The sequence below is a fragment of the Drosophila innubila genome (genome assembly GCF_004354385.1).
Source record: "Drosophila innubila isolate TH190305 chromosome 2R unlocalized genomic scaffold, UK_Dinn_1.0 1_C_2R, whole genome shotgun sequence".
Taxonomy (NCBI): Eukaryota; Metazoa; Arthropoda; class Insecta; order Diptera; family Drosophilidae; genus Drosophila; species Drosophila innubila.
This window is the reverse complement of record NW_022995374.1, coordinates 15555077-15689489: the sequence shown is the minus strand read 5'-3', so window position 1 is coordinate 15689489 and position 134413 is coordinate 15555077. Positions and strand designations below refer to the sequence as shown.

General features: G+C 37.4%; 28 protein-coding genes and 2 non-coding genes across 38 annotated transcripts; 21 read left to right on the top strand and 9 right to left on the bottom strand.

The window, feature by feature from the left end:
- Positions 1-10124: 10124 nt before the first annotated feature.
- On the bottom strand, positions 10125-28053 carry LOC117783020 (putative uncharacterized protein DDB_G0271606). Its single transcript, XM_034620170.1, has 6 exons — positions 27896-28053; positions 27144-27225; positions 16998-17046; positions 14358-14493; positions 12495-12610; positions 10125-12041 (listed from the first exon to the last, which is right to left on the bottom strand). Coding segments are annotated over exons 2-6 (2220 nt in total). The 5' UTR covers positions 27146-27225; positions 27896-28053.
- Positions 28054-38207: 10154 nt separating this feature from the next.
- On the top strand, positions 38208-40849 carry LOC117783012. The gene is made up of 2 exons (XM_034620136.1): positions 38208-38261; positions 39122-40849. The coding sequence occupies exons 1-2, from the start codon at positions 38208-38210 to the stop codon at positions 40847-40849; spliced, it is 1782 nt and encodes a 593-aa protein (XP_034476027.1).
- A 619-nt stretch (positions 40850-41468) lies between these two features.
- LOC117783011 lies at positions 41469-42938 on the top strand. Its single transcript, XM_034620135.1, has one exon. It carries the CDS (start codon positions 41469-41471, stop codon positions 42936-42938), a length of 1470 nt encoding a protein of 489 aa, XP_034476026.1.
- A 5050-nt stretch (positions 42939-47988) lies between these two features.
- LOC117783010 (endoplasmic reticulum metallopeptidase 1-like) lies at positions 47989-51163 on the top strand. The gene is made up of 10 exons (XM_034620134.1): positions 47989-48009; positions 48071-48738; positions 48796-48880; positions 48940-49060; positions 49120-49274; positions 49333-49716; positions 49771-50136; positions 50196-50342; positions 50396-50896; positions 50954-51163. The coding sequence occupies exons 1-10, from the start codon at positions 47989-47991 to the stop codon at positions 51113-51115; spliced, it is 2610 nt and encodes an 869-aa protein (XP_034476025.1). The 3' UTR covers positions 51116-51163.
- Positions 51164-51662: 499 nt separating this feature from the next.
- On the top strand, positions 51663-54944 carry LOC117785879 (endoplasmic reticulum metallopeptidase 1-like). Of its 3 annotated transcripts, XM_034624139.1 has the most exons (10): positions 51663-51742; positions 51807-52486; positions 52565-52649; positions 52705-52825; positions 52876-53030; positions 53095-53478; positions 53533-53898; positions 53958-54104; positions 54158-54655; positions 54722-54944. In XM_034624139.1, the coding sequence occupies exons 1-10, from the start codon at positions 51722-51724 to the stop codon at positions 54881-54883; spliced, it is 2619 nt and encodes an 872-aa protein (XP_034480030.1). In that variant the 5' UTR covers positions 51663-51721; the 3' UTR covers positions 54884-54944. The 3 variants fall into 3 exon arrangements, 2 of the variants coding, with proteins under 2 accessions (XP_034480030.1, XP_034480031.1); XM_034624140.1 differs by lacking the exons at positions 54158-54655; positions 54722-54944 and having other exon boundaries at positions 53998-54053; XR_004617528.1 differs by lacking the exons at positions 53533-53898; positions 53958-54104; positions 54158-54655; positions 54722-54944 and having other exon boundaries at positions 52889-53030; positions 53095-53229.
- Positions 54945-55694: 750 nt separating this feature from the next.
- On the top strand, positions 55695-59160 carry LOC117785878 (endoplasmic reticulum metallopeptidase 1-like). Its single transcript, XM_034624138.1, has 10 exons — positions 55695-55763; positions 55828-56507; positions 56574-56658; positions 56719-56839; positions 56893-57047; positions 57106-57489; positions 57544-57909; positions 57973-58119; positions 58186-58686; positions 58755-59160. Exons 1-10 carry the CDS (start codon positions 55743-55745, stop codon positions 58914-58916), a joined length of 2622 nt encoding a protein of 873 aa, XP_034480029.1. The 5' UTR covers positions 55695-55742; the 3' UTR covers positions 58917-59160.
- Positions 59161-59557: 397 nt separating this feature from the next.
- On the bottom strand, positions 59558-63595 carry LOC117785880 (RNA/RNP complex-1-interacting phosphatase homolog). The gene is made up of 7 exons (XM_034624141.1): positions 63468-63595; positions 63283-63358; positions 62715-62834; positions 62576-62655; positions 62462-62508; positions 60437-60544; positions 59558-60375 (listed from the first exon to the last, which is right to left on the bottom strand). The coding sequence occupies exons 1-7, from the start codon at positions 63488-63490 to the stop codon at positions 59711-59713; spliced, it is 1119 nt and encodes a 372-aa protein (XP_034480032.1). The 5' UTR covers positions 63491-63595; the 3' UTR covers positions 59558-59710.
- A 500-nt stretch (positions 63596-64095) lies between these two features.
- LOC117785881 (electron transfer flavoprotein subunit alpha, mitochondrial) lies at positions 64096-65632 on the top strand. Of its 2 annotated transcripts, none has more exons than XM_034624142.1 (4): positions 64096-64177; positions 64235-64299; positions 64398-64538; positions 64624-65632. In XM_034624142.1, the coding sequence occupies exons 2-4, from the start codon at positions 64258-64260 to the stop codon at positions 65431-65433; spliced, it is 993 nt and encodes a 330-aa protein (XP_034480033.1). In that variant the 5' UTR covers positions 64096-64177; positions 64235-64257; the 3' UTR covers positions 65434-65632. The 2 variants fall into 2 exon arrangements, with proteins under 2 accessions (XP_034480033.1, XP_034480034.1); XM_034624143.1 differs by having other exon boundaries at positions 64161-64177; positions 64232-64299.
- A 1089-nt stretch (positions 65633-66721) lies between these two features.
- On the top strand, positions 66722-69362 carry LOC117784182 (senecionine N-oxygenase). Its single transcript, XM_034621845.1, has 6 exons — positions 66722-66883; positions 66947-67109; positions 67376-67565; positions 67689-67860; positions 68527-69065; positions 69128-69362. The coding sequence occupies exons 1-6, from the start codon at positions 66835-66837 to the stop codon at positions 69296-69298; spliced, it is 1284 nt and encodes a 427-aa protein (XP_034477736.1). The 5' UTR covers positions 66722-66834; the 3' UTR covers positions 69299-69362.
- A 30-nt stretch (positions 69363-69392) lies between these two features.
- LOC117784181 (sine oculis-binding protein homolog) lies at positions 69393-86684 on the bottom strand. Its single transcript, XM_034621844.1, has 4 exons — positions 86227-86684; positions 84320-84498; positions 73407-73872; positions 69393-71702 (listed from the first exon to the last, which is right to left on the bottom strand). The coding sequence occupies exons 2-4, from the start codon at positions 84446-84448 to the stop codon at positions 69772-69774; spliced, it is 2526 nt and encodes an 841-aa protein (XP_034477735.1). The 5' UTR covers positions 84449-84498; positions 86227-86684; the 3' UTR covers positions 69393-69771.
- A 2528-nt stretch (positions 86685-89212) lies between these two features.
- On the top strand, positions 89213-89284 carry Trnaw-cca. The gene has a single exon. It is a non-coding gene; the product is annotated as a tRNA-Trp (tRNA).
- Positions 89285-89701: 417 nt separating this feature from the next.
- LOC117784632 (LYR motif-containing protein 2) lies at positions 89702-90273 on the top strand. The gene is made up of 2 exons (XM_034622426.1): positions 89702-89864; positions 89928-90273. Exons 1-2 carry the CDS (start codon positions 89826-89828, stop codon positions 90168-90170), a joined length of 282 nt encoding a protein of 93 aa, XP_034478317.1. The 5' UTR covers positions 89702-89825; the 3' UTR covers positions 90171-90273.
- On the bottom strand, positions 90168-92410 carry LOC117784630 (membrane-bound transcription factor site-2 protease). The gene is made up of 3 exons (XM_034622424.1): positions 92020-92410; positions 91506-91961; positions 90168-91442 (listed from the first exon to the last, which is right to left on the bottom strand). The coding sequence occupies exons 1-3, from the start codon at positions 92092-92094 to the stop codon at positions 90429-90431; spliced, it is 1545 nt and encodes a 514-aa protein (XP_034478315.1). The 5' UTR covers positions 92095-92410; the 3' UTR covers positions 90168-90428.
- LOC117784631 lies at positions 92393-93348 on the top strand. Its single transcript, XM_034622425.1, has 5 exons — positions 92393-92574; positions 92679-92711; positions 92770-92939; positions 92995-93148; positions 93211-93348. Exons 1-5 carry the CDS (start codon positions 92451-92453, stop codon positions 93342-93344), a joined length of 615 nt encoding a protein of 204 aa, XP_034478316.1. The 5' UTR covers positions 92393-92450; the 3' UTR covers positions 93345-93348.
- A 407-nt stretch (positions 93349-93755) lies between these two features.
- Positions 93756-95392, top strand: LOC117784161. The gene is made up of 6 exons (XM_034621819.1): positions 93756-93936; positions 94018-94050; positions 94113-94285; positions 94344-94503; positions 94577-94684; positions 94756-95392. Exons 1-6 carry the CDS (start codon positions 93813-93815, stop codon positions 94797-94799), a joined length of 642 nt encoding a protein of 213 aa, XP_034477710.1. The 5' UTR covers positions 93756-93812; the 3' UTR covers positions 94800-95392.
- A 652-nt stretch (positions 95393-96044) lies between these two features.
- On the top strand, positions 96045-106533 carry LOC117783883. Its single transcript, XM_034621444.1, has 6 exons — positions 96045-96200; positions 101002-101941; positions 103551-103994; positions 104113-104721; positions 105413-105539; positions 105823-106533. Exons 1-6 carry the CDS (start codon positions 96168-96170, stop codon positions 106205-106207), a joined length of 2538 nt encoding a protein of 845 aa, XP_034477335.1. The 5' UTR covers positions 96045-96167; the 3' UTR covers positions 106208-106533.
- Positions 99110-99181, bottom strand: Trnaw-cca. The gene has a single exon. It is a non-coding gene; the product is annotated as a tRNA-Trp (tRNA).
- Positions 106534-107392: 859 nt separating the features above from the next.
- LOC117784270 lies at positions 107393-107980 on the top strand. 2 transcript variants are annotated; one of them, XM_034621967.1, is made up of 4 exons: positions 107393-107501; positions 107555-107640; positions 107706-107838; positions 107893-107980. In XM_034621967.1, exons 1-4 carry the CDS (start codon positions 107393-107395, stop codon positions 107952-107954), a joined length of 390 nt encoding a protein of 129 aa, XP_034477858.1. In that variant the 3' UTR covers positions 107955-107980. The 2 variants fall into 2 exon arrangements, with proteins under 2 accessions (XP_034477858.1, XP_034477857.1); XM_034621966.1 differs by having other exon boundaries at positions 107706-107980.
- A 272-nt stretch (positions 107981-108252) lies between these two features.
- Positions 108253-108877, top strand: LOC117784273. The gene is made up of 4 exons (XM_034621969.1): positions 108253-108377; positions 108443-108522; positions 108585-108717; positions 108769-108877. Exons 1-4 carry the CDS (start codon positions 108266-108268, stop codon positions 108843-108845), a joined length of 402 nt encoding a protein of 133 aa, XP_034477860.1. The 5' UTR covers positions 108253-108265; the 3' UTR covers positions 108846-108877.
- A 392-nt stretch (positions 108878-109269) lies between these two features.
- On the bottom strand, positions 109270-109971 carry LOC117784269 (extensin-3). Its single transcript, XM_034621965.1, has one exon. It carries the CDS (start codon positions 109969-109971, stop codon positions 109378-109380), a length of 594 nt encoding a protein of 197 aa, XP_034477856.1. The 3' UTR covers positions 109270-109377.
- Positions 109972-111267: 1296 nt separating this feature from the next.
- LOC117784272 lies at positions 111268-112158 on the top strand. The gene is made up of 4 exons (XM_034621968.1): positions 111268-111581; positions 111640-111728; positions 111786-111918; positions 111980-112158. Exons 1-4 carry the CDS (start codon positions 111458-111460, stop codon positions 112048-112050), a joined length of 417 nt encoding a protein of 138 aa, XP_034477859.1. The 5' UTR covers positions 111268-111457; the 3' UTR covers positions 112051-112158.
- Positions 112159-112701: 543 nt separating this feature from the next.
- Positions 112702-115124, bottom strand: LOC117784268 (mucin-3A). Its single transcript, XM_034621964.1, has 4 exons — positions 113800-115124; positions 113506-113732; positions 113266-113447; positions 112702-113201 (listed from the first exon to the last, which is right to left on the bottom strand). The coding sequence occupies exons 1-4, from the start codon at positions 114995-114997 to the stop codon at positions 113135-113137; spliced, it is 1674 nt and encodes a 557-aa protein (XP_034477855.1). The 5' UTR covers positions 114998-115124; the 3' UTR covers positions 112702-113134.
- Positions 115125-116386: 1262 nt separating this feature from the next.
- Positions 116387-120810, top strand: LOC117785132 (organic cation transporter protein). Its single transcript, XM_034623035.1, has 9 exons — positions 116387-116645; positions 117879-118538; positions 118786-119373; positions 119429-119549; positions 119615-119708; positions 119999-120099; positions 120154-120234; positions 120293-120403; positions 120459-120810. The coding sequence occupies exons 2-9, from the start codon at positions 117994-117996 to the stop codon at positions 120558-120560; spliced, it is 1743 nt and encodes a 580-aa protein (XP_034478926.1). The 5' UTR covers positions 116387-116645; positions 117879-117993; the 3' UTR covers positions 120561-120810.
- Positions 120725-121629, bottom strand: LOC117785133 (transmembrane protein 186). Its single transcript, XM_034623036.1, has 2 exons — positions 121585-121629; positions 120725-121515 (listed from the first exon to the last, which is right to left on the bottom strand). Coding segments are annotated over exons 1-2 (630 nt in total). The 5' UTR covers positions 121586-121629; the 3' UTR covers positions 120725-120886.
- Positions 121630-121988: 359 nt separating this feature from the next.
- On the top strand, positions 121989-123519 carry LOC117783955 (aquaporin-11). Its single transcript, XM_034621533.1, has 4 exons — positions 121989-122077; positions 122486-122673; positions 122734-123147; positions 123236-123519. Exons 2-4 carry the CDS (start codon positions 122496-122498, stop codon positions 123433-123435), a joined length of 792 nt encoding a protein of 263 aa, XP_034477424.1. The 5' UTR covers positions 121989-122077; positions 122486-122495; the 3' UTR covers positions 123436-123519.
- A 188-nt stretch (positions 123520-123707) lies between these two features.
- LOC117785035 lies at positions 123708-124368 on the top strand. The gene is made up of 4 exons (XM_034622917.1): positions 123708-123772; positions 123833-123924; positions 123985-124120; positions 124188-124368. The coding sequence occupies exons 2-4, from the start codon at positions 123844-123846 to the stop codon at positions 124286-124288; spliced, it is 318 nt and encodes a 105-aa protein (XP_034478808.1). The 5' UTR covers positions 123708-123772; positions 123833-123843; the 3' UTR covers positions 124289-124368.
- Positions 124369-124567: 199 nt separating this feature from the next.
- LOC117783374 lies at positions 124568-125774 on the top strand. 2 transcript variants are annotated; one of them, XM_034620759.1, is made up of 5 exons: positions 124568-124750; positions 124819-124913; positions 124974-125109; positions 125176-125297; positions 125632-125774. In XM_034620759.1, exons 1-4 carry the CDS (start codon positions 124642-124644, stop codon positions 125247-125249), a joined length of 414 nt encoding a protein of 137 aa, XP_034476650.1. In that variant the 5' UTR covers positions 124568-124641; the 3' UTR covers positions 125250-125297; positions 125632-125774. The 2 variants fall into 2 exon arrangements, 1 of the variants encoding a protein (XP_034476650.1); XR_004617363.1 differs by having other exon boundaries at positions 124569-124750; positions 125176-125302.
- LOC117783368 (rho-associated protein kinase 2) lies at positions 125743-130280 on the bottom strand. Of its 3 annotated transcripts, XM_034620752.1 has the most exons (6): positions 130137-130280; positions 129892-130082; positions 129506-129814; positions 128951-129394; positions 127022-128889; positions 125743-126991 (listed from the first exon to the last, which is right to left on the bottom strand). In XM_034620752.1, the coding sequence occupies exons 1-6, from the start codon at positions 130194-130196 to the stop codon at positions 125880-125882; spliced, it is 3984 nt and encodes a 1327-aa protein (XP_034476643.1). In that variant the 5' UTR covers positions 130197-130280; the 3' UTR covers positions 125743-125879. The 3 variants fall into 3 exon arrangements, with proteins under 3 accessions (XP_034476643.1, XP_034476641.1, XP_034476642.1); XM_034620750.1 differs by having other exon boundaries at positions 125743-128889; XM_034620751.1 differs by having other exon boundaries at positions 125743-128883.
- A 114-nt stretch (positions 130281-130394) lies between these two features.
- On the top strand, positions 130395-131582 carry LOC117783372. Of its 2 annotated transcripts, XM_034620757.1 has the most exons (5): positions 130395-130556; positions 130614-130758; positions 130809-130934; positions 130989-131138; positions 131198-131582. In XM_034620757.1, exons 1-5 carry the CDS (start codon positions 130429-130431, stop codon positions 131444-131446), a joined length of 798 nt encoding a protein of 265 aa, XP_034476648.1. In that variant the 5' UTR covers positions 130395-130428; the 3' UTR covers positions 131447-131582. The 2 variants fall into 2 exon arrangements, with proteins under 2 accessions (XP_034476648.1, XP_034476649.1); XM_034620758.1 differs by lacking the exons at positions 130809-130934; positions 131198-131582 and having other exon boundaries at positions 130614-130763; positions 130989-131049.
- Positions 131583-131612: 30 nt separating this feature from the next.
- LOC117783370 (origin recognition complex subunit 3) lies at positions 131613-134176 on the top strand. Its single transcript, XM_034620755.1, has 4 exons — positions 131613-131740; positions 131800-132630; positions 132697-133937; positions 134010-134176. The coding sequence occupies exons 1-4, from the start codon at positions 131714-131716 to the stop codon at positions 134104-134106; spliced, it is 2196 nt and encodes a 731-aa protein (XP_034476646.1). The 5' UTR covers positions 131613-131713; the 3' UTR covers positions 134107-134176.
- Positions 134177-134413: the final 237 nt, after the last annotated feature.

The following is a 134413-nucleotide window of genomic DNA, read 5'->3' as shown; positions in this document are numbered from 1 at the left end:
TTGGACAAGCTAACGACAACATACACAATAAAGAACTGTGGAAGGAGTTCTTTGTAAAGCATGCCTTTATCTGATCATTGCTCAAATATTTATTAAACTAACTTTCTGGAATTGGCACTACCTATATTACAAACGGGAATAATGGATCATAAACCTGTGGTGAAAACCAGTTTATACCAGTTGTCTTGAAAGTCTTATCGGTTCTGTAATAATTAGACAAAAACTTGGAAGATACTTGAGATAAGAGGGTTTCTAAAAAGATTTGTAAGTTATGGTAGATATAACGAAATTTGGCATACAGAATAGTTTAGGATACAAATTATATATCGACTTTAGAACTTTAATATAAAATATGAATGTTAATCACAATTTATTTATTTTATTTTTACTAACATCATTTCCTTCTATATCTGTGTCTCTGTCTTTTCCAAACATCAGGTTAAATAACTCACTATGCAGACTTTTTATTATAATCCCCACCTATAATTTTATAGCTTCCCATCTGATAACTACATAAAGAAATTCTGCGACATTTTTAGCCAATTGCATAATATTCTAAAAGTGGCATATTTCCGGGTGATATGTTAGAAAATTATTATTGTTATAACTCTCTTCCGTTTGCATCAGACGATGTTATCAATCGGCGCATTATCAGTAAATGCTGCTTTATGGCAAATGGAAGTGACATTAATCAGAACGGTATTTAACATGCCCGACAAATCAATCAGTCTCCAGATATGACCTTGGAACTCGGCGCTTAGTAATTGCCCCTAATTAGAGCAATCTGAGAAGCGCATAGATCATGCTGTCAACAACGCTGTCAGAGACAGAGACAGAGACAGAGACGGAGTTGAAGGCGGTGATATTGGGATAGAGATAGATGTTGAGGGAGTCAAAGTCACAGGGCGATTGATTGACATGCCCAACAGCGGAAGTGGCAGGCAGCTGTTAATTGGCCAAGTCTATAAAAACTGAGTCAATGATTTGCGTTAGCAACGAGACCATATAAATCACTCTAGAGCAAAAATTACAATGGGCTTTGATATTGGCCGCATCGGTATCGAAATAGGCAACTGCAAAAGGGATATCAGTGTGGCATAACTATCAATGTATCTCAAAGATACAATGCATTCGCATTTGGCACACGACGCTGCGTCGGCAAGGACATCAATGAAATTAAGTACGAGTATCTGAGCATTATATTTGTTGCAGAGAAAAATTACATAGCTATTAGGCCAGAGATGTTGGTCTAAACCGCCTGTTCCCTGCCCCCTGCCCCCTTGCCGCACAGTCGCCGCACATATTTACCTGGAAAATTATTATGTTGCAGCAGCGACTGTTGCAAATGCGGCCTCAATTATGCACGGACCCGGCACATAAATTGTCAATTCGTTGAACGTCGATTTGGTTGCTGCTCTTGTTCTTGTCCTTTCCCACTCCTCCTCCTCCTCCTATTCCTCCTACTCCTTCTCTTACCTGGTCTCCTGGTGTCGCCATCAACGCCGCTCATCGGTGTCTGTGTGTGTGTGCCGCACCGGTTAGACTTGCCACACGCTGCGTGCACTCGTTTTTTGCAACAGTTTTTTCTGTTTTATCGTTGCATGTTGCATGTTGAACGTTGCATGGACACAGGGGCATGGCACTGACTGACTACTGCGACATTCTAGCGATAAGCTTGTCCCTTCTTTTCTTTTCTGCTCTTCTACTTCTTTTTTATTTGACTTGACTGAAGTGTTTTATCTGGCACTTAGTTCTTTAGTTGTAATTGGCCACGCTGATAACGCGTTTAGGTTTTGGGTCTTAGCTTGGTTCCTAGTTACTGTTGGGTGGCATTCCGATTCGCTAGATACAATTCCAAGTATTGTCAAATATGCAGAATCTCCCCGTCATGCAAAATCAGCACTTAATTGCAGAATAACTGCTTTAAGTTAAAATTTAATATTGCATTTCAATTTTTACGTACAATAGAATTCTTATTACGAAAAAATAAGCTTAAAATAGGAATAGCTTCATTTGAAAACTATTTTTCCGAAAATAAAATTATATAAATTCTTAACTCCAATATTTAATTTTAAGAAACACAAGCAAAATTTTAACTTTTCCAAGGAAATTCAGCTTATCATATAAATATAGTAAACTCTTTTTTTTTCCATCAATATGATTAGTCAGACAAATTTATTCCCAATTTAATTGTTGTTATTTTAAATTATGCAGTGCATTTTTGAGTCTTTCTAGTACATGTTGAACTTCCTGTTCAAGTATTAGAAGAGTGTGTATAATAACCCTTGCTACCTACATAACATTTTTAACTACTTTCGATGCATTACTTAAACGTCAATAAATGCTCATTAGAAAAAAGTCAGGTGACCATGTAAACTGAGTTTGTCATTAAAATCATGTCAAGACACAAAAGCTCATGAGTTCGACACGCCACAGACAACAACAGCTAACTGAGAAAGAGAGAAAGAGACAGAGAAAGAAAGAGTAAGGAACAGAGGGGAGAGTGACGAAAGAACAAGAGAAATGCATTTGGGAAAATTTACATATTTAAGTAGCATACGAAAAAAATTCTTTTATGATTGTTGTCAAATGAACTTTTACTACTTTCTAACTGAAACTGAAAAAAAGAAAATAAAAGAAAAACGAACTCGGAACTTGAACTAAGAATCCAGCTGTGGATCGTGGGTGAGTCCAAGTGACTGACTAACTGTTTGACTGACAGACTGGCCGACTGAGAGAAGAGATGTCAAAAGATCATAATGAAAATGCAGTTATGTTAATTTCTGTATATTTTACAACAAATTTGTTAGTTTTTCAGAGGTCCGTTGCAAGTTATTTATGGCCACATATTTCAGACACTTTATGGCAGAAAATATTCACATGACGCTGACTGACTGACTGACTGACTGTCAGTCACTCTGTTGAGCCCAGGCTGCAGTCTGCAGGCGACCGAAATATTTGGACATTTTCCGCAGTTTTCCCGTAGACTCCCGTTGGGATTTAGGACAAACTTGAGTTCATAATTTATTTATAAATCAATAAAATACAAGTAAAATCAAATCAAATCAGTTGCATGCAAAAGTTAAATTCTAGGTATTTCTATTGTTAATGCTAAGTAGCTTCGCCATACATATAAAATTATTTTAAAATATTCTTTACTTATTCAAATGTGCCCCTGACATTATACACACTCTCACACACTCACACACTCACAGACGTCAGAGTACATGTCGATTGACTGCCATGAAGTCATCAGAGTCAACGTCAACAACGGCGTCATCCACATCAATTTGATATGCCCAAATGGCCCAATCTCAATAATACTACGGCGAACTGGTATCCGACTCAAGAGGGGGGTTTCGGGATGGGGTTCTCGCCTATTCAATAGGGCGGCATACAATAAACGTGCGATCGATCGAATCTCAGAACTTGAGAAACCGAGAATCTGAGAAGTGACATATAAATGAGTTCTATTCAAAACTCTAGACCCTCTATTGTCTGAAGGTGTCAATAGAGTAGAAGCTTGACACCTGTGGCGCCTCAAATGTGGAAGCTTGCCTCGAGAGTTGGGCGAACTAATCAGTAATCAGGGGAAGATCGGCTTAAGGTCGTAGGAAAATAACTTAAATGCTTTTATATTAAAAATATATTTAAATGTTAATTAAGTCAAGTTATTTATACTTAAGATATAAGTGAAGAGATACAGGGTATATACTGAGTTCAAGTCTTGAATAATTGTCATGAATTGACATATTAATTAAAGTTCGATGAAATTCTAATTAGAAATATCTATCAAGCTAATTGAATTCTTAATAGATGCTCACTTAATTTTTTTTTTTTTTTTTGCTAAACTATTAAAACAAACATACGCTATTAATTAGATTTACTTAAAATTTAATTTAAAATAACATTTTGTTTTATGTCAAGTAAAAATAGTATTAATTATAATCAATCCATATTCCTTATAATTCTCTGTAAAATGTCATTTATATCTACTGTATATCAACTCATTATCTTTTAATTAGTCTAAATGATATTTTAACAAGTTCCGTTGACATTTTTAAATACACTTTATTAACACATGCTAAACAGAAGATCAGAAAACTGGATTCTAGATATTTTTGGCAAGCCAGACGCCCATAATTCAATTGATTTTTTGGAAGATTTTGTGTGGTCCGATCTTGTATGATAATTCCCCCCAAAGAAAAAAAATAAATTAAAAAAGCTGACGCGTCTGGTAAGTCTAACGGTTAACCATGTAGCGTATAATTCAAATTGAAAGCTTTTTTCTTTATCGCATTAAAGAAATAAATCAAAAATGCTTAAGACTAACCCCATCTTCAGCCCCAATCTCATCCCATCCCATCCCATTCCATTCCAACCCATTCAATTTGACTTAACCAAAAAGCCAATCAAAAACGCATCAAAATCAAAAGGCCGCCAAATAAATAAAAACAATTTGTCAATGTGGCAACAACAATCAACGCCATTTAATTAGATGCCATTGATTAGAAGGAGTTAACCCGACAGACCCACACAATTCACGAAGATCCACTGAGAGAGTCGGCGCATCTGCATTTTGTCCAAGAAACCACTTGAAAACTTGAAAACTTGTCGAGCTTGACAAATTTGACAGGCTTGATTGAAAATGAAAAGCGGCCAGCAAAGAAAAATGTTTAACAATAGAAAGGCGAACCCAAAACGATCCCAAAGAATCTACATACTTACATGCATACCAGGTTGGCCAGATTCGAGACTTATAAAGAGCCACAGTAAAGCTCCATGACAATGCCACATCGAGAGACTTGCAAGACTTTTGAAAGTGCGCCCAAATGACTACAAAGACGGAATAGAGACAGCAATAGATACAAAGACAGAGACAAAATTTAAAGACAGAAACAACGACAACGACAACGGCAACTGTCAAGTGCTTTGGCACTTTCCAAAAACCATTCGAAAATATTATGTTTTGGTTATTTCTCAGAGCTTGCAATAGGTGAGAATTTATGTTGATTTTTGTTGCATGCACCCGCTGCAGCTGCCGCTGTCGTTGCCGCTCCCGCTCCCGCTGCCGCTGCCCCTTCTGTTGCCACCGAAGTCACCTCATCCCAGGCTCGGTAATTTGTCAAATTGTTTAGTCTTTAGCCGCTGAGCGATTGACAGGCCGACTAACTAGCCAACGGCTGCCGTTTGGCCCACAACTTGGCAACAACGTGGCAACTCTGTCTTGACCAAAGACAGAGACACAGGGGGGCAGCTGCAGTTGGCTACTTGCAACTGTTGCGGCTAATGATATTGTATGAATATTTTTGTTTTCGAGTTGCATTTCGAACTGTGACGTGGCTGCCACGTAAACAATATGTTAAATTGTGCTCCATTGCAGCATTTTTTCGCCAGGTGTTGGCAGATATTTGAAATATTTTCAGCTTAGATCAACTTATGCCTGGCCAAAAGTTGTTGCCACTGGTATTACACATTTTTAGGCACTTGCACAAAGTCCACGGGAGATCATAGTGAAGTTTGCCATAGATATTGTTCAATATAGACTACAGTATATTAAAATATTTCAAAAGACATGATATATTATAATTAATTCTATTATTTTTAATCAGTGTTGTCCAAAAGTAGGCTGTTCGTTAATAGTAAAATACGTTTTTTTTCAGTCTACTTTTGGACAACACTGTTTAACATTTATTTATTTTGTTAAGTTTGTTAAAAAATCTTAAATTACTCTGTTTATTACAAATTTAATTGACTGATATGCAACACAAATTTATTTACTTTTATTATTATGTATTTTATTAATTTTTTATTATTTATTTTGACTCCATTCCCTAAAATTTGTGAGAGCATATTTTGTGTATCTTTAGGTACTGTTAAATTGTAACTTAACTTGACAGCTACTAAATAATGTTTTTAAATTTCGCTTTGAGTTCAACTTTAAGATACAATGTTAAATGCTTCGACCCACTTAAAAAATGGCGTTAAAATCTGAACAGCAAAATTGAGCACAAAAACTGAAAAGATGAAAAAAAAAATCTGAAAAATAAAACAGAAAAGTTTGAGTGTTGAAAGAAAGTGCTAGAACTAAGCCGACTGCCTGACGAGGCAAACAGTTAGGATTTGTTTGCACAAGGCAGTTAGTAGGTTGCCAACAGGTAACAGTTTTGTATTCCCTTCTCTTCTCAAAAGTATCTGATAGGTGCAACAAATCCGCTAGAAGAACAGCAAACGGTGGAAGGTCAGAAGACTGTGGTTAATTATTGATGAGTGGAAGAAGAAGAGGCAGAGACAAGAGGCAAGGGGAGGGGAAAGGGCATGCTTGACCCTCGCAAACACCCGCACACAAAATGTGATTGTTGTATTTTTTTTTTTTTTTCTGTATTCTTTTGGTGTCATTAACAGCGCTGTTGCTATTGCTTTTGCTGTTGCTATTTCTGTTGCTATTTCTGTTGCTGTTGCTGTTGCTGGCCTGGCAGCTGGCATTCCATCATTTTTAATGTGCATGGCCATAAAAAATCAAGTGCAACAAGTTGCCAAAGACTATTCGGAGATATGAGCACGAGATGCGAGTACTTACAGATACAGATACATTCTAACTGTTTGCGTTTTATGGCTGGGCGTGCCGCGTTGACAAATCATCTTGACACCTCCGGCAAGGCAAACAATTTGGCATTGGTCGTCATAAAAATGGGTTACGGACATGATTTGCAATGCAATAAAATTAATTGAGTGCGCGTCAGTTTTTAATTTTAAACCGTTCACGGGATTACGATACAAAGACTGACAACCGGTTCCTAAGAAAAATAAAAAATACAAAATAACTTAATATCAAATAGAGAAAACTGTATAAATAATTTGAAGAACACTTCGATTCTAAGGCGAGAAGTCGTTAAATATATCTTTTGATATCGTCATGGTTTAAGATACGCAGTTTTCGGTCATTTTTAATGATGCCGTTAAAATCGCAGGTATTTATTTATTTTCTCTGTTTTGATTTTTATTCGGAATTTAAGTTGCGATTTAATTGTTGCATTATAAAATCTCAATTTTTATATTCGGCGCCGTTTAAACGGCGCCAAAACAGTTCATAATCGACGATCTCAGACTTGTTTGGTCATCATTAATTTTGATTTTGTGGACTGCTATAAATATTTCTTATAGTGCCTATAAATCGAAGTGCCACAATGCTGAGCCATTCAACACCACTGGCACCACCGAAACCACTAACTACCGAGTCTAATGTGACGCAGTTTTGGCAGATTGTCAGATTGTCAGCAGCGTGGGTGGTTGGGTGGTTTGTGGTGCAAACTGGTGTTAACTTGTCAGCTGCACAATCAGTACCATAAAAAAGCAAAGTCATTTCTTAACAAGAATTTAAATATAGCTATTTTTGATAAAATTTTATTTTGGTAGCCAATAAATTATATGATTTTTATCTATGGAAATTTTTATTTTAATTATTTGTTGCTTTTATTTTTCATTTAATATATTTCTTTTAATATATTTATTAAATTATTTATTTTATTTTTTTTAATTATATGGTGTCACTTTCCCATGCTATTTTTTTACTCTTCAATCCAAAGCTTGTATTTGCATTTAGGCGCTTTTTGGCAGAAACTATTGTGATGTTGGCATTTAAGTTGACTGACCACAGGCAACAGCAACAAAAAACTACAGCAACAACAATTACTTGAGGCACTTTCCTATGCAAATTTTATTTAATTTACAACAATTAAAATAAGCCTCATCTAATGCGCCGTAATGTCTGCTGTCGGCATACAAACTGCAAATCCCAACGTAAGCTGCACTTGAAAAATGGGTAAAAAGTCAACACGAAATGATCTGAGATCTAAAATCCCAGATATAAACATAGATACACAAACACACATACTTATACGCATACAGGCTTAACTTTAAATACTTATATACGACTCAGTTTGAGTTTCAGTTTGTGTTTGTGTTCAAGTTTGAGTTTGAGTTTGAGTCGGTGAGTGGAACTGTGGTATTTCCGTCATTTAAGCAGCGGCTTAAAATGTTTCTTCATTAGAATAACTGTCATAAAAATAAACGCATAAAATTTTCAAAATACTCATCGTAAGCGGATCTAATCATTTTCCCATAAAGAGGCACAGCTGCTCAGGCAAAATCTGCTTAAATTTCACCTGACACGCTAATTTGGCTAATAAACATTCCCAAAAATAAGAAGAAAAAAAAAGAGCAACAACAAAAACCACAATAACAATAATAATAATAATAACTCGTAGCTAACAACAAAATTCAAACGAAACCATCAAATGTGTGAGTCTCTTTTGAATTAGGCGCCATTGAGCCACCGGATTTGGATTAGAAAACGTCAACACATCAAAAAAAGAACCGCACAAAATAAACAAATATAAAATAAAATATTAAGTAAATAAATAAAAGGATATATTAAAATTATTATTTATTTTTAGTCTGAGAAATTCTACTTAAATTATAAACTCAAAATGTAGCAAATTTGGAATAAGGTTACTTTTATTGTAAATTAATTTTTCATTAAGAATGTTATGATTAAATAATAAAATTTAATACTGATGCTTTAAGATATTATATAATTTAAGAAATAATATTTTTTAAGAAGCTTAGTCCATGTTATAATAACACAATTATGACTTAAGTGATCGTCTGAAATGCACACAAATTTAGAGTTGTCAAATCTTTCAAAACTCCGTTCATATTGTAGAGCATCTGCTTAGCGTTCGCTGTCGCCGCGAAATGACAACTGATTTGTGTATTTCAATTTATTGCTTAACAAATATATTTTTTGTTAAACAAATTTATAAATTATTACTTTTGGCGCATAATAAAATTTCATTAGCGTTGCCGTCGGCGTTGGCGTTTCGAGGCGTGCGCAGACGGCGCCAGGTTTTTTTTCTTTATATATATACATATATATTCGTTGATCGTCGACGCCTCGTTTTGGCCTTTGTTTTGGCCAGATCTGTCACTGAGCTGCTGGAGAGGAGTGGAAGCTTGATAAATCTCAATAACAACGGGCATGTTTTGAGTTTGAGTTTGATTTGGATTTTGATTTTGATGCCTGACACTGGCCACTGTCCCAATGTCCCACTGTCCATTGGCCACTGTCCACTGTCCGCAGTCCACTTGCCACTCGTCGCACTTGCGCCCAATTTGCATATCTCGACTCAAAAATGCCACAGCATTCACACATCTATTTTTTTTTTCTCGCTTTTGGGTAATTAATTTTGGACAAGTCATAAATCTTATGTACTTTGCATATATTAATATGAAATACATATTTGTTTATGATTTACTATTTATTTATGCGGTGTCAACATTCCAACACATCTATCCATCAGTTGAGTTTCCCCTCAACGCCCACGCGATCCGCGATCCGCGATCCGAGATTCGAGATCCGAACTTGTGGCCTTTTTATGAGCTTTACAATCTGTCCAGATTGAGGTCACATTTAACAGATTAACACATTGTCGCATTGTTGTAGATTCTTATCAATTGTTACACGATTTTCGTATTACGAGTATGCTTTTCATTGAGTCGAACTCTCCAATGATGCTTTTTCCGGTTCGTAAGATGACCTTAGAGTCACATCTCTGGAACTTGTCAATTTCGTAGCTTTTAATAAGTTATAAGAAGGGCAGCCGGGAAATTAATGACGCCAATCGTTATATGAACTCCAATTGATACTTTCAAGAATTTAAAGACTACAAATTTGTTTTAAATTTTTTCACATTTTAGTAGACAAAACTTGTCTGCATACTTACTGACTTAGAATTTATTGAATTTTGTACATTGACATCCGAAAGGATTTATGAGAGTAATAATTTTACTGAATTTTAAAAAAATATCTGGGCAGATCTTTCGAGAATCCTTTACTAAATCTGCAGAGTTCCAATTGTAGATTCTCATGAATTAACAAGTTGTCAAGGATTAAAAGTCTCATTTCTTTTATCCGAAATATCAGAGCCGCATGTGATTAAATTTAAAGAAGGCTCACTATGATCCAAAAATAATACTCGTTATGCCAAGTCAATCTGGTCTTAACTCGGCCAATTTAATTATTCCATTAATACTGTAAAAAGAAGAGACCCTTCCCATTGTTTTTAAATGAATACGTCAGGTTTGTATTGTACTATATGTGTTTCATATTTATTTTGAATTCGTATCGTTTCATCGTCATTCGCAAATTGCTCATTATAATTACTATTGTGATTATGATTATCATCATTATCATCGTTAACAACATTAATATTTGCATTTAAATTAATAATATTAGGTTGTTGTTGTTGCTGCTGCTGTTGTTGTTGCAGTTGCAGTTGTTGTTGCTGCTGCAGTTGTAGGCCAGTTAAGGAACTCTGCAGCTGTTCTTCTTCTTGCTGGCTTTCATCACTATTATTTATAATATTTTTATTATTATTGTGGTTATTGTTGTAATTGCTGTTGCTTGGCCTATCGTCATTTATATTATTAACATCAATATGATTGCGATTTGTGGCAACAACAAGAACACTCTCAATTCGATCGATATTTAATTGTTGGTTCTTAAGATTATTGTCAATGTTCTCATCGAAATTGATCGACTCTCTCAACTGGCTATCGCTATGGCTATCGTTATCGCTATGGCTATCGGTATGGCTATCGCTATTGCTATGGCTATTTGGACTATCGAACTTAGTGCTAGTGTCTAAACTACTAGAATCAGTCGTGCTACTTTTAGTATTCATATTATAATGCTCGTTACTGTACAAGTAGTTGTAGTTTTTTGGCAAGGCAGGTATTGCATTATTAACATTAGGGCTATTACTATTTAGATTTAGATTTAAATTTAAATGTAAATTATTATTTAGTATTTGTTTTAAGTTTAAATTACTATTAACATAGGCTTTTGAGTATTCATTTTGTTGCTGTTGCTCCTGCTGCTGTTGCTGTTGCTGTTGCAAGTGTTGCACATCCTCATCTTGCTGCTGCTGCGACTGTTGCTGCTCGGATGTCTGCTCCACCAGCTGCATATCCATGTCGGCACCACCGCTGCCACCTGATGCTGCACGTTTTCGGCGTCCACGCTTGCGTCGACTCGCTGCCAGCATGGCGAACAGATTGAGGGCAGAGGGCGCCAGGGAGGCGGTTGCTGTCAGCGCTGTGGATGCTACAGTTGCCGTGTACGAAGACGACGAGGAGGACGATGCTGTGGGCAATTGCTCGGCTGATTGTTGCCCCTTTTGGTGCTCCTCCTCCTCCTCATCCATTTGTTGTTGCTGCTGCTGCTGCTGCTTCTGGCGTCGCTGCTTGCGTCGCCGTCGTTGTTCCATTAACGTCGCATTGTTGTGATGATGACGCACCACCAAATTTTTGGTGTGTGGCTGTTGCATGGCACCGGAGGCTTTCGCATGTGGCCGATGTCGCTGGCGGTGCAACAGTTTCTGCTGCTGCCGATGTTGCTGGCGTTGATAGAGCTGCTGATTGTGTTTGATAATCTGTTGCTCACGCAGCGCGTCTCTATTCTGCAAATTGTTGTAGGACTTAAGGCTATTGTTGTTGCTGTTGTTGTTGCTGTTGCTATTGTTAATATTGTTGTTGTTGTTGTTGTGGGTAGAAGAACTATCGCTATTAATACTTTTTGATGTTGTTGTTATTGTTGTTTTTGTTGGCTGCCTGCGACGCAGCGGTTTGCCACGTGCGCGTTTTGTCACTGCCACTGGGCTCGGCGTTGTTGTTGTTGTGGTTGTTGTTGTCGATGTTGTCGACGTTGTTGTTGTTGTTGTTGTGGAGGTGCTGCTGCTAGTTGTTGCTGTTGTCGTTGTCTTCAAATTCGCCAGGTTTCTGTGGAAATGTTCAACCTTCATGCGATAAAACAAGAAACACGCATTTCGCAGCCGACGCCACTTATGTAGATCTCTAGGTCCAACAGGTCGATTATTACGCTTGATTCCCACACGCAGCGTTTCATTATAGGCATTGGTATACTTATAATAACCATGATCCATTGACTCTTTGAAGTGGCAATCCTTTGTGACGTTTTTCTAAAGGAAACAGAAATGAAAAAGGGAGAAAATCAAATATTATGTTAGTTAAAAACATCGTTAAAATGATTAAATCCTATTATCCACCCAAAAAATACTAAATCTTATGTATTTTTTAGTACAATATATTATTTCAAATATTAGTTTAATTTTATATTTAAATGTAGTTAAATTTTAATTCAACTGCAGTTTTGGTTAATTCTTTATTATTTCCAGTGGATTCCATTTTAGTTCAACTGAAATGCAGCTTTAAATTAACTTTTTATATCTTAATATTTAACAAATATTACATTACAGTAATGGAATATTTTGAATTTTAATTGATAATCCTCACACTTTAACTTTATTTTTTTTATCATTATGTATCAAACACCCAGAAATTCTATTCTATGCTATCATATTTAAAATATATGTATAACTTCTATGTCATTAAGTTATCATCAATTTTTTTACCTTTCCAACAAGTTTGCCTTGGACAAAGCACAAATATAAGCCCACATCCTTGGCATAGATGCTGATTTTGAAATCCTCGCTGAGTACATCGCCAACACTGTCCATTGTGAAGGATTCTGAAGAAAAGAAATGATAAAAAGCAAATCAAAATTAATTAATTATATACAAACATAGTTTCAGTTAGTTAAGTAAATATTTAATGCTCGAATGAAGCGCACACTTCAGCGTGAAGATAACCCAATTAATTGAAAGGTTTTCGATAAAGTTATGATAGATTTGATTAGCACTCAAGAGGGTCGGGGCGACGATAGAAACAAGAATCAGACATTTAATGAAATTAAGTTTATAGCGGCTCTATGTCTACCACACTATAAGTTTGTAGTTCTCTTGGTTTCTGGCGTCAATCTTTATCAAGCTGCGCCAATCGAACTAACCGAAAATTGTGCTTGACAGTCGTTGAACTTCCAGAAGTATTGTCGACATTTTGACGGATGTTTAACCCTGAAAACTATCGGAATGTTTTTCTAAAAATCAATCTTCACGTGGTTATTGCGCGGTTGAGTAAGGGGAAGGGAAAGAGCAAAGGGGTGGGGGTGACAGACCTTCGATATGGCAACGCCTGAAAACAAATCGATCAAATTCGCTAAGTCTGGCAAGTTTGGCACTTAAGCCCAAGTATTCCCTTCAACGAAAAACAACTAGCCAAATACACAAGTATAAAAGATAAGATAAAATACCAAACTGACAAAACAATGAGCACTCGTATATCATTTGATTTATTAAGAAACTTGCGTGTCTTCTTCTTCTTTATCAAATTTCACGTGTGGACAGCGCCTACAAATTTGGATTTTATTATTATTTATTAAAGATTTGTGAACTTTGCGCTGATCAAGCGGATGCGATTTAAACGCAAACAGTGTGACCTTACTTGCATATCAGTGAATTAATGTGACCATCATAAAGAATATGGCAACTGTAAAACTGTATATGTATCTATAACAGTATTTATTATTTAAGTGATCGTAACTTAGTAAAATATTTATATATCTTTGAGATATGTCAACTTATATCCATAAAAGTATCTCAAACTGCTTGTATCTATATATTTTGAATTCTATTGACTCGTGTGTGGCTTCTAAAGTACAGTTACGCGTGTATATCTTCTCACGCTTATTGCTTGTGGCTGCTGTCACTTTCGTGCAGATATCAACCCACTTGTGGATCACCAGTCGCTCCTGAACTTCACCCACTGTGCCAACGGCAAGATGACAAACGGCTCGAAAAACCGCACGAATTTAAATAAAAAAGAATTGTAATAAAAACAATACAAAACAGAAATAAATTGAAACCGCAATCGTCGTGTGGAACTGGCGCTCATGGCGGGGCATAACATCAATCAAATATTAAATTACCAATAATTTAATTAAGCCCACAATATGCACAGACAGCAACAGAGTTCAAAATAAATGCCAATTCAATTTAAATACCATTTGACCAAGGAGAGAGTGAATGCGAAAGTGCGCGCCAGCAATGTGAATTGATGAGCAGCGAAAACGAACGAATCACCCAAAAAAAATCAGATATAGTTATAGAAAGATATTATAGATAGAGCTTGAAATGAGAAGGTAAAGATGTAGAGTGATAGATACAGTTGCAGTCAGAGTTATGAATACTTTTTTAATGTAAAGTAAATAGATAGAAATTTAAGTAGACGCAGAGAAAGTTTCAGAAAGAATATAGATATAGATATAGATACCAATATATCAATAGATACTGATAATTGGATAGAGAGATCTATACTACAAAGTCGATTATACAAATTGATATGGATAAATAGATAGATAGATATAGAATCGTACTTACGTGCCAGTGATATATCCTCTGCAGTTACCCTGCCTTGCGCATTGATGTGTAGCGCCTGATTGTTGTGGGTCTTGAGAGTTAATATGTATTCGTCGGTTTTCTTTGCACATGTTGTAGTTACAAGAGCAAGCATTACCTGCAAAAGGAACAGAAGAAAACACTTCATATAGTACACTGAATATAGCATATGTTATATAAAATACGGCAATCATAAGCCCCAAACTCTGCGAAATGCAGTCAACAGCTAATCCTGGTTCAGGCCAGGCCAGAACGGCGCTGGTCAGGTCTTTTGCCCATAAATTCCCATTAATACGATGAGCTTTTTATTATGAGACTGAAACTGAAGCTGAACCTGAGCCACTGCACACAGATGTGACACAAAATGCCGACGCTTTGGCCAAAGGTTCTTTTTTTTATGGTCAAAATTGAGCCCCTGTGGGTCGCTCGTTCTACCAATGGTCAATGGCCAATGGCCATTAAAGCGGCTCGACTCGTGTGCGTGTTATGGTAGCTCTCGAAATTGGTTATTGAATGGAACATAAGCTAATCCTGAACATTGTAGCGACAACTTTGCCCTGGCTCGCAGATGTCGCATCAATGATAAATAGTAAATTATGATGTTAAGCCAAAAGTAGACTCTAGTATACTATAATAATTAAAATTTTCCACTATTAAACCTAGTAAAGTCAATAAATCTATAAAGATATCTTAAATAACAGAATTTATTTTTTATAAGAGAAAAGAGCTTAATATTTTTTAATAATATGAATATAAAAAAGTTAACACAAGACACATTCGCTTTGATTAAAAATTTCTATATATTTAATAAATAAATAAATATTATTTATTGTGTTGAAATTCTCCAAGGTATGCTCTTAATATTTTATTATTTGAAAGAATTATCTTTGAGCAGTATCTTTCAGATAAACTCGAAAAGGAAGTTCAAGTTGCTTATCATCGTCGTAAAATCGTACAATCAATCAATTGAAAGAACCACAAATTGAGCAGTTTTTTTAAACGATTCAACCTATGGGAATCTATCAAATCTATTGACTGCTGTTACCAAGTCTGCTAAGTATGGTACCACGTGTCTGGGCCATGTTTCTCTATCAGTGACACGTTTTTAGTCACAATTTGCATAAACATTTTCTGGGATTGATGATATCGCAAAAGTGATATGACAAAGCTGCGCAGTCAGCTGAACAAGGCGTAATTCTATATATAAATTGCGATATCTATAAATTAATAAATGTATCTATAACTTTTTATCGCTGTGACTGGCTTTTAATGGACTTGCCACACGGCACTACAGCTGACAATAGTTGAGTTGCAGATAAAAGAGATTAAAGTTAATGTTGCTATTAGGCTTAACTTCAAATTGGTTGAGGCATACTAAATTAGTGGCGCCCCTCGCTTCTACTGCTGTGTGGCAAGTGGCAAGTGGCAGTTGCGTGACTTGAGTTGAAATTCCTTAACTTGACTTTTCATCTGCTTGTCAGCATTTCATCATTTTCAAGTTGACACAAAATCAAACAGCAATAACCAAAAGTGTCAGTTTATTTTATAAATTCCCCCTTCCGATTTCCCCTTTCCCCCTAAAAGTTTTTTGGGGGGCCTGCTGTGTGTGCTACTCATAAAAAATGTTCGTTTGCTGCTTTCAGTTTTCAATTTTGAGTTTTGAGTCTTTTTTGATGGGCTGCGTAAATGACGTGCGACCTTTTCCATAGTTCAATGACGTTTTAACTTATATATGTGTGTGTGTGTGTGAGTGTGTAATAATCATAATTATTATTATTATTATTTCTTATTTTTTTATTACTATGTTGCTTGAGTCAAGTGGCTGTGCAACGGAGCCCAGACCCTGAGACAGTGCCCCAAAACAGATCCAAGACGAAGCCCCTCCAATACACACACATACACGCACACACATACACACACCATACTGACCGCCTTAGATATGGTACTCCCCCCTCTATATACACTTCCACCCTCCCTGCAGTTCAAATTCCTCTCCTGACCACACACTTCACTTGTGATTACACACTCGATCTTGTTATAATAATCAAACGGAAAGAAATACTACACTCTTATTGATATTTCGGCTTTTTATGATAATTATTTGGAGTGCTGAAAACAATGACAACAACAATAATAACTACAACAACTGTCACAACAATATGAATTTTTTTTTCGAGGGTGAAGCAATTTTTTATCGATTAAAGCAAAAAAAATAGTTTTGTCTTTGATTATAACAAGTTTGATATTTTTTGTTTTAAATAAATATAGTACAATTAAAATTGCATCAAAAATATATTTGTTTAAGGAAGCTTATCACTTGAATAAGAACAATTTAATAGAGTTGTTACTTTATTCATTAATGTTAAGCACACATTTTACAGCTAACTATATCGTAAATCAATCAAAGCAATATGATCTTTAATAAAAATAATATAAACACGCCCATTCACAGTTTAGCACAGTCATCTACAAGTACTTGTCATTTAATTAAAGTTGAAGTGAGGTCGGAAATAATTTAATCTCGACTATAGGCTACCCCGTAAATCGGAAAAATGTAAACAAGAAACTAAAGCTAATTGAATACCCTATGGACGAACTTCACGAAGGGGTAGTTCAACTTACCATCTGTATAAAAATAATCCTGGCATTGGGCAGCATGAACTGTAGTAACCTGCAAGTAAAGAAACGAATGATGAGTATAATTTGTATGATCGTATAAAGCGACTTACGATATCTACTATAAATAAAGCGTTATGAACACTAAATTAGCATAAGTCATACAGATTATTAATGATTAATAATTATTTTATTGATTTCTGTTTTGTTGTCTTTCGAAAACAACTTCCGTCTGTGTTTTGAGTCTGGGAATCTGTTGATGAGAGATTGGGAAGCTGACAAACTGAAAAGTGAAACAACAATTAAGTCATCTCATCGCATCGCATCTCATCGCATCTCATCTCATCTCATCTCATTGCTGATCGTGAGCTCTTTAAAGTTTAAACAAAAGCCAACTCAAAGTCTGAGTATTATTCATGAATATAAGTGTAGTATGAGGAACTTTTGCTCTGGCTCAATGTCAACACGCACTCGAAAATGTTTATGGAAAAAGCCAAGACTATCGATCGACCATATATGTATATATATATATTTATATATACTCGCATATACCTATTTGACGCTGACTAATCCCCTTTGGAAGAGGCACAGGCCCAGGCCGAAAAGGTCATTGATTTCAGCTTAGAGAGCTGAACTAAAGAACCACCACTTGAAGGGTAGTTTCTTAAGACGAAGGTCTCTTATTCCGTTCCATTCTATGCTGGTTTCTTTTCTTTTCTTTTTTTGCTTTTTCTGCTTTTTGAAAAGTGAAAATCGCGCACAAGCCACAAATAATAACAAAGGCAACAAAAGCGACTCGAAAAGTGCACGAGAAATCAATACAAGAGACCATCGAGAATATATAAAAAAAAAAATAAACCTGAGTGAGAAATCCGGACCAGTCCAGAGGCCAGTGCCATGTGCAAATTACAGTGCCCAATTCCGTACTACAATATTTTGCCCTCACAGTGGGCAGTCCCCGAAACTAAAAGAAGTATAAAAATTATAGTTAGGGAATCAAGAATCAAATGCCTTTTGGCCTCTATGCGATTTTTATCATTTTTCAATTTCACAGCAGACAATAAAAACGTTCATTTCAAATAATCCAATACGAATACGAATACGAAATGGTTTCCCTTATAGTAAGTTTGAAATAATTTCGCAAATTCATTGATGGGGCGGGTGTTCTCTGTTCTCTTCTCTGGTTGCGACGATTTCGCTTTGCGAAGCAATTAAATTGAGCTTTGTTTGTGTTCTGGTTATTTTTACATTTTTTTTTTTGTCTCTTTTGCGTATTAGTTTAAATTATGTTTAGCTGGCATTCGGCATAATTTTGAGTTGGGCAACTTCAATTTCAAAGAACAACTGTTGGAATCGTAAATCAACAGTTAAAATGTGATAACTCTTATAAATAAGCAAGCTTAAGTAAAAGCTCATTAAAGCTCATCTTATTTCGTATGTTCAAATTTGAGATTTTCAGAAAGAAAAAACAATTTCTCAGCAAATTGTTTATGCTAGTCGTATCAACCCTAGCGCCACATTTCTTGGCGAATTGAAACCGAAATGGAACCCTAGAGGCCAGTTTCTAATACACAAAAGCTCAGTTAATGCTGGTATGTGACCCGTAGTCTAAACCGCACTCTACTCCTATATATATATATATACGTGTATGTTGCTGTTGTATTCTATTCTACTTCTACTTCATTTCAACTGTCTGCTGTCCCGCTGTCTGTCTCTATGCCACATTTCTCATGTATGTAATTCGATATTACTTCTAGGGCCTGTCTGTGCTTTACTTTTGTTTCCTTTACAATGCGGCTAATAATTACCTTTTTGGTATGCAGACAGAAGCACAACAGACGCCCAAATGAACTTGAGTTAAGTTTTTAGAACGTTTCGTCTTCAGTTTCGAGTTCTTTAGTGTCCGACGGGGATTCTGATATTGAATTATGATTGTATGTGTGTGTTTCTGACGCAATAGACAACGTTCCTTACCATATGTGCCTTGCATATTGAACAGAATAGTCTTTCTCTCTCTTTATATTTGTCTAGCTCTCACTTTTTGGCATTTGAATTACTTGACTGCTGTATAGTGAATATTTTTAGCTGTTTTTCAAGTTTTTACTCCTATTGAGTAAATCGTTTTGGGCCAGGAACGTGTCTGCATTGTCTGAGTGGCATTGCAGGACCACCCAATGAAAAATAGTTGCAGCTTTCACACCTACACGACTCACACACAGGCTGAGTGTTGGCAGTGTGTGTATTATAAGCGGCGCTTTCAAAAGCTCACCAATACAGAGACACACAGGCTGCTTTTAACAAGGCAACCAGATATATTTGGACTGTAATTAGTATCCAATGCAGTCGAGTGTGTCTGTCTCCCTCTCTCCCCCTCTCTCTCTCTCTCTCTCTCTCTCGGCCAATTGAACGAACACACTTGTGCGGCCTACGTCACTGACAATCTAATCTCGTTGATGTTTTGGTTTTATTTAGTTTTTTTTTTCAGTTTTTTAGCCATAATTAGTTCGCACATTTGGCCATTTGAATAGACTCGTATTTTGTATTTGAATGCAAATCAAAAGCTTGATCCACTTGCCAGATTAAATGCTAAACGCAACTCTGACTGAAAAACTTGTCAACCACAACTCACAACTCACAAGTCATTTGAAAATCTGATTGAAATTTGAGTTTTTTGCGAAACTTGTTTCGCATTTATGTTGTTTACATTCTCAGTTGGCCAACACGTGTCACACGTTTCGCATTGCGGGACTTGTTGATTGAATTTAATCGCAGGTACTTAAGACAAATCACATTGTATGCTACCTAAGCAGAATTTGCGGAATGTGACAATGATTAGATTAAGACAGACAGCCAAATGAATTGGCCCAAAAGTGTTGGGTCAAGAATCGCGATAAGCGTACAAAATGAATGTGATTACTATACGTTAGGTTTACAATTTGCACTCGCTTCTGAGGACTTTTAATGGCCAAAAAGCAATCCTTTCACTTAAGTGTTTGTTGATTGCAGCCACGTGTGCTACCAATCTTTCTTTTACTCTCCCTAGCTCACTGTCTCCCCTGACTGCAGCTGCCTCATCAATCATGTAATCGCTTAATAACAATTACAGCAGCAACCCCCCCTCTCGTCACTGTCTCTACCCCTTCGGCTGCCACGTGTGCACCGTGTCCAAGTGTGAAATTTCCTGCTGTCAATTGTGCGTACAACGATGGTCACCCTAATGTTGGCCACTCTATTTGCCATGCTGCACTTAATGCAATTTTCGTTTGCTTTTGTTTTTAGGGGTTGCAACTTGGCAACTTCGCGTTATTTAATACTCTTGCATCATCCACCTTGCGCTTTTTTTTTTTTTTAATTTTTTGTCGTTTCTTCCCAATCCACATTTGTAATCTCACTCCCTTCTCTTTCACTCCCACCCTCCCTCTCTCTCTCTCTCTCTCTCTGTCTATCTGCGGTGCCTGTTTCAATCCCGGTTCCTGTGCAACGCCGGCTGCAATTGCAACTCTTGCCTGGCTGTGCACTTTGTCTTGTTGTCGTTGTCGTTGTTCCTGGTTGTCGTTGTTGTTGTCGTTGTTGTTCCTGGTTTGTTGTTGTTACTGCTGTTTAGGGGCGTGCGCTTTAATGAAGTTCCAAGTGAAAACGTTACGTTGGGTTTACTGACTTTGACAGTTACCAGTTGTTTTATGCTTTATGTTTTATTTTTTGGTTTGTTTTGTTCTTTGTTCTGTGTCTTGGGACAAGCGTTTGAATAATGCCCACTTATGAAAATATTTTTATAATTTTTATGAGATTTTTCTTTACATAAAAATTACCTTCGGAAAATGACGGCATTATGCAAATGATTTCAGAAAAATGAAATATAATATTCAACAAAATTCAAATTAGTTTTATGCTATTCTCCTATGTATAAAATAAATCTTAAATAAATTAAATATTTTATTAAATACCCCTAAAATATAAAATACATTTTTTAATTATATATATATATATTTTTTACTATGGTATATATTTTATTTTTCATAATTTACTCTCTATAGGCAAAAAAGATGCCTATAGAAATCTTAGCATACTTTTGGCGTGACTTATGTTACCTCGTGGTTTTCCCCACTCGACGGAGCACTTGAACTTGTCAGAGGAGCGCAATAACAACAGCAACAACAGCAGCAACAACAACAACAACGCCCCAAATATGAATAGCATTCCATTTGGGTATGGAACAAGAGCGTAACAACATTCAGTGACAAGTTCAGTGTACTCCAGCGATAAGCTAATGTTGTTGCTGCTCTTTGGTATTTTTTTGTTTCGAGTGCAAGTATCTGTGAGATACTCTCGTATCTAGCGTATCTACGAGTGCGAGACGCGCAAATAATTTGACATGCACGCGCTCAAAGCGTCTGAGGGCTAACTGGGCCCATTATCAGGTCCCAGATGTGGTTTAAGCCCGCTGCCGTGCCGTTACACAAATCTGAGCTCATTAGCAGCACCCCAGAACCCCTTGTGGAATGTGAAATGTATCTAAAAAGGTTTGTTGCTGCATAATTCTCAAATAGGCGTGAAAATAACACGGTGACAATTGAGAGCAGAATGCTTGAGAGGCTGTTGGTCTGAGGGGTTGCTCGGATTTTGTTATTATTATTATTATTATTATTATATACATTTTTTTTTTGTATCTAATGCGATTTGCGTTTGGGAGTGTGAGACAGCTGCGGGGCTGATAAGCCGCTTTCAACTGCGTCTCTTTCGCTGATAAGCCAAACACGAACCCAGTGACGGAGTCGGAGTCGGTCGAATCGGAGTCGGAGTCAGAGTTAGGGCAAGAGGCTACTTAAGTGCCACCGTCTAAAGCCAAATACATTTTGTTGTGCTAGGCAAACGCAACTTTCCCAAAGTGTCAATATTGGCCAGACAGAGCTTGACGGATTGCCGCGAGAAGTGAAGGGGTGAAGGGGTATTCAAGTTGAACAAACACCGGGCGAGTGCAATGCAATAAAAGGGGAACCTCATCAACCTGTCGATTCGATTGAGTTTCAAATGCGCAAGTTGCTCAAATCAATGCACCCAGCAGGAAAAAGTATGCTGACATTGCAGCTGAACTTTAGACGATTCAGAATGCAATTGAAATCATCTTTTTATTTAGTTTTTATCAATTATGAGCAGTCGAAAGAATTAAAATGAACTAAAAATGTAGTAATTTAAAATTTATACACTTTGTAAATATTTTAAATAGTACAAAGATAGGTTAAAAATTAACAATTAAATATTTAAAAAATTAAAATTTGGATAAAAATTTAATTAAATTGTTTGAGATGTCGATTTCATCTGTTTAAGCATACATGAATTTATTGTATTCATTGTAAGGAATCGAACTTTCTAATTTTCACCCAAAAAATTAAAAGCGTTGATTTTGCAATCGGTCTTGTGATCATCTCATCTCAGCTGCAGTTAATGCGTGTGTGAGTGTGTGTGTATATCTGTGTGTGTAAAGTGGGTGTGTTTGTTGTTTTACACAACACGCAGAGATAACAACAACAACAGCAACAGACGCTGCACATTGTAGGTCAGGTGCAACGAGCGATCAAAGCAATGACGGCCCTATGCAGCTATCTCCCTCTCTCTCTCTCTCTCGCTGTGCAGAGGTGCAGCTAAAGACATGTAAAAGGGGGGTAGATGGAAGAAGAGAGGGGTAGCCCTCGACTTGGTAATTTGTAATGCAAATATTTGCGTAAATTGAAAAATTGTGCAGCCACGTATTGGACTTTGTCGTGATTTATCTGCCACTGCAACTGGTCACCTACTAGCTTTCTCTCTCTGTCTCGCTCTAGCGCAAGCTGTGGCTGTTGTGCAGCCAAAGTGCCATCTCTGTCACACAGCAAAGGTATTTCAATTGTTTTATAATACAAACAAAAATAAAAAGAAAGCGATGACCACCCACTGTAGTAAAAATGTTAAGCCCTAGCCAGACGATAAGTTGTCCATACTCATGCCAATATTAACTATTTATATGTATATATAACTGTAGTAAGTGAAAAAGCAACAATAATTTTAGTTGTTTCCACTCGCAAAATACCAAAATAAACAACAAACACTTGAGGGCCGTGACTTTATTTCTTGATGAAGAAATAATAAGAAAAAAAAAATACAAAAATAATAACAAAAAAAAAAAAGAGACAGAAATAATTGTGTTGAGCTGTAGCGCTTTTTGGCGCTTTGTTATTATTATTTTATTTATACTTATTGTTAGTATAGGTGACCGATGTACGAATGTACGCATAGCATGTCTATAGGAAAGGTACAACTCTACGACTACGAGTATATTTTATTTTTATTTAATTTTTTTTGTTTTTGTTTTTTTGAACGTGTTGTCGATAAGATAAAAACTGCGCGTCGCACTTCTAGACTTGCTTGTTATTGTTGTCATTGTTGTTGTCTGGGCTAGGGAATACGATAGGTTTGAACTATCAAAACTCTAGGTAAGCAACCGAAATCCATTTGGGCTTACTTTCGATTAAGCCAATTACGTTTCATGGCAAATCTGCTAAATGAAACGACATTGAGCTTAATTGAAGCTCCCATAAAATAATAAAACAATAAACAAATGAACTAAAATCCAATAAGCGCAACAGTAAAACCCCCAAACAATATTATTAATTTGTTTAATCGCCTTTAAAGAGGGCGCGACATTAAAACGACACATGTTTGATATCATGTCTGGGGTTTCATATAAAAACGATAGTTGGATAATAAAAAAGACTATCTATAATTATAACTCATCATATAATTATTATAAAAAAAATGCATTACTCAGATATAGTAAATCGATCTACTTACTTTCAAATAACTGTTATCAATATCTTATTATTATTATTGAGTATAATCTAGTTAATCAAAAAATGTAGCAAATAAAGAGCTATGATTCGCATTATATGAATGAGCAATAGTTGCAAATTGCTGAGAATTACTTGAATTATTTATAAGCATTATCAACATAAGCAATTGCCTGGCGACTTTTGGGCGCGTTTTAAAACGCGTAAGCGACGCTCAAGTCAAAGGCTGACTCACAAAGCGAATCAGAGGCATATATTCGTATTAACATATATATACTTATATCCAGAAATGTATATATATATAAGCTGTATGTATGTATGTTTTAAATATGAAGCATCAGCGACCTCAAATCATCATGAAACGTGACTTTTGAGGTCACTTGCAAAGGAATCGATTGACGACTTCCGTAAACCACTGCACCACAGCACCACCCCCGCTATAACTCTGCATGTATGTGTGTAAGTGTGGATATAGTCTAACTCTAAACACGCGCCTTTTTTATGCCGTTATAACACATATAAATAAATAAAAACAGTGCATTCTAGTTTTCGCTCGCAAATCGTGTGAACACCGCCCGCACCACCGCACCACCAACACCACCTACAACAACTACAGCACCGCCCCGTCGCCTGCTTTTCTAACTTTTTGCAGCTTTTCGCCACCCGCGCGTAACCTAATTATAAAACTTGAAGTGACATTTATTTTTATATTTTTGTTAACTTTTTTTCCAAGCAGCGACGCCAACGATTTTTGTTCGTTTTCGATCTTTTTTTCTCTTATTAAAAACGCCAGCCATAATTTCGAGAGAGTTGTTGTTATTTTTTTTTAAATTATTTTATTTATATAGGTAGCTCAGTGTAGATCGTGTGTGGAAAGTTGGCGACAGGTAGTTAATTTGGGAGTTTGTACTCTGAGCCCATTCAAGCCTAATTGGATCCAAAAATAACTGAACTTAGCCAGAGACAACTTAAGCTCGTATTTAAAATAAATTGCAAGATTTTGAGTTAAAGATATCTGTTTATTTGCAAACTAAACTAGAAAGATACATATATATTTTCTATTAATAGAACTCACGAAATCAGAGATGAAGTGATATTAATTATTATTTGGTAAGTTTTCAGCTTTCTAATCAATAGAACCCTTCTAATTTCCATTTGTTATGGATATTACGAAATGTAATGTGTTTTTGTGTTTTGTTGTTAAACAAACCCTCAACTTAGTTGTTCATGTGGAAATTCCAAACACTAAACGCCGCACCCTCAAAGCTTTTAGCTAATCGGCAGCTCATTAACTGACAAAGTGACAGATGGACAGACGAATAGACTGACCAATTGACACATTGACAAGTCATTGAGTGCAGCCTGCACTTGGTTTGAGAGTGCTAAATGAAATACTCGGGGAAACCACTCGACTAACAGTTAGAATAAGTATCTAAAAAGTTTACCATTGATTACTAGCATGTATCTATAATGAGGGAGTTATCTGCAGGTATGTATGTGTGTGTGTGTGTGTACTCATAGATTGCATTAATCAAAGCTGCACAAATATGTGCCAAGTCATAAATGTATTTTACGATGTTTTGTTGCTTTTTCTTCTTGTGATTTGCCAAATGCGTATCTATAAGATTGTAAATCTTAATAAAACTAGAACCACAGCTGTTAAAAGTTCCATGTGACTTGAGAATTTATTCAGGTATTCAAGAGTTTGAGTATTTTAATGGAAATCGAGAAGAATTAAGTGTCATTATACTGATAAAGAAATTAATCGAAATATGGAAATAAATTAGAACATCTGTCAGTTACATTATGTATTTTAGTTATTCTTTAACTCTTTTTGGCACAATTTATAATTCATCTAATCTTATCTGGGTTAATTGTAAGTCTCATCTCATTGAAGAATTTGCTACCTCAGTTTAGCAGCTTATCAAATACCACACAGAATTGTTAACGCTTGGGAAATGTCTCGATTTTACAACAGTTTTCAGTGCGTGTGTGTGTGTGTGTATATGTTTGGCTTTTTATCAGTGTGCATTTCCGTTTAATTAATAAAAGAAATAAACTCGCAACTCAAATCAAATATTGTCTATTTTTACGAAATTCTCGCTCGCTCTTATCACACACGCACACACAATAAAAATGGGCGTGGCAGCGCCTATTTGACTTTTGAAATTTTGGGTGTTGCATTTGTCGCCCTACTCTTTGAGACTATTTGAGGAGGGAGGTGGTAAAGGGAGGTGAAGAATATTCTTTGGAACATATTTAAAACTCTTTCTGCATTGCATTTTAAAGCTGATTAATCGCACGCGTTTCGCTAGCGTTTTTAACAGTCAGGGAGGGGTTGGCGGTTGTTGTTGCTGCAATTGATTTATAACTCAGGTAAATGTCCTGAGATCAGGACACGCCACAATCATAAGCACAGGCACAAGCAAACTGACGACGACCCTTTGCTTTAAAGTTTTTTATATATATTTTTAAAAAGGGGTTGTGCACACACATACATACGTGTGTTTGTATGTATGTGTGGTAGCATGTTAGGATTTATCCTGGCATTTTGCATGTGTTGGTGCCATAACAAGTTATAAATAGCAATTATTGCCACGTTTGCTGCTTCAGTTTTTCCATATTTCTTGTTTGAAACATATAATTGTGCTTTTTATGTGTGTTTGAAAATTGTTTTTTAAATGAAATTACTTTTGGCATGATAAACGAGTGTGTGTGTGTGAGTGTGTGTGTTTGCATAGGAATACATTCAGTTATAAATATGAAAAAGGAACTGCACACACAGGTCAAGATACCCCGTTTGCTTTTTGATGCTTTTGTATTTTTGATATGCGAAATGGAATTGGAATCGGGAATAAGAATGGATATGGCGTGTTTTTTAACATAGTTGTTGTTTTTATGCACGTGGTTTGCAGCTCAAGAAAAATATCATTTAATGAAACCAAAATAAAAAGATCTTCAAGCTACCCAAAGTATCTGGCAGATATAGATATATACTGAAATAAATTATGTGAGACTGAAACTGTCACTGCCTAGTTTATATGAAAGTGAAATCACTGCTCTATTATTATTTTTTATAACTGACAGCTGAGTAATATTCTTCTTTCTTTTTATTAGCTCTTTCCCAAAATAATTTTATAATTATTATTTTGTAGAATTGTACAAAATTGTTCAATGGAATTAATTATGAGAAATGTTCATGGTAAAAACAAGTTTAGCTATCAGTTCGATATTGATACTTATATGACTTAATACGTTGTAATCTTAATGGTAATCGTATAATATATTTAATCGAATTCGGTTGTAATTGCACAATTATGTCGAAACTTACATTGTATATTTCTGGCCGCATTGTAGTCCCCAAATTTAAGGGTATAAATTATAATCCAACATGGGTTTGTGCGAGTTGCCGTCTGGAAACGTACATTGAGGTGAGAGCAGGCAAAACGGCGACGTATCAAAAATCCAAACGGAAATCAAAATTTATACATGTGTGTATATGTGTGTGTAGAAAATATATATGTGTATATATTTAATTTTATTGCATGCAAAATGTGCCGCGTAAACAAAAATAAATGACACAGCAAAAAAATGCAACAAAAGCCGAGTTACAATTTTTTTCTTAACTTTTTACAGCACTTTTTATGTACAATAATTGGTTGTTGTTATTGTTGTTGCTGCTGCTGGTTATGGCTTTTGATATGTGTATTATTGATTAATAATTTGTAATATTTTTTTTTTATAATAAATAAAATTATATATTCATGTGTATATGTATGTGTATTTTTGTATTGCACTTTTGTCGGCGATTGTAGCGACAATTTCAATATTTATTCGATTAGTTGCACAAAATTATTTCAAATTTTGTTGCTGTATTTGAATTTTTTTGATTTATAATTTTTTTACTTTTGGCACTGGGGCATAATATTAATTTTTGTAAACTGGTTGCAATTCAAAAATTGTAATTATTATTTTTCAAGTCGATTTTTAAAACAAAATCAGTTATTAAATCAAATTTTCATGCACTTTTCACTTTCATTTGGTTGTTGTAGTTGTAGTTGTTGTTTAAAACTTGAACTTTACTTGCATTTTCTGTGTAGCATTTCAGAAATGTTGTTACAACTTGTTTTTCTTTCTTCAATTTCGAAAATATTTTGTATTTAACGCATTTGTTATCCGCTCTGTTCGCGGCAGCGATCTCAAACCGACGAAAGGTGCACACAAACTCAGATACAAATACATTTGTGCGCCCGCTGTAGCTTGCCAAACTCAGCGACAGCCTAACAGCTCCAGAAACTGTTAACTAATCAGACACTGTTAATGTTAAACTCAAAATGGCAGCGCACATGTTACACAGCTCAGGTTCGATGTTGCATGCCGTCTGACTGATAACAGTAGAAAGACGTTGTTTAATCTGTTCGCAGTTGAAGAAAAAGCTGTTGGATAGAAATCTGAAAATGTTTCTAACGGAATGGGGAAAACATAAAAGCAGTAGCAATTATCGTTTTTTAAAGCCTCAACTAATCTTGATCTATTTGTTGTAGACTTTGAACCGCAACAGCCGAAATGTCACAATAAATTGAGCAAGGTCCAGTTCGCAGCGTTGATCGATTACCCAGCAAATTGTGCTAGCCACTTTTATTGATCATACACTGTAAATCAAATGTGTTGCCAACGACCCAAAAAAAAAAATAAAGAAGAAATATTCAGCGATTACATTAAGCAATATTTGTGGTGTGAAAGCTTATCGATAAATAGAACCAGTGTGAAATCTAATCAAAAGTAGTCAGACAACAGCAACGATTACAAGAGAGAACCAAGAAATAACTTTACTCAATATACGCCATATATACCATAGAGCATCTTCTTGGGGTGGGTCCCTGACTTTTGACAAAGGGCCTTCAAAGTTCATCGCAATTAGTCAGTCAGTCAGACTCAACGCTGATAACAGCGGCTCGAGTGAATTTCCTGATGTTACCATAGCAATCTGTCAAATAGACTAAGTTCGTCTTAATTTGTCAATATATCTTAGAGGTAAAAACCCCAAACACCGATAAATGTGGACTTTGCTCGTGTCTCAATTTCCAATTAACTTCAAGCAAAATATTAGATATATTTTTCAGTTCCAATGAGCGTTTCTGATAGGCAAACAAATCAGTTCAATTAAAGACAAAAGCTTTTGACATGAATGAAATATTTTGATAGGTACCATAAGGGAATTCGGTAGCTGCGCTTATCAGAGCAAAAATAAAAAACAACTCTCAGCTATTTTGTTTACGCGTAACTATGTCAAATGCTGCACGCTGACTCACAATTATCATCGACATTGAAAATGCAAATTCATGAATTCCCACGAAAAGTTAAACAGTATATAAAGTGTGATGAAAACTATATTTCTGATAATATATTGCGCATATACAATTTCTTGAACAGGTAGTTAACATTTTATTTGAATTTGAAAATCAACAGCAACATCGTAACATTGTGCTGTTAACTGTCTGCGCTCCAAACATGTTGCTACTGTAAACGTGAACTGCTTCGAGCTGCCTTCGAACAACACTGTTATGGCAAGCAGTGCAAATCAACAATTTGAAGCAGTGCAAAGAGAAATTAGGCGGGCAGTTCTAAGTATATTTGAAAATGGTTAGAAAATAATACGAACTTTAAATATAATTATGAGCAAATTATACTATAATATACTTGGCTTCTTCCTAGCGCAATACATTAACCCATATCAGATGTGGGAGTGTTGTGTTTGGCAGCTCGTTCGAAAGTAACTCAAAGATAAATTAGGAGCTCGCTAATTGAGATTTATGCGCGCCCGTCACAGTCGAGGCCCAAAAACTGACCATGAGAAAACGACCAACAAAGGAAGTGACGGAAAAATTAGCAACTGATAATGACAATGATAAATTAAACGGCGCAGTTATAAAACAAAAGTTAAAAGCAACCACTCAATTGATGCACCTGGCAAAATTAATTAGTAAAACACTTTTATTGACAACGACAAAGCTTGAAGGAAATTAAAAGTCTTACAGATAAGTTATAATTTTAAATACAAAACGGCGTAACATAAATAAAATTAATTTAAAATTTTTATGAACCCAAAAATAAGTAACTACAAATATTTATTTTCTATTTTTAGGAGATTTCAGGTAAGTCCTTGGCTCAAATTCAAATTGTTAGATAACTTGGCCGCCCACACGCAATGTGCACTCACCTAATTCAACCGATTCCAAAATCCAACCGCAATTTTTGGCCAACAAATTGTTTGCCTTACTCACGCCTCATTTCCCCCGTTGCCAATTCCTCTTACCAAAACTGTAACTAGGAAAATGGTACTTGCATCTATGTGATATTATATTGTTATTCTGGCTATATAACGATGTCTGTCCAAGTGTCTTTCTATTTGTCTGTTTTGTGTCCTTTTGGCAAACGCAGCAGGATACGGAACACGGACACGCAGCGCATTTGCTGGCGCCATGTCGCGTCCTGGAGTTGAAGAATTTCGACAAAAACGTGTAAAATGTGTGAACATATTCACACAAAAGACAATGGCAAAAGTGAATAACAAGTTAAGCTATTTATGAGTTGATGCCACCTAGTTGCAACTCAGGTGTCTCAGCGTTGTGACTTTGACAAGTTCATTTCTTGTTGCCCAATTTCCTTGTACCACTCGGTGGGCTCTCTTCCCCTCTCTCTCTCTCTCTGTCACGTGATTTATGAGTGTATATAAGTAAGTGTGTGTGTGTGTGTGTGAGTCCTTTGACTCTAGTACATCATATCTGATGCAAATGTGTCACACTCACGACAAACGGAGCAGAGCGTAAATGCCCTGCAACGTGTTGCAAGACGCGCAAAAGCCCAAAAAACGAAAACCCTGAGAAATATTTTAATTAAAATTCAGTTGCCCCCAAAAAATTACCAAAACCGCAGCCAGGCAGGCAGGATAAAGCCCAAGTTCCAGCCTTAGTCCCAGTCCCAGTCCCGGTTCGTTCACAATCCCAGACATATCCGTGGCTGATCTTAACTGATAAACGCGAAAACCAACAAAAGCAGTGGAAATAATAACAAGAGGCTGACACCAAATGTGTTACAACGAACATTGAATACCCTATCGAAAGTAATATTGCTTTTAAGAATATACATTATAAATTGAGTATTCTATTTAAGGAACTTTGAAAACATTTGACAGTTGAAACTATCTAGGTTTATTTAGCTATAAATGTACATAATGATGAGCTTAAAAATATATATATTAAAAGCTATTCGGCTAAAAGTAACTTACAATCATGTATGTTCGTATGTAATAGAGTGTATGTATTTATATTATTTATATGTATTTGCTTATAATTTTGAAAAATATTTCAACCTAATAAATCTCTTTTTTTTGTTTGTTCTTTGCCACTACTATAGAATAATAAAAGAAAGATAAAAAATCAAAAAAAGTCATTTTTTTATAGTTTTCAAAATAAAATTAGAAACTGCAGAATGATATTTATTTTATTATTTATTATATTTATTTATTGATTAATTTATTCCGATATTATATTGTTGTGTGACAAACTGAATGGCAATGCCAATATACACTTGCTTAGTAACAGAGACTAAAGACAAGCCGATGCTTCAGTGCTTCGGTGGGCGTTGGTTAAAAAGTGGATCGAAATATGTTTATGTGGAGGAGACGAGAGGATCGCGTTCCAAGGAACTGAGAGTGGTCGAATATGCCAATGGCTTTTCAACGCCGATGGTGTCGCAGATCTCGTAGCCGGTGTGTGTCCACAGGCAGCTCATGATCAATCGATGGCTTCGTTCCCGAATTTACCGCTTCGCATAACACACGCACCGTTTTCTTTTTCATTTACTCGTATTGCTTTTTGTTTCTTGGAGTTTCTGTTTGTTTTCGTGAGCTGCAAATTCAATTAAACAAACAATGCGAGTATTCATTACTCGTAGTTGGGAACCCTTTTTCTGGTTAGGGACTCGCAAGTTGCTTTAATTACGAGCCGCCCCTATAAACGGGCACTCTCGTATATTGGAAAGTTGGAAATGTTGTTGCCAACTGTCGGTGCCAGCAGTTGGGCACATTAAATGCGTTTTCCCTCAGCTTTCGGCTTGTTAATGAAAATGTTCGCCCAGTTGACAACCCTTGAACCGTTGAAAGTTGACTAATTTATGCGTTGTGGTCCATTGGGCATTTGTTATTATGGTTATGTGTAAGTGATCACGATCACGATCAGGATCGTGATAGGAACGTGCAAGCCATTGTAACATAAGTGGTATAACGAGGATCAAGAAAATAAACAAGCATGGCGATTCCAAGGGTTGTCAGAGTAAATAAATAAACATATGCACGAATAAACATAAAGACTGTTAAGAAGATCTGTTAGTATTTGACAACATGAACCAATTTCATTCTGTATAAAAAAAAAAATTGAATAACTCAAGATTACAGGGCGCTTATTAAAGTTGAACTGAAAATGTTGTGAATAAATTATAAATATAAATTATGTTTAGATAAGAAAATTTGAATTTAAAATCATACAGAGTTCAAAGTATTGCTCTATATTTTATTGCCTACTTTTCAAGCTTTTAAAATAAATAAACTTCCTCTCACACTAATTTGCGTCACTGGGTTATCGATGAATCCCTTCTAGAATCGAGTATTGGAAGACCTTTTGTATGATTTACCGCCGCTCATCAATTAGCAGGGTATTTAAAACACATTAACCTCTTGGCCTTCGCCTCGACCTTTGGGGAAGGCACGTTAATTTAAAGTTTAAATACGACAAAGCAACTGACAGATGGAACTGGATGATGATTCAGAGAATCCATAAATTGTCACAAATGAGTGAAAATTAATTTATTGATTCTCGTATTCTTGAATAATGCACTTATTCTCGCATTTTTCGCAACACGGAACTGTCTTACTGGACTGGGACAAGTTTGGAAAACACGCGCAGATTTTGTTTTGGCATTCTTCACAAATATTGATTTTAGCAATTTTTGCGCATTATTTTTGGATATAACACAAATAAAAAACAAAAAACATTGCTGGTTTTTTGTTTTGTTCATTACGTATTTGTTTCTCATTTAATTAGCAATATTGTCAAATTTAGCCATCAGTTTCTATTTTCGTTTTCAACGCTTTCGTGGCCATAAAATCAACAGATTTGGTTAAATACACACGCACATTCCTCATATTGACACGCATAAATTTTTGTACATTTTTATGTAAATTTAGTTTATTATTTTTGTGAACTTTCAGGTTTTTTTTATTATTTATTTCTCCCTCTTTTTCCCTCAGCAAACAATTAGATGGGCGATGAGTTTGAAGATCCCTGTTAATTTAAGTGTAAACAATATAAAACTTACACGTGTTATGAACCAAACAATAACAATTATTATTATAATATTGGTATTACTCGTATGATTATATTTTCATTGCCGTGTGAATACAGATATTGTATTTAAACTGCTGCTTTCTGAAAAACGACACTTCATAATCGAATTTAAAAAGTAAATGTTGAACCAATAATCATAAGTTGCTTTATTCTTTTTAAGATTATATTTAATGCAGTTGAAAAATATTTTTAATTCTTTTTGGATTCCTCGATTAAGTAAAAAAAAGGATTTAGAAACACTTTCTACTTAAGGACTTTTTATTATGTACATTATGTTAACCCAAAGCCACACTTTAAGTTATATATAATTCAAGTATAATATACCCTATAAAGCAAATAAAGTATGTGCTATATAACTGTCACTTTTAATCGTGAAATCGAATAGAAAATACCTACTTAAAGCCTACATATATCGATGTCTTAATATAGCCGGACAAGGCTTATTATGAGATTAACATGCGTAGTGATTCGGCACGCCCTCGAGAGCAGCTCGATAAGTTTTGTTAGTCGCTTCATTACCAGCCATTAAGTGCTGCCAACAGACCAAAACGTAAAGACATTTCAAATCTTTTTTCGAGTGTTGTAAGTAATTTGATGCGCAATAAATTTGCGTTTCCCACCAACTCGAATCACAGCCAACGACGACGAGTCGCATACCAAAAATAATCGGCCAAAAAGGCGGGCAAACCAAACATTTTCATTAGGCCAAGAAACCGAACCAAGACGCATGACACCCACAATGAGTTGGACGGCGCTGTTTGCACTCTTATAAGAAGCGGGCTCATAATTTATTGTGCCAACAAGACTCAGCCTCAGCCTCAGCCTCGAGTTGTCGTCTGAAACATCTGCCCCATACCCTCCACTCCCTTCGCCCCTCCTTTCCTATGAACCAAGCATCTATCCCGCTCAAAGAAATCCAAACCAAACCCAAGTCAACTTTAAATTGTTGAATGAATCTTTTTTTTTCGAATTTGCGCTACAAATTTGCGGTTCCATGTGAAGTGCCGCAACAACAAGGTGGAGTAAAAGATGATGATGATGAAGAAGAAGAAGAGCAATAGCAATAGCAACAAGTTATAATTATAAAACATATAAATAAATATAATGCTTGATGTTCGACGCTTTTGGACTCGACGAATTTCGCGCTGATATCCGTTGATTTTCTAGCCAACGCGTTCAGATTTTTATTTTGTTTGATTTGCGAGTCCGAGTGCACAGTGGTGCAAAACCAATGAAGCAGCTTTGACATATAAAATGGGACAATAACTTCTATAAATTGAATAAATTAAAATTTAATAAACTAAAGTAGCCAAGACAAATTTTTACTCAAATAAATAAAAAGAAACTCTCAAAAAAATGATAAACTTATTTAAGTATCAAATTCAACCAACTGTCGATTGGCTTCACTTTTTATTTTTTTGATTTTGTGCGAATTCGCTAATAATTTATTTAAATATTTGGTCACATTGTTCGTTTAATATGCAGTAATTACTAGATTTACCCCCACTGTGCAGCCCCTCTATCAACTTATTCCTTAACCGGCACAGTTCACAGAGTTTCTCCAATTTGCATTCTTAGCTTAATTAGTAAAAATTTTGCTGATTTGCATGGGAAATTCACATGGCTGTTGGGCAACATTTATTTGTGGCATTTGCAACAACTTGCAATTTGAATAATTAACACCAGCACTTGAAGAAAAAGAAGAGAAAAAATATTGATATTTATAAATACTTGCGGAAAGAACGTTCTTTTTATGATTTACAGTATTTAACGACTGAAGAATGTGAAGATATGTAATGTAAAATGCATCCAAAAGATTTAAATAATTTTCGACTCCTTTATCTAGATTAATTTTATTACGATCAAAAGTCGATATCTCTAATTTGATTCTGCAGCAAAATTTCTTAAGTCAATTTTTTTTTTCACGACTCCATTTTTTTCATATTTTTTCCTTGACACTTTTTCAAAAACTTCAAACAGTCATAATCTTTTCATTTTTAATCGATTAAGGTCTTATAATGTTTATAACTGTTATTTTACTTGAGATGTTGATTTATAAAGTAATACATTTAACACTCTAAGAGTATAAATAAATATTTTTTAAATTAAGCTACTAAACGAAATAACTATTTTTATATTTGACATACTTAATCTGAAAAGATCTGTATTTTGCTCAATCGTCTTTATACATTAATACTTATATTCTTTTTGATGTACTTTAATTCATCATTTTCTTCAGTTGTTTAAATGAACTATCAACTGGTTGTTGATCATTTTGAGTACTTCGCCTTTTTGTAGCAAACTCTGCCCGTCAAGGGCTAATCAACTCAACAACAACCTTTTGGAGCCGGCCCCATCGAATCCAATAACAAAGTGAAGAGCACAAAAAAAGAAACGATATTCATATGAATAGTATGAATGGCTCCACATCCCGATCGGCCTTAGTCATATGAATGGAAGCAGACTGCAGCTTCGGGGCAATCAAGTGAGAAAATTAAAATTACATGCTGTGGTTCGGTATGCTCTGTTTGTGGTGGTGGTGGTGCTTCTGCTTCTGCTGCTGCAGTGGCCACATTTAAAGGTTCATAACTTCCAAGTCAATTACGCGGCGCATACGCAAAGTCTTATCCACGTTTGGCCTGTTGGACTGTTGGCTGCTGACTGAGTGAATTAGAAGCAAGTTGAACTGCAAGCATTCGCAGGGGTACACTTTGACATACCCTGTAGCAAATTCAAAAGTCAAACTAGTGTAATTTTTGCTGTTTTCGCTCTTTATGCTCAGTTTATACAGAGTTTATACTCAACTGAGCTTACTTTTTGTCTGTTCTTTATTACAGGGTACTTAAATTGCACGCTGAAGCATAACAGCTAACGATGTAGGAGCAGACTTAACTGCTTTCACGTAGATAAATATGATATGATATACCCTGTTATACATTTCAAAGGGTATAGTGAACTAAAGATCAATAGGCGCTCATTAAGATTGCTTAAGCAATATACCCTTACGGGCAATGCCTTTACAGGGTATCCGAATTGCACGCTCAAGCATAAGAGCTCTCGGATTGTGAGTTCTGATTCTGAGTTCTGGGCCTGCCTCCACAGTTGGGCTGTCTGTCATAACTCACGAGTGCAGCCTCCGCAAGTCGAGGAAGAACCGCTGCAATGGCGCAGGTGAACTAGACAGAATACGAGGCCGAATTCGAGTCCGAATCAAAAGCAGAAGCAGCAGCAGAAGCAGCAGCAGAAGCAATAGCAGACTCGAGTGGAGGAGCCCCCTTGAAGGAAGCAACTACTACTGTGGGAACCATACCGATCTGCAGCTTCAGCGAATTAATTTGTGACGCGCGCTGCATTGCTGCAAGTCCAATTCTGAGTGCTCGTTCCACAAACACGGACACAGACACAGGCACAGACACAGACTCTCGGCCTCAAGGCAATTTACTTGCACGCAGCCGACCCCGAGAAGAGATGTATCCAGAATTTAGAACGCAGAATGCAGCAACCAAGGCCCAAAACTTGAAGAGCCCAGACAGCAGACCTCAGTTGAAGCTCTGACTGTGGCCATTCTCGTGACTGCAACGTCGTGTGGCAAGTGGCTGGACGTTGCAGCGTTGCCTCCACTGGAGTCAAACTCTTGGCGGCTTTGGCGCTGGTGTCAAACGTTTTGTAATCTGTCACGTCGCATCGTTTTAATATTTTTGCGGCTACGAGGAAATGCAGTCGCTTGCGTGTAAAAATAGGCGTAACCCTTTGGTATTTATGCCTGGTCGTTTGCCAGGCAGTCTACCCTGCTCCCCCTGTCCCCGTGACCCCTTTCCCAGCCTGCTGTCTACCTCTCTCTGAGAGTCTGCACGCTTCTTGGCCGCTTTGTTTGGTTTTCACCAGCCGCGGGCCAAGCTGCCTCTTTTGGTAGCAACTTCACATCTGCGTGGCGCTGCACGTTGCACGTTGCACGTTGCACATTGCACATCGCATTGCATCGGTGGCTCTTTTGGGGATCTGTTTTATTATCTAAATCATTATTAGTTTGACCTTCAGCCTGAGGTGTTTTGGGGCGTCTTGTAAGCCGCTTCAATTGCTTTTCCTTATCTTATTAATTATGCGCTCCATGTATGCTCCAAATGCAAGTGAATATTTCGACTACTGTGCGTGTGATTCACTTCTATCTACAAGGGGATAAAAATTGATACAACTTAACTGAATTTGAGAGAGTGTAGAAAGCTGAACCTAAAGATGACAGTTGTAAATACTAAGAAAACTGATTTTTAATAAATAATTATATATATTAAATTGAAAAGTTGACTGAAAATAATTGTAGTTTAAAGTAAATATCAAGTTTTTGAGCAAGCTTACACCATTTTTGGGAACATACACCGTTACAGGACTTGATGCTAATTGTTATAATTGCATATAAAGTTTGTTAACCCATGTCAACAGCCATGTTTGCGAATTTAGGTGCAGTGACCCACTAAACTGATTACCAGTGTATCGTATGTGTACACTGAGTCATCACAGTAATTAACAAATCAGGTACATACATACTATATGCACATTCCCACACGTTGTCCAAAATGCCTATTAGCTGTTAAACGGTTAATTCGTTAACCCTACTCAAAAGCCATAAGCAGGCAGTCAGCGGGCATAACATGAGCTTAACATGCTGCTAACATAACAGCAGAAGCAGAGGGAAAACAACATGAACAATACGAGTAGTTAAGCATTACAGTGCCTGACAACCGTTAATCAGGCGCCACAAATCAGACAGCGCAGCAGCGACGTCGACAGCGACAGAGCGACAGCAACGGTTAATTGTTTAACAGCAGCGAAGAGCGATTAACTACCCCCCCTCCCTCTCCACCTTCTATACACTCACTCACTGTGTTTTTGTAATTGTTATGCTCTGTGATTGGTCACATTGCTGCGAACGTGTGAGAAAGAGAGAGATAGAGTGCTTGCCTATTTTTAGTTACGATCGCAGCCGTTGAGTAAAAATGGCGCCACAGTGCACAGCGCTGTTGCTGGCGATGTCGCATGGAATTACGATGGTATTTTCCATCAAATTGAAATTCTCTGGCTTAAAAGTCTGAATAACTTTTCCATTGTCTAAACGCGACTCAAAATGCGAAAATATTGACACGATCAAAACGCCTCAGTCGCAATATCAGAAGTGGAAGGGGGTGTGTTTGATGAACCAAATCTTATCATATTATTGTTGGTATTGTGCTTTTGCATAGGCATGAAAATTGTTTATCTAAATATAATGATTAAGTAGGTACGAGTACACTGATAAAAATCTGTTTATTTGTAAATTGATTTAAAAAACAATTTTTTTTTAAATTTTTTTTCTTTCTTTCCTAAATATGTCTTTATTAAAGAATTAAATATTGAACTAATATTTTTGATTTGTAGCAACTGATCGTTTTTATAAGTGTATAGAACAGGACGCGGATGCGTAGGTGGGTGGTTGTTTTGCTGCCGCGTGGGTGTTAATTTCCCGTAAGTCAGTCAGGTATAATGGAATATTTACGAGTTAAATCAGACGCCAAATGCGCAAATAATCGTTTGTTAATTCAATGGATTGTTGATACCATATCGTAAACAACTCACAATACAGTTCAGATTGACCCAGTCTATGAGGCAACATTAAACATTTCCAATTGAATACAATTTATTATTTAAAAAAATGACTAAAAATTAATCAATATTAAATTTAATGCATTTCAACTGCATCTGACAAACACTGTGAAAATATCATCCTTATCCAAAATTTTAAACTTCAACTAACCAATTTTTATTTTAAATCAGAATTTATGTGTAATATTCAGACTTTGATTTACACCAAACACCCTAATTTTACTTATCCAAATCCTTATCCTAATCCTGAATCCCAATATATATTTTTCAGATGGCGCACAAAATTGTTTTATTGGTAGTTCTACAATTCCTGCTTCTTGTCAGCAGCTCTGAGGCTGAAGAGTTAATTGAAGTGCTGGATGAGCTGAATGCTCGCCTAGGATTTGCCACCAATATCATCTACAATCCAGAGCTGAAGGAACTAGAGTATCTGCAGAAGATACAACCCGTTTCCCAGATCATCATAAGCTCCCTAAACGAGTCCAATTTTAATGGCAACGAATTGATGCAGTTCATCAATGTGAAAGTACTTTTTGTGCTCATCGTTAAGGATCCTCCCATGGAGCTGTTCCAAAAACTCAATCTGCATTTTGATAACGCCGACTTTCTGCTGGTGATCGAGCAAGAAGAATTGAATGAAATTTGGTTGCGGTTCGTCTACGATGCCTGGCAGTTGGGGTACATCAAATTGCTGTTGTGGCATGCCACAATCCTCTATGAGAAGCAGCTGTTTCCCGAGTTGCAACTTCAACCGAGCAGCGTGCCACGTTATGCTGTCACACGAGGAAGCATCAACAATATGCATGGACACGAGATACGTGTGGCAATCTACTCCAATCCTCCACGATGCATGTTGTACAAGAATAAATATGGCGAACAGATCTATGGAGGATTTTACATGCGCTTCATTCGACACTTTGTGAGATCGAAGAATGCAACCTTTGTGCCCGTTCAAACGACCAGTTACTCGGCTGGACATTGCAAACGGGCATTGGCATCGAATCACGTGGATCTCTGTGCGGATGTGCTCGCCGAGGAATCGACCAAGTCATTCAAAGTGACGAAGCCCCTTAAATTGGCCTATGCCAATATTATGGTACCCAATGCCAAGCCCTTGGGATCGTACCGTTATCTGGCAGCACCGTTTCATACAACTCTATGGATTTGCCTCATTGTCTACATTTTATTCATCGTTTTCTTCATGAGTTGCATCCACTGGCAGCAGCAACGTCGCTGGATCTTCAGCAAGTTTCTACTGGAGGCGATCAGTTCGTTGCTTTTCGCTGGATTCTCCTTGAAGGATCTGCGTGGCAGGGAGAGTTACATTCTCTTTGTGGTGCTCTTTATAGCTGGCTTTATCTTTTCCACATTCTATTTGGGCTACCTCAAGAGCTTGTTGACCACGGAGGTCTTTGAACCGCAAATCAACAGTTTCGAGCAACTGGTTGAGGCTAACATCAGTCTGATCATTGATGAATACGATCGGAACCTAACCAATAGATATCACATGCCGGATATACTCTGGAAGATCATCAAGGTGGTACCCGATGAGATGTTGAAGCGGCATCGTAATGACTTTAACCAAGATTACGCCTACATGCTCTTCACTGATCGCATGGATCTCTTCGACTTTGCCCAGAAGTATCTGAAGCATCCCCACTTACGACACATCCCCATCAACATCATCTTTCTGTTCGCCGGCTTTCCGATGCGAAATTCGTGGTTCCTCAAGCACGACATGAGCCAGGCCTGGTCCAATGCCTTTGCCAGTGGACTCGTCCAGAAGCTGACTTTGGATGCCTACTATGAGACGACGACATCGAGCGTGGGCTTCCTTAAATTCCTCATCACCGAGTACTATGAGGCGCAACCACTTGGACTCGATTATTTCGTCATGCCGGCCATGTCTCTGGGCCTTGGTTATGCTTTTGCCTTTATCACTTTTGTCATCGAGTTGACGGGTTGGCGCACATTACGTACATCTCCCGACGTTGATTGATTGATGGATGGATGGATTGATGGAGAGCAGTTGCATGTTCTTTCCTTCTTGGCACTTTCTAAGTACTTTTTGCAATAATTTTATTACACTCAGCGAATTTATTTAGCCTAAAGAGGTTGTGTTCTTTTCAATCTTAACTCAATCAGAAATGTTCTCTTTTATTGTCTTAATGCAAGTCTAAGTTATCCTGACCATCCTGTTCAATTCCTTCTCTCTCTTTCTCTCGATCATATCTGCTTCCTTACGCTTTCTACCTCATGCACTGTTGGAATTAAACAACTTAAACTTCACTTTTATAATACAAAATTGTATTTCCACAGCTTTTGGACTACTAATTATCCCAGTCTGAAACATGTCTAGCTTAATCATTTTAATCTGTGTCTTTAGCACTGCAAATCAGCTGCCTTTGGACACAAACAATAGTGCACTTACCCCAAGTATAGCAGTTCTAAATCGAGGCCTGGAGAGTAAGACCAATATTATTTATACAGACCGCAGTCAACCCCTTGATGTCTATGCAGAGATAAGTCAAACTCTTAACCACATTCCGAGTTTATTGCTCAGTCAGAATTTAAGTAAACTCATAAGTAGTAGTATTAATCTATCCGAACCCCTTCTGATGATCCTACCCCAACTTAATCATGAACAGATCCTTCAGATCTTCGAACAGTTGCCTGTCAATTTGCAAAGATCAGATTATCTTCTCGTGGGCTGTGACAATGCTGACAACTGGCTGAATTTACTGTCGACTCTCTGGAAACTGGGCTTTCCCAATATTCTGATCTATAATAGCACCCAATCAGTAGAGGGTGTATTTTATACCAGCGATTCATTTCCTCAACAGCGATTAATATTAAGTAGCATTGATCATTATTTGTGGGCACGTCGTCATTGGTTCGACAATCTGAAGGGTTGGGAGGTGCGAGTGGGATTATACAATAATCCGCCAAGAACTCTGGTCTATCCGGAAAAACAAATCTTTGATGGCTATGCACTGATGTTACTACGAGAATTCCTTTCTTATAGAGGTGCAAAATTTATACCCATGTTGACTCCCAACTATAAGGTTTATTCTCCCAACGATTGTCTAGATCTAATGCGATCAAATAAGTGCGATTTGTGTGGGGATTTGTTTGCCTTCAGCAATAAATTTAGCTACACCTATAGCTTTATGTACTTGTATTGCAATATTTTAATACCCACATCACAGCCCATATCCAAAAACTATTATATTTCCGCTCCATTAGAGTTGAAGACTTGGCTTCTTGTAGGATTCTATGTGGTTTTTATCTGCAGTTTCGCCAGCTTTACCGGTTGGTTGCAACATGGTCGCTTTGAGTTTGGAAATCTTCTGCTCCAGATATTTGGTAGCTTACTCTCTGTAGGGTTTAAATTTCGCCAAGTTCTAGGCAGATTGCACTATATTCTATTTACCATCATTGCATTGGGGGGCTTAATTTGCTCCACATACTATCTGGCATTCCTGAAGACCATTCTGGCAACGGGTCTGTATGAACCACAGATCGACAGCTTTGAGGAACTCGTCAGGCAGAATATCAGTCTCATTGTTGGGGACTACGACAAGACGGTGCTTAAGCTGTACGATTTTCCGGACATTCTATGGAACATAACACAAGTGGTGCCCTACGATTTTATCGTGTCGCATCGTCGTGTCTTTGACACCAACTACACTTACTTGGCACACAGCGATCGCCTCGTTCTCTTCAGTTTCCAACAACAATACATGGCAAAACCTCGAATGCGTCCTCTGCCCATCGATATAATGCATTCCTTGCCAGGATTTCCCATGCGTCGGGAGTGGTTACTCAAGTTTAAGCTCAGCGAGACGCTCCTCAACTGTTTTGGCAGTGGACTTATGCAAAAACTGGCAGCCGATACCAACCGACAGACCATACACATTGGATACTTAAGTCTTATACCCTCGGAGCAGTACGAGGCACGACCTCTGACATTGGACTACTTTGCCATGCCACTAAAAATACTTACTACGGGCAGTGGTTTGGCTTTTGTCTGCTTTCTAGGCGAATTACTCTGGCGTTTATTGAAGATAAAACGGAGAAATGTGTAAGTATTTCGATTTAAAATCATTTAAGACATTTTTTAACAATTAGGTCTAAGCCCCATATTCGTAATCTACGGTCAATTCTAAGATATTTTCACCAGGAAACCATAGCTCTAATTCCTCAATTCCTAGTCTCCGCTTTTTAAGTTGAAAATCGTGTTTTTTTGATATTTTTATCATGAATTATTACCATATCTATAGTATTTTTTGTTCGATCCTGACAAGATTGGTTTCAAAACTTGTGTTAGGACCAGGACTTTCAAGTACAAAGACAAATTGTCCTTAAAACATAATTTTCGTCCAAAATTTTTCAACTTAAAACGTGGACTAGGAATTGATTTTAGAACTATAGTTTCTTGGTAAAACATCTTAGAATTGACCTTAGATTACGAATATGGGGTACCATTTTTTTTTCGAAAAAATCGATGCAGCCTAATGTATAAATTCTTATGTTTCTTCTGAGGGAGCTGAAAAATATTAAAGTACCCATAGTAAGAGCTCAACAGATTTCTAAGATAGTTGAACTTTAATCTTTAATCTTCAGTAAAGAGAGAATTCTACTGTAATCTCCAAGCAGCCCTGAAAAGACTGATAAAGATAAATTGTTCATTTTAGACCACAAAGTCCTTAGCATATACCTAACCCAATCTTCAGCTGAAGCTTAAAGTTGAAGCTGTCTTTTCCGACTGCCCAAAAAAAAGATGAGAACTCGCATGTAATCCCAAAACCATAAACAGCACATAAATATTACCCGAAACACCCTCGAAAAGACGAAAGCACTTTGACAGCCGACCAAAATAAATAGCACTTGAGATATTTCCAAAACATTTGCCAGCTAAGACCGTAACAATTTTGACAACAGTAAGGTTGCACCCCACCCCCTGCCCCTTGGCAACGCCTGCAAGTATGCAACACGATTGATAACACAAAAACATGCCAAAGGGGGTGGCAGAAATCGCTGGGAGCTGCTGACTTGCACAAATATTTGCCCAAAAGAAATGGACGATAAAGCAACATCAAAAATTACTTTCAACAAAAGGGGGGGAAGCAGGAGAAGGGGAAGTGGGGGTGCAACAGTACTCCAAGGGTTGGCGTGGGCGAGTGTGCAACATTTTTGGGCAAAATGGGCGTGTCGCACAGTTCTCAGCGACACATTTTAAAGTTCAATGACTTGCCTTGGATGTGGCACAGTTCTATTGCTTTTCCTATTTTATTTTTGGTGTGACGCTGTGGCGCCGTGAAGTATGCAACAGAAATGTGGCGACAATAAAGTTTATGCGCGGCGCCAGCCACAAAAAAAATAGAAGAAGAAGAAGAGGAGACCCAACATCATTGTAGACATGACAATATATTTGCGTGGGCGAAGTCAAGGATTATGGCTCATCAGCTTCTCTGCTCTCTGCTCAGGCGACACACATTTCATGCATGTTGCATGCCTCATTGGGTAACGCCCACCCAGAAGGCCACTAAGTATCCAATCTGCCCCTTGGAATTGAGTCACGTGCGTGCCAGGCATCAATATCGTAGCGGTTGCCCATTGCCCGTTGCACGTTGCAGTTGCATCGACTGTTGACGGCGGCAACAGATAAATAAAAATAAAAATAAATATCTCGCCCTTCGGCCGCTTAATTGCTGATTTCGTGTTTTCAACGCGGCTTAAATCGATTTCGTGTGCAATTTAACTGCCCACGATTGTCACATGTGGCATGCCCCTCGCCCACCGCCCGCAGACCCAATCCCCAGGATACACCCAGTGAGATTGCCATCGACTTTAAAGTAAACATTTGTTTTTATTCCCTTTTTTTTCCTCGGTCGGCTTTTAATTAAGATCGTGTATGGCGATAAGACAATCGATTCGGTAGAAAGGGCGGATCAATATCCAATCGGAATTTCTGATTCCATGCCTCACTGACTTTTAAATTTAGCAGATGCTCAAATACTTTGGGATTATAATCTTCACAATTCTTTTAGTTTCACTTACTCGGGAATACAATTCAAGAGTTTACTTAATTACTTATATTTTCTATTTTATTTTCTATTCAATTCTCCGTTTCCATACGAGCATATACCTTTATTGTTTTTTAAACCCTTTCACTCTAAGAAACTCAAGGTTTCGAGAAGATTTTTTGTGTTCTCATTTTGGAAAATATTCTCACATTTCAAATTGGAAATATTAATTTATTCTAAAATATTGGAAATATTAATATTAATATTAATTTATTCTCAATTTAAACAGCAATCTAAAAATTTTCTAATAATTAAGTTGAAATTTTTAGTTTCTATATCTAATGAATTCATAATTCAACCAAAAAATCCCTATTTTCTATTAATTTATAATTTCTCCATTAATTTGTAAACTCTAACTCAAAGTTTTCATTGGTAAATTCAAATTTCAAGCCGCAATTAAATCATAAAAACATGTACATATCTTCTAAATTCCTAATCTTTTGCTAGTTATAGCAAATTGAACCCCAATTAATGATTTAAAAGCGCTTTAGGCCAAATTCAGCTTCCAGTCAACCATGTGGTTGGCCAAAAGGACAAATTTAACTGTAGATATACCCTCGACCCCTTTCACCCTCTGCCTCTGTCACTGTCTAGTTGTGGCTTGACAATAGGGAGGATTATCCGGTGCACTCAGCTGTGGCAGATTGAATGCAACGTCTGACCCTTTATCAGTCAGACTGTGAACCGCATGCACACACAATACGTATGGATATCACATGCCCCAGGCTGGACACACATGCCACACAAAAGGGGCACGCCCCAAAGGCAAAACCGAGGCATTGATTCATGATTGACTGCACCGTTTGATAGAGCACCTGAAAAGGGAGGTACAGAAAGGAGGGAATTGTTGAATTGTTGACCGAAACTCGCAGCTAATTGCAGTTTGTGTGTGTGTGTATGTATGTGTGTGTGTGGCATCAACTGTAACTGTAGCAGGTATTTTATGAATGCCGCGTATATTATTTAAATCAATGCTGTGGCATCGCCTTTAAAACTGCCCCCTGTATGAGGTGGAAATTTATGTGGCATGCCTAATTGTCGGCAGCGAACTTCAAAGTGGCCTGCAAAATATGTGCTACACGATTCGTGCCTCGATCTCAACTCCGTGGAGGCCGTGGAATGCAATTATCGCGCTGCAACTTATGCTAAGATAAATGACCCCCACACAGTCACAGTCAAAGCCATATGAAAATTGGCCACACTTTCCAGACTCTGCCATCGGACCATAAACTAAAAATATACATGTATATCCATATATACTTATAAATGTATAAGAAATTCACGCAGCTGACAATTGGCAATTTTTGGTTGATTTCACAATTTATGACTACTTGTATAGCCGTGTACGGAGGGGAGGGAAGCTCCAATTGGCGGCATGACCAAAAGACCCATATATCGAGATACTTATGCTCTCTCTCTCTCCTTTTGCTTATCCATCTGCTAGGATTTTTAAACAGTCGACCTAGTTGAAATGAAAGATTTGGAATGTATATCTTAAGATTTAAATGTGTTCTTCTTCATAGTTTTACAGTCGTGCACAAGTTATATTTAAAGATAAAAGAATATTTTATAAATACATGTATACAAATGTGATTAATAATACACTTTACTATTTTCTTTTTTTTTAACTTCTTCATTTCAGCTAATCGTTTAACGTATTCATGGACTCTCATTGTATTGCTCAAGAATAACAATATCATTTGAAAAATATAATAAACTACCAATTTAACTATTATATTTTATTTATCAAATTACTCAAAGCTACTGTTCAACAATTGTAATTTGTAACAAATTATTTTTGCACTTATCCTGGTAGTTATTTTGTTTCAAGGCAATAAATAAATATTCCAAGGAAGTTTTGACATTTTAAAAAGTCATTTACTCATTTAGTTTACACGCAATAAAGGTTTAAATGAGTATATGCTTATCAACCTAAGTTAATTATTGCTAATTGCCGCGAAACTGGCTTAGTTTTGGGATTTTTAATGTCAAATGACATTGACAACTGGCAAAAGTCCGGCAAGGCAATTTACCTGATGGCGGGCAGACATCTTTGGGTCAGTCAGTTGCTAAATATAACCGAATATAAAAACACAAAAAAAAAAAAGAACCAAAAGAGACGAAAAGAGTAGCAAACGAACTGCTACCCAATTAAGCGCAACAAACAACTTCACGCCACATGCCACATGCCACACGAGGCGTTTATCGGGGCAGTCCGATCAGATCCTCAGATCCAACATCAGCATCAACTCGATTGCATTGCCGCCGGTTTCTGCTATCTCCTCGACACCTCTCCCCCTCCCTGGATCACTGCTCGATTGTAATGGCCAACGATTTGTCGCTGTCGCAGGACCTCTGGCCATACACAACAATTGGCGATCGTGAAGATCGATCGAGATAAGATGAAACTCCGATAAACGCCGACAGTGCCAAGGAGAAACGGCGACAGCAGCCACATTTATGCTAATAAGTTGACATTTGACCACCATGACGAAATAATCGAAACGATCAGGTGCCATCAAAATGACAGGCCTTATACAATGGTCGGAATACTTTAAAAAATACCCAGAGAAGATCATATTGTATGTCTGCTTTACAGACTTTCTTTAAATATATCTCAGACATAAAAAAAATTAATAATTAATAAATAATCTTATCAGATTTCCTTATAGACAAAAAGATCGACCCAATTCAATAAGGAAATTTGAAAAGCCAAATTTGAAATTTGACATAACACAATCTTAATTTTGGGAATAATCTTATCGTATTTTGTGATTTTTACAAATGCCACGTGTAGGCAATATACATATCTTATATTTCCTATTCAATATACATATCTTTATTACAAATTTGGATGGTTATCAAAATTTTTAAATGATAAATTTTCAAATTATACAAGGCTTGTTTTGTGAATGCAGTAAAGATAATAATTTTAATTGGTAATTGGATATGCTTCAGACTCCTATAAATACGTGATCATAAGTCTGAACACGTTAGTTTCATTTGTGAGATCGTGGTGTTAATTTAAACAGAACAGTATCTACTGACAATGAGCGACAAGGATAAACTGGTAGAGTCTTCCTTGAAAGTAATCAAATTGTATTTAAGTAACTTAAAAGCCTTTTTATTAGATATCCAACGAGGATGGCAAAGGAACTCCCCGACCTAGTTCCACTCCAAGATCACCTTGGTACTGCGGAGTTGCATTCCTTCTGTTCTGGATAATACTATTCTTCGCAATTGTAATTCCCCTTTTCTACCGCCTGCCGCCAGTCTTGACAGTCGAGGACTCTGGCAAAGGGGCATTTATTGGAGAACGCGCCTATAAAACTCTAAATGAACTGGTTCAGATTGGACCCAGGCTGACAGGCAGTGCTGCCAATGAAGTGGACGCTGTGTCTTTTCTTCTTCTTGAGATAAACGATATAAAGAAAAACCTTTTGGAAGAATACTTCAATTTGGATATTGACGTACAAATGACCTCGGGCTCACACATCTATAGTTCCCTGCTCGAAATGTACGAAGGTGTACAAAATGTGGTTGTGAAACTGTCTTCGAAGAATTCAACGAGCGAGTCTTATCTTCTGGTTAACAGTCACTTTGACACAGTGTTGACTTCTCCGGGTGCAGGTGACGATGGATTTATGGTTGCCACCATGTTGGAGATATTACGAGTAATGGCCACGACAAAGCAACACTTTGAGCATCCTGTCGTCTTCCTGTTCAATGGAGACGAAGAAATGGGCATGCAAGCCTCTCATGGTTTTATAACCCAACACAAATGGGCAGGAAATTGCAAGTAAGTTTCTCAAGATCAAAACTTTTATTACAACATAAGTTAAATAATTATTTCCAGGGCCGTTGTAAACCTAGAAGGAGCTGGAGGTGGAGGTCGTGAGATTCTTTTCCAGACAGGTCCCTCACATCCCTGGCTATCAAGGGTAAGACTGTGAAGTTATCGATACAGAATGTCTCTTTTACAGTGCCGTGTAATTTACAGTACTACGGGAAGAGTGCAAAACATCCTTTGGCTACTACATTGGCAGAGGAAATCTTCCAAGCAGGCCTCATAGATTCAGCTACGGACTATCGTATCTTCGTGCAATATGGCGATATTCCAGGTACGAAATGAAGGACACACCATTAAAGGATTGAAGGATTAACTGAACTTCATTTTCAGGTCTTGACTTTGGGCAATTTATTAATGGATATATATATCACACCAAGTACGATCGAATCGATGCGATCCCCCGAGGCGCTATCCAGAACACTGGAGATAACATTCTTGGTCTTGTTCGAGCCTTGGCCAATGCACCTGAAATGCACGATACATATGTAAAATCAAGGAAGAATTTACACTTAATCTCTTTACTAACGTCTCTTCTCAAACCAGGCAAATAGGGAAGGACATGCAGTCTTTTTTGACTTCCTCGGTCTTTTCTTCGTCAGCTACACAGAGGAAACTGGAAAGACTCTGAACTATGGCGTTTCTGGACTTACACTCATTCTGATCTTCATTTCAGTTTGGCGAATGTCAGCTGTCTCATCCCTTTCCTCTTGTCACGTAGTGCAGCGCCTTATAATTCTTATGGTTATCCAGATTTTAGGCTTTGTACTTGGACTGGCACTACCTATACTGGTAGCGTATTTCTTTGACAGTTTCGGACTGTCCTTAACCTACTTCAGTTCCCCCTACCTGCTCATCGGACTATATGTATGTCCTTCGCTCATTGGTCTAACTCTACCCATCACAATTTACTACCAATCGCAGCAGAAAGTGAGTTTGAAGATCGGTTAGCTTAACTCCCCGACTAAGTCTCGTATTCCCCAGAATAAACTGCCTTTTGTCTACCACCTTCAACTGGGATTGCACAGCTGGGCGATCGTTCTGTCTCTTCTGGTGCTCGGAGCTACGACTTTTGGAATACGTTCGGTATATGGTATCACTATTTCTCTTGCATTTTATGCCATATCATTGGCTGTTAATCTGTTGACCACACTTCACGACCGTGGCTACCGTTGGTCTGGCATGTTTATGAGTTTCCAGCTTATACCTTTTCTATACTTAAGCTCTCTCATCTACACTTTCATTGTGGCCATGACCCCCATGAATGGTCGCTCTGGAAGTGCTTCGAATCCAGACACAATGATTGCAGCCTTATCAGCCTTGGGTACAGTGTTATCTCTTGGGTTTTTGGTGAGTTTGCTTTGACTTCCTTTAATTTTCTATCAGAAATTAATAGTTTATCCTCAAAGGCTCCTGTAATTAATATGTTCCGTCGACCAACCTTCGTAGTACTCACTCTAGTGCTGGCAAGTGGAATTACCATGTACTTGGCTGGTAGTACTCAAATCGGGTTCCCTTATCGACCCAAGACTAATAGTGAGCGAGTCATGTATCAGGTAATTATTTTGATAATTGATCCGATAACACAGTCGAATAATTAATTTGATAGCACGTGAGGAGAATCTTTTACGAGTACGATGGAACTGTAAGCAAGGATGAATCCGGCTACTTGTTTAACTTCCAAGACAGGCGAGAAGAACGACCTTTCGTCGGGGTTAATCTGACGGGATCGGTGAGAACGAGATCCGAATGCAATAAACATATGATGTGTGGAATGCCTTTGTTCGATGAGCGTTGGGTTCATAACCGTCTACAGGGAATGTGGTTACCACGTGAAACTATTGAACCTCCATTCCCAACCAAACTGGAACTTATAAGTAAAAAAGTGATGAAAAACGACAGTACGATTGTACGTTTCAAATTTCGTGTAACGGGACCCCCTCACTTGAGTCTGTTTATTGAACCCTATAAGGATGACTTCGTGACTGTAAGCAACTGGACATTCTCGCAGAACTATCTAAAAAATCCTCCAGCCAGTCCACTATCTTACCACATATTCATCACGTTTGGCATAGCTAATCCAACTCTGGATTTCACATTGGATATTTCCGTAAGTAATAAGAATATGATCGAGAATATTAAGATATATTTTTGTTTATTTTGATAGAAACCCAATGGAGACTTTGAAGTTCCATTATTCCAACTGGGAGTGTCGGGACATTATATGGGTGACAAGGGTGACGAGAGCAGTCTGAAGTTGGCCTCTACATTCCCATCGTATGCAATACTAGTTCATTGGCCATCCACATACCAAAGATATATTTTTTAAATTGGAAAAATCCATGTACTTAAAATAATTATTATAAATTAAATTTGAGTCGGAATCATTTAAAAAATAATAATCATTAATCTTTCAATAAATAAAAAATCTTTAACAACTCAATCAAGTTTTTATTATGTGAACGAACGATAATTTAGAACAAAGAGTATTGATAATAATTCGCTTAGTAATAAACCATTAGCGTGTGCCTCAACAATATACAAAAAATTATGATCCGTCGAAAATAAAAATTTAGTATCGCTGTTTATACACTTTAAAGAAACAAAAAGTAATTTATCAAAATGATATTGGTAGAGAAAGACTATGAAAGATGGGCAAACTTGAATACCCTTAGTAAGGGTATAAGATTTGGATAGTTATCAAATTTTTGAAATGATTACGATCTAAAGAACATTTATTGCATTGCTTCTGAAAGCCATACCGATATGGACGCCATAAATTTATGTATTTAAATTGGTAATCGGTTATTTAATAAGGCACCGACTTTATGATTCTATTCCAGACTACTATTAAATACTCACTCGCATGTCTGAGCTCCGCAGTTCCATTTGTGAAAGCGGGGAGTTCACTTCAACAGAATAACATCGATCGAGCATGAGTGATAAGGATAAACTGGTAGAGACTTCTTTACATAATATTCAACATGTTCTTCATAATACCAATATAAAATAATTCACAGCTACCTAACGAGGATGGCAAAGGGCCACTCAGAGATATTTCTGGGAAAAATAACTCTGTAAATGCGCCCTGGTATTTCGGAACTGGTTTCATACTCTTCTGGATGTTACTGTTCTTCGCAGTAGTGATTCCTCTCTTCTACCGCCTGCCCCTAGCTCTGATTGTAGAGGATGGCAACGATGGAGAATTCATTGGAGAACGCGCCTATAACACTCTGAATAACCTGGTCAATATCGGCCCAAAAGTGCCAGGCAGTAATAACAATGAGGTGGACGCTGCGCTTTTTCTGCTTAATGAGATAGCTGATATCAGGAATAATCTCCTCGAGGAATACTTTACTCTAGAGATCGACGTACAGAGAACCTCAGGTGCCCACATCTATAGCAATCTGCTGGAAGTGTACCAAGAAGTTCAAAATATTGTTGTGAAATTATCATCGAAGAATTCCACAAGCGAGTCTTATCTTCTGGTAAACAGTCACTTTGATAGCGTGTTGACTTCTCCGGGTGCAGGTGACGATGGATTTATGGTTGCCACCATGTTGGAGATATTACGAGTAATGGCAACAACAAAGCAACACTTTGAGCATCCTGTCGTCTTCCTGTTCAATGGAGACGAAGAAATGGGCATGCAAGCCTCTCATGGTTTTATAACCCAACACAAATGGGCAGGAAATTGCAAGTAGGTTTTGGAAACATATTTTTAACTCTTACATTATATTCTAACTTATTGTTATTTATTATTATTTATGATCTACAGAGCCGTAGTCAATTTGGATGCTGGTGGTAGTGGAGGTCGCGATATTTTATTCCAAACTGGACCTTCGCATCCATGGTTAGCCAATGTAAGACTCGGAAACCATTAATAGACTTACTTTTAATATTCCGTGTAATTTTCAGTATTATAAGAAAAGTGCCAAACATCCTTTTGCTACAACTTTGGCTGAGGAAATCTTTCAAGCTGGACTTATACCTTCAGATACGGACTATCGTATCTTCGTACAACATGGCAATATTCCAGGTACGAAATCAAGGACATTCAACCGAAGGATTAACTAACTTTCTTAATAGGTGTCGACATTAGCCAGTTTACTAATGGATTCATCTACCACACCAAATACGATCGCACTGACGTGATCCCTCGGGGATCCATCCAGAACACTGGTGATAACGTGCTCAGCCTTGTAAGGGCTTTAGCTAATGCTCCCGAATTATACAATGTGCAGGTAAAGAATTTTAAAATTTTGTTTTAAATTAACCCTTTCTTTTAACAAAGTATTTATTTAATAGGCATATGAGACAGGAAATTCCATCTTCTTTGACTTCCTGGGACTCTTCTTCGTCAACTATTCTGAAGAAACTGGAAAGAATCTGAACTATAGCATTGCTGGAGTTACACTCATCCTGATCTTTATTTCCGTATGGCGGATGTCTGCAATTTCATGTCTATCCTGTTGTCACGTGGTTCAGCGTCTTATATTCCTGTTGATTATTCAGATTATAGCTCTTTCTCTAAGTCTGACATTGCCTTTATTGGTAGCTTATTTCTTTGACAGTTTCGGATTGTCCTTAACCTACTTCAGTTCGCCCTACCTGCTTATTGGATTATATATATGTCCATCACTTATTGGTCTAACTCTCCCCATTACAATTTACTATCAATCGTTGCAGCAAGTAAGTAATTGTTTTAATCGAATTAGCTCCCAGAATGACTTTTTTACTTCCCAGAATAAACTGCCTTCTATATACCACCTCCAATTGGCATTGCATAGCTGGGCAATTCTTTTATCGTTTTTGGCTCTTGGAATTACCGCATATGGAATACGTTCCGTATATATTCTCACATTTTCGATTGTTTTTTATACCATATCCTTGGTAATAAATTTATTGACAACATTTCACGATCGTGGCTACAGTTGGGCTGGCTCGGTTATGAGTTTCCAGGTGATACCTTATCTCTATATTAGCTACGTCATTTATATTTTTATTGTGGCCATGACACCTATAAACGGTCGCTCTGGAAGTGCTTCAAATCCAGACACAATGATTGCAGTCTTGGCAGCCCTAGGTACCGTGTTATCCTTTGGATTTTTGGTGAGTTTGCTTTGAGTTCCTTTCGTTTTCTTTTAGAAACTAATAGTTTATCCTCAAAGGCTCCTTTAATCAACATGTTCCGTCGACCATCCTTCGTAGTACTCACTCTAGTGCTGGTTAGTGGAATTACCATGTACTTGGCTAGTAGTACTCAAATCGGGTTCCCTTATCGACCCAAGACTAATAGTGAGCGAGTCATGTATCAGGTAATTATATTGATAATTGATCCGATAACACAGTCGAATAATTAATTTTATAGCACGTGAGGAGAATCTTTTACGAGTACGATGGAACTATAAGCAAGGATGAATCCGGCTACTTGTTTAACTTCCAAGATAGGCGAGAAGAACGACCTTTCGTCGGGGTTAATCTGACGGGATCGGTGAGAACGAGATCCGAATGCGAAAAGCATATGATGTGTGGAATGCCTTTGTTCGATGAGCGTTGGGTTCATAACCGTCTAGAGGGAATGTGGTTACCACGCGAAACTATTGAGCCTCCATTCCCAACCAAACTGGAACTATTAAGCAAAACAGTGTTGGAAAACAAAAGGACTGTTCGCTTTGAGTTTAGATTAACTGCACCTCAGTACGTGTCTTTGTTTATTGAACCCTATAAAGATGATTTCGTCACTATTAGCAATTGGACATTCTCCCAGACTTATCTAAAAAATCCTCCGGCCTATCCACTCTCCTATCACATATACATCACATATGGATCACATAGTCCAACAATAGAGTTTATGTTGGAACTTTCGGTAAGTTTTGTGTGGAATATGACCAAAAATATAGGATAATTAGTAAAGTGTATTTTATTTAAATAGAAACCGAATGGAGACTTTAAAGTTCCCCTATTCCAATTGGGAGTTTCGGCGCATTCTCTTGGACATAAGGGCGATGTGATCAGTGAGAAGTTCGCCACTACATTCCCATATTATGCTGTGGTAGTTCATTGGCCTTCAGAGTATCAAAGACATATATTTTAATAACTGATGTAAAATAAAGTTAAGTTATAGAAATTAAAGCCTAAAGACGGATCTCTTTAAATGCAAGACTGTGTTATTTACCGAAAGTTTTATTGGAAAATAATGGATTGGTAAATCAAACATGAATCATTTCCGGAAGTCCACAGTCTACGTTTGGGATAAAAACATTCTTAAATCGGTCAACATTTTATTATGCGAAATAGCGATAGTGTTTATCAAAGAATAATAAATATTAATATGTTTTGGTCATAAAATCGAATAGGTTGATAGCGAAAAAAATTGGTAAGAACTCACTGAATTTCGTTAGTATATAATAGGAAATTCTTATTTGAGGTAGAGTAGTTGAGATAATTCAAAAGTGGCTTTAAATGACGTTGCACTAGACAGATAAATCAAAACAATTTGGGTACTTTGATTTAAATCAGATTATAAATACTTTATGATCAGAGATTATAGGCGACTTATCATTAATATGGCGTGCGTATTTCAAATTTTGAAATCATCATGAGCATGGCGACTTTATAAGCTTGCTTCCTTTAATCATAGCTGTAAATTTGGCTAACGAGGGTAGTCCAAAAAGTTGACGACTATCTGAACATTTTTAGGGAATATAAGAAACTTTTTGATATTTTCAATTATATTTTGCACTTTAGTATTAAACTGCCCTCGTATTGATCGTTATCAAGGTTATATAGAATCATTGTCGCCATAAAAATATATATTTTAAAAATTTCGACTGAAGCCTCCGCCTTTATGGCTTTTTTTTGGTCAGCTATAAAAGACTGTTATATTAGGGTGGTTGGTTAGTCGAGAAGTTGGACGCGTGTGCTTCACTTCAGTGGAGGACGAGTTGGAAATCATGAGCGATAAGGAGAAACTTGTAAACACCTTAATACATGAGAAAATTACACAATACTTTACAAATTTGATCCATTTAAACACAGATCTCGCGCGAAGCTGGCGAAGGGTCATCCAGAAATCTGGCTGCAAGAGATTCGAATAATAAACCCTCTTGGTATTTTGGAACAGGTTTCGTACTCTTCTGGGTACTACTGTTCTTCGCAGTAGTAATTCCCTTCTTTTATCGCCTGCCCCCTGCTCTGAGCACCGAGGATGCGGTCAATGGGGAATTTATTGGAGAACGCGCCTATAACACTCTGAATAATCTGGTCAATATTGGCACCAGAGTGGTTGGAAGTAAAACAAATGAAGTGACCACAGTGATGTTTCTGCTCAACGAAATAGCTGATATAAAAAAGGATCTGCTAACGGACTACTTCACCTTGGAGGTTAATGTACAACAGGGATCGGGAGCACTCAGATATGCCCATATGCTTAACATGTACCAAGGAGTTCAGAATGTTGTTGTGAAATTATCTTCAAAAAATTCAACAAGCGAGTCTTATCTTCTGGTGAACAGTCACTTTGACACCGTGTTGACTTCTCCGGGCGCAGGTGACGATGGATTTATGGTTGCCACCATGCTGGAGGTATTACGAGTAATGGCCACGACTAAAGAATCTTTCGCGCATCCCATCGTCTTTCTGTTTAATGGAGCGGAAGAATCTGCCCTGCAAGCCTCTCATGCATTTATTACACAACACAAATGGGCCGATAATTGCAAGTAAGTATTATATAATATATATACAAAATCTTAAGAGAATTTTAAATAGAAGAAACTTATTCACAGAGCACTCATCAATCTGGATGCGGCTGGCAGTGGAGGACGTGAATATCTATTTCAATCAGGTCCCTCGCATCCATGGCTGGTTAATGTAAGATCATATGAAAATTTCTAATTATAAATATTTTAATAAAGTTCTTCAATTCTTCAGTACTACAAGAAGAGTGCTAAGCATCCTGCTGCCACTACATTAGGGGAGGAAGTCTTCCAAGCGGGACTAATACCATCAGACACAGACTTCGCGGCATTCACAAAATATGGCAATATTCCAGGTATGAAAAAGAGGAATTTCTAAAGACAGTTTTATAATTTGTTGTAACTGTAGGACTCGACATTGCCCAGACTACGAATGGATACATTTACCACACCAAGTACGATCGCACCGACGTTATTCCTCGCGGATCTATTCAGAATACTGGTGATAATATACTGAGTCTTGTAAGAGCTTTAGCTAATGCTCCTGAAATGTACAATACACAGGTAAGACGATCGAAGCTAGTTTTAATCTAAGACATTTTCATAACTAATTCATTAATAGGCTTATGAGACGGGACATGCTGTGTACTTCGACTTTCTTGGACTCTTTTTTGTCAACTACTCTGAAGAAACTGGAAAGATTCTGAACTATAGCATTGCTGGAGTAGCACTCATCCTGATCATCATATCCGTATGGCGGATGTCTGCAATTTCATCCCTTTCCTGTTGTCACGTGGTTCAGCGTCTAATAATCCTGCTGATTATTCAGATTATAGCTCTTTCACTAAGTCTGGCATTACCTTTATTGGTTGCATATTACTTTGACAGTTACGGATTGTCCTTGACCTACTTTAGTACCCCTTCCCTGCTCATCGGATTATATATATGTCCAGCACTTATTGGACTAAGTCTTCCCATTACCATTTACTATCAGTTGCAGCAAAAAGTGAGTAATATTTGGATTGGTTAAATTTCCTGACTAAATCTTTTTCTTTGCCAGATTAAACTGCCTTTCGCCTACCATCTTCAACTGGGATTACATAGCTGGGCAATTATTCTGTCTGTTGTGGATATTTTATTAACCGTTAGAGGAATACGATCCGCGTATATATTTACCATTCCAATAATTTTTTATGTCATTGCCATGATCTTAAACATGCTGACAACGTTCCACGATCGAGGATACAGCTGGACAGGCTTAGTTATAATGGGACAGGTGATGCCTTTCCTATATAGCAGCTCCCTCTTCTACCTGTTTTTGGTAGTGTTGATACCAATGAATGGACGCTCTGGTAGTGCTACGAATCCAGATCTGTTTATTGCAGGCTTGGCTGCAGTGGGAACAATTCTTTCTTTTGGCTTTTTGGTGAGTTCTATATAAAATTTCTCATTTATCTTGATAAGACATGACTAAGTTTGTTCTTCTCAGATGCCGCTTATCAATATGTTCCGTAAGCCACTTACCGTAGTTTTAGCCTTGTTGATGGTGACAGGCATCACAACTTTTCTGGCAAGCTCCACTGAAATGGGTTTCCCTTATCGCCCAAGAACAAACAGTCACCGAGTTACTTATCAGGTATTTATTGGCAGACCAATTTAATCGTGGATTTTATCAAATATTTTATCTGATATTTCGTATCAGCACGTGCGAAAAATCTACTATGAATATGACGGCAGTGAAAGCATCGATGAATCGGGATATTTGATCAATTTCCAAGACCGACGTTTGGCGGAACCCATGATAGGAGTACGCCTAACCGGTGCCAGATTCTTGAAAGAGGACTGCGAAAAGCACATGATGTGTGGAGTGCCATTGTATGATGAGAGATGGGTGGAGAATCGTCTGGAGACGATCTGGGTGCATCGTGCGGATTCTGTAATACCACCAATCCCCACCAATCTAACACTGTTAAGCAAAACAGTGTTGGAAAACAATACAACTGCGCGTTTTGAATTCGAATTAAATGGTCCGGATCACATGAGTTTGTTCATTCAACCCTATGTAGATGATTTCGCCACATTGAGCAACTGGTCATTCGCACGCAGTTACCTCGAAGAACCCCCGGAATATCCACTATCTTATCACATATATTTCACATATGGCATTATTACCTCGCCACTGAAATTCTTCCTGGAAATTGAGGTAAGTTATAGAAACATAATCTATGAATTATAACCATCTCAATTATCTTATTATCTGTTTTTTTTTAGAAAACCAATGGCAACTTTAATGTTCCACTCTTCGAATTGGGAGTCAGTGGACATTATTTTGGAAGCAACGGGGATGCACTGAGTCAGAAGTTTGCGAAATCCTTCCCATCCTATGCAGCAGTTGTGGAGTGGCCTTCAACATATCTTAGATATATTTTTTAGATCTGTATGTAATTAAGCAGCAATTAAATACAGTTAGTGCTGCAGGCGAATTGGCTGTATCTAAGCTATACAAAGACATGGACAGCCGCCTATTAATGTATCTCAAACTCTGAGTCACAACTGTGCATGCTAAGAACATGGCTTTATTGAGCCCATCTGTTGTTTTGATGGTAGTGCTAAAAGAAAAACGGGTGACATCGGGCAGAATAAACAAAATGCAACTCAAAATCTTTAACAAATCCAACATCATAATTTAAGCTTTACGTTTTATTCACTTACTTGAGCTGCACCGCCCACTGTGCAAGGCCAGCAATCTCTGGCATACATAGGTATATGGACACAGTGCCTCACGCATAGCTTGACATTTGTTTGACACAGAAGCCGCTTGCCGCCGGCCACGCACTAATTTCCAGGAATTTCACGCCACTCTTCGCTTAATGCTTATCTTGCGTCCCCCTTTCCCCATTTGAGTTCCAGTCTCCGCCTTGGCTCCAGTCTCAGTGCGAGTCGCAATCTCTGACATCAAAAGCATATGCAAATTTTGAGTGTATCTTCACACGATCTCGGGATCTGATGCCTTGTTAACTGCTCGCAGTTGAACGGCACCCGCGGCTTTTGGCCATGTTGAAAATGAATTTTAATTGTTGTTGTTACCGGGCGTTGCATATTGGCCTAATGGACAATAATTTACAACAAATTGACCAACACTCGATTGGAATTTATTATAAATGAAAGTCTTGCGAAATTTACAACATTTAATAGAACTAAGATCTAGAATGGAAGGAGATGTAAAGCTACTCCTGATCATTGAAGCGAGTGAAACGATTACGACTTGTTCCACTTTCCTGTCGTTGATTGCTGTTCCAGCTATACTTATTATTGCCGTAATTATTATTGTATCTGCTGTTGTGGTAGTTGTTGTAGTTGTTGTTGCCTCTGCTATAGCTTTGACGATCATCATTGCGATCACGATGCCAGTCGTGGGATGGACGTGTCTGCCAGTTCCCTGGCTTTTGATTATAGGAGATATTATAATTGTCCTTTCGATTAAAGGACTCCTGTCGCTCATTATCCTGCCAACGACGATGTGGTCTTTGCTGACTTCTGTCATCATGACCATAGTGCCGATCCTGGTTATACCTTTGATGACGTTGTTCCTGCTGTTGTCGTCGATTTTGATGCTCTTCTTGCTGATGTAGCTTCTGTTTTCGTCGATTATCAAGTTCCACTTGCTGCTGTAGCTGCTGCTGCCAACTATGTTGATCCTGTCGCCAATTACCTTCACTCCGTTCGCTTCGCTGCTCATCCTGATGTCGGTGCCTGGGCAACTTAGTTCTCTTTCCCTCTACGTGTTGGCTGTTATCGCTATCGTTACGCCTCTTCCTTAACTGCATCAGCTGCAGCAATGAGCTCGTATAGTTCTCCCTTTCAATTTTATGACCACGTGCATCGGCAAAAGCTGCAATTGATTCAATAAGTTATTTTCAGTCTGGCATATATTTATGCCAGATTTTACGCACTTTGAATGGCCAACTTGGGTGACATATTCATCTGAGTGATCATAAAGTAGCAGATCAGGTATCCAGTACGATTCACGCCGTGTGTGCAATGCACTCCAATAAGTTTGTCTGTAAAGTAGGAAGTGAGAAGTTACCGAAATTGTTAATTATTATATGACATTCTTGGGGTTTGCTCGAAGTTATCTGTAGTGCAGTGAAAGCATTTAACTATTGCTGTCAGTTGGCTGTGTCATGTCGCCACAAATTGCTACAAATTTCATTACAGACATTGCCACAGGAATGCGTTCGCATCGCCCACGCCAAGTGGCAAAAACCGGCTGTGCCCGAGACTCCTCTGCGAATGTGACTCTGACTCTGACTGTGACTGAGTTTCTGGCCAAATTGGCATAAAAGCAGAAGCAGCGCGACCTGGGCTAAATCTAGAAAACACTGCGCACTGCCAATATCCACAACATTGGCTATAAATTTTGTGAAAAATAAAAAATAAAACATGTCAGCGGTCGGGTAAAAGGCTCGTAGTACTTGTTAGGTAGCTAGGGGGCAGGCAGGTGCGGTGCTGTTCTGTGTGGCAAGTCGGTGCGGCAAACAAAAGTCGTTTTCGAATTGTGCGCTATGCGGGTGCCACATTTGCAGCCAGTCGTAGCTGCCACTTGTACGTCATGTTTTCGCTGTGTTTTAACCAAGTTACAACATGGGCAAAACCACAGCATCCTTGCTCCAAACTGGGTCACAATGGGCGAAACGCTAAAATCTTTTTAAAAAAATTTCAAAAGTCAATCAAGTGTGTTCCATAAATGATGTCCCTACATTTTAAAGTTCTAAATGCCTTTTGAAACATTTTCCCAATTGAAAAACGGATTTTGATTTAAAACAATCTTATATAATATTTGATTTTTTGATAGTATATTAACTTTTTAAATAATTTTTTCAAATTGTCAATAGCTAAATAGTATTGTTATTAATTATCGGATTAAAGGCATTATTAAAAACTATCAATCTTTGAATTCAAATAGTAAGCGCAATTACTTATCTGCTAACCACTGTAGCAAAAGTAAAACGAAGACAGCAACTTCAACTAGTCGCTTGAAAAGTCGCGACCACCTTGAATTTGACTTATATTTTTTTTGATTTCTTACGTTGTAAATATGTATGTTGTTGTCGGCAGACAACTCGTATCTTGTATTTATTTTATTGTGCTGATTTTCAACGCAAAGCGGCGCCAGTTCTGTTAATTAGCATATATACGGACCAATGATGCCAACTGACGAATATGCACATGCACTCTGTTATTGTTGTCAACTTGTTAATAACAGACTGTCAAACGATAACAGCTCTGGCATAATGTAAATTAATATTTTGCGATCACTCTGTTTTTTCCGTTGAATGCTGGTACAATGACTAAGTTCTAATTTATACGACAGCTTAAGTCGGTGTAAGTGAAATAAGGTTTAGTTACCTTAAATTTATAAACACTTTTTTTAAGTGCTATAACGAGAAAATTCATTTACAGAAGCTTGTTTTTCAAGACCGTCGCTACACTTTTAGGCCGGTTAAAACGGTATTAATAAAAACAGATCGCTTTAAAAGTTTTTTTTTACAAATTCAGCTAATTTCTATATAAAACTGTCAATCAATAAAAAGACATTTAAAAAGCAAAATAGTTTTAGTTTAATCAGGCTTAACTGCCTTATAAATTGGGTTGGCATGATAAAAAAACCTTTTTTTTTTAAGTGCATTGCGCCTGCCCACAATGCTGAAGTTGTCCCAAAGATGAAATTGTCTTAGTTTTCGTCACTTTGTCAACATTTCTTTCTGGAGGCTGCACTGCCTTAAAATGGTAATTGCACATTACATACAGTATATATGGACGGCAACTCGCTTTTGATAAAAATCTCTTTGCATATTTGGAGCTCTAATTGTGTGGACTGATATGCATCTGCATAGTTGGTAGTGGGGAAAGCGTTCCCACGGCTCAGAGTGTGTGAATCTTTGTGTGGGAGGAGAATCTACAGTTTGTGCACTTACCATTATCCGCATTAGCCTCTAGAAAGTTTGTCACATAGTCGCAAAATCTGAAATGGAATTTGATGATCCAGCCTATTAACTTATCCAGATAAGAGGAGTTTTCGAACAACCTACCTCTGTGCGAGTGCCGTGGGAGGCGTATGATGACCTGGTATCATTAGCTTCTGATGCTCTACATTTTGATCCCTAAATTCCTGAAATAGATCATTTAATAAGTTTGTGTATAGAAAGGTTAAACCTCGATTGAACTTGCCTGCGGATTGTAGTATCGATTGGTGTTGGTCAAGTCAACGATCAGACCCAAATTTGGAACAGACTCCAGCAGGGAATGCGGCGCCAGACGCAGCTCCTCATCGACTGTGTTATTGACATTCTGCAAAAGGCAAATATGGAACATATTCAAAACATGTTGAAATTGCTCAATTTATGCACTGCGCCGGCGGCGGTACAATTAATAAGCTGCCAAGGAGCAACTCCTCGGCCACTGTGCGGTGTTATTTAATTAAGCAAAAACAATTTAATTTAATATTCATGCAGGGCGGCTGCGTGGGGTCCTCTTGAATGTTGGCTGTTGGATCCGGGACCCGGGATCGGGTTGCATGTACCACTTGCCACTTTTATGCATAATTGCAATACACACAAAATTCGTCTGCTTGGGACCCTTTTGTTATTTATTTTTAGAGGCCCTCTTGGCCGGTGGTCCACATTTCAACATCAATCAATACTCCAACTTCAACTCCTACTCCAGTTGTTGTTGTAGCTGCTCCTGCCAACCGGTTTTGGATCAGAGGGGAAGCGGGCGGTCGGGCCGAAGCACTCACCTGTTTTAGCGGCACTTTGAATGCAATAAAACGTGTGGCGGGTACGCGTTGGCCAATAGGTTGATAATTAAGCCAACTGCAACAACAAGAATATAAATTACACAAATAATAACATAAACAACAAAACACGCGTCTCGACACAATTTCAGTGTATATTAAAATAACACTTAAGCGAACATACGCACCGATCAGGTATTGCTTTACCCATTGTCTTTGATGATTCAGTTCAGTTATTCAACTGCAAGTGTACTATAATAATTGTGTTATTCACCGCAATTTAGACAAAATCTAACAAATTAGCATTGCTTGCTTTATGTAAATATGTATGTATAAAATACTGTGGAAACACTGTTTGGCTGCCACCCTGCAAAATGTACCAGTCTGGCAACATGTACCATTTTGGATCAAATGTCAAAATTGGTAACTTGAATATTTGCCACCTTTTTTTGAAAATTTGTTTGTTGGAATTTTCTGCACTTTAATATATTTTTTTCAGAATTTAATTTGTAACTGCTCTCCCCTTGGGATAAAAAGCTTCAAACCTTTAACAAAATAAAATGCTACTGTTAAACATCCAGCTGTTAGCTTACACATAAATAGTCTGTTAAAAGTGGCGAGTATTGTAAATTTAACTAAATTATTCAACAGAACTTAATCTAAAATCACAAATCTGGTTTGAGGTTTAGAAAAAACGCCAAAAAACAAAAAAATAAAGAATCATTGTAAAAAAATTATATCGTCTTTTTTCTGCAAAGATGCCACTTTCAAGAATCTATTTGGTTTTCAAAGGTCTGGCAACGTTCAAATAAACGACAACGTTTTTCCGGCCAGGTGGCAACGATCTGTGGCAACAGCTGTGAAAACGACTTTTGGACTTTCTGCGATTCTTCGGAAGGTAATTGTGGCTTCATTTAAATAAATTTATTAATATTCATAACCATTTTTAAAGCAGTTAAAACGTTAAATTAATTCAACATGTTTGCCAGCAATACGCGTAATCTAGTGCGCAGCAGCATTGTAAGTATTTTAATGAAATCGATTACAGAAAATGTCGCACGATCACCTAACATAAATTTGTTAATTTACTAATTTTTATTGTTGCTTTTGCTTAATAGTTGCAGCGTTGCAAGAGCACATTGGTGTTGGCGGAGCACAACAATGAGACACTTAACCCGCTCACACTGAACACCATCTCGGCGGCCAAGAAGATCGGCGGTGACGTCACAGTTCTTGTCGCAGGCACAAAATGTGGACCCGTAAGTATATCTGTTATTCTTGTTGTTGTTGCTAAAAGTTTGCATAATCATTTGATTTTAATTTGAATTTTACACTGATCTCTAGGCATCGGAGGCTGTGGCCAAGGTCGAGGGTGTCACCAAGGTCTTGGTGGCTGAGAATGCCGCCTTCAAAGGATTCACCGCGGAATCCCTGACGCCTTTGGTGCTGGCCGCCCAATCGCAGTTCAAGTTCACTCACATTTTGGCAGGTGCTTCGGCATTTGGCAAGAATGTGTTGCCACGCGTAGCCGGCAAGTTGGATGTGTCGCCGATATCCGAGATCATTGATGTCAAGTCGGAGGACACATTTGTGCGCACCATTTATGCGGGCAATGCGATACTCACTTTCAAGTCCAAGGATCCGGTCAAGGTCATTACAGTGCGTGGAACGAATTTCCCACCAGCTGCCAGCAGCGGCGGCAGCGGTGCCATTGAACAGGCTCCGGCTGGAGATTACGCCAGCAGCCTGACCGAATTCGTATCCCAGGAGCTGACTAAGTCGGATCGTCCTGAACTGACGGGCGCCAAGGTCATCATCTCCGGCGGACGTGGCCTCAAGTCCGGCGATAACTTTAAGCTCCTCTACGATCTGGCTGACAAGTTCAACGGCGCTGTTGGCGCCTCTCGTGCCGCTGTCGATGCTGGATTTGTGCCCAACGATCTGCAAATTGGTCAGACGGGCAAAATTGTGGCACCCGAGCTGTACATCGCCGTGGGCATTTCCGGTGCCATTCAGCACTTGGCCGGCATGAAGGACTCCAAAACGATTGTGGCCATCAACAAGGATCCGGAGGCACCTATTTTCCAGGTGGCTGACATCGGCTTAGTCGCTGATCTGTTTAAGGCAGTTCCCGAGCTGACAGGCAAATTGTAATTGCAAGTCCTTGCGATGTATAGTAGTTGTATAAAGCTGATTGATTCTATCAACTCGATGAATTAAATTGTTGCATTTATTTGAAATTATATATAGTCCCTTTTTTAGCAATCGCTCGCCGGCTGCTCGCAATCAATCATTAATATTGTTTTGCCTTTTCTTTTTTTAATTGTAATAAAATCTAAGCTGTATGTCTCAAGAGATTTGATATTTATTGTGTCTACGGTCAGGAAATAATCACGCTTATCAATTTCATTTTTTTCTACAACCCAGAAAACATTTTACTTGTTGCTTTGTTAACAGCAATCGATTATGTTAGAGTGTTAACATTACTTTGTTTCTTATGTTAAATGACTATTAGCAATGTCCCAAGCAGTTAACAGAAACTGTTAAATACAGATGTTTCAGAATTTTGCACTGTTTTTTGTTTGAGTGTATTCATACAAGTGCTATATTAACTAAACCAGTATTTTATTTTATCAAATTAATTGCTTTGGCTACCCCACTCCAATCTTTTAATATACTCCTGTATATTAATTATAGATATCGCTAATTATTGTTGCACACAGATGCTAATTGAACTTTCTTAACACTTTTAATTATTTCTTTGTACATGTTACAAGCACAGTTACATATGTATATTCAGTTGATTGTGAACATATTTAAATGGGCTAATAAACTGAAATGACACAGTGACTGATATATATAAAACTGGAATAGCTGCAAGACAACTATCTACTCTCCAGATGTCGGCATTCCGTTCAGCATTATCAGTTCTGTTACATCGGTCTGCCAGAAATATCTATCCCAGTTTGTTCGTCATGAATTTACATACATACACTGTGGTGAACAGCACTTTCATTGACAGAGACGTCGACGCGGACGGCGACGTAGACGACTCTGTTATGTGACTGGCTGATAAGTGTTTACAGATGTGAAATTACATTCAAGTCGACTTGACAGTGCGCTGCGTTTAACCCAATATGATATTCAAATAAATATTAAAGAATACAAAATATATTTGATTAAAGAGTTTTGAGTTTTTTTAAAGTTTGATCACAAACTTAAAATTAACATTGCACAATGAATAAGAAGTAATATATTTTGACGGAATCTAGAAACTTGAAACTTTGCAGAAATTTTACTAAGACTCAAGTAGATTTTCAAAATTATTTAAATTGGATTTCTTTGATTCACTGTAACGAACAGTATATGTGAACTAATCAAGTCTGACACCGCTACAAATTGTACCGCACTGCACTGCATGCTATATGGACGTGTTATGAGCATATGTAAGTCGTAGTCCATGGAGCTAGTCACTGGACACACGGCGAGCAGGAGAGACGACGCATCGGAAAGTCTCAATTAATAAGAGCGCGAAGTGAAATTGAATTGAGTAAAATGTTTAAGACTCCAATGCACGAGAAACGTCGCGTATGCGTTATAGGAGGTAAGCCAAAAAGTTACATACATATATTTAAATGAATGCAATACAATGATTAAATTTTCTTAGCTGGCACTGCTGGATTATGCGCCCTGAAAAACTCCCTGCAGGCGGGATTGGAGGCAGTGGCCTACGAGAGGGGCACAGATATTGGCGGCACTTGGATATTCTCGGAGGAGATGCCCAAGGATCAATATGATGAGGTGCATAGCAGCATGTATGAAGGATTACGGTAGGTTATTATTTTGCAGTCACTGAAAAAAAATTTGAAAGATCAATGTGAGGGAAGTCGGCTACAAAATAAGTGATTTCATCAAATCTATATTTTATAATGTACTTAAAGTATTAAGTAATCAACATAAAAAAGGTTTTAAAACACGACCAAAAGTAAAAACATTTTAGAACTTTCTATAAAATATAAAAATCCAATTAGAAATAATTTATATTTTTGGATTTTGATGAAATAAATTAATAATAATAATAAAATTTAAATTACAGCACAAATTTACCAAAGGAAGTCATGGGCTATCCGGACTATCTGTATCCCAGCGAGATCAAGGAGTCTTTTATCACATCGCAGCAGGTTCTAGACTTTCTACGCTCCTATGCTGATCACTTCAAGCTGCGGCCACACATTAAACTGCAACACGAGGTCATCAGGGTGCGACCCCGATTAAATGATTGGGAGGTAAGTGCTGACGTATATGCATTACAGTGTAGAAATCTTGTTGTTATTGTTATTATTGTTATTACTTCATTATCTCATTAATTTTATACTTTGTTATTACGTTACATTGCAATTAACATGTAGGTGTATGTCTGGGATCACAAAAACAACACTTGCGATCCGGTTTATTATGATTTCGTTTATGTCTGCAATGGTCACTATACGGAACCGGATATGCCCGATATCGAGGGAATGCAGCTATACGAGGGTCAACAAATGCACAGTCATTTATACCGCAAGGCTGATAAATTTAAAGGTACATACTTCAGACAAGATAAGATTCAGTTTCTTCCTGCTTTATAATAACGTATGATATTTTCAAGTGTTAGTATATACAAATATTTGTCCTCTTACTTTCGAGTGTGTAGTCTAGCTACAGTTCCCCATTTGTTTTTTTACATTTTTTTTTTGCCATTTTTAATAAGTAGTCCAGAGTCTTATCAAAGTACTCAGATTTATGGAAAGACAGCTGCTAATTGGGTTAATATAAGTAAACATATGTATGAAGGGGTGTATGTATGTATGTATAACAATTTATGTATAAAGATTGTGCAAGTGTTTCTATGCTAGATCTGAATGTTGAGATCGGGGGTACTTAAGAAAACATTGACTGGTTTTAAGTTCAATGCGACCTACAAATTCGCACATACTTTGATAATGGCCTTATCAATATTTTTACTGAACATCTGGTTTGGTCTCTCTGATTTTGTTTTGAAAATTAGGCTGTATCAAAACATTAATTTCGTTAAGTAACTAAATTTAACTCAATAGTTTTAAATTTTTATATATATTTTTTTAATTAAAAACGGATTGGATTCTAGGAAAAAAGATAAAAGCTATATTTTTTTATATAATCGTACAATTATAATTATTGGTTGATGATTGATTGTTGTGTATAATAACAAAGCATTTTTCCCCACAGATCAGAGTGTTTTGATCATTGGTGCCGGTCCGAGTGGCATGGATATAGCGAATCATGTTCGACAGGCAGCGAGTCATGTGTATCTCAGCCATCATTTGAATGCCACGCCCAACACCACATTTATGGGGAATGTGACACAAAAGCCGGATGTGAAAAGATTCACCAAAAGTGGAGCTGTTTTTAAGGATGGCAGTAGCGAATCCTTTGATCATGTGATGTATTGCACCGGCTATGAGTATAGTTTTCCCTGCCTCAGCACTGATGTGGGCATCCAGGTGATCGATAACTTTGTGCAGCCACTGTGGAAGCACTGCGTCAACATTAACAATCCGACAATGTCGTTCATTGGGCTGCCCTTCAATGTGATACCCACGCAAATCTTTGACATGCAGGTGCGTTTCACCCTCAAGTTTTATACGGGTCAGCGGGAGTTGCCCACCAGGGAACAAATGTTGGCCGATCTGGAGAAGGAGCAGGGCGAGCGCTGGGATTGCGGTTTTTACAATCGCAAAAAGGCTCATCAAATGGGCGAGCGACAGGTGAGATTATTTTCATTAGCTATGATAAACTGAAAATAATTGTATATTTACATCTGCTGCAGTTTGATTACTACAATGAACTGGCGAGTATGGCGGGCATTGAAAATATAAAGCCAGTAATTTTGAAACTGATGAAGGATTGTGGCAAGAAATATATATTTAATTTGGATACTTATCGCAACCATACCTACACAATTGTCGACGATGAAAACTTTATCAAAACTCCGCTGTGAAAGCCCATGCATTTTTTATATGTTTAAAATGTAGCTTGCATTAATAATATAGTCTTAAAATAAATATTTACTTGTTTTAAATTACGCGCGTAATGTCATAGCAGTCAGCTTTATTTAGTTTGTAGCAGTGATCATTGCGAGCAGCTGGCAACGCTTGTGCTGTTAAGGTAATGTTGCGAGCACTGTTAACCGCTTATTACCAATTTAGAGGTTACTTTGCCAATTTGATTAGTTTATTCAAAATGTTACACATTTCATCTTCTTGTTGTATGTACATAATAATTTATTCATTAAATTCAATTCAAATTTTGTCTGCACTTTGTGCTACTTCTATTTATATCAATTACATATGATTAATGATTATATTTATAATATTATTTAATAAGTCAGCACGCACACATGCATATACTACTATTTTATAAGAGTTACTACTATTTCTACTAAGAGTACTTTAATGCTTACACTATGCTCTACTACTTTTTTGCTTTAGCACTGTTGTTGCTGTTTATATTGCACACTTTCTCTTCTGTTTCCGCTTCCGCTTCCTTGTTGTTGCTGTTGTGGGTCTCATCAGCTGTTTCCAGTTCCCGCAGCGCAATCTTCTGAAAATCACAATCAATAATCCTTTTACGCTTTCGCAACGGTCTACTACATTCTGCCGCCGTTGCACTGCTATCGCCTCCCACTCCGCCTGCTGGAGATGTGGGCGTGGCCGTGGGCGTGTTTGTGTCTTTGGTTTGTATAAGCGTCCGTTTCGTTTGCAGTCGTGTTATCTTTATCTTGGGCAGTTTATGTGCCTCCAGCTCCACTGAATCATTTGCATTGCCCGGAGATTCTCCCTCCGCCTGCTCCACTTTGTGCACAATGATGCAGTGCGTCGTCTCATGGTGTGTGCCTGTTGAGTCTGTCGTGGGCGATGTGGATATGGATGGCGATGGTGTCGTTCTCGCTGGCGTTGTCTTTGGTTTGGATCTCAGCTCTTCTACATTCTCCTGCACTGCTTCCAGCTCCTGTTGCTCCTGCTGCTCCTCCTGCCCCTGTTCCGCCTCCACCTCCATGTCCAGCTCTGTCTTGGCCTTGCTGCAGTCCAGTGGCTGTGGCTGATCCTCCCCTGTGCCCCTGCCACGCTCCTCATCGAAACGCTTGCGCTGCTCCGGCGTCAAATGCGCCTTGTAGAAATCCACAATGGGCAATGGCACTGGGATGGGTATGGGCAGCGGTATTATAATCGGATATGGCACCATCACAGTAACTGGAGGCGCTGCTCCCAGCAGAGCACCCAGTGCACCCTGCAGCTCTGGCATCTGTGGCATCTGCATCTGCGGTTGCATTGGCGGCGGTCCGAAGTGGGCGCCAAATCCCCGAGGCAACATGCCGGGCGGTGGCGGCAGGAAGGGATGCGGTGCCTGTGGCGGTGGACGAGCACCAAACGGATGACCCAACACTCCATTAGGGGGCGTGGCAAAGTAACTGGCCGGTATGCTGGTAGGTGGACGTCCCAATGGAGGCGGCTGTGGATGATGTTGTTGTTGTTGTTGTTGCTGTTGTTGTTGTTGCTGCTGCTGTTGCTGTGGTTGCTGCAGTTGCTCCTGCAACGGCAATGGCGACAACGGCGCTAACGGTACACTGGAACCGGCGAAGTCCGCACTCAATGTAGCCGGCTGCTGTTGTTGTTGTTGCTGCTGTTGTTTCTGGAGAAGATTGGCAACCGTTTCGGAGCCAGTTGGAGCAGCTGCCCGATGCGGACGCTTGCGACGACCTGGCTTGGAAACGGAGTGCGTGTGATGACGCTGCAGCTGCGAGGACGACGACGTCGGAGGCGCCACCACCACACAGGAGTTGGTTGGAGTCTTCTGCGCCAGCAGCTTGGATACGGGCGCCACTGAGATCAGAGGTTTGTTGGGATGATTCGGTGGTGTGTGACAAGGTGAGCTGCGCTTTGAGGTGACAGTGGTTGATCCTGCTCCCGCTCCCGCTACCGCTCCCACTCCTGGTCCGGGTGACACCGAAATGGTTGAAGCTGGCGAGGCAGAGCGACTGCGACAGTTCCTTAGCCAAAGATCGGGAGTGATGAGTCCAGCGCCATCATCAATGCCCTGATCTCGCAGATGGGGATTCATGTCGAGATGCGCCTGCGTCTCATTGCAGAAGATCTGCATCTTGTACTGGTTGAGACACTTCTCCGAGCAGAATTGCAACTGGGATGCCCCGTCCTGAAAGTCCACATAGCTCACCGCATGCCTCACGTGCTTGCACCAGTCGCAGGTCTTGGCCTTCTTGAACGACGCCCGACGACTCTGCGTGAAACACGACTCCGAACAGTAGCGAGGTCCGTCCGTGCTCGTCAGATAATCCGGCGCATTCTCAGCAATCGGCCGATGACACCAGCAACAGTTGTTATAGTCTGTGAAATAAACAGAAAATACGTTAGCAGCTTATCGATTTAGCGTTCTTAACAGCGTATTAACAGCAACATGTTAAGCTTTTACATGTTCTGTTATTCTACATTTGGTACATTATTACAAAAATTAGTACATAGGTATATTTATTTATTCGCTGGTTCACTGCATCAGTTGCTTTTTCAAAGTGGAAACTTTTTTAGATTGTGTGAATTTTAATTTTATGTTAAAGCTCTAATATAAATGCACAAAATGAAAAGTTGTTTAAATTCCCTTTAATGTTGCTGGTCTACACCTTTTTAAAAAATGTATAAAAACTTGTTATTTGAGCATGAAATGTAACTTAGAGGTCAGATTATTAAAAAGTCTTTTATGCTTTTCGCTTGCTTTTCTTTCACGTTGAGATTCTGTCATCCAATAGGCCTCCTCCTGCTCTGCTCTGGCCCCCAAACTCAACCCGCAACATGGGGCATGCCACTGACTATGTACTACAGAGTGGGCCATCCATTCACCGAATATCATAGTTGGTATTGTGCAAAAAATTGTAAACCATATTTGGGGTTTAATGAATCTGTTATTCGATAATGCAGCAGGGGGCCAAAAACTCTGCCAAACCAGATGATGGCAAAGTTAGCAAAGTTTCAAACCTGTCTGTGTACAAACATCCTTTAATGACTGACTATCTGGTGGGGTGATGATGAAGCTGCAAGAGGCGAAGGGCTGCCGTTCTCAGGTCGAACTTATCATGTTGCAACAGAAGCAAGAGCAGAGCAGAGCCGGTGAATCGACTGAATTTCTGATATGACTTTGATTTTAAGCCAGCATGTAATTTCTATTAAAATAGCTAAGAGAGGTAAAACAAAAGCTACTTCCTACTTTCTTTTAAAAGTATATAAGAGTTAGAAAATACTAGAAACATTTTAGTTTCCCTAATAAAAGTGAAGCATGAAGTTTCACAGAGTTAGGTTAGTTTAAAGTTTTGGGAAAAATGTCAAGTGATTGGTGAGGAAAATTGGATAATAACTGGCTGATGGTAGAAAAAATAATTCATTTTCTAAGTTAACAAAATATCAATTTGGAGGCCAAATAATGATCAAAGTGGCATTCGGTATGAAAATCGGTTGAGTTCTGACAAAGTTATGAAAGTTCAAAGTTGTTGAAAAATGACAAGGTTTTGGTAACGAAAATTGGAAGATAAAAGGTTAAGGGTCGAAAAATTTAAATTTCTAAAATAACAAAATTTAAATACAGAACCAATTTGGAGGCCAAATCATGGCTTAAATGACATTCCGCATTAAAATCGGTTAAATTTTGACAAAGTTATAAGAGTTCCCAATGTTTAAAAAAAATATTAAGGGGTTTATAAGGAAAACTGGGTATTAAAAGGCTAATAGTCGAAAAAAATTAAATTTTCGAAGTAAGGAAAATTTAAATGCAGAGTCAATTTGGAGAGCAAATCGTGAATAAAGTGACATTCCGCATTAAAATCGGTTGAGTTTTCATAAAGTTATGAGAGAATAAAGTTTTGAAAGAAATGGAAAATTGGATGATAAATTGGTGATGACCGAAAGAAATTATACTTTCTAATAAAACAAAATTGAAATGCAAAACCAATTTGGAGGCCAAATTATGATCAAAATGCGATTTCGCATTAAAAACTATTAGGTTTTGATAAAGTTTTGGGCGTTTGAAGTTACGGCAATACACACCTATTTTCTCCTCGGCATGTGACGTCATGAGTGAGGTTGCAGCGGGTTTGCCAATTGAATGGGGACTCTTGGAGTCGTCCTCCCGTGAACTGCGGGTGTCGTGATCCGAGGGTGTTGTTGTGTTGCTGTGACAATTCAAATTGCCTGACTTGCTGCGATTGTTGTTGCCATTGCTGTTATTGTTGTTGTTGGTGTTAGTGTTGCTATTGTTGTTGTTGTTGTTGTTATTGTTGTGATAGGTCGCTGCCAATGAGCTGCGACTGCTGCGTAAGTGATTACTGCGCTGTTGTTGTTGCTGATGTTGCTGTAGTTGTTGTTGTTGTTGCTGTTGTTGTGTTGCCACCGCTGCAGCAGCGGCACTTTGAAGCAAACGCGACGTCTTGGCCGTTAGATCCAAACGATCAACATCAACGCCATCAAAGCCATACCAACCAAGCAGCTCGTTCATTGTGTGCTGTGCGAATTCCTGGAAAGAAACCGAACCAAAACCAAACAGATTCAGATACAGTTTTAAACTCAGACTCAGATTCAGTTTTCGATTTAAGATTTAGGCATGCCAATGGTTTAAGGTGACGCACTTCAGACGAAGTCGAATGCTGACACAGTTTCAGTTTCGGTTTCAGTTTTGAGCCCAAGAAATGGCTCGTGTCATACAATCTCATTCTCTACAATTTGGGTCAGTCTCTCGTTCGCTCAGCTGAGACAGCTCGGCGACAGGCAGCTGAATCTTCTGGCTTACGTTGTCCCTTGTCTACGGATTAGCAGGTGCACTTGCTGCTCACTGAGCCGCATAATTGTGGCTACTTCTTGTCGGTGGTGCAACCACAAAATGTGTGGCAGCTGAACGGATCTAGAGTTTGGCATATTAATTCACCGAAAGAGGAGTATTACTGTCAATTTTTTCAGTAATTTCCACTAGACTCATTATTTAAACTTTAAAACTTCAAACGGTCATATCCATCTCAAATTTTAACCGATTTCCTTGCGGAATGTTAATTTTATCATAATTTGGCCTCTACTAAGTATCTGCACAAAAATTTAAAATTTAATCACTGTCCATTTTCTTCATAAATTCCCTTGACGCTCTTTCACAAACTTCAAACTGTCATAACTTTGTCACATCTTAAGCTATTTCCTTGCGGAATGTAAATTTTATCATTATTTGGCCTCGTTTTTGAAATTGCATGAAAGTTAAAAAATTTAATTTTTGTTTTCACTGTTTATGCTTGCCACACTTGTCCCCTGACGATTTTCGAAAACTTTAAAGTTTTAACGGTCATAACTTTGTCAAATCTTAGCCAATATCCTTGCGAAATAACAATTATATCATTATTTTGACTCCATTTTGATTCTGCATCAAATTTCAAATTTCCATCACTATCAATTTTTTTTCCAAATTTTTAGCTTTTTCTACACATAGTTTAACCATCTTCAAGCCATGTAGTCAGTTAGTTAATAATTTAGTCAGACGAATGTGCTTAATATATAGAGATAAGATTGCTCTTTTAAGCATATTTTCTTAAATTAATTTTTATCAAGTGAATTAAGGTGTTTATAAAATTTAATTCTGACTTTTGGCTACGTTTTTCTCAAAAAGTTCGGACAGGGATTATGCAATATTTGTAATTAATAACTTTGATGAAACTTGTGGCAAGCACACACACACACTCACACACACGGAGAGACATTCACGCACATAAGCATATCATTTAACACACACGCGCCCACAAAATAAGAGTTCATTTTGGAGCCACAGCAGTCACTTTAGGTAGGGATGGAAGGAGTGACTAGGGAGGGTGGTAAGGGGGTGTGGCAGAGTGTAGTTTGGCTAAGGGGCAGCATTTGCATGCATAATCCTTGTTGTTGTTTGTTTGGTCTTCTTTTTGCAATGTGATCTGCCTTTGCGAGCTGCAGTTGTCTCCCCTCTCTCTCACCCACTTTCCTCTTCCTCTCCCTCTCTGTCTATATCTCTTTCTGATGCTGGGCATGATATTGATATGGTATACTTTGCGTGTGTGTGTGAGTGTGTGCTGCCTTTTTGCACTTAATACTGTTTTAAAATTAAACAACAATGTGGCTCAAAATCCTGAACTGATACAAAGGCAGAGACGCCGCAGAGGTGGAAAGCGGGTAGGGGAGGACGTTGAAGTTGCAAGAACTGTTGCGGCTTTTAAAGTTTGTTTTCGGGTCTCGTTTCTTGTTTCTGTTTCTTGAAATGAAACAAACCAAAATGATATATGCATAAACTGAACTTGCCTCGACTCAAATCCACTCGACTCGACTCGATTCGATTCGACTGTACGGGATACGAAAAAAATTTCACACAAGGCTACGAGAAACTGCATTAAGACATATCAAATTTCATTGAAATTCTCATATTCAAAGTCGTCGTCAACGTTGATATTGTTGCTGTTGTTGTTGTAGCATATGTGTTGTTGTTGTTGCAGTCAAACGACGCGACAGAGCTGAGACAGTGGCGTTGGCAAAAGGGGATCGCATACAATTGGAAACCAAAAATGAGATATGAAAGTTCTGTTGACTCTTTTGATAGAGTTATTTGAAATTTAAGTAGCTGTAGTAAAATTCAGTTTCAATAAAGTTGGAATAAATCTAAGAACACTTAATGTTGACCGAGATTAAAATAAATTTGCTAATATTGGGCCAGGGATTAAACAAATAAGTAAACTTGGCAAAAAAAAAAAACAAACGTTTATTTTTATCGAATTTTATAAAAAATTAAAAATATGAAAATTATTTTTGTATTATAATGATCGTTGTATTTTATTTGTCGTATACTTATAATTATTATGGACATTTTTTTAGAAAAAGTTAATAAATAAACAATTTTTAAAAAAAACGACTATAAGAATTAATAATTTAAATATCCGCTAATTAAACCAAAAATTAAGATTTATTTAAACCTGTTTCTTTATTTACTTTAAGTTAAAGTGTGGCCAGTGCAGCTTTTTATATCATAGACACAAATGTTGAATTATTTATATTATGTAATATTATATTTTTTATTTCTACTCTCTTTTTCAATGATTATTTTTTCAAATCTTCCTCTTACGCACCCTTTTTCTAAGCCACTGCAACTTGGCATAAGTCACACACAGAGACAGAACATTTTTGGTGCTTCACAGGAATGCCAAATTACTCATACGACATGTGGACAATGTTGACACAGCCGCTGACAGTTTGAATGCGCTAAATGTGCGATTGTCAAAAAGTGGGCGTGGCTAAGAAGGCTACAAGATGTTGGCGGATCTTATTTATATTTATTTTGAAAAACAATTAAGACAACTGAAGTAAATTGTAGATGTGAGTCACTTTGAAACTTTGATATCTATGCCAATGATGTTCAGCCAACAGCTTGGCATTTGTCATCCGATATGCAGACACTGGACACTGGACACTGTGCGTTGCACAGTGGGCAGCTGCTAAATTAAGCGGTGCTGCCAACTTGATGACAAAACGGCAAGCCGTCTAATAAGCACAAGTCCAACAGTGTCAGTTCCAGGTGCTCGGACCCTCTGTCCCTCTTTTGGGCCAAGTCGCATTCAGGTTTTTCGCAGCAAATAACTGTGGAAGAGTATTAACAATTCGCACGATAAAAATCTAGTGATGGTTGTGTTGCGTATCGATTACACGCCTCAGGTGCGACCTCGTCGGCCTTTGGGTTCGCTTGAGGTAGCGGTGGGCAGGGGAGGAGTGGGTCAGGGAAAGTCAGAGGATAGAGGGAAGGGCGGGGAGAGACGCACGCCTGGCTCAAGTTCAGTCGCAGTCCAAGTCCAACTGTGCGGTAATCGGAGGCGCATTGCTTTTAGCTCTTAGCATATTGTTTCTACCTTTTCATATTCTCTCTCTCTCTGTCTCTCTCTCTCTGTTTTTGTCTCTATATCTCTCACTCATTGTCTTGTTCTCTCGCTCTGTGTATTGCTGTCTCTATCTGTTGGTTTTTAATATCATTTGACTGTTAATTTATGTTTGGTTTTTAATTTCTGATTTGTGCGTTCGCTCAGTTACAGCTGTGGTAGCAGAGAGGTGGCAGAGAGGGGGTTGCGAGGGGCACTACAGCTGAGCAGCCTCCGTCACTGATGACGACGACAACGACGACGACATTTAAACTCGCGCTCATTGCAAGCGCTGAAATTCTAAACCGAAATGCGAATAAAAATCAATTAATTAAAAAATGAAATTTTATGCCTTCTGTTGTTGTTGTTGTTGTTGTTGTTATGGAGTTGTGACTTGTCTGCCATGTCTGCTATTCACTCGTTTATGCGCCAACTCTGTCATCCCATTCTCATTTCCCATTCCCATGCACTGCACAATTTCCTTGGCATTTCCTCATCATATTTTCGTAATTATTGCTTGAAGTATCTGACAGATACAGTTGGCAATTGCAACGTTCTTGATACTCCCCCTCCATCTCTCTCTCTCTCTCCCACTCTCAGTGTATATTTCCATCCCACTCTCTATGTCTGTCAGTCCGAATTTCGCAAAAATCTCAACTTACAAAAACATATCAAATTTTCGTTTTTATTATGAATTGGAATGAACTGAGCTCAACGGAGCTGTCGACTCTGCGAGTGTGTGAGTGTGTCCAGGTCCAAATGCCAGTTCCCATTTCGAGAGTCAATCCAACTTCTGTCAGAGCTATGCACAAAATTCATGCACTCAGCGAAAAAGTGGAGCATTTACTGGTGACAAAGTTAAGAACAATATCAACAAAAATTTTGATCAATTGGAAGAAATTTTAAAGATAAATGCAATTATTTGTTATATTATTATTCATTATTTCATCATAAAATGTGGAATGTATTATTATATCGAACACGTTTAACTGTTGATCCATGACGTCATTGCCGATAGTGTTAAAGAACTTTTAACTGTTTTTATTTACCTTTTTGTAATCTTATTCTGATGGAACTAAAATATTTTCACTTGTAAAAAATGGGCATAATCTTTAGTGTTCACGTAGTTAAACAAGTTTTCAAAAATTACTTATTTTTTTGAACGAATATTGTTAATTAAAGTAAAATTTTTTGATTTTATTAACTTCAAGTCAAGCTCGCATTAATTAGAAACGGAATAGTTTAAACGACATGCAAAAATTTGTTACTTTCCTTAATCGATATTGATCCTTAAGTGATATTATTTAATTATTCATACGTCTATATTTGAATTCCTTGACATCAAGTCACGGTTCGATTTGATAGAAATCGGTCATTTTTCCTTAAGATAAATAGGAAAATAATTTAAAAGTCACATTTACACAGAGAATTTAAGCAGTCTACCGAGCTGAAAATTTGTGTACTACCTATATCAATAATATCTTGCACTTAGTTACCCATTTTAACTTTAGCTAGATAGATTTACTTAGTTATAGCTACTGTCATGGATTGGGGCTGTGTGCTATGCGAGTTGGCCGCATTAATACACGTCTACAGTTACTCAAAAAGAAACCTAATAGAATAATGTAAAGTATACGATGGCAATGGCTAACGACGGAGACGATGGGCAACCCAATACGCTTATAATAACTCACCCTGAACCCAGTAAACTGAACTCGACTCAACTGAGCTGTGGTGTTGTTGCTGTTGCTGTTGCTAACACTAAAGCGAACTAAACCAAACTGCAATTGAGCACCCAGACCCTAGACAGAGAGGGAGACAGGGAGGCTGACAGAGAGGGAGCCGTATCCAATCCCACTTCTCAGCCACCACCAACAGCACCACCCCAAAAAATGAACAACGACAACAAATTCTAGAATTACGCTAGTTTTCTCAACGTGTGCTTGAGTGTGTGTGTGTGTGTGTGTTGAGCACAAAGTCGGTCGGTTTTTAGTTTGTTGTAATCGAATATCGATAGCTCGGGATTGAATGACGCGCGTCCTTCTTTTGAATTCTTATATGACATACTTGGACTTGCTATCTCCCTCTCCACCTATCTATCCATATATCTGTATCTATATCTGTATCTGTGTGAATTTTTAGATTTCCTCGTTTTGTTGTTGCTGTTTTGCAACTTAATATTTTATTTCATTTTAATGTGCATGTGTGTGTGTGTGTGTGATTGTGTGTAATATGGGTTGCTCCACAAGTGTATTGGTATTTGTGCATACATATGTGGATTGTATTACAATGACCTTTTTCACATTATAGAAGACTGAGTTTGTATCAGCCGTAAAATAATGCATTTTCAGGAAACTTGCTTCTAGATTGTTTATTTTTTTTTTTACTATATCGCTTCTTATTTATCATTGATTATAATTTAGTTTTTTATGTTTTTAGAATTATTCTAGTATTATTTTCTAGAGTCACATTTGCTTTAATTCAAATTTTAAATGATGGCGTATATAAAGTAAATAGAAAGAAAGTACTCTAAACGATTTACAGTTCAGTTTCTTTAAGATAACATAATTTATGTTAGAGAAAGTTACAAGAATTTCAAGATTAATACGATCAAAATTAGTTTTTTATTGTTTAAAAGAGTGCATTATAATTTTTGTTGGGACATTTAACTGGCTTCTATTTTATGAACATTAGTATTAGCTACTTAATTAGCTATTGCAGGTTTACCATTTCACACTTTACAACACTTTATTAGTAATAGCCCCCCCGATGGGCAACACATCGCCCTCACATTGAAGAGCACTTTGAAGCTTTTACCCATTTCTTTGTGCTCTTTGCATACAAAAGCTCTCATTGCACTTGATCCAACAACGGTAACATGAATGCAGCGCCATCTGACGGTAGCATGAGATAATGCACTCCGCCTTTCTCTCTGTCTCTCTCTCTCTCTCTCGCTCTGTCTTTTCGTATAACGCCGCCCACTCCATGGCTCAAATTAATTTAACGTTATTTTAATTTGAGTTCTCGCCATCTCACTTTAACCAACGCCACCTGTCAAGTAGGAGCAGAGTCTGTATGATGCTTTGCCATCACAGGGTGCCTCGTGTTACACTTGCTCTCTCTCCCACTCACTTACATAGACAGTGTATGTGTGTGTGTGTGTGGGCGACTGCATTTGTGTTGCTCTCGTGTAGAATTTATCATATTCTATTTTGTTTGTAATTCAATCTGCAACGCTGTTATTAAAGTTCTGCTGCTGTGGCGTCATTTGAGCTATGCCTGTGCCTAGCCCCCTCCCCATCCCCAACTCCAGCCCCCTCCACTCTCACCTTATCCCCCTCTCCGAGGGTTGCTGTTGGCCCTGAGTAGCTGTTAGGCCAGCGTTGTCATTGTGTGTGTGTAATACAATACGAATCGGAGTCGGAGTTTACTCTGCACTATCATGAAAGGTTTATATGTATGTAGCCTCGACATGAAAACAGTTGCAAGGATGCCCTGTATAATCCAGAACTTAGCTAAATCAATTTATAAATTATAATTCATGACACTTCGAAAATTATAATACTGATATAAAACTATGTTTCTAAGAAAACATATTTTTAAGCCAAAAAACTTTTGGAGAATAAATACAAAAAAAAAAAACAATCAAAACAATTTCTTTTATTTTTAGAATCTATACTTTTTTAGACAAATGATATTAAAAGTAATACTTTTCTCACAAAATCCATTTTAAACAAATTTGAATTGGACTTGAAATATAATAATTCAAATAAGGTTTTATGCACTTTTCCAACGATTGTTTCAGCTATATGATATGGTAAACCGAAACGCTGGAATATGATATTATCAACAAAGCTAAGACATAAAAATATTCAGTCAGTCCTATCTAATGGAACTAAAATAAAGTTTCAGAGGTAGACCACAGCAGAAGAATTGGTAGAATTGGCAGAAAATGTTAATTTTATATTATCTTAAAATTTATTAAACTATTCATATTAATCTTATTTCACAATTTTAAAATCAGCCAGTTTTAATGAAAAAAAAAAAAAAATTTTTAGTCAAATTCTCTATTTTATCACTTGATAAATAATTACTACTTTTAAATTATTTCTCTCAGTGTGCAAACTATAAAAGTTTGATTCTACGTCACTATGTCAAATATTTTTTATTTCGCGCTAGTTATGTGTCAAAACAACAACTTATCTATCATTCATTACGTCAATAGTCTTCTTAGCGCCCACTAACAGTTAATAAAATTCAATTACGCAATTTTTGGCCATTTCGAACACCACACGAGGGCAGTAAGACAAGTTCGCTGTCTACTTTACCATAAAGTGCCGAAATAAATGATAAAAACCATACAAATTATAATTCTTATTATTGTTAAAAATATAGAATTTTTAATATGTTTGCCAGCTCAGCTGAAAAAAATAACCCCTTTGAATTACTTCTTCTTGCAGTTTTTATTGTCATTTTACTTAGTCCTTTCACATATCCTTGGTTAGGCTTAACAGCCTTCGGTTTGGTTTTGTTTTTGGATCGACAACGCGTCGTTGTCATAAAGCGGGAACCTTGAAGCGTATCAACTTTCAACTCTCCTATCGAATTGCGCCCACGAGGCGCGTGAATGTTTTTTTTTTTTTTTGTTTTCATTTGTTGTTATTGTTGGTTGGTAATTATGTTGTCTGTTTTTGTCTTTTTTCTGTCCATTAAATTTGCAGGTGTCTTGTAATTAAAGGAACAGCTACTGGGACAGGTTCATAGCAATATTTTATTTAATTGAAAAATTATGAATAAAAAATGTTGCCTACTTTGTGGCATCGCAGTTTAAATCGCATTTTATAAAGAAAATCAGATATTAATTTTAGTACATTTTGTTTGCTGTGAGAAATTATTTGCGTTTCATTCCTAGGAACTTAAAACACGTGAATGGAATGGAACATTTATTTATGATAGAGTGGGAATCGAGCCCACCTATTTTTAAAACTGAATGTTCTTCAAAATATTAAAATAAAGATAATAATCAAAAATGTATTTAGCATCGATGTTTTTTAATTCATTTGATTTCATTGTATTATTATAATTTAATTTTATGATTACGAGTATGGGGAACTTTTCTGTAAAAACTCCCACTTCGTCAACATTTTTTTCCAAAGTTGCAAACTTAAGGGAAGTAAAGGAGGACAGTGGGAAAGAGAAGGGACCGGGGTCGGGAGCGGGAACAGCAAGGCAAACCCAAAACCCGAGCTCAATCCCAACGCAGCTCATTCATTATAATAATTTTTCTGTTTAATAATATCATTGCGCTCAACTGCAAGCCAGCGGCTACAATTTCAATTTACCGATCCGATTACACGTGCAACAACAACAACAACAACAACTGCTACAAAAATGTAGTGAGACCGCCATCAAAGTTGTTATTGTTGTTGTTGTTGTTGCTTTTGCTGGTGTTGTTGTCATTCTCGTGGCTCTCTGGCATTAAATTAATTTTTGCTCATTTGGCGAAAAACTCGCACACAACGAAAACAACACGAAGGAAGGCATGGGAAAGGAGGGAAAGAGGTAAACAGAGACAGAGCAGAGACTGAGAGCGAGGCAGGCAGTCTGCGTCTATTTGCAACCCACTCACAGTTTACACATTCACAATACTCACACACACACACACTCATACAGACACACTCACTCACTCACTCGTTAAAATGATTATAAAAATTTATCAATATAAAATTACCAGCGGTGCTTCGGTTTACAGTTAACTCTCGCACAATGTTGGCGTAATCGTAATTGCTAGATTTCAACGTCAACGTCGACGCCAACGCCGACGCTTTTGCTGACATGCCAACTCCGTTTACAAATATGCTGCCCATTGGCTCTCTCTCTCCCTATCTCTTTCTCTCTACCTCTGTAAAACGGCAGGATCTAACTTATTGCGAATTATGTTATGGAAAAACGAAACTGGCAAACTGAGTAATTGTGGGCAGAGAAAAATAGAGTGAGAGAGCAGAAGAGAAGAAGTTTTGAAATGGGGGAGATTGAATGCAGCTAGCTAGAATAGAATTATAATTGTTGTTGCAAATATTTAAAATTTCCAAATGCTTTGTTGCTTGCGCCATGCTAAATGTAACTGAAACTCAAACTGCAAATTTGCTTCCATTTCCCAACATTTGCAATTGGAATTATTTTATTTGTTTTTCGACTTTAGTTATGAAATTTATTTGGAGAAGCTTGGAATGTTGTTGTAATTTGTAACTATAGACTAATGATGAATAGTTGGATAAATATTATAGAATTTCTTTTTGAAATTGTGATACAGATCAAAAGAATTAGTTTTGTATAATAAACATTTAAATTTGAAACATTTAGCATCTTAAATCTTAAACGACCGTAGACTGAGTTATATCTAAATACTATATATAGTATTATACATACATATATACCAATGGCTTGTATTGTCATATATCCCAATAATGTTGTTTCGTGATAGAAAACTCACTGAACAAGGGAATCTAATTTTATGTTTTTACGATCTTTAGAATTCAGAACCGCTTTGGCCCTTTAGAAAGTGTTTTAAATTTTAGAAACTTATTGAAATTAACAACAAAATGCGAGTGGGTGCTATTAACCTTTGGAACATCATTAAAAATAAACAATAAATAACCAATATAAATAAGACGATTTCAGTTGCAGCAAGAAAAGCTGAGAAACAAACTTTTGCTTATTCTTTGTATTATTTTATTTTATTTTTATTTTCATTTTTTTTTTGCACGTTCTTTCAGCACACATTTTTTGCTCGAGTTTATTTGATTTTAGCCAATGTGTGTATTTTGCGAGCATTTTGTTCTTGTTGTTATTTTGTTTTGTTTTTGTATCCTTCTTATTGAGTACAATAAAAATAAAGCAAACAAAAATTACAATGTGTAGACAGAAGCAATTAATTATATATGTTTTTTTTATATATTTTTTGTGTGACCAAATTTTTTTTTGTATAAAAGAGCTCAATTTGCAGTGGTCTCTATGTATCCGTGTGTCTGTGAGTTTGATTTCATTCATAAAACTTACCTTTATCTCATCGCTGGGCAGCTCCTTTTTAATCTGAACAACGCCGCTTGCAACATTTGGCGCTCCGACGCTGGCAGTACCCGAAACGTTGGCATCACGTGAATTCGATGGTGACGTTTTGGCTGACATTGTTAACTGGGTCGGAAGTAACTGGTTAACTGAATTCAACAGGCTGCCAACTGAAATGCGAGAAATTGCTAGTTAGAAATGGTTTCCCTGCAAGTATCTAAGTGTCTTAGAGTTGCAATTGTGTTTTGATTATTAGTATCTGTGAAACTGTCTTTAATTTTAAGCAATTAAATTATTTATTTAATTATTCAGAGATTTTATTAATCTGATAATAAGTTTACAGATGACAATTATGTACAATTTACTAAAAAAAAAAACATATATTGTCAGTAGACATAAAACTAACATCAATTTTCTATACTATTGATTTCTTTTTCTTTTACTTTGGGAAACAAATCCAAATCCGATTAAATACTAATACAATACCATTCCAATGAAAAATAAAATATAGGAAGTGTGGGTCAGCTAATGTTTCCAGGAAATATATATTTTTTTCTTGCTCATTTGGTTTTCTTTATTTCTGTCGATCAATCATTGAATGGGATGCATCTTCTAATACGTTTTGGGCCAAATCTCTTGGCCATACACACGCCTCTAAATGCCGCCCAATTGGGCCATAATTAATTACAGCCTCTTCTTTAATTTCACAGAACGCTTTGCATGCCGCTTCTGCCTATGTCTCTTTGTATCTATGCTTTGCATATTGTTTCGCATCCATTGGATACGCACGCAAGCAGACGGCAATGTATTTATATACCACACGTGTATACATATACATGTGTGTATACGTGTGTGCGTATGTGTGTGTGCGTGTGTATGTGAGCGTGTTCGGTTCGCGCGTACTTTGGTGTCTTGTAATTTAATACCCAATACGAAACGTTACCACCTATCGCATAACACTAGAATACAAAAATACAAAACACAAATACAAAATAAATACAAAGCACAATAACAAATCGACAACAAGAGCCAAGTGGATTTTGTGGTATGTATCAATTTTTCAGTTCAAGGGGTACAATTTTAAGCGCGTATTTCACTGAAAATTGTAAAATTAAAGGTATCCAAAATTATTATTCATTCGAATATTTAATTAATTAAATTTATATTTCATCATAATTCAAATATACTTATAGAAGATCATCTGCAAGTCTTTTATTGCATATCGTATTAAAATTTGGCTAGGAACTAATCTACCTTCGAATATGCAAGAATCTGTAATTATTTTAGATCTATTAATGAATAAGTGTAATTTATTATGAAGAAACTTCATAATATGTAATAGTTACTAAAATAATATTTTTCAGATTTACATCTACAGATCATTCCTCTAAATTTAGTAAACAGTTTAAATGTTGAAATCAACAAAATCTTTCAAGCAACTTGTCTACAATGGAATAAGCAAGAATCTATAATTATGTTAGCAATCAAGTCTACAAATGACAATGTAAAGTATCTATAGATCAGATTATTTTCAATGACATATTCAAAGCGTATGATTAAAGTGACATTTTGTTTATTAATTCTTAAAGAGACTGCTTAATTTTATTATTCCGATTTCTTTTGTTGATCTTTATTAATATTCCTGCTTTCGACTTTTCCTTTTTCGTTTTTCGTTTTAATTTTTATTTTATTTTCTTATTTTGGCTCACTGAAAAACATTTGTATTTTGCGTCGCATCGCTTTGTTTGCTTTTAAAAAGTTTTCATGAGTTTTTCTGATTGCTCTGAAAATTTTCAAGTATAGCCGAATGGAAAAATGCAGCTCAAATTGTTGCAATTTATTATCATAATGATATATTTAAATTAATTTGTTCTTAAGCATATATATTGGTTATTCACTTGTTAAAGTAGAAGATGAAGACGGTGAAAATATATTTCCAATTCAGCGTTGTCCAATATATATTCCAAAAATAGCTTTATATTTTCGACATTATGTATATTTGTATACAGCCGTTTCTCACTCACAATTGCCTTTCTTTTCGTATTTCTTTTTCTTTGATTTGATTTTCCGCTTTACAACAAACACCGTGGCCGAACGTCAAGGAAAACCATTCCCAATGCTCATTTTCATTTTCACTTTTCACATGCACAACACATCGAATACGATTACGAACTCGAAATACGTTTCCGAACTCAATTCTGAGTGTATTTATTATTTTTCTGCTTTGGATTTTCGAAACAATTTTTGAGATTCTCTGATACGCTCTCGTTCCTCCACTTGGCTCTTATTCAATTTGTTCGCTCCGTCCCGACATCCGCACGCGGCCGCGTTTCTTGAACGTTTGACGCTGGCGGCCACTGCCATGTGTATTTTACTTTGCCGCCGTTGGCTCTGCTGCACAGTGGGGCCACTACACTAACTGTGGGCTTCAAATTACAACTATGCACATGTTGAGCAGTTGTAAATCTTGATATATATTTTACTAATTTTATTTATTTAATGGTTTTTGTTACAAATGGAAAATTTCATTATTTTAAAATATTTTTCAACAAATGTTAGATTTTCTTTATATAAACAGTAATTCTAATACTTATTAATTTTTTGGTATAGAATAAAGCTTTACTGCTGACTTTCAGCTTTTATATTCTTTTATAAGTATTAAAAAATTGAATAAAAATGTTTTTTATGACAGTTAATTGTGTCTTAATTTTAGTAAAAAAAAACAATATTATAAGATTTTACAAATGTATTAATATTACTTAAATAATTATATTATCATTAAATAATTCGTTTCGTATTTAAAGAAAATATAAAATTTTTTAGCAAGTTTATAAGTTAAAGTTCTGTTAAGATTCTGTTAACAAGATTATATTATAAGCTTAAATTTAAAAATGGTTGCAATCAATTCTCAATTAACAATAAAAAATATTATGCAAATGGTAACAACAAAAAATGTTTCTTGAATTGGTCTACAGATTTTCTCGCTTGATTAATATTCTTTCAAATGCATTTTTCGTTGGTGGTTCCACTGTGCAGTGTTGGCGTCGCTGCTGCTGCTCTGCTTCGTGTGCTTCTGTTACTTGCTGTTACCTCTGCTGCGTATGCGCAGCTGAGGGCCTCCCAGTCAGAGTGGCTGCTGTTGATGACGTATTGCTTGGAGACTGTTGCAGTTGGGGCCCCTACTGCATCCCACTTTGATGAGTCAAAGTTGCGACTAAGATGATTTTTCCGTCTCATGAAAACGAAAATGAAAACGAAACTGTCTCAGTTTGTATCTCCGCTGTCTCTCAGTTTCTCAGTCTCTCAGTCACGCTGCCACTCAACGGGTCTCAACTCTTTGCTGAAATATATTTTCATATTGTGGTGGATGCAACTTGTAGTTAAAAATAAATGGCATCGTATTCTGCTTCTGCCGTTTACCTGACTGACTGCAGCAGCGCGATTCTTGTTTTTTTTTTTTTGTAAATTTATTATTGTGTTATGTCTAATTTCCTTTAATTTATTCAAATTTCTCATTGCACTGAGATAAACGCACTTGAACGAACAGCGCAATAAAAGAACGAATCGAAATTTGAAATTCGAAATTAATGGGTTATTTAAGTAATTTCAACAATGTTCTGCTGCGCTATAAAGGCCATCTGATATCATTATTTTTGAATTAATTATGTTGTTTTATAATTGGATAGATGTTGATTAGATTACAAATGAATAATGTATCTTTTGACTTGCTTCGGTCTCACAGTTTTTAGCAAAAATTTGTAGAAATGATCTCATGATGTTAAAATAAATATTAGAAAATATAAGAAAGCACCCTTGAAAAAATAAAGATGTCCTAAAGATACAGATTGAGGCAGCTGTAATCTTATAGAGTATTATTAATATAAATTTCTTACAGGTTGTTTTTAAATATCGATCACAGTTTATTTCTTATCTTAGCTAAATAACGTTTTAGCTCATTATCAGTTACTTACCACATGCTTGGTTGAATTGGTTAGGGCCTGTGAATCGGTTAACTGACAATATTGGTAACGGGACGGGCAAAAACAGCTGGCAATTGTGCCCTAGAGATAGACGTAGACAAATAATGCATTTACCACTCGGTAATTTGTACGAAGTACAGAATATCAAGCAATATTGCAGCGGTGCCAGTCGCCCTATAAATCGTCGTATCTGGAGAAAAAAGTACACTAATACCTAAGCGAATAACAGAAGTCCGAATTTGACAAGTCGTCTGCTAAATTGGCTGTCGTCTGTTCTGTTCATTTACCACAAATAAAAATGCATCATCGTTTATGAAATTTAAATTATGTGTTCAAATAGAACAATATAATCAAAATAACAAAACAGTATTCGGATATAGGTCAACTTTTCGACTAGAAGATGCCCTGTAAACAGCTCATCTAACACATTTCTACTTGAAATAAGTGCAGAGTTTGTTCAAGGACATAGCATTTACACCATTATCATTGTGTACAGGGTATAAAGATACAATAATATGCGACAGCTGTTATGTCAATCAAATTGGCGTAAAGACAACAATGCAGCTACAAAAGATAAATGTTGCATTTAAATATTTCATCAAAAATAATTTGATTAGAAATCTCACTCTCAATTCAAGTGCCAAATTAATTACTCATGCAATTTATTATATTGTGACTAACGTATTTTCTGACAGTCGACGAAAATTGTATTTAAATATTTAATGGCATTTATTCAACCTTTTACCCTGTCACATGTCAAACTAATTGTCGTTGTAATAAAATTTGAATTGTTCTTTTAGTGAAATTGTTTAATTCATCTATTGATATAGCTGAAAGTAGACCTAGAATGAAATTTCTTAATCCATATTGTTCATAATGTCATTTAGTGCAAGATCATTCATGTGACTCCGTGGCGCAACGGTAGCGCGTCTGACTCCAGATCAGAAGGTTGCGTGTTCAAATCACGTCGGGGTCAACACACATGAAAGTGTTACTTTCCTTTTTTAATTTAATTTTGCATTTTCTATTACTTTTTTTAATTATTAAAGCCTGTATGGCTATTAAACTATTGAAATATAAGTAAACAATCACGCATTAATAAGGTTTATAAAAGTTTATTATTTATTGCTGTACATTAAGGAATTTTTATATATCGATAATAAATTATCGATAACATCATATGCCAATAGCGATTAAAGCGCTATAAAAGTAGTTTTGTGCTATAAAATAAATATAAAATGAGTTTTGCCTGAATACGATTTTCTTTTAATATTTAATTCACCTATAAATTAAAAGCCAAAAGTTCTGAGCTTTTACTGATTTGTTATTGCATTTGCTTAAAAAGCGCATGCTCTTAAAACTAAAGAGAGCGCAGCGAAAGCAAAACAAAAATCAGCTGTTGTTGAACAGCTGTTTTTATGGCAGCACAGCAAGTTGTAAGAAAACTGAAGAAAAGTATTTGCAATAATTATAAATAAATAAAATAAATAGTAAGCTGAATTGAATGAGATGCAAAAATGACAAAAATTCCGAAAGCAGCACTTAGTTTGAAGCAGGTAAGTTGAAAGTTAAACTACGAAATTAAGCAATTAACACAATTTGTCTTTAAATTTTGTAAGTTCATGTTGCGCCAGGAAGTGCTCAAGTTGTACAGGGAAATCTGGAGAACCACACGCCTGGTGCCGGACAAGCACAGTCAGCGGGAGCTGAGGGAATGGGCCCGACACGACTTCCAAGCGAATCGTAGCCAAGACGACGAGGTGGCCATCAAGATGCTGCTGCAGAGCGGCCGGCGGAGTCTCACAGAGCTGCAGACGAGCCTGGAGCTGAGCGGCGTTAGTGTCAAGGGGAGCGGCAAGTGAGGAAAATGCTTGTTTTTATTTGAGCGTTACAAATTTGATGATAAACTAGAATGACAACCATAAATCTGTATAAATAAATACGAGAGCCGTGACAATAGCCAAATATATGTACTAATTATAAACGTTCTAAAACCTTTGAGGTGCTACAATTCGCTGTTTTAGTTAGTCTCAGTAAGTGTGTGAGAAAAGCAGTCTAGCATTTTGGTACTTGTTAACTCTGAGAGACAGAGGGAGAGCGAGAGAGAGATAGAAGAGTGCTCAGAGCAGCGGACGCAGCAAACTTAGCCAGGCAACTTTAAGCAGGGCCAGGCCGAAGAGCAATGAGCCCACGCTGGTGATGATCAGTGAGATGAGATCCCGTTTGGCGTGCTCCTCCACGCGTCCCACCAGAAAGCTGTGTATCACGGTGCTGGTGATGTGAGCGCCATCAAAACCAAAACAGGGAATCGCATTGATTAAGGCCAGGCCAATGCTAAAGACAACATTGTATTTGAGCAGCAACGACCAGGCATCTGGCCAGGCGGAGCTCAAATGTGGATATTGCGGCACAAAACCTGACACACGCACTGTACGTAGCACATCTCGTGGCTGGCCCACATATATGACTTGAGGGATTGACTGTCCCTCAAGATTCTGTCTCTTGAAGACCAAAATGCTGGTTGTATTGTGCAACATGGGACGCAAACAATATCCCTGCGGACAAACGCCAGTTCTGCAGTATCCGCTGGCATCCTCGAGGGTGCGACGCACATTTAGGCAAACATGTTGTGGTATCTCCGCAGGTGCATCCACAGTAATGTCCTCAACGTACTCAAAGCAGCTGACATTGGGATTGCGCTCCTCACAGCACTGCAGCCTGCCATCGGCGCTGTGATGCGAGATGTCGATGCTCTCATCGTTCAAGCGTATGAAATCCGAGCTGATGCAGTAACCCAGACGTATCTGTTGAGCCTGCTGCAGGCAATCCAGCCAGCTATCCTCGCTCGTGACTGGACAGTCGTTTAGATGGGTCAACACATTCTCCAGCTTCAAACCACGTTCCCCTCGCAGTGGCGACTTTGGCGTCAGATCGGTAACAATCACAGATTTGTTGAGGATGTAAAATGGTGACATGGTGATGCTCAGTGTAGAGATTAACAGATAGCAAAGGCCGGCAAACAGGAAATTATTCCAAATGCCCGCACAGAGAATGCGAAGCTTGCGAAACCAGCGTAGGCCATTTAAATGATCGTGCGAGAGCTCCGTGTAGGCCAATGGAAGGCAGAAATAAAGCTATTTAAATTTTAAAAAAAATGCTTCAATCAATTAGAAGATTCGATTGGTCATTCTGCTCACCTTGAAACCAAAGCCGGTAACCGGCACATCTTCCAGCACTGCAGCTAGAGCATGGCCCAGCTCATGCAGCAAGGTACACAGTACCAATGTGGCTATATAATAGCCAATCTCTTGCAGGGGCAGATTAACCCCAGGCAATAAAATTTCCAGTTGTACAGCGGGCGTCGAAGCTGTCGATGTCGATGTTGATGCTGCCGACGTTCCAGAGTCGCTGCCACTGAATATGGTAATGATAAGCAATATGATTCCAACGGGAAGCAGCAGAAATGACAGCACGACTCCCATGTTAAAGCTTTTGACTAGAAAATTGCGAGTGAAGCTGCTGCCGGATGAGGATCCCCAGCGTATGAGCATCCGGTTAAAGGCGCTGGCACTTGAGTGCCAATGGAGGCTCATAAAGTTCACGTTCAGTCCGGTGTTGCGCAGAAAGGCATCGTATGGATAGTGCATGCAGCTCTAAATAAAACAAACTCATTTAATACATGTATGTTTAGCATGAAAAATATAAACAAACTTTAAAGAAGCGATCAAAGAAGTACATCATGCCGTAAATCGACGTCAGCACGACGAAGAATACTACAGGATCCATTGTGTGCGAATTGTTGCTTAATTTGTGCTCTACTTCAAATGACACACATTGTTATTGTCATTAATATTGTTTTTATTATAATGTTCTAGCTCGAGTCTGGCGAACATCTGTTTACTTGTGTGGCTGCCAACTCACTGCAAATTCTTCAGGCTGGCAGCATTCAGCCATAGTGCCAGATATTTATAAGGTGGTGCAGTGAGTGTGCAAATATAAAATAACGTGCGAATTTTAAACCAGCACTGCACAACCTTCCTATGCGCTCACACCATGATAGTAACTAGTGCTGCCACATTGCGTTGATTGTGCATCCAGCAAGTAATTTATTATTGTTTACAATTTATTACTAATAATTAATAATGCCAAAAGTGCGTCGTAGTCGCAAACCTCAGCCAGTTAAGGAGCAGGTATTTGAAGGGACGCTGGAGGAACCAGTCTATTGTACTGATGGTAGCGCCCACTGGTCGTTAGTCCATTCGCTGGGTAAGCATAAGGAAAACAATATTAGGGTGATAACCAAATTCTAAAATGCAGAAAACTATTGCAATTAAATCGATTTTAAACTTTTAATTTTGAATTATTTTTAGATTCGATTGACAAGAGAATGGCAATACTGTCAGGTATTGTACAAATGTTTAATTCATGTTATATATATAATAACAAAATTTAAAAATGCAGACCAATATAAATCACTTTTGGATGATCTCGCTGAGCAGAAGGTGCTTATAACACAGCTTCTTAATGGGCGTGCTTATGACACGGACCTAGGAAAAAAATTCCCCATATTATCTAAGAATGCTTTAATCCAAATCAATGACGACATTGAGACGGGGGATAGGAACTCCTATGTAAGTAATAAGTTATTGTTTAGTACAAATGTATTTTATTTTTTTTTTATTGCAGATAAATGTTATGAGACAGCTACTTCTTCCAAAAGGAGTACGAAAGAATTTAAGAAATATTATTGCCGACAACGTCACTATGCAATATAATATAGATGGGATATTGGGCAAAGAACCACTTAAAGCCCTTGAACACTTTTATAATGCTTTGCTCAGTAAGCATAAATTCAAAAAGAAAAAAAAAGTTGTGCATAATTTGTAAATTTGTCTATTTCAGAGTCGATAGAAACTGATGGAGTCGGATCGCCGGAGGAAAAGCTTCGTAATGCAATGCAGCTTCAAAAAAAGCGTGTTATAAAATCCCAAAACAAAAATAAACGGAAAGTAATATATAAAGAAGAAATAAAATAAAATAAAAGGAATTTGAGTAATAATAGAACTCCTCAAACCGATTTAAATTAAATTTAGTTTCGTAAAAGAAAATGACAAAAGTTCAATTTAATTTCCTGACACTGCCCGTTTATTTTTTGGTTCATAATAAATTTCAGGAACTCCCTTATTGTTATTGTCAAAAAAACTGTTTTTTTTTTCTGATGTTCGTGTGACTACCAACTTGTTGCAATTTATTTAAGGTTAGTAGAAGCCAGTTATGTTGTCATATGAAATGTGAATAAGTGAATAGTAATACAGAACTGTAAAGAGCAAACGAATTTCCAAGACGAAAGACTGTGACGTCATAGCTCGATAAGCACTGTACAACCTTCTTATGCGCTCTCACGATGATAGTCAGTGCTGCCACATTTTATATTATTGCAATGTATTTTGTTGTGCATCCAGCAAGCATCTAATATTTATTTAAAGTTAATTATAATAAAAATAATGCCGAAAGTACGTCGCAGTCGTAAACCTCAGCTAATAAAAGAGGAGATATTTGAAGTGACACTGGAGGAACCGACCTATATTACTGATGATGGCGCCCACTGGTCGTTAGTCCATTCGCTGGGTAAGTGTAATCCAAACAAAAACATCAAACCCCATTCTATTGCAACTATTTCAATGTAAACATTTCATTTGATTGTTTTAGATTCCTTAGACAAGAGAATGACGATAATGTCAGGTATTGTACACCTGTTTATATAATTTTAGATATTCATATTAATGTCAAATTTTAAATTTCAGAACAATTCCATTCATTAATGGAGGATTTCGCTAAGCAGAAAGTGCTTATAAGACAAATTCTGCAAAAGCCTGTAGTCACAGACACGGACCTCGAAAATAAATTCCCTATTACGTCAAAGAAAGCTTTGATTCAAATCAATAACGACATTGAGCAACAGGATAGAAACTGCTATGTATGTAATACAAGTTTTTATGTATTACAAATGTATGTTATTGATAAGTTTATTGCAGATAGAAGTGATCAGTCAGATACTGCAAAAGAAAGGGAAAGGAGTGCGAAAGAATTTAAAATATATTATTGCTGACCACGTCACTACGCAATATAATATAGAAGGGGTATCTGGCAAGGAATCACTTAAAAGTCTTGAGCATTTCTATAGTGCATTGATCGGTTAGTATTTATTCCATCAACCAACACATTTATAAAATAGATGTGCGTAATTCAAAGAATTTATTTATTTCAGAGTCGATTGAAACTGAAGGAGCTGGATCACCGGAGGAAAAGCTCCGTTATGCAATTCTGCTTCAAAAAAGTCGGGTTAAAAAATTAAATAGCGTAAATAAACAAAAAGGTATGCTTAAAGCCGAAATTAGTTAAATTAAATCATTATATTGTCACTAAAAAAATTTCATTCATTTAAAGCACGCGAAATTATAGAAGACTGGAGAGCAAAGAGGGAAAGTTAAACCCGAAATATACAAATTTATATTATCTAATTATCATTAAGATTGTAAAATATAAGTCATTTAAATAACATAAATGTATTGAAGACTCGTCAAAATATAATTTCCTACTATTGTATCCTAGAGTATCCCTCTTGACTCTGGCTGCGACACCCATGTATATATATTCCTAAGTAAATTTAATATGTATCTGACACCGATGCCCAAGCATGTCAATTAATTATACATGCGAATGCAGTTGCGGGTCATCTATAAGGAAAAAGCTAAGCAACTTAGCCGGTAAATAGTGATAAATTTGCTGCCAACCTTCAATTTAAGCCTGCTTCCAGAACAAATAGTCAAAGCAAAAATGGAAAAGCCCACAACAAGCGGCCAAAAATGACGAGCAAAACAAAACAAAAAGTCTCTCTTACGCACGCTCGCTCTCTCACAGTGTTGAACTCAATTTCAACACGGCTTTGGCTGTGGTGAAGTTGAATTTCCATCTGCTGTTTTTCTAGTCTCAAAGGCACCAAAGGACATTACGAAATTCAGTTCAACGCAGAACTTTGTACCAGTCGCTTAAACTAAATTGGCAAACAAAACAAAAAAAGTAATAAAATTGAAACAAAGCAAAAGTAAAGCTCGTTTAAAAATTTCTGATTATTGTTGAATAAAAGTAGAAATAATAAAACCGATTGTATAAAAAATATTCGGGTTAATTGTGAATTTATTTTTTGTTGCATTTCGAACCGAATTTACGTGCATCAGAAATAAATATTTTATATCGATTTGTAGCAGAAATTTTGAGTAGCGCATATTTGTTGAACACTCGCACAGACACGAGCGCACTTGGGAGTGTGTTGTGTGTGCGTGTGTGTGTGTGTGCGAGCGTGTGTGCAGCAGACTGCAGTGTAGCGGAAACGGAAACGAGCACGCAACCTGAACAGGAAGCAGCTGCTGTCCCGAGGGCGACCAACAAAATGACGCCAATGCCAACGCCATAAGAAAAATTAAGACACAGAAAATAACAGATATAAAGAAACATAAAATATCACACAAGTTCCTGCAAAGCCTTAGCAACAATAAAAAGAAATATATAAATAATTAAAACAAATATCTAAACATTAATTATAAGTGTGAATTGAGTGCCAAATCAAAGGGAAAGTGAGAAAGGGCATCACGCATACGCCGTGTGCGAAGAACGCATAGAAATCATTTAATTGGGCCAAGTTGGGCCAAGTCCTTTCTGCTGTTTCTTTGTGGGTGGGCCAACAGAGCTAAACCAATGCATTTGGGTGCACAACAACAACGCCCCAAGCAACAACAACAACAACGCGAGCAACAAGAGAAACATCAGAGAAGGCGTTTAACGTTTAGCAAAGGACGACAATGTCATCCCTGCAGCGTGAATGGCATTTACAGGTGAGTGCAACACAAAAGCAACAAAACAATAGATGTTTATGTTTAATATGGCTATTTGTGTGTCACACAAGCTGACAGCTAAGGTCAAGAAACGCGTCTGATTTATTCCGTGCTCTCTCTCTTCTCTCTCTCTCTTTCTCTCTATGTTTTTGGGGTAATCACAAAATTATTGAGGTAGTTTGAGGTCGCTTGGTAGGCATTCCATTTGATGGTGAGCATGCGCTCTGATCAGCTCCAAAAGCAAACAAAGCAAATGAGTTGCAAGCGAGTAAACAATGGAGTATTTAATGACATGATGAGTATAGGTCAACAACAACAACTGACTAACACATGTTGGTAGCGAGCTGGCTATGAAATCTGACCCTAGCTAACCCTTGAGGAATAACTAATAAACAACAAACTCTGTTACTTTAGAAGAAATTGTTCTTAAGATTAATACCATTATTTCTAAAGAAGGGTAGGATCTGAAGCATTCAATTATTATTAGAAAATTATCATGTATTTTTCCAAACGGAGGTATTTTTAATAGTTACAAAAGATTTCCATATTTTAGAAGCTCTTACTTAAATTAAAATTACTTAAAATTGGTTCTAGAGATTTATAAAAACATTAAAAAAATATAATAATAAAGAGTATGCTTAATAGCATCCAAATACAACTAGGAAATTTTTGCATATTTTTTCAAATTGCGCGGTTTTTTTCAAAATTACTAGATATCTTCTTATTTTATATATACTCAATTTTAAAGCTTGCTTAACTTTAAAAATGCAATATAATTGCAAGCCAAACATATTAAAATCATACATTTTGTGACCTGTCGCTTACCGGTCTATAAATGATATTTAAAGACACTCAATATTTAACAGTAGAAAATGATTTTATTTTGTTGTTAATTTAACATTTATCCTTTTGTATTAAAAAGATGTTCATTTGTTAAGGGTCTGTCATCTTCTGCTTTTACTTCGTTTTCTTTCGGAAGATTATGCTATTGATGTATTTCTGGACAATTTTAATTAAGTTTTTCAGCTCAAACATTCTGAATTGCTTGGAATTTTATCAGTTTTTACGGGCCAAAAAGTATGTTTTTCATAACGTTTATTTCCTAGAATTTAAAACATCTGTAAGAAACTTTTGTAATAATTATATTTACTGACTGATGAGATATTCAAAGGCAGCCTGATTGTATAGCATAACTTTGTAAGCTTACAAGAAAAGTTAATACGGTTTAAATTTTAATAAAATTTTTTTCTGCTGCAAATTGGATAGAAAATCTCCCTTTTTTTATAAAAGCACATCAACAAGTTGAGTCCAGCAAATCCCTGTTGCAGTTTTACGCCCACACAGCGATTGCCGCCCACATTGATAGAACGGCAGCAGCTGGAGGCAGTAGCAAAGTTTTTCATTTCCATTACGAGCAGATTGCGTCAGGGCCTTGAGATGTTGCGAAATTGAAAATGTAACACAACATTGCCACTTGAATGGCACACACCCGTTGCCGTTGCCGTTGCTCCTTTCCCCTCTTTTCACTACCCTTTACAACTTTTGCCAGCTGCGATTGTTTAGCCAAGAGCACGCCCACTTCCTGGCAGTTTAAGCCGAATTCCTGCTGACAGGCGACAGGCCTTGACTCTGTACTCTGTGTACACAGCATGAGAGCAACAATAGAGCTTAAGCTTTGACATCTGACAAGGTCAAAGGGCGTAGATGCTGCCATTCAGCATCTATAATATTTATTTATCTGCCACACGGCATCAGTTTACGAATCGAATCCTAAAGTTAACTCGAGTGCTCATAAGCGATAGACAAGTCATTAGCCACAGTGTGGCATTGCATTCTACGGTTGCATGTTCATGACTTTCAATTTACCATGGGTTATTTTCCGCCATCAATATGGGGAGCAGCCATTAGTGGCACGTTGCCTCCTACTGACATGCCATCATTATTAAAAACTGTAAACGGGAATGGGAAAATGCAGAAAATTTACCGAGGGATTGAGTCACCGGATACGTCACCGGATACGAGACACGCGCCTTCCAGGCGACTTAAATTAATAGCTAAGCATTTGATGGCTTAATTTATACGGTGCATGCTGCGTATACGTAATGCAGGCGTATTCTCTATTCAGACATGCAGAAATAGAACAGAAATTCTCGACTTAAAGACTTTAAAATAATAAAATAAAGCATTAACAAATTTGAGTTGAATAAATAATAAATAAATACGTTTATAAGTAATAAAAAAATTAATAAATAATATAATTTACAATACAAATATTCTTGTAAATCCAAACAGAATTGTTGTGTAGGTTTTTCCCAGACTGCTTTAGCTTAATACTATTTTTCCCTTAATATCATAGTAGACACATTTACATAGACGCCACTGTAGCCACTGCTTGCATTTCCCTTTCCCACTTTGTAATCAATTAAGACACCCATTCATGTGTGGATATAAGTGTAACTATACTGAGTATGTGGCACTCTTTTTCTTTCTCTTTCTCTCTCAAGAGTTACGACTGACAGCTCTACTGGCAGACATTAAATGTATACCTAAGAACATAGACGTCACTGTGACCACACTGTGCAAAGCAATCAGTCTCACATTGTGTACACATGTAATTGTATACTCATAAGTACACATGAAGCATAGGGTATCTCGTCTTCAAGCCTTCAATACTACTGCACCCATTATTTAGATTGATTAATAGCTATGAGCATTTGTAACACTATACTGTTATAGTTGCTATAGCAACAAATATACACAAGTCTAGAAGTAAAAGTCTAGCATAAAAAAAACTTAAAAAAGTTATAATAATTGTTAAATATATACGTAAAAAATTGTTTAAGCAATAAAAAAATTAAAAAATTAAGCATAAATTAAAAAATGAAAATTTAAAAAAGTAAATTCCCAATTGACCCCGACGTGATTTGAACACGCAACCTTCTGATCTGGAGTCAGACGCGCTACCGTTGCGCCACGGAGTCACATGAAATGATCCGGCGCTAAATGCTAACTTGAACTGTTTTCACAATTCTAACATTAGAAATCTAATTTTATTGATTTATTGGCAAACCTGTTTGGTTGCAAACAAGACACTAAACCGCAACAACAAACTATGTACAATCTAAAAAAACACATGTGCAAGGCAACAGCAATTATAGAGTAAAAACAACAACAAAAGCAATGAATAATTTACTTGAACTTATCTTTAATATGCGATATGAAAAAAGAACGAAAATCGTTTGCAAATACAATTCGCGACGGCAAATAAAAAGCACAATTTTATTTATAATGCGCAAGTCTAGTTCAATAAAAAAGCTTTTAAAGAATATATTTATTAAATATAAAAAATATGAGTATTAGGGAGAATATGCAATACTTTGCTCTGAATAAATAAATAGCATTTAATATGTATAGTACTTTGTTCTCAGTGAATATTATCCAATATAATTGCAACAAATATTGTTTTATTATTATTAAGTATTAATACTTTTTATGCTAGGGTACACATTAATTTTTTTATCTCAAAATTTTAGCAAAATTATCAAAAATTCATTAAATTTTTTTTTGGGAAATTGTTGTTTGAATACCATACACACTGTCATTATCTTCTGCCATTAATTAAGCTTATGCTTATAAATATCTTATCTAGAAACTTTCCATTAATGGCATTATATATTTATTAGCAACGTTATCAATAGTTAATTATAACTGCAAAATAAACCTTTTAAAAGCGTTTGTTATGCTAAAAAAAAATGGAAATAATTGTATACATCATTAACTTGATTTCCAAAGCTATTCATTCAATAATTCTTATCAGACATCTAACATTGACTCCCACTGGCAAAACCTTGCCTTGCACTTGACCCTGAAAAAAAACTGGCAACAAATTGAAGGGAAATAAGTGAAGGGAAAATGGAAAATACCCAGACGTCAACTCACACAGCTCCCTTAAACAACAACAACTACCCGAAACTTATTACATCGATTTAACAAAACGAAGTTTTTTAAAACAAGAAAAAAAGAACTAGAGTAAATAATTGTTTGTGGCGGATAATTACAACAAAATGGAGAAAGAGGGACAGAGAAAATGAGATGTGGGAAAGGTGTTTGGCTTGTTGATGGCTTTGCCAAAGGGTTAACTCAATTACATGCTAATGTGGCTCATATATTAAAGAGCTGTCGGCGATATCGTCTACTAAAGTTCGCGTGCTTTATGAACATTCCATTTAGCAATACAAATTACGACTAAGTTGTTGCTTCCTTTGATTTGTCAGCGCGTTTCGCCCACGAGATTTTTGAGATTATAATTTATAGTTAAATATTATGGACATAATAATAATGGTTTTTTGTCATGTCTGTAACAGGAGACGGCATCTCCAACCCTGTAAAATATAAGTACACAGTTTAAATCAGTTTCTACAGTCGTATAAATTTTAAGCCCTGTTCTGTAAAAGCGCGTGAAGAGGTAGAGACTCTAAAATCGGAACGTGTATATGTTTCATATATATTATACATGAAATAAATATGCCATAAAACACCAAAATAAACTTATTTTTTTCTTTAAATCCTAAACTGAAGTTTCAAACACTATGTTTATAAAAATTATCTGGTAACAAATTTTTGTTTATTAGTAGAAGCTACTGTAATAACTATTAATATAAGTTTGATAAGGGACTTCTCAAAAGAAATAGGAAAATTATGGTAATATTTCTTTCCAAGTGTATAGATAAGGGTATATCGTATTCACTCTCAATACTCTGCTTCTCATTTGATGATCCATATGTCTATGCATTATTTGCAGGGTTCACGGGGATCGGTTTACTGCGCGAGTGAACCGGACCCAGCTGGTGGAGTCCAGTACGAGTCGGGAGGGCTCATTCTCAACGATACACTGGATGCATCCAAGAAGGCCAACGGCGTTGCGTGTCAGACCACAAGTGGTTCGCTGTTCTCAGTGGTGTCGGCACCACCAGCACCGCTGCCCACAGTGCCCACTGTGGCGGTGGCATTGGCCGAATTGGATGTCAAGCAGATGCAAGCGTTGTGTGTGCCTTCGCCCTCCCCTTGCGCCTCGTCATGTGTCTCGCCAGCTCGTCGACCCGCCACACTCAGTTTGGATGCACCCTGTTGCCCCCGAACGTTGCATGCCAGTTTGCTGGAGCATCATATATCCGAACTGGAGGAGGATGACAATGAGAACCTGTTGACCGTGTCTAGCATAACGGCTCGTCCGTTGATAGCCAAATCCCATGAGTTGCGCAGCAGTCGCAATCAATCTTCGGGCACAGCGCGTGGCAAGTGCCTCAGACGAGGCAAGGAAGCGGAGCGACCTGTGCAGCGTCGCAACAAGCAGCTGGCCAAGGATCGCGAGTCATCCACCAGCACCACGGAGAGTGGTGGCGGTGTCGCTGAGCCACCCGACGGTGGCTACGGTTGGTTCATCGTCTTTGGCGCCTTCTCTGTTCAGTTCTGGGTCGCTGGATTGGTCAAATCATATGGCGTCTTGTATGTGGAGATTATGGAAACATTTCCCAGCTCAACGGCCACCGTTGCCTCCTGGATTCCGGCCATTCTTTCGGCCCTCTGTTTGGTGTTGGCTCCACTCTCCAGCGCTCTTTGCCAGCGCTTCTCCTGCCGCTCCGTTGTCTTTGTGGGTGGCATTTTCTGCTCCCTTGGCATGGTACTCAGCTATTTTGCCACCAGTCTGCTGCATCTTCTGTTCACCTTTGGCATTCTTACAGGTGAGTGCATTAATTAATTAATTTCGGTATTAAAAAATGGTCGACAAAAATTAATCGGTTAAGTTTTATGAAAGTTATAAGAGATCAAAGTTTTTGAAAAAATGTCAAGGGGTAGGTATGGAAAATTGGATGATAGATGGCTTAGAGTCGAAAAAATATCAAATTTTCTAGATGATATAAATTTATACGCAGAATCAATTAAGAGGCCAAATCATGACCAAAATGGTATTCCACTTTTAAATCGGTTGAATTTTGACGAAGTTATGAGAGGTCAAAGTTTTTGAAAAAATGTCAAGGGGTAGGTATGGAAAATTGGATGATAGATGGCTTAGAGTCGAAAAATATCAAATTTTCTAGATGATATAAATTTATACGCAGAATCAATTAAGAGGCCAAATCATGACCAAAATGGTATTCCACTTTAAAATCGGTTGAATTTTGACGAAGTTATGAGAGCTCAAAGTTTTTGAAAAAATGTCAAGGGGTAGGTATGGAAAATTGGATGATAGATAGCTTAGAGTCGAAAAAATATCAAATTTTCTAGATGATAAAATTTAAATGCATAATCATTTTAGAGGCCAAATCATGACCAAAATGGTATTCCGCTTGAAAATCGGTTGAATTTTGACGAAGTTATGAGAGCTCAAAGTTTTTGAAAAAATGTCAAGGGGTAGGTATGGAAATTCGATGATAAATAGCTTAGAGTCGAAAAAATATCAAATTTTCTAGATGATAAAATTTAAATGCAGAATCATTTTAGAGGCCAAATCATGACCAAAATGGTATTCCACTCTAAAATCGGTTGAGTTTTCACGAAGTTATGAGAGCTCAAAGTTTTTGAAAAAATGTCAAGGGGTAGGTATGGAAAATTGGATGATAGATAGCTTAGAGTCGAAAAAATATCAAATTTTCTAGATGATAAAATTTAAATGCATAATCATTTTAGAGGCCAAATCATGACCAAAATGGTATTCCGCTTGAAAATCGGTTGAATTTTGACGAAGTTATGAGAGCTCAAAGTTTTTGAAAAAATGTCAAGGGGTAGGTATGGAAAATTGAATGATAGATAGCTTAGAGTCGAAAAAATATCAAATTTTCTAGATGAAAAAATTTAAATGCATAATCATTTTAGATGCCAAATCATCAGCAAATTGACATTCCGATTGAAAATTGGTTGAGTTTTGACAAAGTTATGAGACGTCAAAGTTTTTGAAAAAATGTCAAGGGGTAGGTATGGAAAATTGGTTAATAGATGGCTTAGAATCGAAAAAAAATATCAAATTTTCTAGATGATAAAAATTTAAATGTAGAATCAATTTTAAAGCCAAATCATGAGCATAATTAGATTCCGCATCAAAATTAGTTGACTTTTTACAAAGTTATGGGAGTTCAAAGTTTTTGAAAAAATGTCAAGGGGTTGGTTGGTAAGGAGATTGGGATGGTAAATGGGAGATGGTCGAAAAGAATTAGGTTTACGTTGTAAAGATAAAAAATTCTCAAGAAATTAAATCAAGTCTAAATAATTCATATAATAATTACTTAAGAAAACTGATGTCTAATGATGGTAGCTTCGCTTTAAATACAAATCCCTTTCCGTTTCTCTCTCCAGGCATTGGAGGCGGCCTCTCGACTACGCCGGGAATTGTGATTGTCTCTCAGTACTTTGACAAGCATCGGGCTTTGGCCAATGGAATCTGTGTGTCGGGCACAGCGGCAGGCAGCTTTGTGCTGCCTATACTCATAAAGCATCTGGTGGAGAATTGCGGCTTCCATGGCACTCTTCTCATTTTGGGTGGTTGCATGTTGCACGTCTGCCTCTCGGCGACCCTTTATCGGCCCCTAAGCGACTTTGGAGAGCAGACACAGGCTCAGGATGTTGATAGCAAGCCCATTGGTGATGACATCAATCCCAGCACAACGGGAATACTCACCACATCGACCTACTTGGACACCTGTGAGGTGGTGTCAAATGAGTTGAACGACAAGTTCATTGAGCATTTGTTCCTGGAGGAGTGCAAGAATCATTTGAACTACTATGCCAGCAAGCAACCAGGTGAGTTGGGGATGAAAAAGATTCATATACTATATTTATTTATTTAATGCAGCTTAAATAAAATAAAATTTTGGTTCTAATTGTATAGAATTAAAAAAAAATATTTTTTTATATGTAGCACAAGACAAGTCGGCGCAGGAGAGCGATGATGAGGTCAAGGACATTATTGGGGAAACCACCTTTATCAAGCCCATGAAGAAGGTGCGCAGTTCCGGTTTACTACACTCTGTGGAGGATCTCAGCACCGACTCCACTTGGGTATACCGGAAACACTCCGGCACCGATTCGAACCGAGGCAGTCGACGACGTCGAAATGTTTTTGCCAACGATGAGACCATCAACAAGATTCAGGCTCATCTGGAGAAGCCATTGTCGCCACCCAGTGTGGTTAGTCGTGGTCTTAGCAAAAGCATGGAGATTCCCACACCCGTCAGCAATCTCAGCGAGCTGAAGCAGCAACAACAATCGGATGGCAGCATTCTGGACTCACAATTACTGGAGTCGACGGTCGTCTACGATGATGATGACGATGACAACGATGCCGTCGACGAGGATGACGATGATGAGCGGAAACTCAAGCGCAGTTGCTGTGCCCGCATCGAAATGTATCTGGACATCAGTCTGCTCAAGGATCCCAGCTTTATACTGATGTGCCTGTCCGTCACCCTCATGTCAGTCGGTTGTCCCTATATGCTCTACTATCTGCCCGCGCATGTTATATCCATTGGTGGGTACTACATTTCGATATTCCCATTTATCTTTAAGTATCTTTGTCGATCGGTATAAGAGAGAAGAAATATTTTCTTTTTCATTCACTCTGTCCTTCTCTAACGCATTACTTTCAGTCTTTTCGATCTATCTCTCATTCGTTCTGGCATTCATTTGTTTTCTCTATTTAGGATGGCATTAGATCTCTCCTTCTCTCATTGACCCCTATTTTATTTTATTTGTATTATTCAGATCCCGTACTTAAAAAAAGTACAGTGGTCTATTAAGTTTTTTTTTGTTTATTTTTCTCCTTTTCTCACATTACTTTCTCTTTCTTTCTTCTCTTTTCCTGTCTCTTTTATCTGCGTCTCTTTCTGATTCTAGATGTCTCTTTTCTTCCTTTCTACTAGTGTCTTTCACTTCATATACTTCCTGTCTCTCTTTCTCTTTCATTGACAATCTCATTCGCTAGCTGTTCATTCATTATTTTTTTTTCTCTCTCTCAAAAAATCAGCCTTTCTTTGTCACTCTCCTAATCTGTAGTTTATTCTGTCTCTCATTCTTCTTTGCTCATCTTCAATTTCTATATTCTTATTCCGTATTATTCTTTTTCTATCTGCCCCATTAACTGATCACTCTTTCTATCTCTTATTCATACCATATTTTCTTCTCACTCTCTCTTTCTCTCTCTCTCTCTCTTTTTCTATCAGGCTACAATAAAAGTGAAGCAGGGTATCTGGTTGCCATCAGTGCAGTCTTGGACTTGTGTGGTCGCTTGGGCTTAGGTTGGCTTTCGGATCTTCATCTTTTCGATCTGAAAAAGACCTATACATTATGGTTAGTGTCTCTACATACAGTTGGTCAAGTAATTGATTTGACAATATCACAAACCTTGTTTTTTAAAGAAAACTATTTCATATTTTCTTATATATTGTTTCCTATTTTATTAAAATTTCTAATGCTTTTTAAAACAAATAAAATAAATAAATATTAAGATCAATTGAGCTGAGCTATAGTTAAATAGAAATTAATAAATCAAAAATATTGTGCTTTGTCAAGATAATTATTTGACTATTTTATGTATTTGATCTTTTGCTAATATTTTCAAATCTTTCTCTAGCATTTTGGGTGCTGGTCTCGCTGTACTGACGATACCCTTTGCCAAGACCCTGATACTTGTCGGATTATCTGCTGCGGTTTATGGTCTTTGTCTGGGCAGTTGGTATGTGCTAATGCCCGTACTGTTGGCGGATGTCTTTGGAACGGACCGGATTAGCTCGAGTTATGGCTTGGTGAGGATGTTCCAGAGCATTGGAGCGATATCGGTGCCACCTTTGGCCGGCTTACTAAGAGATCTGTCCGGTGACTATGAGATATGTTTCTATTGCATGGGCTCCTCCATGTTGCTGGGATGTGCGCCTCTTATTGTTTGGATCATTCTTGAGGCACGAAATCATCGCCTGTTTGTGCATCATGAGGAGGAGGACGAGTGCGAGGAGGCCTAGAGCAAAATCTAATCCTTATCCTTATCCTAGGGCCAGTGTCATGGTTCAGTTTGTTGCTTAGCAGTTACTTGATTAATCGAATTAAATATTTGTTGTCGTGTTTTGTAGCGTTTACAGTTAGCCCAAAAAATGTTTTCCATAGCAGTACAAACAAAACAAAAAGAATGAAAAAAAACCTAAGTTCGAATGCCTCACCGATCACGTTGATACTCTAACTAATCACTCATATCCAAGCTGTTCTCATCTCTTAATCATCGGCCTGCTTATCTAAACTATAAACAAGTCTATATTATAAATATATGATGTTTTCCCAACATGAAAAAGCACCGAAAGTTGCGCAAAGAACTGAGTTAATAAGACATGAACACCAAGAAATACCCGTTAATAAATATAAATAATCGATATACGATAAAAAAAATATATGTGTAAGTACATACATTCAGTTATGTACTAATCTGTGTACTATACAATATGTAACTATATTTAGTTGTAGGTTTACATGACCATTAAACACACACAATATCAAAACAACTTTCCAAAATACTTGAGAAGCTCATAGAGAGGCTATTACTTATTAAATGTTTAACAACTGTACTTTAAAAATTGTAAACATCATTATTCTGGGGCATCCTAAAGCATTACATTAATCTAGTTGTATAATAGTTGTTGTGAGACATTTACCCAAAAACCAAAATATAAAAAAAAAACTACAACAAAATCTAGAATAAGGAACACAATAAAGAAATTATATAAAAATGTAAATTGTTCAATGGTTTTCTCTTCACTCTGAATTTGGGAAATATTTGAATAAAAATAAAATCTTTTGTTGAAAGGTTAAAGTTAACCCAGGATCTAAAATTAGTTGCCTTTAATGAATTTATAATATTAATTTTATTAAGTTTTATAATTTATTATGTCTTTTTCTAGCTCAAATTTCAAAAGACACACAAAAAAATTAAATATGCAAAACAATAAAATTTGAAAAAGAAACGTGAGTTGAATATAATGTCAAAGCTGCACAATGACCATAATTATTTATAGTTGTAATGTAAGTCAGGGTTAACCGATGTTTAGTAACATACAGCCCAACTTATTTTTAATGAAATCAAAAAAAAATTATCGCTTTTTTCTGTAGTATTTCTTTGCTATATCAATCAAAAATTGTAGAGATCTATAGACCTCGCAATGATTTATACGGACAATTGTTGTTGTTGCATTGACTTAAGACAAGGTTGCATTATAATTTCTATTGTCGATGTATTAATACGCGGCATTGATCGATTTTTCGTGGATCGTAAGTAATCACATTATTCAAATTACCAAAACTATATCTTTCTCTTATTCCAGGTGACTCCCTGCTGGGTTTTGCATCTGTTTTAATCAGCGGTACTTATCTGATATCCTGCACAATTCTACTTGTTGGTTGCATCTTGGTAAGTCTTGAACTTAATTTTCAATTTTTACATTATCATCTTTTTTCAATTCTCTTCTTTTACAGACTATTCGTAGGCTACTGTTGCCCTACTTATTTGTGGCACTGTTGCACGTTCTCATTTTGATCGTTGAATGCATTTACGTGGTAATTGTGGACGATTTCTATGATTATGTAGTATTCGACATATTTCAGGCAGGTGAGCATGTTCTGGATTTATCTGGAAAGGCTTTCGCCAAAATTGTCTACTTAGTTCTCAGCTTGTACTTTTGCCTGGTTGTATATTCCTATTATTATTCATTGCGAAGTAACTGAGCTGATTTCAAAAAAGTATCTTCAAATTTTTAAAGCTTAAGAGAACATTTAAATTTTATTGTACATCATCATCTATTGTAAATATCCAATAAACAAGTGAATTCTGGTCTATAACATAACCTGTAAAATAATGTTTACCCTTAATTTATAGTATACGCTTCTGACTTATCGATTCTATTGTATTTAACTCTCGGTAATTTTATAGCAGTGTTTCAACGAAATTATCTATCGAGTCTTTTTACTTTGATATAGCACTCAATCATTGTTTTTAAAATTCGTATAATTCCCCAACTTTTAGCATATAAGAAATCATGGTTTTACTGACGAAGGGATTCTGTTGCATGGACCTAAACGTGGCCTGCACAATTATTGCATTTACTGATGTGATTATCAATACTATTATGGCTGTTGTTTTTGAGCACGGTATAATTTTAATTTCCTATAGAATATTCCACTTATCATAATTCATTTAAATCGTAATTTATTAGATTTTAGCTATAATGTTTGGATGGCCTTCCTGATACTGCAAATTACTTCATCCATATTACTTATGTATGCTCTGGCTGCTGTAAGTTTTTCATCTCTAACGAGACAAATTTTTGCGACTTAATGAAAGTTTTTCAATTACAGGAATCACATCGGTTTTGTTTACCCTTTTTGCTTATCACATTTGCGCGTTTAGTGTGGGCCATAAGTCTGTTCATTCTTCAACTTTATAATGTTGAAAACTATGTATTTCTAGCTAGCGAAATTTGTATTATTGGTTTGTCGCTGTCCTTTGTGGTCTTACATAATCTTATTGATCAACTTACAGTTATCGATTCCTATTTCTGGATCACTGTTTACTCATTCTATTTGTATTGTGGCGGAGAAGCCTTGTGCTGGGCTTGAAAAATAATAATCTGTGTGTTTTAATGTATGCAATATATGTTTGTAAACTAAAAATTAATAATTATTTATAATTTGAATTTTAAAATATTTCTCTAAACTCTTGAAGTAAAAGAGTTAAGGGTATTTTAGTTATCTTAAAAAGTTTTTCTCTAGATAAAATTTAATTTTAATTAAAAACTTTGTAAATGTATTGAGATTTATAGATTGATCATTCTAAATTTATGTTTATAACCATTCGTTTCAGCTAATTTTTTATTTAAAAGACCAGATTTCTTGACTTCATAGATAATTTATAAGAACAAATAAAAAAAAATTCCCACCAAATATTTTGGGCTTAAATTCTTTATAGAATTATTTTAAAGATACATTTTTTTCTATTTCCCCAGTCTCCCATTTTAGTATATCTCAATTATAACATTTATCATTGGGATTTTATCGTTTAATGTCAACAAACTCAACTGAAGTTGGCAACTATATATAAATAATATTTACATTTGATTGTTTGAGTATTAGGACGGACTTAGAACTAATCCTAGAACTGCTCCAGAGTGCGGGGAGCTGGTGGTGCACCGTATTCATCGGCGGGCACGGCGGCAGGGGGACCGTATTGTGGGGCAGGTTTCGGCTGCTGTTTGTACTTGATGAAATAGACCTCCGGTTTGCTGGGCTCCGTGGGTGCGGGAGATGGTAGAATCACTGGCAATTGTTCCTCGGGTTTCTTGACCAGCACATAGACCAAGGTCTTGTGCTCATCCTGCACTGGAGGAGGCAACACCTGACGCTGTGGAGTGGGTGGATTTGGTGCCTTGATGAAGATGATCTTGTAGTGTTTCTTGGGCACGGCAGTTTGAATGGGCAATGCAGCCGGATAGAGTTCCGGCTCCTCTGGAGGCACATGCACATACACGTTCTTGGTGACAATTGACTCGGATGTGGGAGCAGCTGGTGGTCCATAGAAAGCAGCCGGTGGACCATAAACAGGCAAGGGCTGAGCTGGCGGTGGCGGGCCATATTCCTTTTGTGGTGCCGGTGGTGCACCATACCGAGACTTCGGTGGCTCCGGACGTGCCATAACAATGGCCGTAGCTCCGACCAGGACTAAAAGTAGCGCCAGTTGCGTTTTCATCGTGCTCGATCTGTTCAATTGCTCACACTCGAATGACTCGATTGTGGCAGGTCATTGCTGCATTATATAGTATGACCAGGTAGACTCGATTTGATTTTTGATTTCGGCAAAACTTTGTTTGTGTAACCCCCTTTTTGCCAGTCAAGGGGAGCAGAAGGGGACTCTTTGCATAATATTTCTGATTTTCTGGCTTCCCAACCGTTCGTCGTCATCATCATTGCAGCTCGCATCGCATACAAATGAGTTTCGAATCGAAGTCTTCGCACATTGTGCCCATTTTCGTTTTTTTTTCGATACACTCGTGTTTTCGATCATGAAAACGAAATTGCAAAAGTCAAACATTGGCCCCTCCCACACATGCAGTTCCCCTTACCTACCCTTTTCCCCCTTAATAGGTCGATCGGCACGTTCTCTGCCTTTCCTGGACTTCCCGGCCTTTTTCAACAGCTATTTGCCAAAAACCATTAAGACTCGATTACGTTGTGTACGCTTGTTATTTATGATATAACACCTCGCAGTTACCGTTATAGACCCATTGCTAGGCCATGGACGGTCATTGTAACCGAAATTCAACGACTTTACTATATAGTGTTGTTCAATTTTATACCCCTTAAATTGAAAATCAAGAAAATTGTTAAACTATAAACAGTTAGATTGGTCTATGGCATTATTTAATTCGACACTTAAAAAGATATGATTGCAATCTATTATGTTTACTAAAATCGATAGATTTAAAATTGTTCTTGATTTTCTCATTTTCTAAATCAACGCTATGAAAATATTTTGGTATATATAGGACTTTTTTTAATCAAAATATAAAAATATTTTAAATTTACAAAAACAAAAAAAACTGTAATAAAAAGATAATAGCTGACAAATAATATTTTTCACTATTCAACCTAAAACAGTTACATATGAATGATGACGTACAGGGTATCTTTTAGCGTGTGATGCTTTATTCATTGTTTTTTATGATTTATGAGGCCTACGCTAAAATATGCTTAATGTTTTAAGGCTAAACGGTATATTATTAAGAGATATACTCAGTTATCTCAGTTATCAATATAAATAAAAAAGTAACACAACATATAGAGGATGCTACAATTTTGTATTTTTAAATAAAGTGAAGAGCATTGTCTCAGAAGCCTTTCACAAATAACTAAAGCTGCATGCCGATAATACGATCACTTGAATTTCACTCCCTTTTAAGCTAATTACAACATTCCGAATCAATGAAACAAAGGCTTATGTACCATATTCATTCATCGACTTGACTTTCTTTGTTCTGCCAATGAAAGAAAGTCTTACTATGTATTTATTGTCAGTATTTAATGAGTTTACTTGAAATATTTGTATTATATAAATAAACACGCACACATTGTTAATCCACAGATATAGTCCAAATTGGTAGAAGAAGAAGAAAAATTTAGAAGATATTGAAACAAGTTTTTACCAAGTGAAAATTCGTACTTTCGCAGCAGGAAAAATGATTTATTTACAATGGTTTTGTTTCTGTGTTGATTTGCGTCTAGGGACTTTTATTGTAGCTATATCGGAAATAATAATTGATCTGATAGCTGGCGGCTTTATAGCGTTTTTTGGCGAAGCGGGTAAGTTGGCAATTTAATGGATATAATTTCGTTAATCTAATCTATTAAATATTCTTAGGTGCACCCGATCTATGCCACAAGTTGTTTTGTATATTCATGGTAATGCATTTGATAAGTGCAGTATTATTATTTCTAGGCACTCTATGGGTAAGTCCCTAGTAATACCCATGGATTACATAAAATGCAGTTAAATTTAAATTACAGCTACGTCCAAACTGTATGCTCTATTATATACTGTTAACATTGATCAAAGTATTGGCAATGGTCATTTTGGTAATATCAGACGTAATTCTTCTCATATGGGCTCCAGTTATAGCATTCTATGTTATTATGTTTGGTAGGTCATCAGTTATATAATTCGTGTTGAAATTTTAATAATAATAATATGATTTATATAGTTCTAGGTATATATTTCTGGCTGGTCGTCTATTCGTTTTATGCAGCACTCGGGGGTGATTTGTTTATCTGAAGAACTACCATATTTCTGTAAATTCTAATCTCTCTATGTCATTATTTGAATTGTCTTCGCCTTATCAATCATGATAAATATATACTATAAATATACGAAAAAAACAAATACCAACATTTTTTTTATAAAATTATTAAGTATTACCGTAGAGAACTTTTTAAAATGGTAAAGCTGCGAATTAACAAATGTTGTTTTTTTATAAGTCTACGCAATGGATGCGTTGGAATAGCCTGTTTTGATATTGTAATTAATTTACTTATAATATTTCTTATGCCTGGTAAGCCAGATAACTTTAGTGTACATGTATGTAGATCTATATATATTTCCACTATACAGATGACCTTATCTATCAGGTGGAACGCGCCGTGGCAATTTGTCATTGTATCGGATGTGTCATGCTGCTTCTGGGAGCCTTAATTGTAAGTTCTCACCGATCTGAACATTTTAAGGATTCGCTTAATCGAATGGAGAGTCCTGCAGGAATCAACAGTTCTATTGACATTCTATTTAATCACTAGTTTTGTCAATACTTTCATATTGATCATCTGCTTTGTCATAGTATCCATTCAAATAATGTCGATACGTCCACTTTATCTATGCTTTATATTGTTTTTAATCAGTGAGTTACGATCGCTTTTCTTTTCATTATCCTGTTATCTTTTGTTTTATTACAGCCACAAGTAGTTACTTTTATGTTGTCGCATATTCCTATTATCGAGATGTCAACTCCATCTATGAAGAAGAAGATTACGAAGAGGCCTAAATTAATAGATTCGAAATTATAGAATTGATAAAATGTTATCTGTGATGCGAACAAACACAGATAGGTTTTTATCTTTTCTATAGTTTCGGTATCAGTTTTAGAAACCGATTTATAATTGATCTTTATTAATATATAACTTACAAATTAATTGTGAATTATGAGCAGATCATCGTATGTCTTCAGTTTATAATATGACTAAATATATATATATTATTAGATTTGCAGTCTCTATCGCTTATTGGGTCTAACGTACAGCCAAATATTATAATGCTGACAATCACAAGGCAAACTCAGGATAAATATGTTCCTACTAAAGGCAGTTTATGTATAATCGCCGAATACGTATTTTGTGGTCAGTGTTGTGGTCACAGTTGGTATTTGGGCATCCCTGAAAGAAACCAAGATTATCCAGTTAGCAGTAATACTTATTTAATGGATCAATCTGTACTTACTGGGTATAAGTTTTGACCAGACAACGTACTTCCTCCATGATCGTTGCAATGTCAACGTGTGGCTTCGCTTTGAGCGTATCGCAGAGACTCCTTATAAAGGGTGTTCCATCGTCGTGACGATAGGAGACATAACCCTCATAGGTGCTATAACACTTGAGAATCTCACTCGGAACTCCATGGGGCTGTGGTACAGAAATATAATGAGTAAAGGAAAATAGCTGGGAAATATAATCTCTGCACCTGTGCTGAGTCCGTCTTGAATGCTCCAATTTCTCTGGATCCTTTGCAGGCCTGAACAAATAGTATCTTTGGTTTGTCTTGAAGTGTACGATTGCGCACAATGGGAAAGATGATATCGTCATCGAGCTTATAATCACCATCTCTAGCGGCCAAGGTATCATAGCGTTGTCCATGACTCAGCATAACGAGAACCAATGCCGAACGATCAGAAAAGTTCTTTTGCTCCACTAAAAAATAGAGAAAGAATTTAAATCGGTAAAACATTTCTTAAGATTTTGAGTGAACGTAACTTACATTTGCGCACATTGCTTCGAACCTCATCCAAGGTTGCATTTGGAATGATTTTCACATTGCATTTGAGTGCCTTGAAGGTCTTTTCCAATGCCTTGACATCCTCAGCACTGCCCACCCGAAATTCATTTTGATTATCGAATTTCTCATGATTGAAGATGACAACCTCGGCCGGCTTTAGCTTCTTCTTGCTTACACTCGACAAAGTGGATCGGGTGATTAGCGATGAAGGTTTCAGCTCACCCTGTGCATCCCTGGAGCTGACTGAGGAGATAGAAGATCGCTTCGGTACCGCTCCTTGACTCGGATTGAGACTGATAAAGGGTTTCGGCGTGGTCACCTTAGACGTGGCAAGCGTCGGCTTTACACTGGAGTTGACAGTGGTTTTGGGCGTCCAAATACTGCTGGTTACAGTGGTTTTGGGTGTGGAAAGCGTTGGCCTGACACTGGAATTGACAGTGGTTTTGGGCGTGGAAGCCGTTGGCCAAATACTTGAAGTTACCGTGGTTTTGGGCGTGGATAGCGTTGGTTTTGTGAATATGGAATTACTGGACACACTGGCTGACTTATTGCCATATGGCGAGACATAGCTTCGATCAAGGGGCTTCAGTGTCAGCGAAGTACTTGAGGCTGATTTTGTTGTTGTTGGATTAGGTGCTGGTGGCCAGGTGGGCTTGCTGGTGCCTGGTGGATTAAACACCACGCGCTGTGTCTCCACATGCTGGGTAACACTGCGTCCCTGCTTCTGTGACACTGACACCTGCTCCGTTTTCACCAAGGTGCTGGAACGTCTCGCCTCCGAGCTGGCCTTGAACGAAGGCGTCGATCGCAGTGCGACACCATAAAGACTCGATGGACTTGTGCGCTTGGAGCTTGTGGTGGTGCTGGTGGTTTTAGTGGTGCCACCGCCATTCATGGCCATCTGGGCAAACAGCTCGTCCAACTCTTTTTGACTTGGTGTGCGTCGCGTTGTCATTTCCGTCACACGGGCCTGCTGGGTATGCGTCACCGTCTGACGTGTGGACATGTAGGTAACGGTATTCTTATTGTTATCAATTATCGTCGAATTCTGCACGGCCGTATTTGTCGTTGAGGTTGCGGCACTGGTTGTATGCACCCGGGTACGCGGATCCTGCAACGCCAGCGCCTGATCGTTGCTTCGTGCCTCATCCGTTGATTTCTTCTTGCTAAACCACACCATTGTGCCTTTAATCTGTCTCTTTCTCTCTCTCTCTCGCTCTTTCTTTGTCTCTCGCTCTTGCTTTCAGCTACAAAAGACGCGCACCGAAGCGTCAACTTCAACGTTTCACTAGACACTAAAGTCCGGCAAAGCTTTTGCGATAAGGCAACATCTGAATACTATATTACTCATCATAAGATAAGTCAAGTCTTCGCTCTCTCTCTCTCTCTCTCTTTATTTTTTTTGAATGGAGCGTAGTCACAGGGGGTTCACTGTGTACAGGATCTTTGAGGTGAAAACCCCCTTGATTTCTACGCCTCTTTCTTATTACTCATACGTTGGAGCGGTATCAATTTAATGTCACTCTCTCTCTTGCCCAAAGTTTTATACCTGAAAGGGGGCTTACCTCTCTGTGTTCTATATTTGATCAAAAAAGAAACTACCTTTATCTGAAATCACAAAATGCTTTTTTTTTGCTTTTATGTACATATGTATGTGGTTTCCTGTGATGAAAATCGTTTGAATAAGTTTTATATGTAGGTATTAACCAGTTCACTGAATTGTAGATCTATAAGTATTACATATGCCACAATTACGACTGCCACACTTGGATTGCTAATCAATTAATCATATAAAAATACATACTCTTATATACGTACATATGCTTCATAATAATACTTCCAGTTCCGGGTTAAATGTACGATGCAATAAAATAACATAAGATGTGTAGATTAATTACTTACAGTGGTGTCTAAATAGTTATCAGTGATAAATCAATATGCTAGTATAGTTTGTTAATTGTTTAGTATTAATAAGTTACAAGTTTACTTTATATTCATATACTCAACTTCAAGATTTTAAGTTCTTTAACTCTAGTCGATAACTTTTTAAAATTAAAAAGTTTTGATTTTAAAATCTATGTTAGTAAATCTTAATAAATAAATGAATTACTTTCAACTATTTAATAAACAAAAATGCATATTAAGATTTTTTTTATGCAATAATGCCGCGCATGTATCGTTCGATCGTACATAATATGTGTATGTTTTATTTAATCTCTTTGTTTATTTGTTGTTGTTGTTTCGCTCACACTGTCTGCCAAATTGACAACAACAAAGGCAACAAATTTCCAAGAACTTCGTGTCGCATCGCACATAAAAACTGATCAAAAAGTATTATAAACAAATAAAAAGCGTTTACCAAAGCTTTACGCTCTTAACGTCTAAGAGCAAAAGTTGCTCTTCTTCTCAGTCTCTCTCTCTCTCTGTTGCGCTCTTCAGAGGTTTATTGATTTTTAGTATTGACAGAGCCGGCCGGCAGCGTCGTGGAGAAGAAGAAGATGACAAAAACAAAAGAAAGCTTTATTATATTCGCCGATGTTTGGCGACGCTTTTGGAAATTTCAGTGCAGCGGCGAACACAGCGGCGAGAGGTGATAAATCTGGCGAATTGTCAGCAAAACTTCCGTTAAGAGCGGCACGGCGCGAAAATTAATGCAATTTATAACAACAAACAGCTGTCAAGTGTTTTAGAAATTATTGCACCAATGTTCAAATTCAATAAATCAGTTGACTAAAATGTTAGACATTTTTGCATTGATTTGTATAAGCCATAAGTGCAACTGTTGATAAGATATGTGTATGGTTTAGCCCGGGCTTATCATCGGCCAGGTACGTAGACCTTGCTGCAGATAACCTTTCAAATATCCAAGGACAACAACGAGCTGCAAATGTTCCCAGACACTCTATGAATAACTTAGAAATGTGTAGTGAAAATGCAATTATCCGATGACGTTGTAAAAACCCCCAGCAGTAAAACCGATTGATAATTATATAGACAAAGTTCTAAGTGCAATATTACTACAACGGGAATTTCAGACTCAATCAATCATTTATGTGGCTGTGCAAAATGTAAACTTAACTGACAGACGTCAACATACTTTAATTAGCCACTGTTGCATGCAACAAATTGTGTCAATTGGCTAAAATTGCATGCGCCTTAACAGACATGCAACTTGGCTAGCACTGATCCATTCCGGATCTCCCCACAATGTAAATATACATATACATATACATACATATAATTGCTGTGGCGCCCAAGAACTTCATCAATTCGCTTAATTTACGCTCATCAATAATGCTAATAAAAAAAGGTTTAACTATTAATTCTACATAGAATTGACTGTATAGGCAACATTTATCTACAGAGCTATTTTCAGTTCAAAGCCCTTTAAGATACTCGTATTCATAGATATGATGAGGTCTACGTAATGTCACTGAGTTTTAAATTTCACGCTTAATGCTTTTAATGCATTTCAAGTTTAACCATGCGCAGTGTATTACGATTTTGTCATTAGATTTAGAATACCTGAAGATACGCTTGAATAATATTATGTTTTGAATTTGGTTTGACCTATTTACATGCAAAAGGGTCAAAAGTGCACGAGAAAGCATTTTAGTTTGAAAACATTAAAGGCAAAAATCTACAATTTATGGTTTTTAATTTTAAAATCTTACCTCAGTGCTTTAGTAAAGCAAACTGCCCATAGAAAACAATGTTTTCTCAATTAATTTCTCTATTAATTTCAACTACTTTCATTGTAATCTAGTGCACACAATAAAAACAAAAGAACATTTCAAAAATACTCAACAAGTAAAACAAGCTAAGCATTGAGCGAGAGAGAGAAAAGCTTTTACTGGATCTCCTTATCTCTTCACCAGTTCTCACATTATGCACGCCCAACAGCTTTGATTTTCAAAGTTTTCGTATATATTTAGCATGTTTCATGTTCCACAGTGTGGTATAAAAAAGTACCATGTAGTGTCAAGCTCGCAGCACAATTATCACAGCGTTTTTATTTATAAAACACTTTTGTTTGTTTATTTTGATTTGAACACGTGCAGGTAGCTAACAGTTTGTGGCAGTTAACAGATCGCAGGAGCTAACAGAACACAGGAGTCAACAGCTTTTACAAACAGGTGGAAGCGCTGCCATTTTAAAAAAAGTGTTGCTGTTAAAATGGCCACACCAGTAGCCGCCATGGATTTCGACGATATACTCAAGGAAATTGGTGAATTCGGGCGATATCAGAGAGTCAACTATCTGCTCATTTGTCTGCCCGTACTCTTTGCGGCTGCCAACAGTCTATCGTATGTGTTTACGGCGGGAATACCGAAATATCGCTGCCGCGTCGACGAGTGCGATGATGTTGAACAGCCGCAATATCAGACGGAATGGCTGGATTACGCGATGCCAGGCAAACGGGACAAACATGGTTACTTCACACCAAACGACACCTGTCTGCGCTATTCCACAAATTACAGTGCAAGCAGCTTGCAACACTGGGATCTGCAGTGGCAGCCACAGGAATGTAATGCCTCAATGTTCTTGCCACAACAATCGCAACGCTGTCAACAGTTTGTCTACGATGTTGGAGAGCACACAATTGTCCAGGATTGGCAGTTGAACTGCAAGGAGAATACCTGGAAGTTAGCCTTTGTGGGCACCACACACTTTGCCGGTCTTGTAATCGGCACCGCAATGTTTGGTTATCTAGCGGATCGGTGAGTTCTGTCAGAATTAAATGATTTATTTTATGCGAATACTTAACATACACTGCACAACAAAAATTAGATCTCGATAACAGAATGTAAGCTTAAAAATTGAAGAAAAGTAACGGACATTTTCTTTAACAACATTAAATTCAAATTAAATTGTAGCGCTAGAAATCGAAATGATCGAAATTAATAAATAAAATGCTATTAATTTTTTCTCTCTCTTTCCATTTATCTTACACTCCCTCTCCCCCAGTTTTGGTCGCAAGCATATCTTTCTCTTTTGCACTATTTTTATGGGCATCACGGGCATTGCACAGGCATTGGCTTGGGACTATATAAGTTTTCTGATCTTCGCCCTATTGAATGCTGTGGGCACATCCGGCGTTTATCCCTTGGCCTTCATAATAGGCGTAGAAATGGTTGGACCCCGAAAACGTGAACTGACATCCATTGTGCTTAACTATTTCTATGCTGTGGGTGAGGCGCTTGTGGGTCTGGCTGCCTGGTTGTTGACCAACTGGAAGCACTTGCAGTACGCACTGTCCATACCGCCACTCTTCTTTGTCGTCTACTTCTGGCTGGTGCCGGAGTCTGTCCGTTGGCTTTTGGCCCGTAATGAGCACGAAAAAGCGGGAGCCATCATAAGGAGAGCGGCGCACGTTAATCAACGCGAGCTGTCCCTGGAGCTTATGGCCAGCTTCAAGCAGCAGCATTTGGATGCCACAGAAGGCAAATTGAAGTTGCCAATAGAGCAACAACAACGTCAGATTTGGTCATCCATCAAGCAGGTTTTTGCCTCGAAATCACTTATCTGGCGTTATACCACCTTGCTATTTATTTGGTGAGCATTAATATTATTTACATTAATTAATTTATATTAATATCAATTATTTTAGGGCCGTCAATGCCATCGTTTTCTATGGACTCTCACTCAACTCGACCAATCTCAGTGGCAACAAGTATTTAAATTTTGCCCTGGTCTGTCTTATTGAAATTCCCGGCTACACTTTGGCCTGGGTACGTTCTAAATGTCATATATATATTACATATCTTAGAAACTTATTTATATCTCTCGTAAATAGTTGTGTCTACGCAAATTGGGGCGTCGTCTGGCTCTCTCCGGATCCCTGATGCTCTGTGCAGTCACCTGTGCGGCCAGCGGATATATGACATCTGGTATGAATAATATAAAAATCATATAACTGAATGTATCTGTATTATTTTAAATTTGTATTCTCCATGCATGCTTACACAGTATATACCAATAAGATCACACGTAAGATCATGAAAAATATGGTGATTAATCTGTATAAATTTCATGTAAAACTTGATTTGTATCAATTTAAGAGTGTAAATCAGGAATACATATATACACTCTTCTGTAATAACTCTTAACTTCATTTATTTCGTATTTTATGTATACGTATACTAATCTTTAATCGATTTGCTTATCTATTCTGCAATAGGTGCTAATTGGTTGATTATCACACTCTTTTTACTGGGTAAACTGGGTATTACCTCTTCGTTTGCTGTTATCTATACATACACAGCGGAAATGATGCCAACAGTAAGTATACCTTTATTCAAATTTCGCAAATTATCTCTCAAAATGCCATTTCAGGTTATACGTAGTGGCGGTGTTGGCGTCATGTCCACCTTTGCTCGTTTTGGAGCCATGCTAGCGCCCTTTGTGCCTCTCCTGGTAAGTGACAGGTAAGGTCTATTATCAGAATAACGTATAATTTGATTATTATTTACAGGGCAGCTATTATGAGCCATTGCCTCTGCTGTTATTCGGTGGAGTATCAATGATAGCTGGATTTTTATCCCTTCTCTTGCCGGAAACCTTTCACAAAAAGCTACCCGATACGGCAAGTTTAGCGAAACATAAAATAATATATACAAAATTTACAATTATATTTATAGGTGTCTGAAGCAATTGCTCTGGGCAACAAGTCGGAACGTAATCCTGTAGTTGCTAACAATTCCACATCGACAGACAGCCAACAAACTGAATCCATAATTTAATTATGTGAATTTAGAACAACTTCATCTCATTTAGTACAAAGCACTCGTAGTAACTTAGAGACTTTTTAATGCACGCAAATATTTACTTTTTTTAGTGTTTTTTTTTTTTCAATATAATTTTATGAATTTTCATCACATTTTAAAATCAAACTTAACATTAGGTAGGTTTCATTAAGAATACTCTATATTGATATTTTTATACACATTTTATATACCAAATATAAGCATCTACGGATCGTATTAAATAAAATCCCATTGACTTTTTAATGTCAATTACAATAAAATATAAAATTGTCTAAGAATATTTACAACAAATTGATAAGTATCTATTGCCCGAACAGACCCTCGAATATTAAAGGATCCGTTATGATCCCAAAACGTTGCAGCAATTTGTAACGCTGCTTTTTATCTGTGCGCAGGCAAATTGGCTGATAGAATCCTAGACGCATTGTCTTTCTCTTCAGTTCCCAGTCGGGCAGCAGGTCCTCAATGTCTACAAGGGTCTCTTTACGTCGTCCCCAGAAATCAACGTAGGCCAATTTCAACTGATCTTGCTGGTCATTGATGTAGATGAAGCCAATGACATTGGAAGCAACGACGCTACCCAATGTCAGAGTAATCAGTCCACTGACCCCAATTGCCGTACAAATTCCCAGTGCTTCTCCAGACACCTGGCCAGCCTGAACCAATCCAAAGGCCAGAGGCGTCCCAGCCGCTGTGACTGCTGCTTGATAGATTTTAAGTCGATTAAAAGCTGCTATCAATCGTATCATGGGCAACTGGTAAATTGGGCGCCAGTCCGTAAAGCCGGCATCCAGAGATAATTTCTTAGTTGTTGTTGTTGTCGGAACTGTGTCTGATTCTGTGGCAGGTGTGCTCGCATGGTGACGTTTGCTGCCAACACAATATGACAGCGGCACTTTAATGAGTCGTGGCCTGCAAAGTCGCTGAAGCACTGATAAATATTTATTCAAGGTTAATAAATTACTTAAAAAATTACTTTGTTTATGTAAACCAAACTCACTTGTTGTTTTAATGTCGCAAAATAAAACGGGTTGGCAGGCTAGGTTCGATTGCAGGCGGTTGAACAATTTTACAGAACTACCAATGTTAAAGCAAAATGTTATCGATATATACGCTGTTATATATCTCAAGCGCTGGTCACACTGTTGTGCAGCTGTAACGCTTTTTTGAAGTCAATAAAATAAAAAAACAACGGCAAACGTAATTAAAAGATCTTTAAATTCATACGACGGAAAAGTATACGATTTCTGATAATCGATAACTTACGCTCGCTCTTATATATGCCTTTTGCGTGTGTATGTGTATGTAATTTAAATGATCAACGAGCGCCAGGCATTAGTTTAATAATAGATCGACGTGATGAGCGCGACAATACCGAGAGTAAATAATTTGCTGAAGCGTTCTTCAGTCCGAGTCGACAACGACGACAGCTCGCTATTGTATTTACGGTCTTGTGCCGGTCGCTTTGGCCAGTTACAAAACAAATTTACATAGTATGTATTTTATAATAATTCAGTGCAACTTTTAGGCAACATTTTTAAATAAATAAAATTACTGCAAGCAATATTCGGATCAAATTCAAAGTCAAAACATTGATAATAATTAGCATAGCTATATTAATTCAATTGATTTAAAAATATAAAGCGTTGAATAACAAGTGAAATTAAAAAGATACCAACAAAGATTGATGTTATTTTCTTTTGTTCAACAAGCTACAAATATTTTTAGCACATTATTGGCGTGCTGCAAATTCGAAAATAGTTTTCAAAAATTGGTTTGTTTATGTGTGTGTGTGAAATGAACAAGATTACAGCATGTAAAAACAAAAACAAGCACTCGAAATAATGCATTTGTTATCTATATAAAATATTGCAATCCTTTAAGTGTTTTTTTTTTTAAAGGCTAATTAAAATGTCGCTCACATCGCTGGGAATTAGCGCCGGCTTCATGGTCGGCTGCTGTATTGCAGCCCAGATTGCTAGACGAGTGAGCCGACGACTCCTCAGTCAGGATGGTATTGTGCCGGTCCTGATGAACGAGGCGATCGCCGCCGCCGAGCTTTGTGCCTGTTGCTTTGAGCTGATCATTGGTAAGTGAAGACGAAGCTGATCTCTGAATAGATTGAAAGCCTCTTCAATAATCTGGACAGTGGCTGATAACTTTGGTGTGGCCACCTATGCCATATTTCTGTTCTTGCTGACCATCTGGTGGGGCAAGGTGTGGGGTGATGCCTCCGCTTGCCCCTACACTCACATGGAGGATGTGCTGGAGGGTCGCACCAGCTTCAAGGAGATGGCACTGCGCACCTGGGCGGAGCTAATGGGTGGCTGCTGTGTATATCGCATTGTTCAGGTCTTCTGGTGGCTTGAATTCGCCGAGACCCACAAGGGACGAGCCTTTGAGGAATGCAATGCCGATTTGCAGGTCAGCCCATATGTGGGCGCTGCCATTGAGGGCGTGGCCACGCTGCTCTGCCGACTGGCTTCGAAGACACTGAGCTTGAAGGAGCCCAAGTTTAGTAGCTACATTGATTCCTTTATCGGCACCAGCCTGGTGGTGGCAGGTAAGTACTCGCCCGTGATCAACGTGGCTTCCAATTGCTCCCATGTCCTCTCAAAAAGTTTACGCTTTTAATTATGCCCTGCTTGCAGCCTTCAACTTCTCCGGCGGCTACTTTAATCCCGTGCTGGCAACAGCTCTCAAATGGGGCTGCCGTGGCCACAGCAATCTGGAGCACATCATCGTTTACTGGATTGGCGCCTGTTTGGGTGCACTGCTCTCAGTGCCGGTCTTCAAGATTCCCATCGTAAAGCGCTTCTTGTTGGGCGAAGAAAAGGCTAAACAGGCCTAAAATCCAAATAGGCTTATAGTAGTTAAATTTTACTTGTTGTTTATTACAAAAATTATTTATTAAACTTCAAACAAAATATTTAAATATCAATAAAATATCTTTAATGAAATATTTAAAATATTTTCATCATAATTTAGCATGTTTTCTTTGCTTGCTCAAAACTTTTGTTTTTAAATTTTACAAATTAAAAGTGTTTTTTGTCAAAAAAAAATTAAATAAAAATAAAATATGTTTACAATTGATAGAATTCTGTGCTGCCTTGGTCTAAAATGGGGTATACTTTTAATCGCTATTATCGATATTGCAATATGTTGCTTTGGAATTTTCGATTCAAAAAGTAAATAATTCATTTCGTTAGAACTGTACATTTCGAATTGCTAAAGATGATCACTCACAGGACTACAGCTTATGGACATTAATCCATTAGCACTTTCTGTCTACATTGTTCACATTACGAGCTGCACTTTGATAATCATTTCTGTGTTTAAGGTACAAAGAATTAATTTCAAATTACAAATTTAAATAATTTGACACTTTTTCCATTGATAGAATTACAAATTTCTCGTCTTTTCATATCTGATAACGGTCAATATACGACTCATCTATTCTTCACTTACTTTTTTGTGGCATAATATAATGGACTCCTTTCACAGCCCACATTGCATATTAGGATATTTGATTTTTGGTAAGTCTTTTTTTATGTACAATTTATTAAGTTTTCAATTAAATCGAAATAAACACTTTCCTCACAGCGTTCAGCTTTTACTTTTGGTTCTGTGCCTATTCTTGGTACAAAGCTCTCGAAACCTCGTCAAGAATTGAGCCAAGTGCAGCAACAGCAACGTCGCCCTAACGATCCTACAACTTTTTTCAAATACAGCAAGAATTAATTTGCTAATATTTTTATTATTTAACTTTCATATAAATAAATTTTCGAACCAAAAGTCGGCAAGAATAAAAGTGAAAAAATTGGAAGTAATTTGAAAAATATTGAGCTTTCTATGTTAGTTTATGAAGCAAGCTTTGAGCATTCAGGCACTTTTCCCTATATCGAACAAAGGATTCCCATGTTATAAAATCAAGCTAGCGTTGCTCATTCAGACAGTTTATTCATCATTATTATATCAAACAAACTGTGCACTCTTAACTACTGAACAAATATTTTAAAATTTAACCAAGAAAGATATATTTCGTAATCTATTGACGATGATTACCGTGAAGAAGTTTATTGGCTTAATTGAGCTAAAATGGGGAATGCTTATCATAGCTATCATCGATATATTACTAGGAGTATTGGGATACTTTCTATCAGGAGGTATATTGTTAATTCCACTATATACAAATAAATATATTTCTCTTGCTAATGGTAAATATAATACACAGCATTGGCCAATGATGCGATTTTCAGATTTGTCATGCCACTCTGTTATTTTATTCATATTATTGGATGCATACTTATAATTGTTTCAATATTTGTGGTAAGTTTAAAAAAAGTCTTAGCCCCAATTTGGAATTTACTGATTATTCTCATTTTGTAGCAAAAATATCAGCTGGTAATAACTTATCTGATAACTGCAATCATTCGCATGGTGTTCATTATAGTCGCTATCGTAATTCAAGTTATAAATGGATACAACGACATTCCAATGTATATTGTCGAAATAATTATTTTAAGTAAATATCTTCAGACACAATTGGAGATTTTTATGTTTTAAATACATTTTTCCATCCTGCCCACAGTTCTTGGCATTTACTTTTGGATCTGCGTTTACTCTTGGTTGGTTGAGCTCGGAGGTAAATTGTGCTGCTGCTAAGCAATGGATAAATCATGACCAGATGGCTCTAGTATTTTACTGAATGCAGTTAAGTATGTTCCTCTCATATAATAAATCCCTCGTTTACTTCAAGACTTCAAAATCTAACCTTATGATGCGTTCATATTGTAAGTGTCCTGTCAGTAAAATTTTATATTAATATCTTATACACTCTTTATAAGACAATTAAAAACATTCCTGTTTCTACTCAAGGGTGATACTGAATTGTGAACTTTAAACACGATTTTACAAATTCATGACAGTCTTGAAGTAAATGATAAATTTAATAAAATTATTATACATTCACGATAATTATACATTTAAAATAACATTTTTGTATTCAATTATGAAAATTCAATTCTTATATAAATATTTTCCATAGTTCATCTACATTAACAGAAGATTCCTTGCACTCAAAAATCGCTGAACTGAGAACCGAAGTTATGCACTATCAATCCAGATATTAACAAAATTTAATAGTTCACTGTAGTAGTTAAATAAATTAAAAGTTTAATTGATATACAATTCCAATCACATTTTCTTTAAACTAAGATAAATCTAATATTTTATATGCAGCAGCAAATCCATTGCTGTATATCTGACAACTTTAAAAATACATGTTTTTATTTATTATATGTTGTTATCTGCAGCTGATGGAGCTGCCCGTCGGCGTCGTCCACGACGTGTAACACGTAGCACAACCTCGTCATTAATCCGCTCGAATTGATAGTCACTTTGGCCGAGGGAGCAGCGCTTGGTTATAATGGATGAGTTGCTTTTGACACTGTGGTTATTGTCTATGTCGCTGGCATTGAGCGTCTCATCAATGGTGACATGTTGTGGTGACGGAGTAGTTGTCTTTACCGAATCAGGTGGCGTCTGGGGCACCACTTGACTCTCTGTTTCATCGTCTAAATTAAGTTTGCGCTTTTTCAGTGGTGTCTTCTCGGCATTTTCTGGTGTTAAGCTGCACTCCTTATTTTTTATAGGCGTTGTTCTTTCGCTGGCTGAGCGTGCACCTGTTTTCTTAGCTTTGGTCTTCAATTTAGTGGGATATGGACTTACATTAGCAGGTGGCTGCTGCACTGGAGATTGCGTTAGAATTGCGATGAGATCCTGTTTGGGAGCCTTCATAGACGTGGACGTAACGGTGGCTTCATCAGGCTGCTCATCATCGTGAGATTGCTGATGTAGCTGCTCCAGTGTCAGCTCAATATTATCCATTTCAAAACTCAAACCTAAGTCCAGTGACTTTGCCATTATATCGTCTGGTATTAACAGACTCTCAACTGCCTCAACTACAGGATCGTCTTCGTTGTGATCGATCTTTGTTGAATCGGGCTGGGCATACATTACAATATTAGTCACAATCGATGGTTTTGGTAACAATGTTGTATCGACCTCAACATTCGACTCGAGTTCGCTTTCATTGATTGCTATTGCCTGCACATCTTCGGAATCTGCAGTCGGATTTTCTGGTGATATTTCTATCTCCTTATCAGATTCCATCGGTTTCAATTGGTCTTCATCACTGTTTTCTTCGGCTTTCTCAGCAGCAATTAAATAAACTTCTTTGTCTCTTTCGCTTTCTAAACCATCATCCTCATCTTTGTCACTTTGCCAGTCTACGCTTAAAGCAATATGCTCTATATCCATCATAACAGGAAGGCGAATGTCTTCAATAATTTGAACACCGTTAGGGGGAAGGACCTGACACTCGGGCGTAGCATTATTATCATCTGAAGGTGCTTCTATAACCACTAAAGTGTCATTTGCTCTTCTCATAACGTTTTCAGCTTCTGATTCAATTAGTTTTAAGCAGGATATTGATTGTTTATCGCTGTTATTGGACTCTTCCTTCGATTGTAGATTTACTTTATCAATTTCCTCAGTTTCTTTTATAACTTGAATTACATTTTTAAGCTTTGCTTCTATAATCGGTGATTTTTTTGTTTTATTCCTTGAAACCTTTTCATCATTGGATTCGATTTCATTACAGCTGGGTTTTGTCTGTTTATTTTCAGTTCCGGTTAACTGTTCATCCATTTTTTTATTATCAATTACTTTCGATTCTTCTTCAGTTGCAGTTTGTCGTAAGGTTTGATCTTCATTCTCAGTAGTTGGTTTAGTTGCCTTAATTTCAGCGAAATCATTGGAAGCGTCTTGTAAATCTTCAATTGATTTAGACTCAGCTAGATCTTCCTTAGTTAATAAATTCTGCCCTGGAATTATTTTAACTGTTTTTTTGGTATTTTCTATATTTGCAGTTGTCTTAATCTCAAGAGTATCATTGGAAACACGTTCTAGTTGAGCAATTAAAATATCTCCAGCTTGATACTTGTTAGTTTTTATTTCTAGTCCACGGTTTTGTTCATTTGCTTCAGTAGTTAGATCTTCATTTTCAGTTTCCTTAATCTCAGCAATATCATTGAGAACGTTATGTAGTTCATCAATTATTATGTCCAGACCAGGAATCTGTTTAATTGTCCTTGTAGATTCATCTTCAGTTTCAGTCACTGGTTTAGTTGGCTCATTTTCGGGGATATGATTGGAAACGCAAGTTATTAAATCCAGACCAGGAATCTGTTCAATTACTTTGATATCAGTCGCTGGCGTTTGTTCAAGCGGATGTCGTGTGCTTTCACCTTCACTCTCAGCAGCTGGTTTAGTTGCCTTAATCTCAGCGATATCATTGGGGATGTTTTCTAATTTTTCAAATGATTCTACCACTGCTTGTTTTTTCTCAATTATAAAATTTTGGTCAAGAATCTTTTCATTTACTTTTGTGGCTTCGTCTTTATTTATAGTTGTCTTCATCTCAAGAATATCATTATCTTTCGATTCAGTCCCATCTTGATAATCATCAGTAATTAAATCCAGGCCTGGAATCTTTTCAATTGCTATTGTGGTTTGATCTTCATTGTGAGTTGCCTTATATTTAGCGTACTCAGAAAATTCTATTTGATCAATTGATTTAACCTCAGATTGCTGTGAGTTATTTATTAAATCTAGACCAGGAATATGTTCAACTGTTTCTTTGGTTTCTTCTTCGTTCTCATTAGCTGGTTTAATTGATTCGCTTGGCGTTCGTTCATTCTCTTGTCGTGAGGTTTTACCATCATTGTCAAAACCTGGCTCAGTTGCTTTAATTTCAGCGTCTTCCAACTTTTCTTTTGATTCAGACCCATCTAGATATTCTTCATTTATTAAACCCAGACCAGGAATCTGCTCAGCTGCATCTGTGGATTGATCTTCACTTTTAGTAGCTGGTTTCTTTGCGTCAATCTCTTCGATATCGTTGGGAGCGTCTTCTAATTTAATATCTTTCACATTGCTCACAAAATAATTATTAACTTCTTCCTCTGTTTGTTGTTTGCTTGTTGCTTGTTTGTCGCTGGTTGCCTTGTTTCCAGCTGTGATTTGGCTTTGCGGAGTGTACAGCTCTATGGGTGTAAAAGGTTCCGCATTGGCCAACATCTTTTCCATTACTTTAGCTTTTTGTTCTGTGTCTATCTCCATGATTGGACTATTCTGCTTTGGTGTCTTACCGAAAAGTGACTCCATAGTCTTTTGTTTATTGCGCTTTTCGTTTGTCGATGATTTTGACTCATGTTCCCGAGAACTGTTGCGATGACTGAAATCGATTAAGGTAAGTTTATAATCAATATAATATATGTTCTGCGTTTGCTAACTAAGCTTACCCAGTCTTGTTGTTGTTTCTATGGCTAGAGCGGGAACGGGAGGCAGAACGTGAACGACTGCGACGACTTCTTTGGAATTCCCTTGTTTTTGCATGCCTGTTTTCCTCCATATTCCGGCTGCGACATCGCTCACGAGTGCGACTTCTACTCCGACTCCGACTGCGACGTCTGCTTCGATCACGATCTCGATCGCGATCTCTGTCGTGCACTCGTTTGGTGTCAAATGATGATGAGCTCAACTGCTTTCCACGTTTGTGGTCTGCACTCTTCTCGTGTACAATTTCCTGTGACTTTTGTTTATTATCTTTTAATTCATTATCCCGCAGCGAAGATTTTGCGTCAGAGCTGAACTTCTTGTCATGTTTATGGTCTGGTTTCTTCTCGTATACAATATTCTGTGACTTTTGTTTATTATCTTTTATTTCTTTATTCCGTTGCGAAGATTTTGCGTCAGAGCTGAACTTTTTGGCAAGTTTTTGATCTGGTTCCTTCTCGTGAATAATTTCCTGTGCTTCTTGGTTATTATCTTTTATTTCTTTTTCCATTTGCGAAGATTTGGCTTCAGAGTTAAACTGCTCGCCACGTTTGTGGTCAGTTTTTTTCTCCTGTACAGTTTCCTGTGTCTTTTTCTTATCATCTTGAAGCTCCTTATCCCACTTGTTGCTACTGTATACCACATCAGAGGCTCCCACAGTCTCCTCCAGTTTAAACCGTTTAGGTTCTTGTCGCTGAGTTTGTTTGAATGGATTAGTCACGGATGGATTGGACACGGATGAATTGGATACAGATGGATTGGAGACAGATGGATTGGACACTTGCGCAAAGTTGTTGGGTCTTTTCCGTCTAAAGCAAATATCATCCTTCCTGTAAAGATTAAAACATCAATATCTATCTGTTGGATTCTGTTCGACAAAAGAGAAGTGTGCTGTAACAGAACTTACTCCTTGCGCAGCTGTGTTATTAATGTATCCTTGCGCTTGATTTCAGCCTTTGCCGTGTCGAGCAGGTTTTGAAAATTAACTTCCATGGTTTTGATTTTCTTTTCAAGCGCTTTGATTAACGCCAGATAATTGTTAATTTCCACCTGTGCATCAGCAAATTTTGTTTCCCAGGCCTGCAGCACTTTGGATTTCTGTTGATAATTCAAGTTAGATTCTGTTGAGCATTAATACGCTGTTGCACCAACCTGCTCTTCAGATTCCTGGAAGTCGTCCAAATCATTATAAATATCGAGATCGTCGCCCATTACGTCTTATTATTGTAAACAAATACAACTTGTAAAGACATTGGTATTAAATGCGCGAAATGTGACCAGTGCTGCACAAGCTTTGTACTGCATAACATAACACACAATCACTTAGCAACACTGAATTAATGGGCAGCACTGCAATTTGAAATTCAAAACTCATTCCAAAAGTTGTCACACTAACAAAATACATTTAACATTTAAAATTCACAAACATTTTTCAACACTTGCCATGGCAGATGAAGAGGACCGTCCTTATTACTACAGACTTGAGCGCCAAAGGTTTGCATGTTTTGCATACACAGTAACAGGAGTATTTCTATTTCTGGCTATTCTACAATGGTATCTCTTTCATTTAGTGTAAGTTATTTTAATTTAATGTCATTATTTTTATTATATATATTTTCTCTTTGGCAGGGATGAAACAAATAATTATTTTACCAAAAACTATTGGATTGGAATAGTATTCTTTACGCTCAGTTTACTGCTCATTCTCTTGTTTATTTTCTTCGAAGATTTGCGATTCTTCACGCCTGTAAATTGGATAATGACCTTTCTAATAGTAAGGTAAAATTTATTATTTATTCCATTTTCATAAGTTAATTCTTGCAGTTCGAGTGTGTGGTCGTGGGAGTTACAACGCTTGTTGTACGTCATTACAAGTATCATTTCTTAGTAAGCTTTCTAATATGGGCCATTGTACTCGTAATATTTATTATATTTGGGTCCTTTTTACCGGTAATTACCTAAAAATTAGTTTTAAAAATTCCAATTAAATCTTTTTATTTAAAGCATGATTTGACGCTCGATATTGTGGTACTTGTTATAGTTGGAATCGTATCCTTAATTGGAGGCATGTACTTTCTTATGCTTTACATTGTCGCAAATGTGCCATATTCGTTTTTTGTGTATCGCGCTTTCATCGTGTTGAGCATTTTGTTGGTATGTATGCAAATGATGAGTTTAATAGTTAAAACAACGGTATTTTCTTTATTCAACAGTTCGTTATGTATCATGCACAAATAATCAATGGCGGGCGATTCGCTGAAATTCGGGATAATGATTACCTTTTGGCTGCACTTATATTATTTTTCGACTTTCTGCTTATGTACATTTTCACGTTTCAGTTGGCACCAAAATGGACCGACAAATGCGACGAGAACAAGAATAAAACAAATATTTTCGTAATTGACAAACATATGAGAAAAGGAAGCTTTACACTGGCTTTCAATGATACGCTGGATCAGTGACTTGCGCTCAAAAATATATGTTAATGTATATTTTGTAATTGGCGCCATTAATTAAATAAAATTATGTGTTGATAAAAGATGGGCAGCACTTTTTTGTGCAGCCAACTTCACGCGAGCTAGTTTTTGGCGCGCAGCAGCTGTTTTCGTTTTTTGTTATTTGTCGTTGTTGCTGCGAACAAACTTTAATTGGCACAAAGCTGACATAAACAATAATTTGAAACTCGATAAAGCCACATAAACAGTTGAGTGCTTAGTTAAGTGATAGTCATGGATCCAACCATATCCGTCTCAAAGGTAAGCGGACAAGCTTTGTATCGAAATTGAAATTTAAAAGCATTTTAAATTGTGTTTAGGGATGTTTTGTATATAAGAATGGCGCCACTCGCGCTAATAAAAAAACGCCGACTAAACGGAAACGTTCTGGCCAAAATACAGCGGCAACTAGCAGTCTGCTTGGCAAGGAAGTCACTTCACAGCCGTTCTATGTGGCCTACACAGAATGCTGGAGTCAACTACACAGTCACATTGTGGAGCTGCAGACGGAAAGCAATGCACGCACACTGCAGCAACTGGTGGAGTTTGTAACCGGAGAGGGAGCGAGTGGGGGAGCGGAAGGATGCAAAACGGAAATTTTGCCCACAGCTGCGCTGTTGACGGGAATCAATCAGCCAGATCATTTAAAGCAATTTGAGACGCTGACTCAACGCTTGCATGCGTTGCAGGCTGCTTGCGTCTGCGTCTTGCAATCTCGTGATTGTGGCACTTTGAAAGCAGCTGTCGAGTCCATGGTGTACAATTTAATGGAAGCCCAGTCGACAGCTACGACAACAACTCCATCAGATGACGAGGATGTGGAGGATGAAGGTGCTCGCGATCGCAAACGTCTGCGTCGTAGTCAGTGCACGATGAAGCAGCTGAACTCCTGGTATGCCAACAATTTCGGTGCAGCTGGCAAGCAACGTGCCCTCGTCGTAATTCTGCCCGATTTTGAGTGCTTCAATGCCAGCGTCCTGCAGGATTTTATACTTATACTCAGCGCTCAATGCGGTCGCTTGCCCTTTGTGCTGGTTCTTGGCGTGGCGACCGCCATGACAGCGGTTCACAGCACATTGCCCTACCATGTCAGCAGCAAGATCAAGCTGCGTGTGTTCCAGACCCAACCAGCGCCCACAGGACTTAACGAAGTACGTGGTACCCAATAGTAATCCTAAGATTTATTTAATAATCCTCATTATTTATCATTGTCTTAGCTGCTGGATAAAGTACTGCTCTCGCCCAAGTATGCTTTCCATTTGTCCGGCAAGGCATTCAAGTTTCTGACGCACATCTTTCTGTACTACGACTTCTCCATACATGGCTTCATCCAAGGATTTAAGTACTGCCTAATGGAACACTATTTTGCCGGCAATGCCTTTGCGCTGTGCACGAACTACAACCAGGCCTTGGGTCGCATCAAACAGTTGACACACGACGACATGGAGACCATCAGACGTCTGCCCTCGTTCCGGCCATATGTGGAGCAGATAAACGATTGTAAACGCATTATAGCCGTGCTGACCGACGATGATTACTTGAAGAAGAAGCTGCCACAGCTGTTGCGCGATTGCCTGCTCCACTTTATGCTCTTTCGCAGCTGCCTCGAGTTCTTCACGGAGCTGGTTGGCGATCTTCCACGTTGTCCGCTGGGCAAGCTGCGTCGCGAACTTTATGTGAATTGTTTAAACAAACCGATTACACAGCAGCCCGAGTATAAGGAATGTTTTCAGATGCTTAGCTTCATGTCCAAGGATGAGTTCAGTGCCAAGGTGTCCAAGGCCATTGCCAGGACTGAACAGTTTCTTAGCGAGCAGATCGCTCCACTAGAATTGGGTGAAGCCTGTGCTGAAGTAATGCACAAAGAGTTGCAGTCTCTCAAGACATTGCTCAACGATGTCGAGCTGGCTACTATGGAACAGCAACCACAAGCCAGTGATTCCACATCTTCGACAGAGGCCCGCCCTTTGGCCGATCTCAAGCAGGTTGCTTCACGGCAGCAACTGAAGGAGCAGCTGCTGCAACGCAGTAAACAGGACAAACAGCAGACAATCTCGGAGTATGCACGCGCTTTAAATAAGATTTTGACCCATATTGAGTCGCATCTGGTGCTGGCCCATCTGCGTCCGCTACAGAATGCACCTCCACTTCACGAACTCTTCGTATTTAGCGACATTTCAACGGTGCGCCGCAACATCATTGGCGCTCCTCGTGCTGCTCTCCACACGGCACTCAACAATCCTCATTTCTACATGCAGTGCAAGTGCTGTGAGTTGCAGGAGCAATCACAGCTGGTCAGCACCATGCCCGACCTATCGGTGGTCTACAAATTACATTTGGAGTGCGGACGCATGATAAACCTCTTCGATTGGCTGCAGGCATTCCGCTCCGTCCTGCGTGCTGGTGAGGAGCAGAACGAGTTGGAGCCAACCCAAGAACAGATCGATCCGCAAGTTCAGTGAGTACTAAAATCTTATTTGCTTGAAAGTATTTTCTTCATATTCTCCATTTAATTTTTCCTTAAATACAGAGCACGCTTCACCCGCGCCGTGGCCGAACTTCAGTTTCTCGGCTACATTAAAATGTCCAAACGGAAGACGGACCATGCCACACGACTGACCTGGTAGTCCATGCAAAATGTTCAATCCATCTATACTGTTAAGATCTAAATAAGTTGTATTTTGCAGTATATTTATTTAAAAAAAAATAAAACTTAAAAATTAAAAACATTTTTAGTTTTCATCGGATGGTTAAACGATGGATAATAAAAAGATTGTGCAACGAGGGAAACATTAACATTACATTGCACTTTTCAAATCTTAACTAATTTCGATGAGCAAAGTAATTTTAGTTCAATAATTATTTGTTTCTGCTTTAAAATTATATTAAATTAGAAAATTTCAATTTTTGTTACCACATCTTTTTTGCAGAAAT

Excerpts from the sequence above, each read along its gene's own strand:
- LOC117783020 (XM_034620170.1), bottom strand. Across the intron at positions 14,494-16,997 it reads GGATTATTTTTATACAGATG|GTAATGCTTGCTCTTGTAAC; the intron begins GTAAGTTGAACT and ends TTCCTTTTGCAG. Across the intron at positions 12,042-12,494 it reads AAGGCAAACTTGTTGGAAAG|AAAAACGTCACAAAGGATTG; the intron begins GTAAAAAAATTG and ends TGTTTCCTTTAG.
- LOC117783012 (XM_034620136.1), top strand. The coding sequence starts at position 38,208 with ATGGCGCCACAGTGCACAGCGCTGTTGCTGGCGATGTCGCATGGAATT. Across the intron at positions 38,262-39,121 it reads TGTCGCATGGAATTACGATG|ATGGCGCACAAAATTGTTTT; the intron begins GTATTTTCCATC and ends TATATTTTTCAG.
- LOC117783011 (XM_034620135.1), top strand. The coding sequence starts at position 41,469 with ATGATCCTACCCCAACTTAATCATGAACAGATCCTTCAGATCTTCGAA.
- LOC117783010 (XM_034620134.1), top strand. The coding sequence starts at position 47,989 with ATGAGCGACAAGGATAAACTG. Across the intron at positions 48,010-48,070 it reads TGAGCGACAAGGATAAACTG|ATATCCAACGAGGATGGCAA; the intron begins GTAGAGTCTTCC and ends CCTTTTTATTAG. Across the intron at positions 49,061-49,119 it reads GCAATATGGCGATATTCCAG|GTCTTGACTTTGGGCAATTT; the intron begins GTACGAAATGAA and ends CTTCATTTTCAG.
- LOC117785879 (XM_034624139.1), top strand. The coding sequence starts at position 51,722 with ATGAGTGATAAGGATAAACTG. Across the intron at positions 53,479-53,532 it reads ACTATCAATCGTTGCAGCAA|AATAAACTGCCTTCTATATA; the intron begins GTAAGTAATTGT and ends TTTACTTCCCAG. Across the intron at positions 54,656-54,721 it reads AGTTTATGTTGGAACTTTCG|AAACCGAATGGAGACTTTAA; the intron begins GTAAGTTTTGTG and ends TTATTTAAATAG.
- LOC117785878 (XM_034624138.1), top strand. The coding sequence starts at position 55,743 with ATGAGCGATAAGGAGAAACTT. Across the intron at positions 55,764-55,827 it reads TGAGCGATAAGGAGAAACTT|ATCTCGCGCGAAGCTGGCGA; the intron begins GTAAACACCTTA and ends ATTTAAACACAG. Across the intron at positions 57,048-57,105 it reads CTGAAATGTACAATACACAG|GCTTATGAGACGGGACATGC; the intron begins GTAAGACGATCG and ends ATTCATTAATAG.
- LOC117785880 (XM_034624141.1), bottom strand. The coding sequence starts at position 63,490 with ATGGGTAAAGCAATACCTGATCG. Across the intron at positions 60,545-62,461 it reads AGAGGCTAATGCGGATAATG|ACAAACTTATTGGAGTGCAT; the intron begins GTAAGTGCACAA and ends CCTACTTTACAG. Across the intron at positions 60,376-60,436 it reads ACCCAAGTTGGCCATTCAAA|CTTTTGCCGATGCACGTGGT; the intron begins GTGCGTAAAATC and ends AATCAATTGCAG.
- LOC117785881 (XM_034624142.1), top strand. The coding sequence starts at position 64,258 with ATGTTTGCCAGCAATACGCGTAATCTAGTGCGCAGCAGCATT. Across the intron at positions 64,300-64,397 it reads ATCTAGTGCGCAGCAGCATT|TTGCAGCGTTGCAAGAGCAC; the intron begins GTAAGTATTTTA and ends TTTGCTTAATAG. Across the intron at positions 64,539-64,623 it reads CAGGCACAAAATGTGGACCC|GCATCGGAGGCTGTGGCCAA; the intron begins GTAAGTATATCT and ends ACTGATCTCTAG.
- LOC117784182 (XM_034621845.1), top strand. The coding sequence starts at position 66,835 with ATGTTTAAGACTCCAATGCACGAGAAACGTCGCGTATGCGTTATAGGA. Across the intron at positions 66,884-66,946 it reads TCGCGTATGCGTTATAGGAG|CTGGCACTGCTGGATTATGC; the intron begins GTAAGCCAAAAA and ends AAATTTTCTTAG. Across the intron at positions 67,110-67,375 it reads AGCATGTATGAAGGATTACG|CACAAATTTACCAAAGGAAG; the intron begins GTAGGTTATTAT and ends TTTAAATTACAG.
- LOC117784181 (XM_034621844.1), bottom strand. The coding sequence starts at position 84,448 with ATGTCAGCCAAAACGTCACCATCGAATTCACGTGATGCCAACGTTTCG. Across the intron at positions 73,873-84,319 it reads TGCCCAGCGATGAGATAAAG|GAATTCGCACAGCACACAAT; the intron begins GTAAGTTTTATG and ends GTTTCTTTCCAG. Across the intron at positions 71,703-73,406 it reads ACATGCCGAGGAGAAAATAG|ACTATAACAACTGTTGCTGG; the intron begins GTGTGTATTGCC and ends TTTATTTCACAG.
- LOC117784632 (XM_034622426.1), top strand. The coding sequence starts at position 89,826 with ATGACAAAAATTCCGAAAGCAGCACTTAGTTTGAAGCAG. Across the intron at positions 89,865-89,927 it reads CAGCACTTAGTTTGAAGCAG|TTCATGTTGCGCCAGGAAGT; the intron begins GTAAGTTGAAAG and ends AAATTTTGTAAG.
- LOC117784630 (XM_034622424.1), bottom strand. The coding sequence starts at position 92,094 with ATGGATCCTGTAGTATTCTTCGTCGTGCTGACGTCGATTTACGGCATG. Across the intron at positions 91,962-92,019 it reads TCTTTGATCGCTTCTTTAAA|AGCTGCATGCACTATCCATA; the intron begins GTTTGTTTATAT and ends TGTTTTATTTAG. Across the intron at positions 91,443-91,505 it reads TTACCGGCTTTGGTTTCAAG|CTTTATTTCTGCCTTCCATT; the intron begins GTGAGCAGAATG and ends AAATTTAAATAG.
- LOC117784631 (XM_034622425.1), top strand. The coding sequence starts at position 92,451 with ATGCCAAAAGTGCGTCGTAGTCGCAAACCTCAGCCAGTTAAGGAGCAG. Across the intron at positions 92,575-92,678 it reads GTCGTTAGTCCATTCGCTGG|ATTCGATTGACAAGAGAATG; the intron begins GTAAGCATAAGG and ends AATTATTTTTAG. Across the intron at positions 92,940-92,994 it reads CGGGGGATAGGAACTCCTAT|ATAAATGTTATGAGACAGCT; the intron begins GTAAGTAATAAG and ends TTTTTATTGCAG.
- LOC117784161 (XM_034621819.1), top strand. The coding sequence starts at position 93,813 with ATGCCGAAAGTACGTCGCAGTCGTAAACCTCAGCTAATAAAAGAGGAG. Across the intron at positions 93,937-94,017 it reads GTCGTTAGTCCATTCGCTGG|ATTCCTTAGACAAGAGAATG; the intron begins GTAAGTGTAATC and ends TGATTGTTTTAG. Across the intron at positions 94,685-94,755 it reads TAGCGTAAATAAACAAAAAG|CACGCGAAATTATAGAAGAC; the intron begins GTATGCTTAAAG and ends ATTCATTTAAAG.
- LOC117783883 (XM_034621444.1), top strand. The coding sequence starts at position 96,168 with ATGTCATCCCTGCAGCGTGAATGGCATTTACAG. Across the intron at positions 101,942-103,550 it reads CACCTTTGGCATTCTTACAG|GCATTGGAGGCGGCCTCTCG; the intron begins GTGAGTGCATTA and ends TTCTCTCTCCAG. Across the intron at positions 104,722-105,412 it reads CGCGCATGTTATATCCATTG|GCTACAATAAAAGTGAAGCA; the intron begins GTGGGTACTACA and ends TTTTTCTATCAG.
- LOC117784270 (XM_034621966.1), top strand. The coding sequence starts at position 107,393 with ATGATTTATACGGACAATTGTTGTTGTTGCATTGACTTAAGACAAGGT. Across the intron at positions 107,502-107,554 it reads TGATCGATTTTTCGTGGATC|GTGACTCCCTGCTGGGTTTT; the intron begins GTAAGTAATCAC and ends CTCTTATTCCAG. Across the intron at positions 107,641-107,705 it reads TACTTGTTGGTTGCATCTTG|ACTATTCGTAGGCTACTGTT; the intron begins GTAAGTCTTGAA and ends CTTCTTTTACAG.
- LOC117784273 (XM_034621969.1), top strand. The coding sequence starts at position 108,266 with ATGGTTTTACTGACGAAGGGATTCTGTTGCATGGACCTAAACGTGGCC. Across the intron at positions 108,523-108,584 it reads TTATGTATGCTCTGGCTGCT|GAATCACATCGGTTTTGTTT; the intron begins GTAAGTTTTTCA and ends TTTCAATTACAG. Across the intron at positions 108,718-108,768 it reads TAGCGAAATTTGTATTATTG|TTATCGATTCCTATTTCTGG; the intron begins GTTTGTCGCTGT and ends ATCAACTTACAG.
- LOC117784269 (XM_034621965.1), bottom strand. The coding sequence starts at position 109,971 with ATGAAAACGCAACTGGCGCTACTTTTAGTCCTGGTCGGAGCTACGGCC.
- LOC117784272 (XM_034621968.1), top strand. The coding sequence starts at position 111,458 with ATGATTTATTTACAATGGTTTTGTTTCTGTGTTGATTTGCGTCTAGGG. Across the intron at positions 111,582-111,639 it reads AGCGTTTTTTGGCGAAGCGG|GTGCACCCGATCTATGCCAC; the intron begins GTAAGTTGGCAA and ends AAATATTCTTAG. Across the intron at positions 111,729-111,785 it reads TATTTCTAGGCACTCTATGG|CTACGTCCAAACTGTATGCT; the intron begins GTAAGTCCCTAG and ends TTTAAATTACAG.
- LOC117784268 (XM_034621964.1), bottom strand. The coding sequence starts at position 114,997 with ATGGTGTGGTTTAGCAAGAAGAAATCAACGGATGAGGCACGAAGCAAC. Across the intron at positions 113,733-113,799 it reads TCGAAGCAATGTGCGCAAAT|TGGAGCAAAAGAACTTTTCT; the intron begins GTAAGTTACGTT and ends TCTATTTTTTAG. Across the intron at positions 113,448-113,505 it reads TCAAGACGGACTCAGCACAG|CCCCATGGAGTTCCGAGTGA; the intron begins GTGCAGAGATTA and ends TCTGTACCACAG.
- LOC117785132 (XM_034623035.1), top strand. The coding sequence starts at position 117,994 with ATGGCCACACCAGTAGCCGCCATGGATTTCGACGATATACTCAAGGAA. Across the intron at positions 118,539-118,785 it reads TTTGGTTATCTAGCGGATCG|TTTTGGTCGCAAGCATATCT; the intron begins GTGAGTTCTGTC and ends CCTCTCCCCCAG. Across the intron at positions 119,709-119,998 it reads CAGCGGATATATGACATCTG|GTGCTAATTGGTTGATTATC; the intron begins GTATGAATAATA and ends ATTCTGCAATAG.
- LOC117783955 (XM_034621533.1), top strand. The coding sequence starts at position 122,496 with ATGTCGCTCACATCGCTGGGAATTAGCGCCGGCTTCATGGTCGGCTGC. Across the intron at positions 122,674-122,733 it reads TTGCTTTGAGCTGATCATTG|TGGCTGATAACTTTGGTGTG; the intron begins GTAAGTGAAGAC and ends TAATCTGGACAG. Across the intron at positions 123,148-123,235 it reads CACCAGCCTGGTGGTGGCAG|CCTTCAACTTCTCCGGCGGC; the intron begins GTAAGTACTCGC and ends CCCTGCTTGCAG.
- LOC117785035 (XM_034622917.1), top strand. The coding sequence starts at position 123,844 with ATGGACATTAATCCATTAGCACTTTCTGTCTACATTGTTCACATTACG. Across the intron at positions 123,925-123,984 it reads TAATCATTTCTGTGTTTAAG|AATTACAAATTTCTCGTCTT; the intron begins GTACAAAGAATT and ends TTCCATTGATAG. Across the intron at positions 124,121-124,187 it reads ATTAGGATATTTGATTTTTG|CGTTCAGCTTTTACTTTTGG; the intron begins GTAAGTCTTTTT and ends CTTTCCTCACAG.
- LOC117783374 (XM_034620759.1), top strand. The coding sequence starts at position 124,642 with ATGATTACCGTGAAGAAGTTTATTGGCTTAATTGAGCTAAAATGGGGA. Across the intron at positions 124,751-124,818 it reads GGGATACTTTCTATCAGGAG|CATTGGCCAATGATGCGATT; the intron begins GTATATTGTTAA and ends TATAATACACAG. Across the intron at positions 124,914-124,973 it reads TAATTGTTTCAATATTTGTG|CAAAAATATCAGCTGGTAAT; the intron begins GTAAGTTTAAAA and ends CTCATTTTGTAG.
- LOC117783368 (XM_034620750.1), bottom strand. The coding sequence starts at position 130,196 with ATGGGCGACGATCTCGATATTTATAATGATTTGGACGACTTCCAGGAA. Across the intron at positions 129,815-129,891 it reads ATAACACAGCTGCGCAAGGA|GAAGGATGATATTTGCTTTA; the intron begins GTAAGTTCTGTT and ends TAATCTTTACAG. Across the intron at positions 128,890-128,950 it reads AGAAACAACAACAAGACTGG|TTTCAGTCATCGCAACAGTT; the intron begins GTAAGCTTAGTT and ends TACCTTAATCGA.
- LOC117783372 (XM_034620757.1), top strand. The coding sequence starts at position 130,429 with ATGGCAGATGAAGAGGACCGTCCTTATTACTACAGACTTGAGCGCCAA. Across the intron at positions 130,935-130,988 it reads TATTTGGGTCCTTTTTACCG|CATGATTTGACGCTCGATAT; the intron begins GTAATTACCTAA and ends TTTTATTTAAAG. Across the intron at positions 131,139-131,197 it reads TCGTGTTGAGCATTTTGTTG|TTCGTTATGTATCATGCACA; the intron begins GTATGTATGCAA and ends TTTATTCAACAG.
- LOC117783370 (XM_034620755.1), top strand. The coding sequence starts at position 131,714 with ATGGATCCAACCATATCCGTCTCAAAG. Across the intron at positions 131,741-131,799 it reads CAACCATATCCGTCTCAAAG|GGATGTTTTGTATATAAGAA; the intron begins GTAAGCGGACAA and ends AATTGTGTTTAG. Across the intron at positions 133,938-134,009 it reads CAGATCGATCCGCAAGTTCA|AGCACGCTTCACCCGCGCCG; the intron begins GTGAGTACTAAA and ends CCTTAAATACAG.